The sequence below is a fragment of the Engystomops pustulosus genome, chromosome 4 (assembly GCF_040894005.1).
Source record: "Engystomops pustulosus chromosome 4, aEngPut4.maternal, whole genome shotgun sequence".
NCBI classification, from domain to species: Eukaryota; Metazoa; Chordata; class Amphibia; order Anura; family Leptodactylidae; genus Engystomops; species Engystomops pustulosus.
Genome location: NC_092414.1, coordinates 218,803,553 through 218,922,945, shown reverse-complemented (window position 1 = coordinate 218,922,945; position 119,393 = coordinate 218,803,553). Strand labels below are relative to the sequence as shown.

Here is a 119,393-nt window from a genome sequence, read left to right as displayed (position 1 = left end):
ACCAGCACTGGGGGATCCCCTCCAGGAGAAGCCCCTGCTGAGGAGGTCACTGGGTGCTGGGTGTCACACACCTGGGTGCTGCTGTGAGTGTTATCTTCATTCTGAGCTGTGGGAGAAGCAGAGAGGAGCTTGTAGCAGGATCACATGTAAGTGCCCGAATCTAACATTGCGCCTAAACTATTTTAAAGTAAAGTGATTAATAAGAGGCAGGAAATTACCTTATCACAGTTGGTGATAATTCTGGAAAAACAGTGCGCCAGAGTTTAGGCGCAACTACTACACTTAGGCGCACAAAAGTGATAAATGTGGCCCATAGAGTACTATAGCTAGAGCCAGTTGGCCCTGGCAAAAAATAGCCAGTTTCCTCTGCTTTAGTGTACAAAGAGGAGGAGAAGGAGGAAAATGAGGAGGAGGAGTGCATACATTATTCAGGTTAAGCTGCTTTCATCTGGTGGAGAATGGAAATCCTGAGAAATCCAGGCTTTATTCATGTTGATAAGCGTCAGGCTGTCAGCGCTGTCAGTCGACAGGCGTGTATGCTTATCGGTGATGATGCCACCAGCTGCACTGAAAACCCGCTCGGACAACATGCTAGCGGCAGGGCAGGCCAGAACCTCCAAGGCGTACAGCGCCGGTTCGGGCCACATGTCCAGCTTTGAAACCCAGTAGTTGTAGGGAGCTGTGTGATCAGTTAGGATGATGGTATGGTCAGCTAGGTACTCCCTCACCATCTTTCTGTAAAGATCAGCCCTACTCTGGCGAGACTAGGGACAGGTGACAGTGTCTTGCTGGGGTGACATAAAACTGGCAAAGGCCTTGTAAAGCGTACCCCTGCCAGTGCTGGACAAGCTACCTGCTCGCCTACTCTCCCTCGCTACTTGTCTTACAGAAGTATGCCCTCTGCCGCTAGCGCTGTCAGAAGGGAAATACTGTTTCAGCTTGTGCACCAGGGCCTGCTGATATTCATGCATTCTCACGCTCCTTTCCTCTCCAGGGATGAGAGTGGAAAGATTTTGCTTGTACCGTGGGTCCAGGAGAGTGAAGAAAATTCAAATAGAGGAGAATTCCAGCACGATCACGGAGGACGCTTGTAAGATTTCAAAAGCTTTATTTCATAGATAAAAAGTCACAGAACATGCAGCACATGGACGTAGAAAGACCTACACGTTTTGTGTGGTTAAGTCTTAACCAGACAAATTTTCTATGCTCGTGTGGGCTTACACGTTTATCCGTGCACCTGGAGGACTGCAAAGAGGAACTACTGGTGAGCTGGCTTTCTCTTTTTTCTTTTTGATTTTTCCAGGAGAGTGAATACCCAGTAATCGGTGCTGGAATAAATTCTTTGAACGCGAGGTTCACGGGATAGGCAGCCAAGCATGAAATCTGCCATATGCACCAGAGTCCCACCGCGCAAGAATTCACTCCCCTCACTGACTCTCCATTTCCTCCTCCTCCTCCAACTCCTCTTCTTCTGCCCATACACACTGAACAGTGAAGGACTGAGCAATGCTCCCTTCTGCTGTCTCGCCAACATTCTCATCCTCCTCCACCTCCTCCGATATGCGCTGAGAAACAGACCGGAGGGTGCTTTGGCTTTCAACAAGGGAATCTTCTTCCCCCGTCTCTTGTGACGAGCACAAAGCTTCCGACTTCATGCTGACCAGAGAGTTTTTCAACAGGCCAAGCAGCGGGATGGTGAGGCTGATGATGGCGGAATTGCCACTGACCATCTGTGTTGACTCCTCAAAGTTACTTAGCACCTGACAGATATCAGACATCCACGTCCACTCCTCATTGTAGACTTGAGGAAGCTGACTGACCTGACTAGCAGTTCTGGTGGAAGTTGACATCTGGCAGTCTACAACCGCTCTGCGCTGCTGGTAAACTCTGGATAACATGGTTAATGTTGAATTCCACCTCGTGGGCACTTCGCACAACAGTCGGTGAGTGGGCAGTCGTAGGTGGTGCTGCGCTGCCCTGAGAGTGGCAGCATCTATGCTGGACTTCCTGAAATGAGCACAGATGCAGCGCACCTTCGTGAGCAAATCAGACAGATTGGGGTATGTCTTGAGGAACCGCTGAACTATGAGATTTAAAACATGGGCCAGGCATGGCACATGTGTCAGTCTGCCGAGTTGCAGAGCCGCCACCAGGTTACGGCCGTTGTCACACACAACCATGCCTGGCTTCAGGTTCAGAGGTGCTAGCCACAGATCGATCTGCGCCGTGATGCCCTGTAATAGCTCTTGGGCGGTGTGCCTTTTATCGCCTAGTCTCAGCAGTTTGAGCACCGCCTGCTGTCGCTTAGCAACGGCACTGCTGCTGTGCCTAGAGCTACCGACTGATGGCGCCCACAGATGGTAATTCGGAGGAGGAGGTGGTGGAGGGGTGGGAGGAGGCATAGTAGGCCTGAGAGACCTGGACCAAGGTAGGCCCCGCAATCCTCGGCGCTGGCAGTATATGAGCAGCCCCAGGGTCAGACTCAGTCCCAGCCTCCACCAAGTTAACCCAATGTGCCGTCAGCAATACATAGTGGCCCTCCCTATCGGCACTCGTCCACATGTCTGTGGTCAGGTGGACCTTGTCAGAAACGGCGTTTGTCAGGGCACGGGTGATGTTGTCTGACACGTGCTGGTGCAGGGCTGGGACAGTGGGCGTGTGGGTGGGATGCACTGTATTTCCTCTTGCGCTCCAGCGTCTGGGGTACAGAGACCTGGACGCTATGCATTGGTGGATGCTGTGGAGGATCGTGGAGGCGAAGATGTGGTTTGTGCCAGGGTCCTGGGCAGGGGGCTGACTAGCAGAGGCAGCAAATGACACAGGGGAAGGAGCAGTGGTGGACCCGGCCGGAGGTGAATGGCCTTGGTTCCATTGAGTGGGGTGTTTAGCATTCATATGCCTGCGCATAATGGTGGTGGTTAAGCTAGTAGTGGTGGAACCCCTGCTGATCCTGGTGTGGCACAGGATGCACACCACAGTCCGTCGGTCATCCGGTGTTTCTTTAAAGAATCTCCATACTTCAGAAAATCTAGCTCTCGCCACGGAAGCTTCACTACGTGAAACGTTTGGCGCTGATTCACCAGCTCTGGCCCTGCCTCTTCATCTGGCCCCACCACTGTTCTCGTATAGGACTTGCCTCCGTCTCACAAGCACTGTGTTCACCCGGCCTATCAACCCAGCTTGGGTCTGTCACCTCATCATCCTCCGATCCCTCAGTCTGCTCCCCCTCGGACTTCCTGCCCTGACAACAACTTTATGCAAAATAGATTAATTTTCGGCACACACAATGAGTTTTCTTTGCTTAATTAATTTTTATTTATAGTGAAAAAAATTTAGAATATTCGGCCTTCACCTTGAAGTAGTTTTGTATCATAACATCTTATATAATACATAAATTGATCAAAAATTACGACGTTTCGGTCATCTCGACCTTTGTCAAGTGGGATCTTATTTTTGTAGTAGAGGCGTATGAAGTTTAGGTGAGGCAGGACTCATAAAGTGGACTGAGAATCCCAATTTTTGAGCACCACATATCTTTTGCAGAGTGCGGTACCTCTGCTACTATACACAACAACTTCACCACTGTCTGACAACCGTGTCTCCTCACCGTCCGACACCTCTTTACACACTACTTCCACTACGTCAACAATGTCATCATCACCCACAGACTGCGACCGGTGGAAAACCTGGGCATCGGAAAAGAGCTCAGCAGCAACCTGACAAGTGGTTTGTGACTCTGGGAAGGGTCCAGAAAACAGTTCCTCAGAGTATGCTGGCTCAAATGCCAAATTTTCCTGGGAGGGGGCAGACCTGGGGGAAGGAGGTTGAGGTGGAGGAGCTGGAGGAGTGCTCACTTGGGTAACATGGGTGGACTGCATGGAAGACTGACTGGTGGACAATTTGCTAGAAGCATTGTCCGCAATACACGACATCACCTGTTCGCACTGTTCTGGCCTCAACAGTGGTCTACCACAAGTCCAAGTAACTTGAGACATGAAGCTAGGGAGTGTAGCTCTGATGCGTTCCCCTGCTCCCTTATCAGCAGGTGGTGTCTCACCCGCCCAGGACCACGGCCTCTGACCCCTTGCAGTAGTTAGACGGCCACGCCCTCGTCCTCTACCCCTAGCCCTCGGGTTCAACATTTTCAAAATTAAAGTCTATTATATGGACTAAACAGAAATATAAACTGTAAATTTTGTGTTTTTTGTGTTTTTTTATTTTTTTGTGTGTTTTTTTATAGAACAAAACGTGCAGAAGAAATCACACAGCAACCACAGAAGATGATTGCTATGGCTAGTTTCTAACCTACGCTGACAGCACACAACAGGATTTTGTGCTGTGCCTGTGACTTTCAGTTTTGAAAAAAAAAATAAAAAAATCGGCAGACTGTGCCTAATTCAATCAAACCCATAATAACTTGTCCCACTTCGGTGTTTGAGATGGATATGTGTGTCACTAAGAGCTAAATAGAACGTTCACAAGTCTCCCTGCAAATTCATCACAATATGGTACTAGCTGCACTACTAGTGCCAGCAAGCCCAGACACAAGCAAATAGAAAAAAATAAAATATAACGCTATTCTAGCCCTAACAAGGGCTGTTGGGTTCTTGTAGACTCACTCCTGCCGCCTAACAGTAATCTAATAGAACACCCTAACGCTATCCCTGCAGCAGCAGCAGCTCTCTTCCTAACGGCATCCAGACAGAGAATGATCCGAGCAGTGCGGGCAGGGGCTAGTATATTCCAGGGTCACCTGATCAGGCCAGCCAATCACTGCTATCGACATGTAAGTGTACCACGTCATGCTGGGTGGAGTGCAGAGTCTCCTGGCTTGTGATTGGCTCTGTTTCTGGCCGCCAAAAATCTAAGCGCCGCAAGATGACATTTTCTCGAGCGGGCGAAATACTCGTCCAAGCACCGAGCAGTTGCGAGTATGCTAATGCTTGAACGAGCAGCAAGCTTGGACGAGTATGTTCGCTCATCTCTAATAATCATGCAATCAGCACATCCTCAGCCGTACCCCACGGTTAGAGGATGGTGGTGGCACGGATGTTATATATTTTTTGTCTTCTGTATTTATTGATTTTTATTTTGTTCAAGGTATTTATTACCAGACCACTTTATTGAGGGTTCATGTTTGATCAATTGGGTCCTACTGAAGTGCCTCAAACAGACTGGGACTTTTGGGTTGTGATACTGTATGCTATTCTGGAAGTTCCACTAAAGCTCTGAACGGAGCAGCATTCAGTTCTATGGGACTTCCAGGATAGCTTAGCGGATAATTAATCCCAAAAGCTTCATTCAGAATGGGAAGGTCAGGATTGTTAAGGCTCCTCTAAATCAAACTACAAATGATCGGACACTTATCCCTTATCATGTTAGATCCATAAAGATAAGATACTGTCGTAATTTGCACTAAAAAACAGTTGGCGGCACATTTATAAAGGGTTTTAGACAGTTTTCTGGCTCTTCTACGACTAGTTCGACAAAATTCAAACTATAAAGGGGGTCTATCGAGCATTCTATAAAGGGGGCAAGGCCTCACACCTGAAAAGTCTTTGCCCCAAAAATAATATTGACCCAACAAAATTTAAGCATAAAATAAAGCAACTAATAGGAGATGCAAAGCACAACTAGACCGCCTTAGACCACAACAGATTTATCATTCAGCAACAGACAGTTATATGACTCTTGTGCAGCACAGTTTTCCTAAATCTGCCCCATTGTATTTATTGCAGCCATGTTTTCTTGCTTTCATTATATGACCCAGCTCTAAAAAGTCCCAGGTATCCAGGACGGCAGAGGATGTTCTGACTACAATAGAAAATGTGAGAGGGAGGGGAAGGAATTCCCTATATTGTGCAGATGTAACATATTTGTCCAACTATCTAATATATGAAGCTGACTGTATGTGTGTGTATGTATGTGTGTATGTATTTATGTGTGTATGTATGTATGTGTGTATGTGTATCTATGTATGTTTATGTTTGTATGTATGTGTGTATGTGTATCTATTTATGTGTATGTATGTGTGTATGTGTATCTATTTATGTGTATGTATGTGTGTATGTGTATCTATGTATGTGTATGTATGTGTGTATGTGTGTATGTAGTATTTGTCCACTAAAGGAATCTACACCAGCTCGTTTATATTCATAAATTTATGCAGAGTTGCTCTCTGTGACTTGGGAATGTCATAGACTTGGTTTTGAGCCAAAATTTTCACCCCAAGCTTTTCTAAATATGCTTATTACCCACCATATGCAGGAGCAATTTTCTGCTGCTGCTGTGTCAGTTGAAAGCTGCGCCGTGATTGGTTGCTGTTCTGCCACAGGTCATTAATATGAGCTCTGAGCTGTGATTGGTTACTATAGGCAATGAGTACAAGATACTTGTGTGAGGTGAGATGGATAGAGACAGAAAGACATGGAAGGAGAATTAGTGACAGAGAAACAGAACAGGGATAGTGACTGACAGAGAAGACAGACAGGGAGAGTAAGTGACAGAGAGACAGACAGGGAGAGTGAGTGACAGAGAGACAGACATTGAGTGTAAGTGACAGAGAGACAAGAATGTAGAGTGAGTTAGAGACAGACAGGGAGTTTGAGTGACAGAGACAAACAGGGAGTGTGGGTGACAGAGTGACAGACAGGCAGAGTGAGTAACAGGGAGACAGACAGGGAGTGTGAGTGAGAGACAGAGAGACAGGCAGGAAGCGTGAATGACATAGAGACATCCAGTGAGTGAGAGACAGACAGGGAGAGCAACTGAAAGACAGCAAGAATAAGTGAGTGAAAGAGAGAGAGACAGACAGGGGTAGTACAAACCTTGTAAGGCTAAAATTGACATCCCAAGCAATGTGTAGATGAATCCATATTAACTCATAAGGGACATCATTTGGTGATATAATACCATGGAACAGTATTGTCCTAAGAAGATGATCATCCCCTGACATACTATATATTTCCGGACACATCTGTACATGTGTTTGATGATTTTATGTAGTGACCTCACCTCAGCTGTATCTGTGATTTCCATACTCCATATATCATGTGCTGATAATAAGATCAGAGGGACTTATTAACTAAGCATCCGTGGATACTTTCGTCGGATATTCCAACGTCTTCGCGGATTTGCGTTGCAATGGCAGGTATTTAACAGGGGATTTTGGCACACGCAATCGGATTTTGCCGCAGCCGCAACGGCTTTCATGCGCCAGAAATTAGGGGCCCGGTCATCAGATGATCCGACTGATTCGGACTGAGCGCAGAATTTAACTTTAAAATTGTGTCGCAAGATAATGCACTTACATGCACCAGGAAGAAGAACTTGAACTCCAGCGGACCTAAGCGGGGGAACGACATGTGCAGGATATCGGGCGCACAATGTAAGTGAATAGCGCCAGAGTGCATTATCGTCGGCACAATGCACTTTCTGTGAACTCCTCGGACAGGTAAGTAAATGAGTCCCATAAACTCCACATAATATCTGTGCACATAACATCATAGGGATAAGTGGGATAAGGCTTTGTAAACACACATTTTATACCTTTATGTGAGGAGAGATCTGTATGTGGAGATCCCAAAGAGGACTCCACTAGCCTCCCATGTGTACAGGATCTGGAGATCCCAGAGAGGTCTCCACCAACCGCCCCTGTGTACATTATCTGGAGGCCCCAGAGAGGTCTCCCTGAGCCTCCCCTGTGTACAGAATCTGGAGGCCCCAGAGAGCACTCTGCCAAACCTGTGTATACACATCATAGGAGTTATAATGTGTAAGGAAATCAAAATATTAAAAAATCCACATTGTTATTGTATAAAATATAAAATTGTAGAATTAGTATAAATATGTATACTGTAAATAGACCCCCACAGTTTTTATGGGATTTCCATGAAGATCTTAACAGACATGATAAGAATCCCTTTTACTTATCCTAATTTGGCACCTTCATTTGGACCTCAATGTTCTTTCTTCACTAAAACTAATAAAATAATGGACTTGAATGAGCTTTTAATGCCCTCCTTTGTTGTTTGCATCCTTTAATTTCATAGATACAGCACCAGTACCAAGTTTACAACATAGATACAGCATCAGAGCCAATCATTTTCACCGATTTTTTTTACCATAACTATGATTAATATGTGTTTATGGTACCAGAGCTAAGTGTGTTATGCAGATACAGTAACAGATATAAACTAAATAGGAACTGTATCAGACACACTGCATAGATAAAGTACCAGAACCAAACCTACTCCATACAAGTTGAGAAAATGAAGGTATTCCAGCACTCGATTTCTTCTTTAAAAATAGGCAATTTTTATTGTATAAATGTTTAAAAACGCAAGGTCACATCTTGCATAACATCCAATACCTACTACATAGTTACAATTAAAAAGTAAAATCAAGCAATATCAAACTCTTATCAGTTAGGTTCCTGATAGTGGGTTCGTCCTTGTCAGGACGTCGCAGGGTGAGTTCGCCACCACTGACCTAGTCTGACAGCTAGCGCCAAGCCTGGTTGGCGCTAGCTGTCTTCCATTGGACTTCCATTGGACTTCCAAGGACTTCCATTGGACACATTTTAGTGGACGCTCAGACAACAAGGGGAAAAGTTTTGGTCATTTATGAATCCTTCAACTATGCAGATACGTCCTCTAGTGTGACCTCTATGAACCGGATTTTTAAACCAGAGTAGACCAAAGTTATCTAAAGGAATTTATTTATTTTTTGGTACCTAATAGTTCATGCATTTATTTTTTATATATCGATTTAGTTAGTATGTAAACTTAATTAGGCAGCGCCATTTGGTAGCACAACAAGACGGAATACGAGAGTTGTGCCTACATCAGCAGATCTGTTGAGCCTCATTCCATTTTCCTTTCAGCACTTATAATTTTATGATTTTTTTTTTCACTGACCCATAGACTTCTAGTGCCATCCGTGATTCGCATCATTAAAATTCATCAGATAAGTTTAAAAAATTTTTCCACGGACAAAGTATCCTTGAAAAATTAGCAATGTGAAAACACCCATAGAAAACAATGGGGCACATTTACTTACCCGGTCCAGTCGCGATCCAGTGGCACGTTCTCCGACATGGATTCGGGTTCTGTCGGGATTCACTAAGGTCCGTGCGCCCGATATCCAGTAGGTGTTGCTGCTGCGCCGAGGTCCGCCGGAGTTCACCTGCTTCTTCTTGGTGCATGTAAGTGCTTGATCTTGCGACACATTTTGTTTTTTAAATTCCGCGGTTTTTCAGAGTCCGTCGGGTTGTCCGAAGGCCACGCCCCCCCCCCCCGCCCGATTTCTGTCACGTGAAAGCCAGCGCGATTGCGCCAAAATCCAATCGCGTGTGCCAAAATGCTGGCGGAATTTGGTGCAAAACGGCAAAAATACAGGGAAATCCGACGAAAGTGTGGCCGTGGATCCCTTAGTAAATGAGCCCAAATGGCTCAGTGAGGGATCTATAAAGAAACACTAAACCACAGAGGAGAAAAATAATGCCCTGAGACAGGAATTTCAGCCTTTACATTAACCCCTTCAGGGCTTTTGGCCTTTAGGACGCGGTCCCATTTTTCAAATCTGCCCTGTGTCACTATAAGTGGTTATAGATTTGGAACACTATGAGATATCCAGGGGATTTTGAGATTGTTTTCTCGTGACACATTGTACTTCAAATTAGTTTAAAAATTTGGATAATATCTTTTGTGTTTAGTCATAAAAAAAACAGAAATTAGGCGAAAATTTGGAATAATTCTTCTAAATTCTCTACTTTTGATGCAGATAGTCATAGCACCCAAATATATTCATAACTTACATTGCCTTGATGTCTGCTTTATGTTGGCATGGTTTTTTTTAACATTCCACATATTTTACCAGAATGTAATAAGGCTCAGAATTTGGGGGCCATTTTTCACATTTTTTGGAAAATCACCAAAATCTGTATTTCGATGGATTTGCTCAACTTTTAATTGATTGTGAGAGGCCTAAATAATAGAGAGACTCGTAAATTACTTGTAAAATACTCAATGTATGAAAAAGGATTTTTAAGAACTTTATTAACCCTCTGGGTGCTTTATAGGGGTAAAAACAAAATGGAGGTAATATTGTAATATTTTTTAACAATACACTCATTTTGGGTGGAAAATTAAACATTTGCAATGGATTAAATGAAAAAAGGCTCCACAAAGTTTAATACACAATTTCTCCCGAGTGCCGATCCCCCATATGTGGTGGTGCCCTGCTGTATGGGCGCACGGATGGGCATAGAATGGAAGGAGGCGCCATCCAGATCAGATTTGCATTGTCACATTGTAGATGCTATCATTGTTTTTTTTTTTTTATGTGGACATTTAAGGGCTTATTTTTTGCCACATGAGATGCACTTTTCTGGTACATAATTTTTGGGCATCTATAGCTAATTGGTGAGATTTTGTTAACTCTTTGTTGGTGGTTGTTGTTGGTCGTTGTTTTTTTTGTCCGTTTACAATACCATAAAAATAGTATATAATTTGTATTTTATGGGTCTCCACGCGAAAATACCTCATGTGTATTGATTTTTTACATTTTTTGGCAAATTTTACTGAATAAAAAGTAATTTGTTCGAAAGTGTTGTTAATTTTAGCATCAGTCTTTTTATAACCATAACTTATTTATTTTTCAGCTGATTAAATCTGATTAAGCATTGTTCTTTCGTCTTATTTTGGAGCGTGTAACATTTTTAAAATCACTTTTTAGAGCATTTTTTTTAAGGGTGTTAATTAAAAATTATCTTTTTTCAGAGCATTTTTTTTAAAGGGGTTCACTTTGCGTGTTCTGTAATAATTCTGTTTTATAATGCAGATTGTCACAGACGCAGCAATACCAAATATGTGGGGGTTTTGTGTATTTTATTACATTTTACTGAATAAAAACTCATTTGGAGAAAATTGTTCATTTTAGCATCACCATATTTTCAAAAGCATAACTTTTTTATCTTTTTTTCTTAACGTTTTCTGCAGTTTTTTTTTAAGCGTTTCCTGTGAGGGTCCAGTAACGATTCTGCTTTATCAACCTTCACTCTCTGCAATGGATATATTCGCCGCAGAGCTATGAAGGGCGTATGAAGAGGGCTCATGGGCAGAGCCCTCTTCATACAGAGATGGGCTTTGCCCTTCGATATCAACCACGTTTGGTGCTTGCAACGATCGTGGGTGTTAACCTTTTCTCTGCCGGCGGCACTTAAAGCATGGTGGCGCATGGGCGCCGCCATCTTTCTTCAGATCGTCGCTCCCCCAAACATCATCGGGGGGCAGAGATTGGTTGCCATGACAGCCTTGGGTCTTCGTCAAACCCAAAGCTGCATGGTTACTGCAGATTCGTTACAATGAGCCAGTGGTTCATTGTAAGGAATCGTATGCAAAAACGCCATATACTGCAATACAGTAGTATTACAGTATATGGTAGGAATGATCTGACCATCTAGGGTTAATGTACTCTAGAGGGTCTAAGAAAAAAGAAGAAAAAAAAGTTTTCAAAATTAAAAAAACTACTTAATTATTAAAAATTCAAATCACCCCCCTTTCCCTAGAACTGATATAAAACATAGTAAACAATAAAAATCACAAACACATTAGGTATCACCGCGTCCCAAAATGCCCGATCTATCAAAATATAAAAACGATTATAGCCAACAGTGACCTCCAAGACGGGAAATGGGGCCCAAATGTCCGAAACCCGACTTTTACACCTTTTTGCATGACATAAAAAATGTAAAAAAAGTGATCAAAATGTTGCACAGTCCTCAAAATGGTAGCAATGAAAATGTTGGCTCATAACACATCACACAGCTCCATGCACCAAAAGTTATTAGCGCCAGAAGATGACGACATTTTTTTTTCTTTTTCGTACACATTTGTTTAATTTTTGAAAATGTATTAAAACGACATAAAACCTGTATAAATTTGTTATCACCGCGATCGTGCCGATCCAAAGAATAAAGCAGAGGTGTTATTTGGAGCAAAGAGTGAAAGTCGTAAAAACTGTGCCCATAAAAACTGACGCACATGCGTTTTTTTTTCACTTGTTCCACATTTGGATTTTTTTTCCGGCTTCCCACTACATGGCAGGGAATAATAAATAACATCACGGGGAAATAAAATTTGTTACACACAATATAAGCCCTCACACAGCTCTGTACACGGAAAAATTAAAAAGTTAAGGATTTTTGAAGGAGGAGTGCGAGAAATGAGCGGAAAAAAAACCCCTGCGTCCTTAAGGGGTTAAACAGATTGTTATAGACGTGGCAATACCAAATATGTTTTTTTTTTGTGTGTGTGCATTTGTGTTTTTTATACTTTATTAAGTGTTTGTATGGGAAAATGACATTTTAGGGGCTTATATTTAGTAATTTTTTTTTTATTTATTCAAATGTTTAAACATGACTTTTTTTTCCTTTTTTTTACTAATTCAAACTTGAACTTGAACCAGCGATTCTCTGTTTGCTGGTGCAAGTCCAATACACTGCTCTACAATACTAATTCATTGTAAAGTACTGTAAACTGTCTGGCATGCAGAATCAGAAGAGATCTGGCAGCCCCGGGGCACTCGGCAGACCTTGGTGCTGCCCAGCAGTGGATCGGATCCCCCAGTAAGTGGCACGGGTGGTCCGATCTATAGGGGGAAGACCCTTACACGTCGCGGTCAAGCATGTTAGGGTTTAACACTCGTGATCGTGAGTGTGAGAGTGCCGTGACAGCTGACAGCCACTGCTTCTGGTGCCGGCTCCATTTGTTAGCTGGTGCCAGTAGCGGGTCATAATAGAACGTCCTAGTGCGAGAAGTATCTTCCCGCAGGGACGTACTATTACGTCTAGGTGCGCGTAGGGGTTAATTTCCACTAACTGTAGTTATATTACGTTTAATCAAAATCTAATCTAAAAACAATCTCCCTTGATATCTCTGGCAGAAAGTCCAAGCAGTTTCTGCCACAGTTTTGTATATAAGATTAGTGTCAAACAACAAGGATTATTTGTGTATGGCCACCTTCCGCAATGTCACTAGATTTTAAAAAAAAGTGTACCACAAAAAAACTTAATGGAAATTCACATGAAAGTTAAAATAGGTGAAAACCAAACAGAGAGGAAAGCAGGACGATGCAACTCAAGTTTTATATGTAAAGAGCAAAACAACAGGAAATCACAAATAAGTTGCAGGTAAAACCCTGGAATATATTGACTAATGATACAAGGACTGGTGCACAGAAACATCAGCACAATCAGGTTATGAAATACAAAGTGCATAAGAAAATAACTAGAGATGAGCGAGCACTAAAATGCTCGAGTGCTCGTTATTCGAGACAAACTTTTCCTGATGCTCGAGTGCTCGTCTCGAATAACGAACCCCATTGAAGTCAATGGGAGACTCGAGCATTTTTCAAAGGGACCATGGTTCAGGAATAAAATGTGTTATTTAATTGAAAAAGAATATCTTCTGATAAGTGATCAGATGTATGCAAACATCTGCAATCTATTCTTCACTGTTCCGCGTGTATATTATCTCCCGACAAGTTATCAGATGTGAAGAACAGTGAAGAATAGAATAAAAACAGTGAACATAGGATCATTTAAGTGAAAAACACAGTGAAGAATAGATTGCAGATGTTCGGCACATCTGCTTACTTGTCGGGAGATACGCTGTCCCGGGATCCGCTCCTCTTCTTCCACTGAAGTCTCCGTGCTGCCCCGATGTCTCCGTGCTGCCCCGATGTCTCTGTGCTGCCCCGGTGTCTCCGTGTTGCCCCGATGTCTCTGTGTTGCTCCCCGGTGTCTCTGTGCTGCTCCCCGGTGTCTCTGTGCTGCTCCCCGATGTCTCTGTCCTGCTCCCCGGTGTCTCTGTCCTGCTCCCCGGTGTCTCTGTCCTGCTCCCCGATGTCTCTGTGCTGCTCCCCGGTGTCTCCGTGCTGCTCCCCGGTGTCTCTGTCCTGTTCCCCGATGTCTGTGTCCTGTTCCCTGATGTCTCTGTCCTGCTCACCGTGTTCTTCAATGTGTTCTTCACACATATATATTGTTCTTCACATACTATTTTGTTCGCACCGTTCCGCGCGTATCTCCCGACAAGTAAGCAGATGTGCCGAACATCTGTAATCTATTCTGCACTGTGTTCTGCACTGTGTTTTTCACTTAAATGATCCTGTGGTCACTGTGTTCACTGTTTTTATTCTATTCTTCATTGTTCCTCACTGTGTTTTTTTGATTAAATGCTCGATCTCGAGCAGGGGAAATACTCGTCCGAGCAACGAGCCGTTTCGAGTACCTTAATACTCGAACGAGCATCAAGCTCGGACGAGTATACTCGCTCATCTCTACTGTCCATGCTTCGGTAAAATGTTTGTATTTATATTTTGTATCTCACTGCGGTTTCCCCGTTTGTTTAATTGGATACAAAAAAACTGTGCAAAAATGCCCTTACTTATGTTCAGTTATTTTGTATTATCAACCTTAATGACAGGTGTCTTATGGCTGGTTTCAGATTGTAATCTATTTCACTCACTACAGTGAGTTTTGATCTGAACAAATCCTAATTTGCTTTAAAATTATGCAGACCATCGTGGAGACTTTAATGTGTGGTATTCAATAGGTTGAGGGAGATTGTCTTGGAGAGCTTATAGCAGTGATGGCTAACCTATGGCACTGGTGCCAGAGGTGGCACTCAGAGCCCTTTCTGTGGGCACTCAGGCCATCACCAGAGATGACTCCAGGTATCTTCCTGCAGTCCCAGACAGCCCAGGACTTGCTGTGCACAGAGCTATTTTAAAGTGACAGTACTACCTGGGACTATTTTCTGCATTATTGGTGTCCCCAGGGGCTGGTATCAATGAAAACTGTGACAGAGAAGGGAGTATAAATCACAAATTAAATTTCTGTGTTGGCACTTTGCGATAAATAAGCGGGTCTCTGTTGTAGTTTGGCCACTTGGTCTCTAAAAGGTTTGCCATCACTGGCTTATAGGATCTCACTATATACCCAATAGCGCCACTAGATGTCAATGTTGTGATATTGTTGTGAGCTTATATTAGGGGGGGCGTTAGTGTGAAAAAGTTTTTAGTTAGCAGACAAAGTGTGTGTGTGGACTTTAAATGCATGAATGAAAGTGAGGAAGAGCTTAGGAGAGTCCAATCTACATTGCAAAAGAGAGTTACTATTACATACTAATAAATCAGAAGAGATATAGGATCTCTAGCACATTTTGAAGTGTAGCGAGCTGACTGGCAGTTACTACGAACTGGCAGCAGTACGCTTATTGGCTCTAAGTGACTTAGGGGGCTTGAAAATATACACACATCTATAGAAAGCACCCCAGGGTCCACTGTGTGCATGGGATGACATATGAGATGGCTTAAGGAAATTGATACTTTGTGTGCGCCTTAGACCACATATGAAGGTTTAACTAATTAATACTGTATCTATTTTAGAACAGCGAGAATCGCAACATTGTAGCCTTTACCATCAACAAAATTGGCAAATCACTGTCAGACTAATATCACAACATTGACATCTAGTGGCGCTATTGGGTATATAGTGAGATCCTATAAGCTTTCCAAGACAATCTCCCTCAACGTATTGAATACCACAAATTAAAGTCTCCACGATGGTTTGCATAATTTTAAAGTAAATTAGGATTTGTTCAGATCAAAACTCACTGTAGTGAGTGAAATAGATTACAATCTTAAATAAACTACCAATAAAAGTGAAGTTTTAATGACAAATGAGTCTCAGCGAGGCCTAAGGCCTTTTTTGTAAATAATAATTGCTATATGGACTCAGTCTGTTGTCCACGCTCTTCTTTTTGTATATTTATGGCCAGTTTCATATGAGTGAGCTTGACCATCCTGAATGTTGAGCATCTGGAAATGAATGTTTTTTTTTATCACTGATCCATTGCTATAGAAAACATAGAACAAATTCATTAGTTTTATTCACATACGTGAAAAACTTAGTAAAAGCTGATTAAAAAAAGGGGAATGAAAAACTGAAACATTGAATTAAAACAGTCAGAAAACATATTGAAATGCTATAAAATGTAATTTCTGCAATGCTCGTGTGAAGGGCCCGGAGGCTGTAATAAAGAAGCATTCTATATTGTATAAGCAAACACCATAGGAGGCCTAAAAATAGTAAGATAGAAATAAATAAAATAATTTAAATCAATGGCATTTTTTTTTAATTTCAATTTTGTTTTGAAGATTTTAAAATATATTGGGGCTCATTTACTAAGGGTCCGCAGACCGCGATTTTGTCGGGATTCCCGAATATTTCCATTTTGCGCCGAATTGCCCCAGGTTTTTGGTGCACACGAACGGATTGTGGCAACCCGACAGATTCGGACAAACCGCAGAATTTTAAAACCAAATTGTGTCGCAAGATCAAGCACTCACATGCACCAGGAAGAAGTTGGTGAACTCCGGCAGACCTCAGCAGGGAAGCAACACGTCATTAATGAATCGTCGGACAACCCACTTCGAGGTCGCGACAGGACCGGGTAAGTAAATCTGCCCCATTGTATTATAATTTAATAAATTTATTTCCCATTATCTTTTTGAAAAAATAAAAGGAAGGTGTAAGTTGGAACACAAAGTGAAAACGGTAACAACAAATCCCCTAAAACATGGTGATCATTTTTTGTCACTAAATTTGGATTTTATTTCCATCTCCCCAGCTTGAAATATTAACTAATTCCATTAGCAAGTACTATTTCTCCCATTGGTAAAAAAAAAAACAACAACTCTCATACAGCTCTGTAACCTAAAAGATAAAAAGTTATGGTTTTTAGTAAGCAATGAGTAAAAAGTAAAAAAATCTAAAATGGAAATGACTGTTGATGTTAATGGGTTAATATAAGTTAGTATAAGTTAATGGGTTAATAGTAAGTGTGTATGTTTTTATATATGTATCTTGTGTTGTTAATCCAGTATGAGACATGATTCCCACAGATTAGGATAAAAACACATTGGGCCTCATTTACTAAGGGTCCGTGGACCGCATTGATCGCCTGATATTCCGTCGATTTCCATTTTGCACCGCATTTAGCAGAGGTTTTTGGCGCACACGATTGGATTTTGGCACAGCCGCGCCGGCTTTCATGCGACACAAATAGGGGGCTAGGGGGCGGTGTCGTCGGACGATCCGACTGATTCGGAATAAGCGCAGGATTTAACATTTAAATTGTGCCGCAAGCCAAGCACTTACATGCACCAGGAAGAAGAGGGTGAACTCTGGCGGATCTGAGTGGGGAGTGACACATGCAGGATATCCAGCGTACGCTCGTAGGGAATCGCGGCACAAACCATGTTTGTCGGACATTCCGGATAGGGGATCGCGACGTGGACAGGTGAGTAGATGTGCCCCATTGACTGTGCATAGGAAATGCTCAGACTAGTAAAGGGTAAGTATATTAGAAGGGATGACCAGATTTAGAAAAACGGTTATTCTATTGTCTAGAAACTGCTTCAGTAACAAGTATTCTGGTGCGTCTATGTATGATCAAGGTTCAGTAGCCTCCAGAGAACCTGCTGAAGCTCTTCATTCCTTAAGCTGTATATTAAAGGGTTAAAGAATGGAGTAAACACAGTATACAGGATTGATAAGAACTTGTTGACATTAAGGGCATCCCTTCTATATGGTACCATGTATATTACGATGAGAGGACCATAATAGGAACACACCGAAGCCAAATGGGAGCTGCAGGTGGAGAAGACTTTCCGCCTCCCGGTGGTGGATTGAATGTTGAGAATGGTGACAGAAATACAAATATATGACCAGAGAATAAAAGAAAATGTAGAGGCAACTATAGGGATGGAAAGGACAACAACTTCCATCCGGATGATAGAGGTGTCCGAGCAGGAGAGATCCACAAGAGGGGTGAAGTCACAGAAGAAATGGTCAATGATATTTGCGCCACAGAAGTTCAGTTGACATAACAGCATAATGGTAATTAAAACGAGGGAAAAACTCAATATCCAGGAGGCCAAGACCAGGATCTGACAAAATTGGAGGCTCATAACGTTGGCATAGCGTAAGGGGTGACATATGGCCAGATACCGATCATATGACATAACGGTGAGAAGAAGAGACTCTAAGCTGCCTGAAGCTATATATAGGTAGAACTGTAGGATACAACCAGCAAAGGACATGGTGCCACCGCTTCTCAAGATGATATGCAACATGTTGGGAGTGATATTAGAGGTAAACAAGACTTCTGAAACCGAGAGGTGCTTGAGGAAGTAGAACATTGGATATTGGAGTCGATGGCTACCGGTCACCAGAACGACGATGAGAAAATCACCAGTCAGAGTTATCACATATATAAATAAGAAGAAGGTAAACAGGAAGATATGGAACGGTTGAGGGATTTGGAACCCAAGTAGAAATAATTCTGTGACTGTTGTCTGGTTTCTATCCATTATTTTAACCAATAAAATCATAGAGAGGAGAGTGATGTGAAGCTCTTTAAATGTGACCAGGACCTCATGAGTTTCAGGCTAGAAAACAAAAGGTCACATTTTAGAAAAACAAAGCTTAATTATTGAAGCATTGATGTTACCTTTGTTTCCCTCCTGCAGCAGAAAATGTGAATGACCATTGAGGACATAAACTATCTATTCAAAAGTTTACAGGTCTGTGCTGCAGTTTTGCAGGGAAGAAGGGACTCCTCAGCGCAGTGGTAGGTCCGTGAAACACAACTCTGCATGTGGACCGATCACAGTTGTCTAGGACTGGTCAATTATGTATTTACTTCAAAATCTCATACAAGTAATGATACAAGTCTTTAACAAAATCCTAAATATGTGCCTTATTTGTTTACTATACGGTCAATGAGAGAAGAGGTTGTCTGCTGTTTTACAGGGAAGAAGGGACTCCTCAGCACAGTGGTCAGCCAGTGAAACAGGACTCTGCATGTGGACCTACCACAGTCATCTGACCCTAGTTCATTATTTAACTCTAAATCTTATGCAAGTACTGATACAAATCTTTAACAAAATCCTAAACATGTGCCTTGTTTGGTAACCATGTGGTCCATGAGAGAAGGGGTTCTCTGGCTCTGTGTTCTGGCTATAAAAGGAAACTATCTGCAAGTGCCGTATTTTTAGGACTATAAGGCGCACCGGATTATAAGGCGCGCCTTCAATAAATGCCTGCTAAAATGCCTAGGCGCACCTTTGACTTCTAAGAAAATCAAAGGATTTTTTGGGCGCCTTATAGTCCGAAAAATACGGTAACTCTGACCCGTAAAGATTTAGGTTTGACTGATCTATAGAAAATGTTATGACAATTTATTATTTTTAGGAATTTACCTGCTAGGCCCTGTTCACATCTGCATCTGGGCTTTCTGTTATCCTCTATGTTTTAATAGAGCAGAATGGAAGCCAAAAACGGGAGGGTGAAAAGAAGGTTTACCTTTCACCCCCTGTTCTCTATAAACATAATTAGATTTTTTATTACCTCCCATCTACTGTGTCTAGCGATAAAAAAAACGGAACATGTGGTCTTTTTTCACTATTAGTAATGGAGGCTGTACCCTCCTAACACAGGTGTGAACTTAGCCCTAATCTAAATTCCAAAATTTCCTAATCTAAAGCGGAGGCTAAGATACTGATCTGTCTGCATTCATGATGGGCCCTTGCTGACCTGTCTTTTTGCCACATTCAGATACATGTATCAGATACATGTATCTGCTCACTATCCTTAACATGTGGCAATTCAATCAGTGAGGTTTCCATATAAACTACCATTCTTAACCAAACTGAGGCAAATATGAGCCAGTCGGGACTAAGCTGTAAACTCGCAGATATTTCTAACACCACTTACAGATGTGTCCACATGCGATCTATAACTCCGAATATTCAGGATCCAATGAAATACAAGATCATAACATGGTAAGAAAACTCTTGACAGGCTGCGAACCTCATGACCACACATGGACACATTTAGGATAATCACAAAATCATATTGTCTTGAAAATCTGCTCATCCGCTCCACTCTGGAGAATTGAGTCAAGACTAAATCTGTTTTCAGACACATGGACCTAAAGAAAAAAGAAACCAAGCGCCTTCCTTCTCCTTCCCTGAAGACTTTATGACTATTCCAAGAGGTTCTAGATCCTAAAATCAAAGATTTACCTGACAACACAAGGAAAGTCATGAGAACCATAGTCATGGTATAGGAGGCCCCGTAGGAGACTTTTTCTCTGCTCTGGACCTCCCTGGATTGTGACCGGATATTTCTGTGGTGTGAAATTTACCTTTTGTGTCGGAGACAATGGCAGCAGCAGGTGGGACAGGCGACAGGGCAGATTTTCCAACAAGCAGAAAGGACTCTCCCCCTATTTATAGATCTGTAATATACAGATAATGTATTAGATAATTGCTCAGGGAATATGTGTACAACTAGAGGGGGAATTAGTACCAAACCAATTAGGATACATAATAAGAGCAATTTACAGAAACTGTAATTCAAAATTAGCTTTGTTCTCTTAATGAATGAATCTATTAGGATTTGTAAGCGCCCAATGTAAGGTAGATGGTCACATCAATTCTGCCTCTACAAAATATACCTTTGTTTTGGCTTTTGTGCTCGTTGCATTTTTTTTTTTTTTTAAGCTTTTTCTGCTGGTCAGACATGTCATAAGAGTTTTGTCTTTTTGATACATCTAAATTAAGGTCTTTAGTGATTTTGTGACTTTTCAAACAAAAGCCAAGGGATAGGTGACTGACCAATGTGGACGTCTATTGGATTCTCCCGTTAGACCTTAAAGGATAAAGCACGGTGGGTCCAAGTAATATTTTTTTTTTATTTTATAAAAGGAAATAAATTTTAAAACATATAAAAAATGTTTAAAACAATAAAATGGTGCAAAACGCATTTCAAATCCAGAACGGATTCTTCACCTGTTGCATGACATTACTCTGGAGTTAGAATTATATTTAAAAAAGAGGATTTGGCAAGTAAAACTTGGAACTTGGAATTGTTGATCAGTATCAGTAAGGGTTTTTCGATGTGGTCAATACAGGTAGAGTAATTAAGGTAAACAAATATACAAAAAAAACTGTCACAGTTTGTAGCAATGAATCGTCAGAGATTCTTTGTGGAAAGAGTCTGTGGACTCCCTGGACCACCGCGGGGGATGAGGGTACTAGCCGCAATCCGGGACTAGAGTCTAAGTGGCCCCCTGGTCTTCGCCAGAGCCTGCAGGGAGCCACCAGGTCATTCTACGGGTGCGACTAGGCCCGCGGTGGCAGCCAAGGTAAAGAAGTAGGGAACAGGAACCACAGGGATGGACCACCGGGTAGGCAGGACCTCGGGTAGGCAGGACCTCTGGATGGCTACTGGGATACAGGACCACCACAGGAACACAGAACCGCCACCGAAACACAGGACCGCCACATGAACACAGGAACACCACAGGAACACAGGAACGCCACAGGAATGCCACAGGAACGAACGCCACAGGAATGCCACAGGAACACATGAACACAACAGAAACACAAGAACACCACCAAAACACAGGAATGCCACAGGAACATAGGAGCACCACAGGAACACAGGACCACAGGGCCACGGGAATACCACAGGAACACGGGAAACACGGAGGCGTCTGGAAATGCTCAGGAGGCTTTTACTTCAGTAGAATGACTTTAAGATCCGGCAGGGGATACTAGGAGTCACCAGATTATGTAGCAAAGCCGGAAATGCCAGTGGCAGGAGGACGCTGGCCCTTTAAGTTCCTGGAGAGTTGGCGCGCGCCTACAGAGGAAGGCGGCATGGGACCAGGACCCGACCGCCGAGGAATCCGGAGCCAGCAGAGGTGAGTACAGGTCTGGGGGGATGGCACCACATCGTAGGACACGGATGTTGGGATCTGTGACAGTACCCCCCTTTAGGGCCCCTCTTCTCTTCTTCTTCAGCCTCCTCCTCTTATTCCTCTGCTTCCTCCAATTCTTCTTGGTGACAGGAAACCTAAGGAGTAGAGCAGGAACAGAGAAAAAAGGACTTGGCATGGAACAAGCCGAGAATATCTTGAGGACGTCTAGAACGCCTTTTGGCCGGAGGCTGGAGTGGCCCTTGGGAAGCCGCAAGCTAGGGCAACTCTTGGGGAGCAGCTGGAGCAGCACTGGGAAGCTGCAGAGGCTGGGGCGCCACTGGAGCAGCACTGGAAAGCTGCGGAGCCACAGGAACAGCACTGGGAAGCTGAGGAGGCTGGGGCGGCTCTTGGCACACCGGAAACTGGAGCGGCTCTTGACACACCAGAGAATGGAGAGGCTCTTGGCACACCGGAGACTGGAGCGGTTTTTGGCACACCAAAGACTGGAGCAGCTCTTGGCACACTAAAGACTGGAGCGGCTCTTGGCACACCAAAGACTGGAGTTGCTCTTGGCTCTGGAAGGCCAGAGGAGACCCTGGAGCGACCTCTGGGAAGGCCGGAGGATACTCTGGAGCGGCCTCTGGGAAGGTCGGAGGAGACCCTGGACCGGCCTCTAGGAAGACCGGAGGAGACTCTGGAGCGGCCTCTGGTAAGGTCGGAGGAGACTCTGGAGTGGCCTCTGGGAAGGCTGGAGGAGACTCTGGAGCGGCCTCTGGGAAGGCCGGAGGAGACTCTGGGAACACCGGGGACAAGCAGGGCAGGCATGGAAGCCAGACTTGAGGTTGTTCAAACCTAAACCAGATTTTTTCCAGAAACATGGTAGCCATGTCCGGATCACCACTACCTTAGAAAGAAGTAGCCCAGGCTAGGGTCTGTCCAGAGAGCAAAACGAAAACAAACGTCAGCTTAGAGTGTTCGGTGGTGAACTGGGAGGACATCAGTACGTGCAGCAAGCACTGGGAAACAAAGCTCCTGCAAAAATTGGGGTTGCCATCAAATTTGTTAGGCATAAAATTTTGGGTCCACACTCTACTGCGGGTAAACATGGCGGTGTGACTGGAGCTACAGGAGGATTCGTGGGAGCCTGTTGCTGGGAGGCAATCATCTGTCAAAGAGTGGCAGCGAGTTTTCCAGGAGTTCATTTTGGACAGCAATCTCTTGAGACTGAAGGGCGATAGTGCTGGGAAGGTCAGCCAGCAGCTGGAGTGGGTCTTTGGAATAGTCCATGGTTTTAGCAGAATTCATGATATTGGTGAAGTCCATGGCCAGATCTTACTGTCACGGTTCGTAGGGACGAATCGTCAAAGAGTCTCTGTGAGAAGACTCTGTGGACTCCCTGGACCACTGTGGGGATGATGGTACTAGCCGCAACCTGGGACCGGAGTCTAAGTGGCCCCCTGGTCTTCGTGACTAGGCCTATGGTGGCAGCCAAGGTGAAGAAGTAGGGAACAGGAACCACAGGGACCGATCGCCGGAGTAGGAACAGACACCGGGTAGGCAGGGCCTCCAGTGGGCAGGACCTCGGGTAAGCAGGACCTCTGGAGGGTAGGACCTCTTGATGGCCACCGGGATAAAGGACCACCACAGAAACACATGTACGCCACCGGAACACAGGAATGCCACAGGAACACAGGAACGCCACAGGAATACAGGACCACAGGAATACCACAGGAACAGGAAGGCATCTGGAAACGCACAGGAAACACGGAGGCATCTAGAAACGTTTAGGAGGCTTTCACTTCAGTAGAATGACTTGAAGATGCGGCAGGAATGCTGGGAGCTGCTGGATTATGTAGCAGAGCCGGGAATGCCAGTGGCAATTAGGAGGATGCTTTAAGTTCCTGGAGAGTCGGCGTGCGCGCCCTAGCAGTGGGAACGCGTGGGCCTCGGCAAGCAGCAGGAGTGCGGCCTACAGAGGAAGCTGGCATGGGACCAGGACGGGACCGATGTGGAATCCGGAGCCAGGAGAGGTGAGCCCAAGGAGGATGGCGCCACATCGTAGGACATGGATTTGCCATCGATCCGAGACATGGATCGCGGTGGCATCTGTGACAAAAACATTAGAGATGAGCGAACATACTCGTCCGAGCTTGATGCACGTTCGAGCATTAGCATACTCGAAACTGCTTGTTGCTCGGACAAATACTTTGCCCGCTCGAGAAAATGGCATCTCCCGCCGTTGTGAGTTTTGGCGGCCAGAAACAGAGCCAATCACAAGCCAGGAGACTCTGCACTCCACCCAGCATGACGTGGTACCCTTACACGTCGATAGCAGTGGTTGGCTGGCCTGATCAGGAGACCCTGGAGCGACCTCTGGGAAGGCCGGAGGATACTCTGGAGCGGCCTCTGGGAAGGTCGGAGGAGACCCTGGAGCGGCCTCTAGGAAGGCCGGAGGAGACTCTGGAGCGGCCTCTGGTAAGGTCGGAGGAGACTCTGGAGCGGCCTCTGGGAAGGCTGGAGGAGACTCTGGAGCGGCCTCTGGGAAGGCCGGAGGAGACTCTGGGAACACCGGGGACAAGCAGGGCAGGCATGGAAGCCAGACTTGAGGTTGTTCAAACCTAAACCAGATTTTTTCCAGAAACATGGTAGCCATGTCCGGATCACCACTACCTTAGAAAGAAGTAGCCCAGGCTAGGGTCTGTCCAGAGAGCAAAACGAAAACAAACGGCAGCTTAGAGTGTTCGGTGGTGAACTGGGAGGACATCAGTACGTGCAGCAAGCACTGGGAAACAAAGCTCCTGCAAAAATTGGGGTTGCCATCAAATTTGTTAGGCATAAAAAATTTGGGTCCAGACTCTACTGCGGGTAAACATGGCGGTGTGACTGGAGCTACAGGAGGATTCGCGGGAGCCTGTTGCTGGGAGGCAATCATCTGTCAAAGAGTGGCAGCGAGTTTTTCCAGGAGTTCATTTTGGACAGCAATCTCTTGAGACTGAAGGGCGATAGTGCTGGGAAGGTCAGCCAGCAGCTGGAGTGGGTCTTTGGAACAGTCCATGGTTTTAGCAGAATTCATGATATTGGTGAAGTCCATGGCCAGATCTTACTGTCACGGTTCGTAGGGACGAATCGTCAAAGAGTCTCTGTGAGAAGACTCTGTGGACTCCCTGGACCACTGCGGGGATGATGGTACTAGCCGCAACCTGGGACCGGAGTCTAAGTGGCCCCCTGGTCTTCGTGACTAGGCCTATGGTGGCAGCCAAGGTGAAGAAGTAGGGAACAGGAACCACAGGGACCGATCGCCGGAGTAGGAACAGACACCGGGTAGGCAGGGCCTCCAGTGGGCAGGACCTCGGGTAAGCAGGACCTCTGGAGGGTAGGACCTCTTGATGGCCACCGGGATAAAGGACCACCACAGAAACACATGTACGCCACCGGAACACAGGAATGCCACAGGAACACAGGAACGCCACAGGAATACAGGACCACAGGAATACCACAGGAACAGGAAGGCATCTGGAAACGCACAGGAAACACGGAGGCATCTAGAAACGCTCAGGAGGCTTTCACTTCAGTAGAATGACTTGAAGATGCGGCAGGGATGCTGGGAGCTGCTGGATTATGTAGCAGAGCCGGGAATGCCAGTGGCAATTAGGAGGATGCTTTAAGTTCCTGGAGAGTCGGCGTGCGCGCCCTAGCAGTGGGAACGCGTGGGCCTCGGCAAGCAGCAGGAGTGCGGCCTACAGAGGAAGCTGGCATGGAACCAGGACGGGACCGATGTGGAATCCGGAGCCAGGAGAGGTGAGCCCAATGAGAATGGCGCCACATCGTAGGACATGGATTTGCCATCGATCCGAGACATGGATCGCGGTGGCATCTGTGACAAAAACATTAGAGATGAGCGAACATACTCGTCCGAGCTTGATGCTCGTTCGAGCATTAGCATACTCGAAACTGCTTGTTGCTCGGACGAATACTTTGCCCGCTCGAGAAAATGGCATCTCCCGCCGTTGTGATTTTTGGCGGCCAGAAACAGAGCCAATCACAAGCCAGGAGACTCTGCACTCCACCCAGCATGACGTGGTACCCTTACACGTCGATAGCAGTGGTTGGCTGGCCTGATCAGGTGACCCAGGAATAGACTAGTCCCTCCCGCGCTGCTCGTATCATTCTCTGTCTGGATGCCGCTAGGGAGAGAGCTGCTGCTGGTCAGGGAAAGCGTTAGGGTGTTCTATTAGAATAGTGTTAGGCAGGAGTGATTCTACAAGAACCCAACAGTCCTTCTTAGGGCTACAATAATGTTTCATTTTACTTTTTTTTGGTTTGCCTGTGGCTGGGCTTGCTGCCATTAGTAGTGCAGCTAGTACCATATTGTGATTAATTTGCAGGGAGACTTGCGACCGTTGTGTTTAGCTCTTAGTGATACACATATCCACCTCAAACACCGAAGTGGGACAATTTATTAGGGGTTTGATTAGAATTAGGCAGAGTCTGCTGATTTATTTTTTTTTACCTTTATTTCTTTTTATAACTCAAAGTCATCAGGCACAGCACAAAATCCAGTTGTGTGCTGTCAGTGTAGGTTATAAACTAGCCATAGCAATAGGATAGCATTGTTTTGTTTAAAAAAATAAAGAAAAAAAAATAAACACACACAAAAAAAAAGTAAAGTTTACACTTTAATTTGGAAAATGTTTAACCCGAGTGCTAGGGGTAGAGGACGAGGGCGTGGACGTGGGCGTCCAACTACTGCAGGGGTCAGAGGCCGTGGTCCTGGGTGCGGTGAGACACCACCTGCTGATGAGGTAGCAGGGGAACGCCGCAGAGCTACACTCCCTAGGTTCATCATGTCTCAAGTTACTGGGACTCGTGGTAGAGCACTGTTGAGGCCAGAACAGTGCGAAGAGGTGATGTCGTGGATTGCGGACAATGCTTCGAGCAATTTGTCCACCAGTCAGTCTTCCACGCAGTCCACCCATGTCACCGAAATCAGCACTCCTCCAGCTCCTCCACCTCAGCCTCCTTCCCCCCAGTCTGCCCCCTCCCAGCAAAATTTGGCATTTGAACCAGCAAACTCTGAGGAACTGTTTTCTGGACCCTTCCCACAGTCACAAACCACTTGTCCGGTTGCTGCTGAGCTATTTTCCGATGCCCAGGTTTTCCACCGGTCGCAGTCTGTGGGTGATGATGACATTATTGACGTAGTGTAAGAAGTGTGTAAAGAGGTGTCGGACGATGAGGAGACACAGTTCTCAGACAGTGGTGAAGTTGTTGTCAGGGCAGGAAGTCCGAGGGGGGAGCAGACTGAGGGAACGGAGGATGATGAGGTGACAGACCCAAGCTGGGTTGATAGGCCGGGTGAACACAGTGCTTCTGAGACGGAGGCGAGTCCTATAGCAGAACAGGTTGGAAGAGGCAGTGGTGGGGCCAGACGGAGAGGCAGGGCCAGAGCTGGTGCATCAGCGCCAAATGTTTCCCGTAGTCAAGCTCCCGTGGCGAGGGATAGATTTTCAGAAGTCTGGAGGTTCTTTAAAGAAACACCGGATGACCGACGGACTGTGGTGTGCAACCTGTGCCAAACCAGGATCAGCAGGGGTTCCACAACTACTAGCTTAACTACCACCAGTATGCGCAGGCATATGAATGATAAGCACCCCACTCAATGGCACCAAGCCCGTTCACCTCCAGCCGGGCACACCACTGCTCCTTCCCCTGTGTCATCTGCTAGTCAGCCCCCTGCCCAGGACCCCGGCCCAAACACCTCCCGTGCGAAAACCCCATCTTCGCCTTCAAGATCCTCCACAGCATCCACCAGCGTTCAGCTCTCCATACCCCAGACGCTGGAGCGCAAAAGGAAGTATAGCGCAACCCACCCACACGCCCAAGCCCTCAACGTCCACATCTCCAGGTTGCTTAGCCTGGAGATGCTGCCCTATAGGCTGGTAGAGACCGAGGCCTTTCTAAACCTCATGGCGGAGGCCGCCCCTCGGTATTCAGTCCCCAGCCGCCACTACTTTTCCCGATGTGCCGTCCCAGCCCTGCACAAGCACGTGTCAGAGAACATCATCCGTGCTGACCATCACTGACCATCATCATCTGACCACGGACACGTGGACGAGTGCTGTCGGGCAGGGCCACTATATATCGCTGAGGCTGGTCACATACTGCCGCCGCCGATGATTGCGGGGCCTACCTCGGTCCAGGTCCCAAAGGCATACTATGCCTCCTCCTCCTCCCACCCCTCCTCCACCTCCTCCTCCTCCGAATTACCATCCGTGGACATGGCGCCATCAGTCGGTAGCTCTAGGCACAGCAGCAGTGCTGTTGCTAAGCGACAGCAGGCGGTGCTCAAACTGCTGAGCCTAGGCGATAAAAGGCACATCGCCCAAGAGCTATTACAGGGCACCACAGCGCAGACTGATCTGTGGCTGGCACCGCTGAACCTGAAGCCAGGCATGGTTGTGTGTGACAACGGCCGTAACCTGGTGGCGGCTCTGCAACTCGGCAGACTGACACATGTACCATGCCTGGCCCATGTGTTAAATCTGATAGTTCAGCGTTTCCTCAAGACATACCCCAATCTGTCTGATTTGCTCACGAAGGTGCGCCGCATCTGTGCGCATTTCAGGAAGTCCAGCACAGATGCTGCCACTCTCAGGGCAGCGCAGCGCCGCCTCCAACTGCCCGCTCACCGACTGTTGTGCGACGTGCCCACGAGGTGGAATTCAACACTGACTATGTTATCCAGAGTTTACCAGCAGCGCCGAGCGATTGTAGACTGCCAGATGTCAACTTCCACCAGAACTGGTAGTCAGGTCAGTCAGCTTCCTCAAGTCTACAATGAGGAGTGGACGTGGATGTCTGATATCTGTCAGGTGCTGAGTAACTTTGAGGAGTCAACACAGATGGTTGGCGAGACAGAAGAGGGGACCATTGTTCAGTCCTTCACTGTTCAGCGTGTATGGGCAGAAGAAGAGGAGTTGGAGGAGTTGGTTGAGGAGGAAATGGGCAGTCAGGTCAGTGAGGGGAGTGAATTCTTGCGCGTTGGGACTCTGGCACATATGACAGATTTCATGCTAGGCTGCCTATCCCGTGACCCTCGCGTTCAAAGAATTTATTCCAGCACCGATTACTGGGTATTCACTCTCCTGGACCCACGGTACAAGCAAAATCTTTCCACTCTCATCCTGGGAGAGAAAAGGAGTGTGAGAATGCATGAATACCAGCAGGCCCAGTATTTCCCTTCTGACTGCGCTAGCGGCAGAGGGCGTACTTCTGCGGGACAAGTAGCGAGGGAGAGTAGGCGAGCAGGCAGCTTGTCCAGCACTGGCAGGGGTACGCTTTACAAGGCCTTTGCCAGTTTTATGTCACCCCAGCAAGACACTGTCACCTGTCCCCAGTCTCGGCAGAGTAGGGCTGATCTTTACAGAAAGATGGTGAGGGAGTACGTAGCTGACCATACCATCGTCCTAAATGATCACACAGCTCCCTACAACTACTGGGTTTCAAAGCTGGACATGCGGCACGAACTGGCGTTGTACGCCTTGGAGGTTCTTGCCTGCCCTGCCACTAGCATGTTGTCCGAGCGGGTTTTCAGTGCAGCTGGTGGCATCATCACCGATAAGCGTACACGCCTGTCGATTGACAGCGCTGACAGGCTGACGCTTATCAAGATGAAAAAAGCCTGGATTTCTCCGGATTTTCATTCTCCACCAGGTGAAAGAAGCTCAACCTGAATAATGTATGTACTCCTCCTCCTCATTGTCCTCCTTCTCCTCCTCTTTGTACACTAAAGCAGAGGAAACTGGCTATTTTTTGCCAGGGCCAACTGGCTCTAGCTATAGTACTCTATGTATTTAATTTTTCTGGAGGGCCACCTACCCGGTCCTTTGTTTTAATCAATTTTTGGGAGTGCCACATACAGGCACTCAATCTATTTAATTTTTCTGGAGGACCACCTACCTGCTCCTCTGGTTTGAAAACATTTTTGGACTGCCACATAAAGGCACTCAATCTATTTAATTTTTCTGGAGGACCACCTACCTGCTCCTCTGGTTTGAAAACTTTTTTGGACTGCCACATACAGGCACTATCCAAATTAAATTGTCTCCATAGCAGCCTCCACATGTCGTCTTTTTAGCTGGCTCCACACGTTGTCTCCATTGCTACCTCCACACGTCATCGCCATAGCTGCCTCCAAAAGTCGTCCAAATATCTGCCTCCATACATTTTCTCCTTATCAAACGAACTGTGTCAGGCAGAATTTTGGGTTGTTTTCATGGATTCCACATCAAACCTGCTGTGTAATCCACAAAATATACTGGCAAACTTTTATCATTTACCGATATTATTTCAGCGCTTCTTGCGCATCTGTTTACATTCCCCTCACCCGCCATAACCCAAACTTATAAGAACACTACTACACTTGATCTTATACAAAAGGTTCTTAGAAGTTCTGTTTGGGGAGTAGCCTAGAGACAGGGGCTTGGATTGGCGAAAGCTCGCCTGGCAGCGGAGCGCCAGCTCCATCTCAAGATCCAACTAACATAGTTTTAACTGCAGTACCTTTAATCTACTACTAGTTCACTGCCTCCATACATGGTCCCCTTATCAAACGAGCTGTGTCAGGCAGAATTTTGGGTTGTTTTCATGGATTCCACATCAAACTTGTTAACTTTGTCGCCACCCTGCTGTGTAATCCACAAAATATACTGGCAAACTTTTATCATTTACCGATATTATTTCAGCGCTTCTTGCGCATCTGTTTACATTCCCCTCACCCGCCATATCCCAAACTTATAAGAACGCTACTACACTTGATCTTATACAAAAGGTTCTTAGAAGTGCTGTTTGGGGAGTAGCCTAGAGACAGGGGCTTGGATTGGCGAAAGCTCACCTGGCAGCGGAGCACCAGCTCCATCTCAAGATCCAACTAACGTAGTTTTAACTGCAGTACCTTTAATCTACTACTAGTTCACTGTCTCCATACATGGTCCCCTTATCAAACGAGCTGTGTCAGGCAGAATTTTGGGTTGTTTTCATGGATTCCACATCAAACTTGTTAACTTTGTCGCCACCCTGCTGTGTAATCCACAAAATATACTGGCAAACTTTTATCATTTACCGATATTATTTCAGCGCTTCTTGCGCATCTGTTTACATTCCCCTCACCCGCCATAACCCAAACTTATAAGAACGCTACTACACTTGATCTTATACAAAAGGTTCTTAGAAGTGCTGTTTGGGGAGTAGCCGAGAGACAGGGGCTTGGATAGGCGAAAGCTCGCCTGGCAGCGGAGCGCCAGCTCCATCCCAAGATCCAACTAACATAGTTTTAACTGCAGCACCTTTTATCTACTACTAGTTCACTGCCTCCATACATCGTCCCCTTATCAAACGAGCTGTGTCAGTCAGAATTTTCAGGTGTTTCACCAGATACATAATGGAACTCGGCCCATCTGTCGCCGCCATGCTGGAGACCTGAAGTTGCAATCATAGCAGCGCAATATGGATGCCCCATACTTTCACTCTTAATCATGGAACCATTTCCGTAAAAACAATTAAAAATAGAACCACTATGCTATTCCATTATTCCTAGGTGAAATATTCAAAGGACCCGGCCTGCTTTGAAAATTATAATTTTTTCAAAGTATACGCTTCTGGCCCACAGGCCCATTTTGGGTGGGGAGGAGCCGAGAGACAGGGGCTTGGACAGGCGAAATCTCGCCTGGCAGTGGACCGCCAGCTCCATCCCAAGATTAGGCAGCCTCAGAGGCATCAATGCATGCTGCCCCTGCTGTTTCCTGTCCATTTTGCCTCCACGATCCTCCACAGCGTCCACCAATGTCTCATTTCAACTCTCTATACCCCATACGCTGGAGCACGAGAGGATATGCAGCACATCATCCCCTTATCAAACGAGCTGTGTCAGGCAGAATTTTCAGGTGTTTCACCAGATACATAGTGGAACTCGGCCCATCTGTCACGGCCATGCTGGAGACCTGAAGTTGCAATCATAGCAGCGCAATATGAATGCCCCATACTGTCGCTCTTAATCATGGAAGTCTTCTCCATGGCTGCCTCCACATGTCGTCCCCTTATCAAAAGAGCTGTGTCAGGCTCATTTTTCGGGTGTTTCACCAGATACGTTATGGAACTTGGTCACTATGTCGCCACCATGCTGTGTTATTGACTAAATATACCGTCAACCTTTTGTTCACATAGGAAATCATTTCAGCGCTTCTTGCTCACCTCCTTTGGTTCTTCTCTGCCACCCATTGGTTTGAAGCCTGAGTCCATTTAGGGTATGTCGCCATGACAATCTCTAGCCTGTCACTGCTGCCTCTGCCTCTGCATGCCGTCCCCTATAGTGTTAGGGTCAATTATTGGATGTTTTAGATGCTATCTAGCCTCATTCGGTCACTCTGTCATGGCCATGCTGTTGCCCATAATTTGGGCATAATGGTACGATTCAGCAGCCTCAGAGGCATCCATGCATGCTGCCCCTGCTGTTTCCTGTCCATTTTCGTGGTGTTTCCATCTTTTTCTGAGGTTCCCAGGTGTTTGGCCAAGCTTCCCTGTGCAGAGCCTTGGTCCCCTTGAAAAATGCTCGAGTCTCCCATTGACTTCAATGGGGCTCGTTATTCGAGACGAGCACTCGAGCATCGGGAAAAGTTTGTCTCGAATAACGAGTACCCGAGCATTTTAGTGCTCGCTCATCTCTAAAAAACATACATTTACACATTACAAATAGGCAGTATACAGTATAAAATGTTAATGGTTATAGCAAACTCATATTATTTATAACTAATTAATAGAATTAATGAGTTTTTTAAAACTCATACCTAAAAACTACTAAAATGGTGTCCCTGTAGTTGAAGTTAAAGTTTTAATAAAAGATGAAAATTTTGTTAAAACGAGCTTGCGGTTCCGGCATGTGGGGTTTTGTTCCAATCAACTCACAAATACAGACAAATTTTGCGGATACATGTGCTAACACTCAAAATGGCTGAAGTAGAAATATAACTAGCATGTAATAAAAACTGGTTATAGCTAAAAATCCATAACATAGATAAAGATGAAAAAAAATATGTTGATTCCTCAGGTCCAATAAGTCCTATAAATCTATACAGAATAAATTGGCCCTTAGAAGGTGTCACAGATGCCCCCGTGATCCGTGTCTCAGATCGCGGTTACACCCGTGTCCCTATGTGTGCCCCTGGAACCTGGCGGTACTCACCTCCCCTGGCTCCAGCGGCGGTCTCTGCTGCTCCCACGACTCAGCGTGCACGTCCCTGTCTCCTAGGGCACTCACGGGCCGGCTTGCAAAGACTTAAAGGGCCAGCTTGCCGATAATTGGTGCTGGCCTCACATAAATTCCTGCCCCTTCCTGTGACCCTTGCCGGATCTTCAAGCCATCACCTGAAGAGAAAGCTGCCCTGTGTATCGTGCGTTCCTATGTATCGTACGTTCCTATGTATCCTGCGTTCCTGTGTAACCTGCATTCCTGTGTAGCCTGTTGTCCGTGTATCCTGCTGTCCCGAGTGCCAGTCCATTGCTGTGTTCCTGATCCCTGTGCCAGTCCATTCCTGACTGTCTGCATTACTACCTTGGCAGCCACCGCGGGCTAGTCGCACCTGTGTAGCGACCTGGTGGTACCCTACGGCAGCAAGCTCATCCCGCTTTGCGGCGGGCTCTGGTGAAGACCAGGTGCCACTTAGACTCCGGTGCCAGGTGTCGGCTAGTACCATCTCCCGCAGTGGTCCAGAGGGTCCACAGACTAACAGCCCTGATAGTACGAAGAAAATCTTTGGGCCCGGACAACACATGAAATAGTGGCTTGGGGGGGCTTTCGTTGGTGGGGCAACAGGGGATTATTAAGTTGGTTTGGCTGCTCCTTGAGTCACCTTGTAACCTTCTGGTGATTTTGGCCAACCTATTATATTCCCTTTTTTTAATTGAGCCTCCCCAGCAGACAAGGCGTAGTATATAATGCTTGCGATAGTTGATTCGTAAAACATCATTCGCATTTTGTTACAGATGTTGAATGTTGTATGGACATGGCTGACTGGTATGGACATGGTCAATGGCACTACCTTTGATTAAGATAGGATCATGTGCTGTTTTTTTTCTCTGTAGATCTCTGACCATTTCTTTAGTTTTTTCTATGTTTTTCTTTGCTCCATTCCACAAATTTGTTTATGACTTCCCCTATAGGTTTTTTCGGCACCCTCCCGTTTGCAGGCAACAATGACTGAATCATCCGAAAATTTCTGAAGGTGACAGGTGTCAGGGTGAAAGCGGAAGTCAGAAGTGTATAAAGTAAACAGGAATTGAGATACAACTCATACAACTCATAAAATATATAATGAAAAAAACTTACACTGACAAGTAAAAATGCTACAACATGTTGTAATTTTCAGACAGCACAGGGAGCAGGTGAGGAGTGTCAAGCTGTCAATCACCAGGAGTTAAAGGGAACCACTCAACCCATTTTTCACAAATACAACTGGTGACAGGTTCCCACAGCCACCCTTCTTTTAGCTAAAAATTGTTTGCCTCCCATCCCCATCAAATCAAATTTGTTATCTTACCTGGCATACAGCCAGATCTAGCAGAAGTTGGAGAAGGTGTGTCCTGCTCCTCCATGCCACATGCTTTCATTAACCATTCAGAGCTTCATGTCATGTGACCAGAGTGATGTCACCTAAGATTTTTTACCCACTAACATTTGCAAAATCTACCCATTTATGTAAGTAAAATCACAGCATGACTCATTGGACTTCTATCCCTCTTCCATAGAGGCATAATGTCATTTCACGTGGCAATATTGTGGTGACAAGTTCCCTTAACTATCGCCGGACCAAAACTGAGCTGCAGGAAAGAGACAGGTGTGGGGTTCATTCATTTAAAATGGCACAGCAAGTAAAAAACCCATGTTCACAAAACAGAATAAAAGGGAAAAAAATATAATAATATAAAAAAATAATAGCAATAAATAATAACAATAAATCCAGCACCTCCTCAACTGCAGACCATGGACCATGGACCATGGCGCTGACACATATGATACATTCAATTGTCCACACATATACACAAAATAATACAGAAAATAAACAATATATTACACACAAATAATTTTAAACTCACTCACAGAACATATAAAATGTGTAAAGTAGCATACATTTGAGCTAATTCTTTTATAATTGTCTTTTTTAGAAGTTTTTGAGCTTATGATTTTTTACAACATAAAATGATCTCTTCAGTAGCTTCCAAAGAACACGTTGAATCTCTTCATTTCGTAAGCTATATTTTAAGGGGTTAAACAAAGGTGTAATGACTGCATACAAGACAGATAAGATTTTGTTGACGTTGATAGAGTCTTTTCGATATGGCACCATATAAATTATAATGAGACGGCTGTAAAAGGAACATACTTAAGCCAAGTGAGAGCTACACGTGGAGAAAGCCTTCTAAAAATCCTAAGGATAGTGAAGGAAATGCACACATAGGTGCCAATGATGAAAGTAAACATGGATGCAACTATGGGAATGGCCAGTGCCACAACCTCTGTTCTCACTATGGAAGTGTCAGAGCATGAGAGGTCCACAAGTGGTGTGAAGTCACAGAGGTAATGGTCGATAATGTTTGATCCGCAGAACTTGAGTTGACATAGACTGATCATGGTTATTAGGCTACAAGTGATGCTCAGGAACCACGAGGCTAAGACAAGATTTTGGCAAAACTGGAGGTTCATGACATTAGCATAGTGTAATGGGTCACATGTGGCCAGGTATCGGTCATAGAACATAGCTGAGAGCAGAAGAGACTCAACTGTGCCCAAAACACTATAGACGTAGAACTGGATGATGCAACCAGCCAATGACATGAAGCCACCACCATTCAATGTGATATACAGCATGTTGGGGGTTATGTTCGTTGTGTACAATACTTCTGAGGTATTAAAGGAAATAGAACATTGGATTTTGAAGACGATCACTTTTCATCACAAGAACGGCTATGAGAAAGTTCCCACTTAACGTCACCACATAAGTAGTCAAGAAGATGATGAAGAGTAATATGTTAATAGATGGATTACTCTGAAATCCAATCAGGAAGAAGTAATTGATGGTCTTCGCATCATTTTCCATTTTTATGTCGAAGTAGGGTATAAAGTGTGGTCAACGAGATAAAGGTGGATTTAAGGCTAATGCCCTTTCTTTACCTAGGAAAGGAAAATGTAAAATATTAAACTTGATGTTGTCTCATACAAAAAATGTGTCAAATATGGATATAACATTTTAGCAATAAAACGGGATCCCTAGAATCAGTATATATTATATGTGTGAATATTGTCTGACTAGTAGAAGTCCAACGTCTAGAACATCTACCAAATAGGAGAAACGTTGCTCAGTGTAATTCCACCAAGCCGGAGACTGGTGACCACTTTTCCAAGGTATCCAGACTTAATAGGGCTGTTATTAAAGGCCAAATGTGGTTCTATAGCAATCCGAGGACTGTTCATCTCCTATTTCATTGATGGTGAACCTTTTGGAGACAGAGTGCCCAAGCCACAACCACTTATATGTCACAAAGTGCCAACATGACAGTAGTTGTAACTTATTGATCCCTGTTGTATCACAGGTTTTAATCGTACTGAGGTCCTGAGTTCACCAATACAATAGAAAGATGATGGAGAAATTTGGATTGTAAATTCCTTAAAGGGTTTTCTGAAGAGGAAGAATCAGGGGAGCCAGAGCAGGAGCTTCAACAATAATCTGTCTCTATCCACACCTTCTTGCGAGGATGTTGCTTTAAAATACCAATGATTATGGCACGTCCTGGGCTGTATTGGATCACAGGAGAAAGCCTTGAGTCCTAGCTGGCAAACTCTGTGTTGGGTTAAGGCTTGGGGGCCCACAGAAAGGGCTCTGAGTGCCACCTCTGGCACCCATGCCATAGGTTCGCCACCGCTTTCCCATATGCTATGTTTCTCTGGAGGCCTCAGTGTTGTCCTATTTTAAGCTATGAGCTGACCACCCTATATAGCTTAGTGGAACCGACACGTTAGAGAATGTTATGCCATATTTGGGTGTAATAGTAGAAAGTGGTTATAGTCATCGTATGTTCACTCATGTAAAGTTATCATCTTCTCTTTGGCATTGAAGACATGTCATGAAACATCCCTCAAGAACTGGTGGAATGATGTTTACATCGCATAGAGAAATACATTTCAATATAGTACATTGAGAAAAGAGGCAATAATTATAGATAAATGAAGAGATGGGGGTGGGGAGTCCTGGAGATGGTGATTAAGATTAAGATATTTTGGCTCATGTTTAGTCAGGAAACACAATCTTTGTCTGGACTGGATACAAACTCACAATTAGGTTTTTTAGTTTAACTCATTTTTTATTGGCATTTTATTACACATAGCATAGAAGGACATTTACATGCGAATAAAATACATGCGAATAAAATATACTTGCATATTAGCACACCATCAGAATTCTTATAATTAGTTCTTACAAACTTATGTAAATAATGTGCAATAGAGTCGATGAGTTCCAGGATTTCTTCATATCTGCATGCCGCATGTTATGGACATATGAATATGCTCTGGGAGTATGTAATTTTAGTGACAATAACGTAAAGGAACAACATAACATAACTAGAATCAGAACAGAACAACTAAGGCTCTTTTTGCTTATACAATCTTTGGCAATAATTCCCTTTTTTGGATCACAGGTTGTTGCACAGCGTGGTCAGGGTCATTTGTTTGTACAAATTAACACTGTATAGTTGTTCTCCCAAAAATGATTGTTGAATTTATATTGAAATATGTATAGGAAAGAGCAAAAAAATTAACAATCAAACAGATTGGCCCACGGAGCCCAGATTTCTTCGATAGGTTGATACCTAAGTAGACCTCTGGATAGTATTTTTTCATATTTGTATGTAGAATCAATGCTTGTTATTAATTCATTTTCCTGTGGACATTTGCTTGACTTCCAGTGTCTTGCTATGACAATTCTGGCAATGGTTAGTATTTTGCAGACCAGAATCCCTTGTTTTAAAGGGATATTATGTAAACCTATCCCCAGTAGAGCCATAGCTGGATCTTTTGTAAGCCTGTATCCTAAAATTTTTTGTAGCATTGTGTAAACCTCATTCCAGAATGACCGTATAGTGGGACAGTGCCAAAAGGTGTGGATAAGTGTGCCTCTCATGCCGCAACCTCTCCAACACATGGGTGAGGAGTTTGGATATGCCTGGTGGATGCGATCTGGAGTGTAATACCAGCGCAGCAACATTTTAACACCATTCTCAATATGAGCTGTACATTCAAGTGCTTTGTGTAGTAAGGATGTGGCCTTACCCCAGGTTTTGAGGGATATTGTCTGGCCTAAGTCTCTTTCCCAGAGTCTATAAGTGTAGAAGTTTTGGGGTAAGGAGCACGATGTCATGTGGGAATATAGGCAACGGATTCCCTTCATGGGACGTGTGATTAGCTTGTTTAGATATGCATCCTTTCTATTGGAAATCTTGGCAAGTTTATCTATACAGTGTTTCAGTCTGAGATACGTGAATATTGCGGCATCTGGTATCTTAAAACGTTTCTGAAGCTCAGCAAATGGTAGAACTTTGCTAGATTCCATGATTTGTGCCACTGTCTGTATTCCCGCATTTCTCCAGTGATGAAGATTCAGCTCTGAGATTTTATATCCCACCGTGGCTAACTGTATGTCTGATATGTGGCATATGGTGCTTTGGGGTCGTTCTGTTTTGTGTGCTTCAGACCATATATCTAGGAGAGTGCGCGTTAATGGGAGCAACATTTTAGTATGCGGTAAGTTCCACAAGGAGGCTTCTAATAAGTTGCTTAAGTTGGTGTTTGCTGCCAATGACTTTTCTATTTGCATCCAAGGTAGAAGTGGGTTGGCTTGGAGCCACTGTGTAGCTTGTTGGAGGATAGTAGCTGCGTGGTAGCTTTTAATGTTTGGGACTCCCAGCCCCCCTGCTAATTTGTGTTTTTGTAGGATTTTGCTCGTGATACGAGGTTTGTTGCCTTGCCAAATATATGCGGACATGATGCTTTGGGCTTTAATAAAGAATCTGTTTGGGAGAGAAATAGGTAGTGTGCGAAAAAGGTATAAGAGTCTGGGAAGTAGGAGCATTTTAAAAGCTGCTATTCTTCCCACCCAGGAGACTTCTTTGGTAAGCATGGATTTGGATTCCTTGTGCAATGCGTTTAATAAGGTTTCATAATTTTCGGTGTATAATTTAGTAGAAGGGTGGGTAACCTGAATACCTAGATATTGAATAGCGCTGTCCCTCCAATCAAAGGGATATTTATGTTGTAGGTAATGCAGTGAATCCGGTTTTATGAAGATTGGAAGTGCTTGGGTTTTAGTTGTATTGAGCTTATAGTATGAGATGTTTCCAAATTTTTGAATTATTGAGGTAACTGCTTCTAATGAGTTTTCAGGTTGAGTGAGGCTAAGAATAATGTCATCTGCGTATAAAGATATGACATGTTTTTTATTTCCTACCTGCACTCCTTGTATGTTGGGAGAAAGTTGTATCGCAATTGCCAGGGGTTCAAGGGCTAAATTAAAGATCAAAGGAGATAGGGGGCACCCTTGTCTCGTGCCGTTTGTTATTGAGAATGGTTCCGAAACGGTACCATTGGTGAAAACCATGGCTGATGGGTCAGAGTATAGATTCTTAATTGCTTCCAAGAAGCTGCCTCTCATGCCCATTTTGTTGAGTACGGAGAAGGTATAAGACCAGTGGATACGGTCAAACGCCTTCTCAGCGTCTAATGCTAGGAGTAAGGCAGGTGTTTTTCTTTGTTCTATTATATGTACTAAGTCAATAATTTTCCTTGTGTTGTCTGATGCTTGTCTCTTTTTTATGAACCCCATTTGATTGTCGCTAATTAGATCGGGAAGAAAGTTCATTAGACGGTGTGCTAGAATTTTAGCATAAATTTTAGTGTCAATGTTTAAGAGGGATATTGGTCTAAAATTTTGAGGGCAATCTGGAGGTTTCCCTGGTTTGGGAATTGTGACAATTAAAGCTTCCTGGTTTTCTCTCGGGAAGGTACCATTATTAATCATATAGTTGAAGGCCTTGGTCATATATTCAGAGATAGTTATAGCATGTAATTTATAATATTCCCCTATAATTCCATCTGGTCCTGGGGCTTTATGTGAAGGTAATTCCCTAAGAGCTTTGGACACTTCTTCTATGGAAATTGGTTTATTTAGAGATGTTATTTGAGGTTCAGAAAGGGCTGTGATCTTGAGTTCCTTTAGGAACGTGTCAATTTCCTGCTGGGATGGTTGGTATGTAAAGGGGTCGTTCTGAAGATTATAAAGATTTTCGTAATATTCTTTGAATCTGTTAGCTATGTCTTTGGGTGATACTAATTTCCCCTTTTTGTCTGCAGTGTATATATAAGGAATTTTCGCTTTAAGGTGTTTCGCTTTGAATTTGTTTGCCAAGAGTTTTCCCGCTTTATCGCCCTGAGCATAGTACTGTGCTCCTGATTTTTGGAGCCTTCTTTCATAAACGTGGAGTAATAAGAGTCTCAATTGTTCCCGTTTTTTACTTAACAATATTGCTATATCGGATGAGGGGGAGTCTTTGTTAATTATTTCTAGCCTGTTAATCTCCTGAATGATAGAGTCAGCCTCCCTTGCCCTTTGTCTTTTGTCTCTTATCCCCAGTTTGATGAATGTACCTCTCATGTACATCTTATGTGCGTTCCATAGTAATATGGGGTCGGACACTGCCGGTTCATTGAACCTAAAGTACTCTTTTAGATCCCTCTCGAAAATATGTTTATATTTTGGGTGGTTTAGTAGGTATTCATTACACCGCCATATGTATGAAGGGGCTTGGTCTATGGAATCTGAGATGGAGAGTGTTATAGCCGCGTGGTCAGACCACGTAATATTTCCATTTGTGGATTCTGTAGTCCTAACTAGCAGGTTTCTACTGATTAAAAATAGGTCTATTCTAGTGTAAGAGTTATGGACTGTGGAATGGAAGGTGTAGTCCCTCTCAGTGCTATGTTGCGCTCTCCAAATGTCGTAAAGGTCTGATCGTCCTATATCACAGAGTAGGCTCTGAGGTATCCTCAGGGGAGTCGATGAGCAGTCCATGGTCGGATCTGGTGTTATGTTAAAATCACCTCCTACAATGACTTCTCCCTGGGCTTGTTTCCTTAAAAGTCTCTGTATTTTGCGAAAGAAATGTAATTGTCGCTTGTTTGGCGCGTATACATTAACTAGGGTGAATATCTCATTGTTGATACTGCAAACTAGAAGAATGAATCTACCTAAAGTGTCTTTTATTACCTTATTCTCCTGGTATGATAGTGAATTTCTTATTGCTATCGCTACTCCTCTACATTTGGTGTGAAAGTGAGAATGATATATGTGTGGGTATCTAGGATTTTGAAACCTGTTTTTCTAACAGATGAGTCTCTTGGACAAATATTATATCACAACTCTGTTTACTCGAATCCTGCCATATCTGGGATCTCTTAAATGGGTTGTTTAGCCCTTTCGCATTCATTGAAAGAATTTTCACTACCATGTTACTTTAGAATCGAATGCTAATCCATTGACCCTGTGTGAGTGTTGCCTGTGATCCCTATACTGTATACTAAACACATATCTGGAGTTATTGGTATAATCATATTTGTCATTAGAGCCTATTAGAACAACAAAAACAAACAAACATTTTGGGCCCCAAAATTGCGTGCCCATAAACGGATCTTGCAGCATAGTGCCGCTCAAGAGGGGGTGTAAATAATAGTTCGGGTATATAGTTACCAGTCCTATGGAATTAAGGTCGACCTATTCTGGGTTGGTCCGCACCAAGTTTCAACTGTGCTTCTTTGAATGGGACCCAACCGTGTGCCAATCTTCTGTGACGGTTGATGGTGTATTTTTGTCGCGGATGGAGGTGTCCAGTATGGGAATGTTCCATTTCTTTAGTAATGCTGATCCTTCTTCCATTGATCTGATTACTGAGGTGAAACCGTTGCGGGATATCAGCAGCTTTGTGGGAAAACCCCACTTGTACGGAATTTGATGCTTCCTAAGAGTGGTGGTAATCGGTACCAGCTGTCTTCTTAATCGAAGTGTTGCGGCGGATAGATCAATATAAATAGATATGTTTTGAAACGGGCTGGGGAGAGATCCTTGCTTCCTGGTTTCAGACATTAGACGTTCTTTAGTTGTGAAAAAGTGGACTCGCGCCAAAACATCCCTTGGTATATCCTCGCTTAAATGTTGTGGTCGCGGGAGTCTATGTGCCCGATCAATTTTCATATCTTGTTCTTTGCAGTCCGGCAGTACTTTTTTAATCAATCTTTGAATGTAGGGGGTTAATTCTGGTTGTAAAACAGTTTCAGGGATACCCCGAAATTTCACGTTGTTTCGGCGCGACCGATCTTCCAGGTCCGCCATTTTAGCTTGTATTTGCCGGACTTCTTCGTCTAATTTGTAGTGATCGTCTATTAATTCATTATGGGACTTTATCACCTCCCCCATTTTCTCCTCTACCCGGTGGATTCTGCCTCCCAGAGTGTTTACTTCTTCCTTAATGGGTGTCAACATTTTATTAATGTCTACTTGAAATGCTTGTCTCCATGCGCTGAGCATGTTTTTCATATAAGATTCAGTGAGAGTTTTATTAGAGGCAGGGAGCTTATCAAAGGCGTCCTGAGTAGCATTGGAAGCGCATTCTGGGAAGGAGCCGTCCTCGCTGGGACTCTCATGTTCAGGAGATAGCCTAGGCCTCTGCTTCTCTGAGCTGCGTTCGGATGGTGAGCCCAGCGGCGGCCATATTGCCTCGTTTGAGATACTCAGCGCTGCGCTCCTCATACCTGTCTCTGCTGGATCTACCTCTGCGTTGTGCTTGGCGATCGGAGAAGCGGGAGCTGAGCAGGATCGTCTGCTAGAAGCAGGTACCTTTGGTCTGGCGCTGTCTCCTGGTAGGTATTGGGGTTTTGACATCCTCGTGTGCAGACGTTCAGCGCCATCTTGATTTTGCTCCGTCTCCGCCAAAAGGTAAAAATCCATAATTTTTGGGGGTTTTGAGGGGTTCCCCCTTTTCTTGGTAGTGTTCTTATGCTTCGGAGCAGTATTCATGTTTTGGCAGTTGGGTCTCTGCTTAGGTAAGTCGCTGGAGTATTATCCTGGTGCCGGAGCTAACACTTCATGCGTCCGTGCAGACAGGCAGCCAAGCCACGCCCCCCACAATTAGGTTTTTTAAATGTTGGATTGTTGTAAGAACAAGGATTAACAATAAAACTCAGTTACGCCTGTGATAACTGTTTCAGCTGATCATTGTAACCTGGGGCTAAAGTACAGTAGATTACCAATATCCAGAGGGTCGTTTGTAACTAGGGGTCGTATGTAAGTCAGATGTTCTTAAGTAGGGGACCGCCTGTATTTGTAACTCAGGTTATTAGAACATGAAGTCTGTCTACTCCGTCACCTGGATTAGGTCGGGAAGGCGCCAAAAGTCCCATCTGGGATAAAGTGTAAGTAAAAAATATGTTTTTTTTTTGATGCACAACATCTTCATATATAAACATCAAGACGGATTGGATGGAGTTTCTTTCTTTGAGGAGCAGGGTATAGACAACGCATTTCGGGTACAAGCTTCCCCCTTCATCGGGTCCAAAAATACAATCTCAATGCACGGGAAGTTACAATAAAAGTAGCAAGTGAAAAATCAAGAATGTGCAATATATAAATGTAACATCTGAGGTCACACCTTGTTAATATATAGATAGATATATAGGAGAGTGCAATAGCTATAAAATACAAAAGGTGTTTATTACAAAGACGTCTCATTTAGTGACAATATATAATGAGGAGCGACAGTATTTAGAAGAAAATACCAATAAAAGTATATCAGTTACACTAAAAACAAATTCATATATAACAAATACATAAAAATAATTAAATTATAGGATAAAGAACATCTATACATACCAAATTAGCTCTAAAGATGACTGAATCGTGACGGAAAGAACGTGTACTTTATGTACTGACCCCAATACCCGGTATTAGGGCGCACCCTGAGGTGTGTAGTGAGAGAAGGGGGATCTTCAGGGGAAGAATGTTTTTTTCCTCTATTCCTTCTATATGGGAGGCGGCCTAGTGATTTTAAACTATATAGAAGTTGGTGTAAGTACTACTGTATGGGGCACAAGGGTTCGGGGATGATGTGGAAGTCCTGACCAATAGATTCACTTTAGAGTTGAGTAACATATGCACAATCCGTTTCTCCTGGCAAAAAATCTATTCTGGTGGTCAAGGAGACAACATTTCAGGTGCCGGTTAAAACATTGCTATAATCTTAGATGAGTCGTCCTTGTGGAAGTAAACACATGAGAATTAGTAATAATTATCAGACTTAGGCTAAATTCACGCGAACACATGGGGGACGTATATACATCCCTCATACATCGCAATGGCCTCACGGTGCCATACGGGAGCAGCACGGTGCAGCACACGTGCGGCACCGTACCATTTCGTAGCCCGTAGAAAGATAGGACAAGTCCTATCTTTCGATGCAATACAGAGCTGGGCCCTATGTTTTTCCCTGCGCCGATGAATGCCCGCCATACATCGTGTGAATGTAGCCTTACTTGTACTTGGTTACTCAAGCACAATTTTGTTATAGGGTGCTGCCTTACCTAGTTATACCCCTGTATATAGGAGTGGGAACACAGAAACTAATGGTCATTAGAAGTGGGGACTAGGGGTGTCTAGTATGTGAATGGGGTTTTAGGAGAACCATAATACATGGGAGACAGAGAGGTTAGTGGTCTTTAGGATTGATTGCACAAGGGTGTCATGTCATGTATAGTAGGGGTGCACCGGGGTTTCATGCTATGTGGGAGTTGGGGCACAAGTAGCTATAAGTGGACTCAAACCACAAAGTTTGGGTTCATACCAAATGAGGGTTGGGTTCAATAGAAGTTCGGGTCAACCATCCCCCTTTCCCCGCCATTATTGCCTGTGATCGGCGCTGGCACTGACGTGCTGTCCACGTAAAACCTTTGATCACAGAGGTGTAATTTGAATTTTTTCTTGTGTAGTTACTATTTTCTATTTCAGTGTTTAATATTTCTTCATTTATTTGATGTCTTTGAAGTAAAGGAAAACAATTATTTTAATTAAAAGAAATAATGATGTTTTTCTTCCTCCAATTCTGTAAATGGCCTCTCCGGAGATTTTCTTTCGAGGTTGTTATGGTTCATCTCTAATAGCAAAAATACAATATAAATACTTCAAACATGATGAAAACATTTCAATCATGTCCTTGTCCGATTGTTATAACTGTGGTTATGTCATCGTCAGTTACTATAGTTTTTACCTTCCTTACGTGGATTTTATATACTTACGGTAATTTCTGGATGAGTTTCTCCTTACATTTTACACTAATGCATCTAATATCACTCCACTGGCATTCGATTGGTATCTGTATTTCTGTTTTTGAATTTAAACTGTTATTTTTTTAATTATATTTTGTTATTATTGTAATAATAATGAATAATAATAATAATAATAATAATAATAATAATACTAGAGTTAACATACACTCACCGGCCACTTTATTAGGTACACCATGCTAGTAACAGGTTGGACCCCCTTTTGCCTTCAGAACTGCCTCAATTATTCGTGGCATAGATTCAACAAGGTGCTGGAAGCATTCCTCAGAGATTTTGGTCCATATTGACATGATGGCATCACACAATTGCCGCAGATTTGTCGGCTGCACATCCATGATGCGAATCTCCCGTTCCAACACATCCCAAAGATGCTCTATTGGACTGAGATCTGGTGACTGTGGAGGCCATTTGAGTACAGTGAACTCATTGTCATGTTCAAGAAACCAGTCTGAGATGATTCCAGCTTTATGACATGGCGCATTATCCTGCTGAAAGTAGCCATCAGATGTTGAGTACATTGTGGTCATAAAGGGATGGACATGGTCAGCAACAATACTCAGGTAGGCTGTGGCGTTGCAACGATGCTCAATTGGTACCAAGGGGCCCAAAGAGTGCCAAGAAAATATTCCCCACACAATGACACCACCACCAGCCTGAACCGTTGATACCAGGCAGGATGGATCCATGACACCAGCACCACCAGCCTGACCCGCTGATACAAGGCAGGATGGATCCATGACACCACCAGCACCAGCCTGACCCGCTGATACAAGGCAGGATGGATCCATGCTTTCATGTTGTTGACGCCAAATTCTGACCCTACCATCCGAATGTTGCAGCAGAAATCGAGACTCATCAGACCAGGCAACGTTTTTCCAATCTTCTACTGTCCAATTTCGATGAGCTGGTGCAAATTGTAGCCTCAGTTTCCTGTTCTTAGCTAAAAGGAGTGGCACCCGGTGTGGGCTTCTGCTGCTGTAGCCCATCTACCTCAAAGTTCGACGTACTGTGCGTTCAGAGATGCTCTTCTGCCTACCTTGGTTGTAACGCGTGGCGATTTGAGTAACTGTTGCCTTTCTATCAGCTCGAACCAGTCTGCCCATTCTCCTCTGACCTCTGGCATCAACAAGGCATTTTTTCCCACAGAACTGCCGCTCACTGGATGTTTTTTCTTTTTCAGACCATTCTCTGTAAACCCTAGAGATGGTTGTACGTGAAAATCCCAGTAGATCAGCAGTTTCTGAAATACTCAGACCAGCCCTTCTGGCACCAACAACCATGCCACGTTCAAAGGCACCAAATCACCTTTCTTCCCCATATTGATGCTCGGTTTGAACTGCAGAAGATTGCCTTGACCATGTCTACATGCCTAAATGCACTGAGTTACCACCATGTGTTTGGCTGATTAGAAATTAAGTGTTAACGAGCAGTTGGACAGGTGTACCTAATAAAGTGGCCGGTGAGTGTATATATTCAAGTGTAAGCTTAGTTTTTCAGCACAAAAAATGTGCTGAAAACCCAAACTCAGCTTATACTCGAGTTAAAAAAATATATATCAAAACTCACCTTTCCAGCTTCCCCCACTGCTGGCTACATACTGAGGCGGGGGGCTGGCTATATACTGGGGGGTATGGGCTGGCAGGCTATATACTGGGAGGCACGGTCTGGCAGGCTATATACTGGGGAGGCTGTGTACAATGCATTTCTCACACTCGGCTTATATTCGAGTCATTAGGTTTTCCCAGGTTTTTGTCGTAAAATTAGGGGCCTCGGCTTATACTTGGGTTGGCTTATATTCAAGTATATATAGCCTATTGAGCATATATATCAAAATCTATGAGAGGTGAAGTCTAGCATCAGAGAGCGGCAGAAGCCATTTTATTCTTGTCATGGATGCAATTTTTTTAGCTGTTAATATTAGTCTCAAATTTTAGTACATATGGACAGTAAATAATGTTTTTAAAAAATATTTGACAGAAAATGTGCACAGACAACCAGACATTGCCAACAGAAGTGATGCTTCTAGGATTTGGTCAACTCCAGCAGGTGAAGCCCATAGTTCTCCTCATCTGTATTTTAACTTATTTGACCATTTTGGCAGGAAATTTCTTAATCATTGGCTTGATTGTGACCAGCCCAAGGCTGAGATCTCCCATGTACTTGTTCCTCTGTAATCTTTCTTTTTGTGAAGTTTTTTTCACCTCCAATATTATGCCAAACATGATCTATGTCCTGTGGAGCGATGGTGGTACTATCTCCTTGTACGGTTGTATTGCCCAGTTTTATATTTACTCATCATCGGGGAGTGCTGAGTGTCTTCTTCTTACAGTCATGGCACTTGATCGGTACTTAGCCATCTGTAACCCCTTGAGATACTCCTCAATCATGAATGTCAAGACCTGTAGTCAACTGGTGGTCTGGGCCTGGTTGTCTGGCTTCATAGGGATGTGCATTATAATCACAGCAATATCAAACCTACAGTTCTGCGGCCAAAGAATAGTAGATCATTTCTTTTGTGACCTGGAACCCATTTTTCATTTGTCTTCATCGGACACATCACTGGTAGAAATGGAGGTTCTGATGTATGCCATGGTCATGGGTTTTCTTCCATTTTTGCTCATTATCTTAAGTTATGTGGTCATAGGTTCTACCATTATCCGGATACCCTCAGAGACGGGGAGACAGAAGGCTTTTTCCACGTGTAGCTCCCACTTAGCCTCAGTCTGTACATACTTTGGTACCATACTCATCCTCTATTTGGTTCCATCCCATCAACGTTCCGTGGACGTCAACAAACTCCTTTCACTTTTTTACACTGTATTAACCCCGTTGTTCAATCCTATTATATACAGCCTAAGGAATCAAGAAATTCAAGCCTGTTTGTTGCGTAGACATGTGAAATAAAAAGCTGCTTCTCGGTTTCGAAAAGGTTATTTACCAGCTGAAGGCCCTAAATTTATAGGAGGATCTAATTTTAATTCAAAAACTTTTTTTAGAGAATTCAATGATTACATTGTTACATGGACCCCTAATAAAGGTCGTTTAGACTTAAAATGTGACATGTTCCAATTGAACATCTACAATTGATGAGAAGAAACTTTTTGAAAATAGAATATAATAAAAACCAGCTCTATATACTTATCTATTGATGGAGTAGTGTGATAACTGATATGAAGGAGAGGCCGGCTGCAAAGAGACACTGCCGTTTCTTCAATGTTTTCTATGCCACCTTAATGTTCTGTTACAATAAATTCCATACTAATGCAGTAATGCTCTATAATGTGCTGCATACTGCTGCCGTGTCTATATATCTGTGAAAGAAAGGGGAGCAGCAATTTGTCCTCCGTTTCTGTTCTTTTACCCATGTTCAGCTTCACTACAGCATTTTATAAAATAGAACCAACAATGTACCAAAACAACAGTAACACTTTAATGTCCGACCAGTGACTTCACGACCCACAGCGATAGTCATCAATTGACAAAAGCTAAAAGATTGTTCATATTGTGTATCCATTGCCAATATAGGTAACAACAACTGATGGCTCTCGACAGGAAGAGGAGTTAGAGGTGGAAAACAGAAAGATAGTCTGGGGCAAATCTATGGGTCAGTAGCAGACAGGCATAAGAACACAAGTGGGTTTCTTTATAGGACATCCACCATAAGATTTACTAGTGGTAGATTGTCCAAACTTATAGGCTGATCTTTTAGGAAAGTCACTGCCCCCGATTTCCTGATAATACCCCCAGTGTTTGGATAATGCTTAATGGACATCTACCACCAGGATGAAGAACTGTATGCCAATGAGCCTGAGGGGCTCCAGGCTCCATAGGTGTTAATGGAGCCTTGAGCTCCTCAGGCTCATTTGCATACAGTCCTTTATCCTGGTGGTGGATGACCTTTAAAAACACTTTATAAGAATGTGGAAAGGAGCTGGAGGCGCTCTGGCTGCATAACCGGATCTCCTCTGGGCTCCGCTGTGTGATTATTTATGCATGACCACTCTCTCCTCCTGTTAGCCTGGTCCCGGTCCCAATGCAGAGGATGAAGGCTTCCTGAAGATTGGGGAGGTGGACCAGGCTAACATAAAGAGAGAGGAAGGGTGGCTGGATTTGTTCTCTGCATATGACAATATATGTTTCTAATTTATTGAAAAAAACTGAAATACATTTAGGGTAGAAAACTTTCACTTTACCATCTCATATATTTCCCGTGAGATAACCCTCAGATTATGGAATGTATTTTACAGGGACAATTGCCTCTTCGTAAACATTTAAGTCAACCTGGCTCTTTGACCATGACCCTTTCTCTTCAATGGGGCACATGTATTAATATTTTGGCTGCCACTTTTTCAGGTTACCTGAAGTTGGCCTGCTTAATCCGTGCAACGTATCTTACGTTTTTTCCCTTTGTTATACCTGTGATGTGTTGCCTGTTTAGTCTCACTTTTGTCATTTTTTGTTTTGTTGTGCAACTTTTTAGTCACAAATAATAGCTGGAAAAATAAGTCTGGGTCTATGCTCTGTTTTGGGACTTATTAGGTGTGATAGTGGGACAATTTCAGAGCCCAAAAGTCTCACAAGTTGAACAAACATCTGAGCTACAGAGATAAATCTGCCCACGGCCTTACATCATTGAGGAAATGAACGCTGGTAAGCTGCTCGGCGCCGCACCTAAAAAGTCTCACGAAAAAAAAAAAAAAAAAAAATATGAGAAAGAACGCAATAGGAGTGACATGTCCCCCAATATTTATTACAAAATAGGCATTAAAAAAAAAAGCATAGACAATGGTGTCCCACCCACCGACTATGCTGGGAACTACAGCACTGTCACATACAAGTCTATACAATTGTAGCAAACTCAGCAGGATTTGGGATTCACAAATAGTATTTCCTTCATCAAGTATAAAGTTGCTGTTTGAATTTTTAGGATTCACATCCAGACCCATGGTCTAAATAAGACAATTAAAATGTCTGAAAATTCACAAGGAAAATATTGATGGACGTCAGTCAAAGGGTCAAAGTCTAAGGCAAATGCAGATCAAGTGGAAGGCAGGGGGAGACCTAAAAGGTTTGGAATAGGAGAAAAAAATGTAAGTAATAAATCGTGTGTAAGATTTTGAGAAGGTCATGATCAAGAGGGCAGTGAAAAGAATAACAAAGAATGAGTTACCTATTGAAAATTGTATCAGATGAGAGAATATCTGGTTGGTTGCATGTTTCAAAAAAGAACTAAACACTTGAATTTAATACACACACAAAAAAAAAATCAAATTAAAATTTAGAAAATTAAAAACAAAAGTCAAATGTCTCCTCAGGATATTTAACCATTGAAACAAAGGAGGTTGTCAACGTTTTCTTCTCTGCTCCAGTTAAATAAGCGTTTGGACATCAATGATGCCAAAAAGGTAAACGTTCTGTAATTTTAGACATTTTTGTTAAAAAAAAAAAAAAAAAAAAAATATCAGAGCTACGTATAACACGGCAGAAGGACTAAATAACATAAACAGCAATTACAGCATTCGGCGCAGCTCAGCAAGCAGCCCCAGAAGCCGCAGAAGCAACTGCTGCAGTCACCCAGACACCTCCTGCAGCAGCCTTTCTCCGTGCCGTCTTCACCACTGCTTGAGTCAGGAATCTTATCCCAGCTCACACAATCAATAATCCATAAATCTTGGAAATTGGATGGAGAATCTTCCATTTTTCGGATCTCGTTGAGATGAAAGTTCTGAAAATTAAAAAAATAAAAATCTGTAAGGGGGATGTTCACCTTGTGAAAGCAATGCGATTCCCCCCAAAAATGTCCCATGTGACTGACCACTGTTTGTGGGTGGTATTGCTATTCCATGTTTTTATAAGAGTTTAGTTGCAATACAGCCAAGGTGCCACGTTGTTCTAATTCTCGAAAGACACTTTAAAAAGTTTTTTTTAACCTTTAATGCCGTTTTACTAAACACAGGTCCCATGTACCTTTGTTTTGGCTTGGTGGTCCTGCTTTTTCTTCTTCATTTTATACTGTGTCTTAGGAGTTTTGCGTTTTTAATATGTCAGAGTTAAGGTGTTTAGCAATTTTGCGACTTTTTTTTTAATGAAAGTCACAAAAAGTCGCAAAATTTTTGGGGACAATGTTAAGATATTTTTACAGTTGCAACTAACATCTGGTGTCAAGTGATAACTCTGCAGAAAAGTAGACAAACTGTGAAGGCGGCCATCTTGGGTCACAAAAGGTCACGAAGCCAAAGCCAAGCCAAAACAAAGGGACATGTGCCCCATATATTTAGACGATTCTCCCGAAATCGATATGTTCATTGAAGAGAACATGGCACTCGCACAGGAACATTTTTGAAAAGATTCGGTTTGGGTCCGAATCAAATCTGTTCAAACCAATGTTATTCTAATTGTTCAGGAAATTGGTATAACACCCAATCTAGTCCACTCAATCATATTTTCCATAAAACATTTCCATCTCTTTTAACTCGTTTTTTCCAAATTTGTTGTAATTTCCGATCCCCCACCCCTCCGTGATTTCTGGGATGAATGCCAATAGTAGCTAAACGCCATTTCTAATGATTTATCTGAAGTGAAGTAAAATAGTTACAAATCTGGCAACTTTCAAAGAAGGAATTGTTTCGCGAATCTCTGAAAGATGCAAATTGAAGCCTTTAATTAGCATCATCTGTGGTTTCCCTCTATGGGATCCGCATTACTTCCTGCAATACTCGTAAGAGACACTAGTAATTCTCTACTGGTGTGTAATATGGAGGTCAGTCTTACAGTGATAAGTAGTAAACTGATAGAGACCGGCGGCTTATGAACAAAATTCTATGCCTTTAGCTATACTATTATATACTGTATACTATAATACCATTATATACAGTCTACTATAATATAATATATTACAGAACTCACCAAGTAGAGGAAAGCCCCAAGGATTACAGTTTTTGCCCCAGATTCTATGTCTGTAAAAAACTGGAAGACAACTTGGGAAGACGATGAGTCTTTCTCGCACATTATTTTGGCTACTTGCTGAGATCCCCCTATGCAAAATATCTTGGGGATGAGAACAAAAAAAATATTTGGAAAATAGTTTAAGAATAATGTTAAGAAGATCTGAACTTCACAGTTTGGGATCATACCAGTTTGCTGGTTCACCTTTCCCAGGCCCAACCCTGAACTTCATTAGTTGGGGGTCCACATTCGGCTCAACTACCCACCCGTTATCACCCATTTTTGGTTCTGGCACTGATCCCAGTCATTAACTCTTTAAATGCCGCCAAGGACATGCAGGGCATGCCAGCTGTACTTGGGGACGATTGTTGCTCCCCAATGACGTCATTAGGACATTTGGGTGTTACTGGTTGGGGTTTGAGTCCAGGCTTTGTACTCAATATTGAGCAGATTTTAAAATATAGATTTCTATGGGTCTGCTCAACACCACTACTATGTAGACAATTTCAGTTGTAGTAAAAGATACAACATTTGCTCTATGGAGAGTCTACCACAGTAGAGATGGAAAGTATATACAGGGGATGTATAATTACTCCTCCCCTTCTAACCATGACCCAACTTATTTATTTGGGATCTTCACTCACCTCTATGGAAGTGCTCTTTTGTGTTTGTAAGAACATTGGGAGACATGCAATAAATGTAGGCGTGTCTTCTGCCATCTGAATGCAAATACTCAGGTTTCCAGATATCGAATCAATTGTTACACTGCCCACAGGCTGCATCGGAAGGGCAAAAATCTGCAGCTGAGAGAAAAGTAGGAGATATCTGGTAAGGTGGCCACAGTTGACAAAATGTCTTTGCTCTTGAACTTCGTTAGGCCTCTTATGATGTGGACACGCATGTTCCTCACAATTCCCAGAGGTTTCAGCATCCTACTTCTCTATTCTTGATCGGACTTTCCATAAACAATAAATCCTGAGCTTATTCATTCACAAAAGTTCTGCAACAGGACTTCATAAGATACACGGGGGATCCATCAGAGCTTATACTCAAGTTATCACCCCTTACAACATGAAGGGTGACACCCCTGGGCATGGAGTGGGACAGCAAAAGGCAAGAACTATCCATAACTTGCACCAGGAGGACTTGGCAAAAAACTGCAGTTGCATGCCCCGCTGCCAGATATATCCGGATACACAAGATATATCTGGCACATGACAAATCCCCTCCAAGTTATGCAACTTTGTTTCAATTTATACTATCGAATTTAAAAATCCACCATATATAAGAGGACATGAATTGTGATGGCTTTAAACAGGATAAAAACACAGAAGAATTATCAATCAATTTTCTTGTTGTGTTTCTTGTTGTGTACCATAGTGTCTTGACAAGTGTGGGAATGCTCAAGTTTTAAGGTTCGGCATCCTCCATGCAGACAAGTTGCTTGATGGACGACAGAGGAGCAGACAGCTTTACATCCCTAGCAGCTAGGAATGGCTGTGATTGACCAGGTGTGTCCAGTAGGAGTCTACATGGCCAATCAAAGCAATCCTTAGTTTATGCTAGACCGTAAAGCTGCCCAATTGACTGATTAAGAAAAATAAAAGATCTCCTTATGGAGACTGCCAACTAAAGACACCATATAGGCGTGTAGAGACTCATAGCCATTGACGCTCTACTCTGGGTTTCTGGTAAAATATTTAAAGTTTTCCTGGATGAAATAAGGAAAACTCTCTCTTTTAGCTACCATGTAAGGCAGCTCCCTTGACATCAAGCATGACCTTCAGGAAGCCTTATTACATGATGCGGGTTTAAAACTAAATCAGTATATCTGTTTCAGAAGGAACAGACTCCCATCTGTAGACAGCACCATTTGGACCTGGTTGGGTCTCTTCAGTACTTCCTGACCCTAGACAAAAGCCTTTCAGTCAAACCAGTTCCCTGCGCTGTACCGAAGAGACCCAACCAAGTCGAAACAGTGCAGTCTACGGTTGGGAGTCTGTTCCTTCTGGAGAAGATATACTGGTTTGGTTATAATCCTGCATCATGTCATAAGCCTTCCTAAAAGGTCACGCTTCACATCAAGGGAGCTGCCTTACACAGTAGCCAAAAGAGGCGTGGTTTTCCCTATCCCATTCTAGAAAACTTTGCATATTTTCCCACAATTGAGTGATGTGCAGCCCATCAAGTAGCACGTTCGGGTTAGGCAGAGCTGTCAAACAGAGGATTTCAAACCTAAAATTTTAGTGCATTCATCTCTATCCATGAGGTCAGAAGTTTCCCAGACAGTTTTGTAATGAAAATGAGTGAAACCCTAGGATAAACTCGCTTGAAAGACTTATGGAGAAATAGCCGTAACTGGATGACTTTGATACAAATACTTACATGAGGGTCATCACTATGATCTGTATTTAAATGAAGACAAACAACATTCTTCTTGAAGCCATCTTGAAGGTATAGGTCCAGCTTGGAACCATAGCACTCTGCTTCGCGATGTACTGAGAAGAGGGATTTCCCATTACGGGTCTGAAAGACTAAAGATGGATAATTGTGAGAACACATGTACTACAAGCCACATTTACTCTATGTATGACAGAAGCAACAAATCCACCCGGATAATGTAGCCCTGACATTTTACATTACAGAATTTCATTTTACAACTCCACTGGTCAGAGAGTAAAATAAGTGAACTGAATTATTACATTTAAACAAATACAAAAACTATTTTAAAAACCTTAAAATGTGCTTATTGTAGTAACACATTCCTATAGGGAGATGCAGGAGAAGGGCAGGTACATTCCTGAAATTCCTTAACTAAGAAGTAAATAACGAAACCTGATCCTACATCTTGTATCAGAAAAAAGGCTCAGTTCTCGTAAACTTTGAAGTCAATCACATTAACAACTTAACAGCATAGGGTATAACATTCTGATATGTGAGGGTCCGATTGCTTGGATCCTCCCCAAAGTCCTTTTGCTTGAATAAATACATCTGTTCAGGCAGAGATTCTCTATAGTATTGCTGGGATACTAGCCTAGTCCTGGGAAGAGAGTGCATGGAGACCTCTACTGATTGCAAGAAAAATGGCCCAGTTCCCCAAATTAATGTAATGGTAGATTAAGAATGTTCTATGCTTTGTTTATTGGACCTCCGGAGATGGACATTTCCCAATATCTCTAAATGTAACATAAAAAACTGATGCTGAGGGCTTATGGGTGCAGAGTACAGTTTCTAACACTTCAGGAAACCAAGTTGATGTGCCGCCCCCTGGGCAATGCTGCAAACTTCCGCCCCAGGCAAAAATTTCATCATGGTTGGTGCAGCCCTGGGCGGAGGTCGAAGCTGTAAGATCCCTTCAAGACTGACCACTATGATGTCTAAGAGAATACATCTACAAGAGCTGAAATTGTAAAGATAGATATAAAATAACAAAACTATTAGAAATAATATCCACTCTTTCTGGATAAGACTATGGTTAATGCTAGAGATGATGATCTATTTGTTGGCCTGTAGATCTATTTCAAATCTTTTCATCCTCCAAATCAAATTGTAATCTTTTCTGATTTGCTTCAACAAATCTTTCAAAACAACGGCTAGCTAATACTGTTAATCATCCCAGAGATTAGAGAGGAGGATGGAAAAGGAAAATTAAAAAAAAAAAAATCAAATTAAAGAAATAAGATTGAAAAAAAAAAAATTGTATTTTTGAGGACTAGAGCTAGTTGGTTATATATCATTTTTAATCAATCGGAGCAACATTGGCTCGACATGAATAGATTCAGTCCCCAACTTAATCTGTTGATCAATGTGACAATGCCTCTAGGAATGGAATCTCGGATGAAACGCTCATCTCTAGTTAAAAATTATAACTTCCACAGCGCTCGACTATTATATTACCTTTGTCTTTAAATATAATCTCGTCTACCTGTAATAAAAGAGAAGGGTTGAGGTTCTGCAGTAAAAATTGATCTTTCTATGAATTTCTCAAACAAACATCGGCAAACGAGTTTCCTACCTTATTCAGACAATCCAACTCACAGGGTAGTCTGCCTGTGGTCGGCATTTCCACGTCCGGGTAGGCATTAGAATGATTCTGAGGTTGGGTTTGGATAGGAATAGATTTGTGATCTATAAAATCAAAAACACAAAGTTTGTAGTTTTCAACACGGTCCCGAAAATTCCCACATTTTTCTCAGAAATAAAATTTAAATACAGTATTTTATCTCTTCATCTCTAGTCTTCAGCTCAGGGTAATCATTAGAAGCACAATGCAATGGCATCCAACCCTTGAATCTGAAGGGGACCTTTTGTAAAAGGGATTGGCCCAAGATTCAATGCTGCACTGTATCCACCAGAGAGGGGGTTCTATTCTTTCAGATGAATGGAGAGGTAGGTCACGCATGGGCACATTCATTTGGGGTGGTATTGACACAAGCTGATAAAGTAGGATCCAGAATAAGTTATCCCATCCATGATACCAAGTTACTTATCAACCTGGGTTCCCATATAAGCCCATACCAATCCAGTGGGAACTAGGTGAATAGTTTATGCATTTACTATTATGGGCTGAAACAACATTCAAAGTCATTGAGGAGACAACTTACTGGACGTCATGACCGGTTGTTAGCGATAAGTACGTTTCACCCTGTAAAATAAGGCAAACATTTAATATACATCATACAAATGATGTTACCGAGCTGGATGGAAGGTTCATCAGGTCAGTAACCAGATATCGGGGTCTTCAAGAACAGATCATTTTTGACGGACAACAAACACAAAGTTTGCAATTTTTTGAGCTACAGCCAGTGACGGGAGGAGTAAGTCCGTCCATTTTATTTATTAAAAATGAAAACGTTAATGACAACAATGTGGAAAAATTTGCCAGACTTTAATTTTGTAGGAGTTTACCCCCCATTCTCCAAAAACTGTATGGATAACACCTACATCTGACCATAGTAGAACATTGTCCGAAGAAGGTGGGGGAGACTAGTCCAGACACGTGTCTAAGGCCGCGGTCACACGTACCGCAAGACGTCCGTTCATAACGCGACGCTATCGCACAGGGGGAGGTCCTCGGCCCGAACGCACATGCGTTTCCAGAGAAACGCATGCGATGGGCTTAACAATCGCATGCGTTTCCCTGCAAACGCATGTGCGTTTGGGCCGAGGACCTCCCCCTGTGCGCTAGAATCGCGTTATGACGGACGCTTAGCGGTACGTGTGACCGCGGCCTATTATTTTATTTCACCCTTTTTAATCCATTCCTGACTTTGGCTCAAAACCTACACCGGAAAATGTGTTGGGCACCAGTGATAAAGGGGTCGGCCACCTTAACTCTTGCTTTTTGTAATGTAAGTGTGTGTGTGTGTGTGTGTGTGTGTGTGGGGGGGGGGGCGGCAGGATATTAAGTAATTTACCAATATACATCTAGTAACAGTTCTGCTCCACTTTCTTGATATGTCAAGTGTCCTTCTGCAATCTCATAAGCCAGAGATTCCGGACCATAAAAGGGCCACAGATGGAGGGTCATGTGATCTCCGATTGTCCATGAGCAACCAGGATCTTATAGGCTATAGGCAGTCAGGCAAGAACATCTCCATCCCTCCAAATGGTATAGAGGGTGAGAATTTCCCAGTACAGAGCAGTGATGAATGCCATGATAAAAGTGGCCCATTGAGTTATGAAAGTTTGCAGGAAGACCCAGCACCGGCCAACTCTGCCTCCAACCTTGCCCCTCTCAACGACCACTTGGCCTTGAAGTGGCACGAAGGGAAATAGCCACTGGGGAGTTAGCTAGTAAATGTAATTATTTCAGAGCTTGTACAACAAAACTTGCCCCTGATAAATGTCCCCAAATAGGATTCTGACCTTGGCAGACGTTTAGGAGATAAAAGTGAGAAGACAATCCAGACTGTGTCTAGATCACATACATTTCTCTGGAAAGTCACAGCTAAACTACCTGAAACGCACAGGAACAAGTGCTCCTGTCATCACTCTGCAACACATACTAAGAAAGTTTAAAGGGATTGTTCTCAATTGAAAAACATGTCTGCTTTATTCTAAAATAGCGCCACGCCTGACAATGGTTTGTGCTGGTATTGCAGCTCGGCTGTATACAAATATATGGAACTTTGTTGCAATACCACATCCCACCCATGGTGCTGTTTTTTGGAAGTAAGCAGCCATGTTTTTCAACCTCCAGACCCCTTTAAGGCTAGAAACATATCCATGAATGTGAGTTGGCCAAATATCACTGACTGACCACAGAGACTATGACCAAACCAGGGGCACCATATTAAAAAATTAACGCAAGGAGTCCCTTCCTCCACATGAAGCAGTAGAACTGTACTGTGATCATGTGCTTCAGCCCAAGCCAAAACAGAGTGGAACCTCTACATAGAGAATATGAATAGAACTTTCCATTGCTTATGGCCTATAAAGAAGCCACACGTGGGAGAGAATGATCAGGGCTTCCGTGCCACGTCAGTAAAATAATCGCAAATGTTAGCTTATAGCCAGCACTTGCAATTATTTTTCCCTTTACACAACCTCAATGCCGTGGCGTGTAGAGGGTCGTGAAGACAAGACATCGGGGAAACATTTGATGATGTTAACATCTGTTTACATTACACAGTGTTAACACACGCATTAAGAGTTGCGTTTTCAAAACGCAAAATGTCAGCATCAATTTAATTAGGCAAATCTCTTTTCAGCTGTTACATTGCATTTGAAAACAAATGTGTTTTATACCCCGTGTGAATGCATCGCGAGCGAGTTGGCTTTTTGAGACTATTGTCTGAAAAGTTGCACAAAAGTCTCAAATGTTTAACCAACCCCTTACCTCCAGGCCAGAGCAGACGTAGGTGTTTCCACAAAAAAAATAAAAAAATATGTGTATTTTCACAGACACTGCATTCTAATTTGCAACTTTTTATGACAAAGCAGGCGCTCCACTGAAAAAAAAAAAAAAAAAAAACTGCCTGACATAACTTTGTGAAATGGCCACAAATGCTAAAAAGGCGCAAAAAGGACAGAAAATAAAGTGGAAAAAAGTTTGATAAATGAGCCGCTGCTTTCATGCTTCTCAAAGAAAACTGATCTGCAAACTGGGCGAGTTCCACACCCAGACAATTTCAATGCGTTTGTAGATACATCAAAAATGCAACATGGGGCCACAACTTGAGGTCCATTTACTTTCTCGCTTTTTTGCTTGGTAACAAATGACAGACCCCACCATTATTAAACACTTGCCTAATAGAGATATCACAAGCAGGCGCTACCTCCAAACCAGACTAAACAAACACAACAAAAAACCTGCAGATATGACCCCAAACAACACCATTCACAATCCTTACTGCAGCCTCCTCCTGTGTGATCAGAACTGAAGTGAGAGGAAGGAACAGGTGGATCATTAAGATACCTGGAGGAGATGGGAGGAGCTCTGGAGCCACCTGCACATAACCAGGAGATAAGAGGAGCTCTAGAACTACCTGCACTTGACCAGGAGATGGGAGGAGCTCTGGAGTCAGACTACCTGCACAAAACCAGGAGATAAGAGGAGCTCTGGAGCTACCTGCACATGACCAGGAGATGGGAGGAGCTCTGGAGCTATCAGCACATGACCAGGAGATGAGAAGAGCTCTGGAATCAGACTACCTGCACATAACCAGGAGATAAGAGGAGCTCTAGAGTCAGACTACCTGCACATGACCAGGAGATGAGAGGAGCTCTAGAACGACCAGCAGATGAGAGTAGCTCTGGAGCTACCTGTACATAACCAGGAGATAATAGGAGCTCTAGAGCTACCAACACATGACCAGGAGATGAGAGGAGCTCTAGAGCTACCAGCACATGACCAGGAGATGAGAGGAGCTCTGGAGCTACCTGCAAATAACCAGGAGTTAACAGGAGCTCTAGAGCTACCTGCACATAACCAGGAGATGGGAGAAGTTCTGGAGCTACCTGCACATGAAGAGGAGATGGGAGGAGCTCTGGAGCTACCTGCACATGATCAGGAGATGGGAGGAGCTCTGGAGCTACCTGCACATGGCCAGGAGATGAAAGGAGCTCTGGAGCTACCTGCACATGGCCAGGAGATGAGAGGAGCTCTGGAGTCAGACTACCTTCACATGACCAGGAGAGTGTCGGGACCAGATCCATCATATTGTTTTGATGTGAAAATAAAGCAATGCACAATGCATACAGCATACCGCCATGTAGTATAACATGCATACAGCGTGCCGCCATGTAGTATGACATGCATACAGCGTGCCGCCACCATGTAGTATAAAATGCATACAGCGTGCCGCCATGTAGTATAACATGCATACAGCGTACAGCCACCATGTAGTATAAAATGCATACAGCATACCACCATGTAGTATAAAATGCATACAGTGTACCGCCATGTAGTATAAAATGCATACAGTGTACCACCATGTAGTATAAAATGCATACAGCATACCGCCATGTAGTATAAAATGTATACAGTGTACATCCGTGTAGCATAAAATGCATATAGCGTCCCCCCATGTAGTATAGTGTGACTGCAGCCTGAAAGGGGAGGAATGTTTCATCTAGAAATCCCCTATTGCTACTGCCTGTAGCAGATCTTCACAATCAGAGATTGTTGTATCTATTCGTTGTTTCACAGATTCAGTGCAAATCCGTCACAAAATCAAATCTGTATCCAGGAGCGTAAGTAGTGCGTTCTGATACAAATGAATCAACATAGGGTTAAGAAATGAAAACAAAATGAGTGTGTTAACATATTGTTAACAAAATGTTTTGTAAACACAAATGTTAACAGTAATGTAATTTGCCAAATCACCTCTCCTCAGCTGTTGTAATGTGCTTCAAAACACAACATGTGAATGCGGCCTCACAGTTCAACACAAATTTATACATTGTTACACACATGCACACTGGTGAGCACACATTAATGCTCTCATTTATATATTTATACACCTATACAGTATATACCCACCTTATACGGACATATAGGATATACATATCAAATACACACTAAGGCTGCATTCACACTAGTGCATGATTGCCAAGGCATAGCCCTCGGGCCCGTTCTCTCCATAGACAATAGAGCCACGCGGCTGAAGATCGGGCAGGCTTTGTCTTTTTGGCGGCCGTGGCTCGGAACAGTGACTACTCGTTGTGCTAACAGTACCAAGCCCAGGCGCCATAGATGTCTATGGGGGACGTATTGCGTTCGGAAATACGTCCCCGATACGTTTGTGTAAATGTACCCTAATATGTTAATAACACATTATATTGTTACACATTTTCACCCACATCATATAATGTATACACACAAACAGAATATACACAAGCACATACTAATACAGTATATACACACCACTGGTGGAGTATAATATAGGCAGTTTGGGTGGTATCCCACAGTCTTCTATGGGGCCACACAAACCACCCACCAGATTTTATATTGAGAAGGACCTTCACCTATGAAATTCTCGTACATCTGGTCCTGCTCTAAATACACAAGAGTCATTTCAGAACATTTGGAGGCCCTAAAACCACAGATTGGATGCATCAGAAGTGACACATCCTCCATTCCTCTAGAAGCCGATTCTAGTACCAGATGTAGGAAATGATTCCAGATTTGTATTTTCTGAATTACAATATTCATACAACCCAGGGCCCAGTCAGTCTTAATCTGCCCCTGATACACACCTTACTCCATGTAGACACACATATAGCATACACATACACAACATATACACACATACAGCATATACACAACATATACACACATACAGCTTATACACAACATATACACCACATAGACACACATATAGCATACACATACACAACATATACACACATACAGCATACACATACAGCATATACACAACATATACACCACATAGACACACAACTACAGCATATTCAAACATACATACAGTACAGACATACAGCATATTCACACATACATACAGCATATACTCATCACATATATATATATATATACACACATACATACAGTACAGACATACAGCATATATACACACATATACAGCATATACTCATCACATATATACACACACACTTAAATAGCATATATCACATATGCATATACATACACTTCTTATCCAAGGTGGGCATCAGAGGCTTCAGATCTGACCTCATGCAGGAGCTGATGACCACATAGGGGAAGTAGAGATGAGGTCCTAGTCCTACCATTGTGCTGCCCCTCCCCCTTACATTTCTTATCTGAGCTCCTGGCTGAGCTCTGTACTGTCTAGAAGATGCTACCGGTAACTGTTACTGGTAAAAACCTATAATGCTGTATAATGTGCATTATAATATAGATATTGGGGGTCATTTACTAAGGGCCCGATTTGCGTTTTCCCGACGTGTTACCCGAATATTTCTGATTTGCGCCGATTTCCCCTGAATTGCCCCGGGATTTTGGCGCACGCGATCGGTGTGTGACGCATCGGCGCTGACATGCACGCAACGGAAATCGGGAGGCGTGGTTGAACGAAAACCCGACGGATTCGGAAAAACCGCTGCATTTTTTTAAAAAAAAAGTGTTGCAAGACTTGCACTTACCTTCACTAGGAATAGGCCGGTGAACTTGAGTGCATTTTGGCGGGCCGCGGGGAACTTCAGCGCAGCAGCGCCACCCGCGGTGGACGTCGGAGGAACTACCTTAGTGAATCCCGGCCGGACCCGAATCCACCGCAGGGAACGCGCCGCTGGATCGCGAATGGACCGGGTAAGTAAATCTGCCCCATAATATTCTCCATCCTCCTTCTTTAGTTTCCAACGGCTGAGCCCCCTGACACTCTGGGCCCCATAGCCGCTGCTCTGGCTGCCCCTCTGTAGTTACGCCCCTGTCTGCATCTTTTCTGCTTCACTTTTAACAAAAATTACAGAAGTAAGATAGATTTTCCAGGAATAATCTGTCCTTTGGAGGATTAGGTGGCGGTTATATATCAGTTTACTGCACAATTTCACCAACATTGGTTTGTAACTAGAGATGAGCGAGCACTTAAATGCTTTTTCCGATGCTTGAGTGCTCGTTTCGAATAACGAACCCCATTGAAGTCAATGGGAGACTCAAGCATTTTTCAAGGGGACTAAGGGTCTGCACAGGGAAGCTTGGCCAAACACCTGGGAACCTCAGAAAATGATGGAAACACCACGGAAATGGACAGGAAACAGCAGAGGCAGCATGCATGGATGCCTCTGAGGCTGCTTAATCGTACCATTATGCCAAAATTATGGGCAACAGCATGGCGATAACAGAGTGACCGAGTGAGGGAGATAGCATCTAAAACATCCAATAATTATCCCAAATGGACTCAGGCTTCAAACCAATTTAAAAAATTCCTTTTGGCGAGGATAACGTGTAGCACTGTACATTTCAGTATTTCGCCTGGTTATGACAGCAGATAGGAACCAAAGGAGGTGAGCAAGAAGCGCTGAAATGATTTCGTATGTCAACAAAAGGTTGACAGTATATTTAGTTAATAACACCGCATGGTGGCGACATAGTGACCAAGTTCCATAACGTATCTGGTGAAATACCTGAAAAATGAGCCTGACACAGCTCGTTTGCTAATGGGATGACATGTGGAGCCAGCTATGGAGACGACTTTTGGAGGCAGCTATGGAGACGACGTGTGGAGGCTGCTATGGAGACGACGTGTGGAGGCAGCTATGGAAAATTCTGCCTGACACAGCTCGTTTGATAAGGGATCGATGTATGGAGGCAGTAAAGTAGTAGTAGATTAAAGGTGCTGCAGTTAAAACTATGTTAGTTGGATCTTGGGATGGAGCTGGCGGTCCGCTGCCAGGCGAGCTTTCGTCTGTCCAAGCCCCTGCATCTCAGCTCCTCCCTACCCAAAATGGGCCTGGGGGCCAGAAGCGTTTACTTTGAAAAAATTATAATTTTCAAAGCAGGCGGGGGCTACAAACAGCACTTCTAAGAATCTTTTGTATAACATCAAGTGTATTACTGTTCTTATAAGTAATTGGCCTGGTTATGGCGGGGAGAGGAATGTAAAAAGATGCGCAAGAAGCGATGAAATAATATCGGTCAATGATAAAAGTTTGGCGGTATATTTTGTGGAAAACACAGCAGGGTGGTGACAAAGTTAACAAGTTTAATGTGGAAGCCGTTAAAACAACCCAAAATTCTGCCTAAGACAGCTCGTTTGATAAGGGGATGATGTATGGAGGCAGCTATATGGACGACTTTTGGAGATGACGAGATGGAGATGACGTGTGGAGGTAGCAATAGAGACAATGTGTGGAGGCAGCTATAAAGACGACGTGTGGAGGCTGCTATGGAGACAATTGATTTTGGATAGTGCCTGTATGTGGCAGTCCAAAAAGTTTTCAGCTACATACTCCCTCATCATCTTTCTGTAAAGATTAGCCCTACTCTGCCGAGACTGGGGACAGGTGACAGTGTCTTGCTGGGATGACATAAAAACGGGCAAAGGCCTTGTAAAGCGTACCCTTGCCAGTGCTGGACAAGCTGCCTGCTCGCCTACTCTCCCTCGCTACTTGTCCCGCAGAAGTACGCCCTCTGCCGCTAGCACTGTCAGAAGGGAAATACTGTTTCAGCTTGTGCACCAGGGCCTGCTGGTATTCATGCACTCTCACACTCCTTTCCTATACAGGGATAAGAGTGGAAAGATTTTTCTTGTACCATGGGTCCAGGAGAGTGAATACCCGGTAATCGGTGCTGGAATAAATTCTTTGAAAGCGAGGGTCACGGGATAGGCAGCCTAGCATGAAATCTGCCATATGAGTCCCAACACGCAACAATTCACTCCCCTCACTGGCCTGACTGTCCATTTCCTCCTCCTCCTCCAACTCCTCTTCTTCTGCCCATACACACTGAACAGTGAAGGACTGAGCAATGCTCCCCTCTTCTGTCTCACCAACATTCTCCTCCTCTTCTTCCTCATCCTCCTCCACCTCCTCCGATACGCCCTGATAAACAGACCGGAGTGTGCTTTGGCTATCAACAAGGGAATCTTCTTCCCCTGTCTTTTGTGACGAGCGCAAAGCTTCCGACTTCATGCTGACCAGAGAGTTTTTCAACAGGCCAAGCAGAGGGATGGTGAGGCTGATGATGGTGGCATCGCCACTGACCATCTGTGTTGACTCCTCAAAGTTACTCAGCACCTGACAGATATCACACATTTACGTCCACTCCTCATTGTAGACTTAAGGAAGCTGACTGACCTGACTACCAGTTCTGGTGGAAGTTGACATCTGGCAGTCTACAATCGCTCTGCGCTGCTGGTAAACTCTAGATAACATGGTTAATGTTGAATTCCACCTCGTGGGCACTTTGCCCAACAGTCGGAGAGCAGGCAGTTGGAGGCGGCGCTGCGCTGCCCTGAGAGTGGCAGCATCTGTGCTGGACTTTTTGAAATGCGCACAGATGCAGCGCACATTCGTGAGCAAATCAGACAGATTGGGGTATGTCTTGAGGAACCGCTGAACTATGAGATTTAACACATGGGCCAGGCATGGCTCATGTGTCAGTCTGCCGAGTTGCAGAGCCGCCACCAGGTTACGGCCGTTGTCATACACAACCATGCCTGGCTTTAGGTTCAGCGGTGCCAGCCACAGATCGGTCTGCGCTGGATGCCCTGTAATAGCTCTTTTATCGCCCAGGCTCAGCAGTTTGAGCACCGCCTGCTGTTGCTTAGCCACAACACTGCTGCTGTGCCTAGTGCTACCGACTGATGGCGCCATGCCCACAGATGGTAATTCGGAGGAGGAGGCATAGTAGGCCTGAGAGCATGTGACTGAGGTAGGCTCCGAAATACTCGGCGTTGTCAGTATATGAGCAGCCCCAGGGTCAGACTCAGTCCCAGCCTCCACCAAGTTTACCCAATGTGATGTCAGCGATAAATAGTGGCCCTGCCCGGCAGCACTCATCCACGTGTCAGTGGTTAGGTGGACCTTGTCAGAAACGGCGTTGGTCAGGGCACGGATGATGTTGTCTGACATGTGCTGGTGCAGGGCTGGGACGGCACATCAGGAAAAGTAGTGGCGGCTGGGGACCGAATACCGAGGGGCGGCCGCCGCCATGAGGTTGCGAAAGGCCTCGGTCTCTACCAGCCTATAGGGCAGCATCTCCAGGCTAAGTATTCTGGAGATGTGGATATGGTGGGCTTGGGTGTGTGGGTGCAACTGTCTTTCCTCTTGCGCTCCAGCGTCTGGGGCATGGACAGCTGGACGCTGTGCATGGAGACATTGGTGGACGATGTGGAGGGAAAGGTTTGGTTTTCGCCTGGGAGGTGTTTGTGTCTGGGTCCTGGGCAGTGGGCTGACTAGAAGAGGCAGCAAATGACACAGGGGAAGGAGCAGTGGTGGACCCGGCCGGAGGTGAACGGCCTTGGTTCCATTGAGTGGGGTGTTTAGCATTCTTATGCCTGCGCATACTGGTGGTGGTTAAGCTGGTAGTGGTGGAACCACTGCTGATCTTGGTGTGGCACAGGTTGTACACCACAGATCGTTGGTCATCCGGTGTTTCTTTAAAGAACCTCCAGACTTCTGAAAATCTAGCCCTCGCCACGGGAGCTTGACTACATGAAACATTTGGTGCTGATGCACCAGCTCTGGCACTGCCTCTCCGTCTGGCCCCAACCTGTTCTCGTATAGGACTCGCCTCCTTCTCACAAGCACTGTGTTCACCCGGCCTATCAACCCAGCTTGGGTCTGTCACCTCATCATCCTGCGATCCCTCAGTCTGCTCCCCCCTTGGACTTCCTGGCCTGACAACAACTTCTCCACTGTCTGACAACCGTGTCTCCTCATCGTCCGACACCTCTTTAGACACTTCTTCCACTACTTCAAGAAGGTCATCATGACCCAGAGACTGCAACAGGTGGAAAACCTGGGCATCGGGATAGAGCTCAGCAGCAACCGGACAAGTGGTTTGTGACTCTGGGAAGGGTCCAGAAAACAGTTCCTCAGAGTATGCCGGCTCAAATGCCAACTTTTCCTGGGAGGGGGCAGACTGGGGGGAAGGAGGTTGAGGAGCTGGAGGAATGCTCACTTGGGTAACATGGGTGGACTGCGTGGAAGACTGACTGGTGGATAAATGGCTAGAAGCATTGTCCGCAATCCACGACATCACCTGTTCGCACTGTTCTGGCCTCAACAGTGCTCTACCACGAGTCCCAGTAACTTCAGACATGAACCTAGGGAGTGTAGCTCTGCGGCGTTCCCCTGCGGTCATTCACTCATCTATCTCTTCAAGAGGCTTTTCTGTGGCAACCAGGAAATTGAGGAAACGTGGCCACAATATCCAGAAGGTTAATGGAAATTACTATACAACAAAGAGAAGGGGATGAAGAGCGGTTCAGCGCCAGAGAATTGTATGTGACCTCCTTATCCATTATAGGAAACGCACTCCAGGAAACTACCATATACTGTATTCAAATGCTAAAATCTGCTTCCCTCATGGATGCTGTGCATGAAGCTATAAAGATGCAAAAAAAGATGCTAAAACATACAAAAGGTCTACCATATCAGGCCATTATCACATCTTCAGTACAGGACGTGATGTTCTGTAGTTACATGTGCAGCAATATGAAACTTGGGTGTACGAGAACCGCGCTTTGTACAGACCCTGTTATCCAAACTTTCATTTGTGCAATTTTTACTAACCCAAAAAAGTGTTAACCCAATGATCTTCTGAACCTGGAGTAAAGATTATTCAGTATCGAGTACTGTAGGTTTTTTTTAATGTCCATCATGTTCTCCTCCTTGCTTTGGTCACCTTGTAGTTGAGGTGGATGACCTTGGGTTACTTACTCCTTGACGAAGGTGCTCAAGCTAAACTTCTTGAAACAGAATGCAAAACATCCCTAAAGTTTCCCAATCTACCATATAAATAGTCAGACGTAGTAATCCATCCATCATGAAGTACTCAATCCTTAAAGGGCATCTACCACCAGGATGAAGGATTGTAAACCAAGCACTGACATGATGGTGTGTGCCCCCTCTTGCAGGATCTGATCTCGTAACTATTTATGCCCTGGTTTAAAAAAAGACTTTTAAAATTATGCAAATGAGCCTGAGGGGCTCTGGGCCCTATAGATGTTAATGGAGCCCTTCAGGCTTATTTGCATAAGTCGCAAGGTCTTCTCAAAACAAGGCCATAGGAAGCTTGAAAAAGAGCAGATCCTCCCAGAGGGGACACACCAGGATGTCAGTGCTTGGTTTACAATCCTTGAACCTGGTGGTAGATGTCATTTAATAAGGGGGTCCTCAAAATTGTCTATATGACTCCTCCAGGACCAACATCTTTACCCAACCCTCTCAAAGAGGGTTTGTAATAGAAAATTATTGTAATAGAAAATGACGCCCATACCTGCGGCCGTGATCAGATCTTGTTCTATTCTTCTTCACCTGAAATATTGTGGAAGCAGAGAGGGCCGGACGAGGTGGAGAAGAAGGATTAGTATCACATTTCCGGGGATTTGTGACTTACTCCATCAAATATTTGGTCATCAGGGAGATTACATTCTAAAATGTCATAAAACTTCCTGGAAATGAATGGGAGCGGTGAGTGCGATCGTCAGTCCCGGAGAGCTGGCAGCACACGACCAGAAAAATGCTCCGTAACAAATGCCCTCAGGCCCTCACCTGAAATTCTTCTACACGAGGAGGAAGAGATCTTAGTCTGTACATGTCTGTAATATTCACATCCACAACATAAGTGATCAGGTCCGAGACACATTCACAAGAAAGTAAAAACTCAATCTATGATACAATGATACACAATGTCAATAATAACTCCACTGCTATATTGCATTAGGTTTCATAAGAAATTTGTGCTCTAATTCTGCCCAAAACAAAATCTACAATGTTTCTCAGGTCATTGTGTTGTGGTGGTGTCATCTTCTGTAGGAGAATGAGAAAATACTACAATCCTATACAAAAAGCAATGCAAGCCAAATCAAATGTAACAATTAGCTTTATTTCATATATATATAAAATAGAAATAGATTGTAAATAGATTATTAATCTAAGCTTTAAATTTGTCCTACAAGCCTTGAAATAAGGAACAATTGGGCGTGGGCCTAAAGTGTCCATGCTCTACTCTGTAAATGTATCATTAAGTATTAGTTCCAAAGACCGATCTCATCAGGTCCGTTTAGATTGAAAATGGAAGATTTCCTTGGTTTTTCTTCCTTTTCCTCTCTCCACTTCCTTTATGCTGGATCTCACCGTAGACCCTGCTCCACTCTCGTGTTGGAGGTCTGTCGAAGATCCTACATTGTGAATTGCAGACAGCCATGTCAGCTCAGGAACGGACAAATATGTTGCAGGTACAAGAACCAAAAGCAACCCAACCAACCAGTCCATGCAGGTCCCATCCACAGACTAAACATCAAACTGTCTCTTTTTTGTCTTTTTATCCCCCTTTTCTTTTTGTTCATTTATCCCTAATATTATTGTTGTCATATTTTGTACTTTGTACTTCACTCTCTGTACCCTCTCTGCTGCTGTAACGCTGTGAATTTCCCCACTGTGGGACTAATAAAGGATTATCTTATCTTATCTTATCTTAAGCAAAACCCCATAAAATATCCAAATGACATCAAAGGCCTAATCTCACAGCTGTGTGACAAAAAAAATAATAGGGCATATGGGAAGACATTTTTACAAGAGGAAGTGGAAATGACATCACCCCTCCCCTTCCTGGCAATCTAACTCCAGCCCGTTGCTGTTAACTCTATGACTCTTTTTACCAGAGGTCAAGGTGTGAAAGGTCAAAAGCTCCACCTGACCTCCTGCCCTTTCCGAACTGACTCCCGTTGACCACTATTTTTCTGTGTTACTGTGAAGTAATAGGTCACGTGAGGTAATGCATATGTTGTGTGTGACTCAGGGTTGCAGTTAAAGGGGTATTCCCATCTGGGCATTTACATTTAATTAAATTCATTTGCCTTATGTAAACATTTCTTCAATTGGATGTTAATAAAAAAATGTTCCTGTGTGAAGATAATTTCTCATAAATGTGGTCATGTTGTCCCTTAGAAATGAGATAGCTTCCTCGGTTAAGACCACCTCACACACTGGCAGCGGTGGCCGGACTTGGGCTATAGAGTCCTGCCGGACCACCAGGATTCAGCAATCATTACCACAGGACGGATGTGGGACCTGCAGTAACTCCCGGACATTTCATATACAAGAACCTTTTGTTTCTTTGTGCACTCACTCCAGCAGAGGTGGTCGTATCCGAGGAAGCCATATCGTTTCTAAGGGACCACATGACTACATTTATGAGAAATTATCTTCACACAGGAACATTTTTTTTTAATAACATCTAATTGAAGAAATGTTTATATATGGCAGATTAATGAAACTGAATGTAAGTGCCCAGACGAGAATACCCTTTTAAGCCTTTGTTACTCAACTTTTTCCTTGACAGACTTGGAGCAGGATGATCCAGAAGTTTAAGAATTGACTTAAACAGGAAGAGGCTGCTCAGTGTTTAAGCTATTTCTGAACATCAATTTCAGACTAAACCAATTTTATGTTTTCTTGGAAACTCCTTCCAAACCACTCAATGACCTTCAGGAATTTCATCTATGGTGTCTTCAGGATTCTAACCATTTCTACACACTATGCAATAATAGATCTCTAAAACAAAAAGCAAGGATTTGTGCTTTTTTGGCCTAAAACTATAATGTACGCTTCATAATATATTATAATGACTCAACAACCATTAAGGCTGTATAGAGTAATAGCTCTGCCGGTGGTGCCGAAAACACCTTCCTCAGGTCTAGGAGCATTATGTCTGCTTAGGACACTGGTATTATGGCCTCAGTTTGAATGGAACCTTTGAGATATTTTGATACCACTAGATCACTATTGTGCCTTCAAGCAGCCTGGAATTTAGTCAATTCCTACACCAGCAGTTGTTGAGTTCTGGAGAAAATGTCCAGAGGTTCATTGACTTCAGCTTCCCGGTACATATGCATTGGGACTTATTCACTACGGTCCCACGGATGTATTTCCGCCGGGTTTTCCGGCGTTTTTGGGGATCACGCTGGTGATTGCATTGCACGCAGGATTTAACATTTAAAATTGTGTCGCAAGCCAAGCACTTACATACACCGGGAAGAAGAAGGTGAACTCCAGCAGAACTGATCGGGGAAGTGACACATAAAGGAAATCGGGTGCACACTCGTAGTAAATCGCGACAGACTTCATCCTCGTTGGACATTCTGGATCGGGGATCATGCAGGGACTGGGTAAGTAAATGTTCCCCCTTGTGTCTAATGAAGTCAAATTGAGCACATCAGAAGCAATCAAAATCAAGGGATACGACAGCGCTGCTTTTGGAGAGCAATCCTGTATATGTAACTAGTGCCCACGGCTGATGGTTGCATCTTCCAGCTAAGGTACATAAAGCAAAGTACATCACAAGCGTCCAATGTGTTCAGTGAAGTGCAGTGTCCTAGATCTCACCTGGTGGACTGCAAACAACTGACCGTAACAGCTTCCCCTTCTGTTATCTTTGTAACCCAGTAAGATGGCAGTGAGATATATAGATTTTAGACCCTAACCCCAGATACATAAAGGCGTGCTTGTAGATTATTGGTCAAACTCATAAGCCCCTCCCCTTTTAAGGAGATACATTAGCTGCAAAAGTCTCCAAATATTAAAACTGTACCCGCAAATTTGCTTTGACATCATCTTTTGGAGTTCATAACAGATCTTTCAGTTATTTTCTGTGTATTATCAAAGCAGTTTTTTAAGTTCTGTCCTTATCTCATTGTTCCGTAAGCTGTATATGATGGGGTTGGACAAAGGGGTCACCACAGTGTAGAGGAGTGACTGGACTTTAGTCAAATTACTGGAAAGTCCTTTTAATGGAACTACATAAAGAGTAATCAGTGTCCCATAATACATGCACACCACAGCCAGGTGGGAGCTACAGGTGGAGAAGGCTTTTTGTCTTTCAACAGTTGTGGAGATCTTCATGATAGTGGTGAATATATAAACATAAGTAACTATGATGAAGGTAAGCGGGCAAAGAGTCATCGGGGCACCCATCACAAAATCCTGAAACTCAATCATTGAGGTATCTGAACAGGAAAGGGCCATCAATGGGGTTGGATCACAGATGAAGTGGTCAATTATGTTATTGGCACAGAAATTAAGTTGGCCTATCTGACAAACGATTATGAAAGTGAGAAGAAATGCAGAAACCCAAGAGCTGGTCACGAGAAAGACTCTGTGCTTGAAGTCCATGATGGTATGGTAACGGAGAGGGAAACAAATGGCCAGGTATCGGTCATACGACATGGCAGTGAGAAGAAAACACTCTGTGATTGTTGTAGAACCAAACAAGTAGAGTTGGGTAATGCATCCTAGAAAGGTGATTGTTTGTCCGTTTTTCAGCAGGACAGACAACATGGTGGGCATGGTGACCAAGGTGAGGAGAATGTCTGACCATGACAGGTGGGTCAGGAAGAAGTACATGGGGGTCTTGAGGTTCTGAGAAACACAGATTATGGTGATGATTAGAATGTTTGCACATAAAATAGTCATGTAAATGGTCAAAAACAGGAGGAAAAGCGGAACCTTGAAATAATTAATTCTTTGGAATCCAAGGAGCCAAAACTCGGTGACTGATGTCTGATTGTTCAAAGTCATTAAGTAAAAAATGTGATATCCCTGTACAATAAATAAACGTGACGTAAGAAGATGTTTTATATGTTCAAGTATAGGATAAGACATATGTGTTACAGTGACTCTTCCTTAAAATCTGTAAAATATTGCAAACAGAAAGTTATATACTGACAAAAAAAAAACTATTCAGACACCGGATCTTCCCATCCACTACAGTTTTGAACATTATTGAGCCCAGTCTTTCGACATTCATCTCACTGCTACAAAAAACCCATTTCCAATAAATAGTTGCAATGCAAATATAGTTAAGATATTTTCAAGATTATAGTCTATAAAAAGATGGTATTGTCACCTTCTAAGTTGTACTGGATGGTGAGATATGGAGCCTGAACGTTAAAAATGTAAAACATTATCACTCCTTGTACCATTGAACACAAATTATAATTCTAAATGCTTCTCAAGGTGTTAATGAAATCAAATTCTCACTAAATCTTGGTAATAACCCATCCAATCCACATTGGCAAAACAATAAAATCATGGATGTCCATAAATTAAGTTATTTGCAATAACTAGAATTTCAGAGAAAACAAAACTTTTGAAAACATGAAAAAAAGAGAAATGCAAAAAGCCATGGAAAGTCCTGACACCAGCTGAAATCTATCAGTAATTAGAATGCAACTCAGCTTCTTAGTGAAAAATAATATCAGTTATTTCAAATGATGGCCCACACAAGAAACTTCTCATATACTGCTTGCTTTTTTTTTTTTTACAGAACTTCAAAACTACTAAAAGTTCCAGTTAGCACTGTCGGGGCAATAATTCAAAAGTGGAAAGATCATAATTCCACCATAATAGAAGGTGTTGTCCAAGATCCAAGAGCCAGCTGTGAAAAACTACAGACCTGGATTCAGCAGAAAACAATAAGAAATGAACTTACCCACAATGACCTGCATGTGTCCTCACCAATGCAAGACTCCATTGCTGAAAAAAGCATATTCATGTTCAAGACAAGTTCAATATACTAGGAGAACATCATCCAGACAGAACAGGGACCAAAATTGACTTCTTTGGAGGCCACGATGCACATCACGTTTGGAGGCAAAAAGGTGCTGCATACCACCATGCCCGGACCAACAGTGATGTTTGGAGGTGGCACGATCATGGTTTGGAGTTTTTTTTAGCAAAGAGCACCAGAAAACTTTATATAACTGAAGAAAAGAGCATAGTAACAAACGTACCAAGAAATTCTTGATAAAAATAGACTAATAGGATGACGAAGATGGAAAGAGGGAGGACACTTCAGCAAGACAATTTCAGCAACGAAAAGCCAAGGAAACTTTCAATTGGTTCAGAGAAAGGAAAATAATCACCCAACCCATCAACCAACCAATAACCGGACCTGAATCCAGTAGGAAATCTATGATAAGAACTAAACCTCATAGTTTATTGGCGAAGCACAGTAAACCTTCCGGTTTGAAGAATGTGAATAGAAGAATGGGCCACAGTTCCCCTGGAGCACTGGATGCCCCTATATTCTCCTCCACAAAGACGCCATGAAGATTTCTTTACCAACATAGACTTTCGTACAAAGTATTAAAGATTTTTAGTGAGCATGTTCAAAACTTTTTCCCTGTGTCATTATATACAAATATTACAAATAATTTATGGACTTCTATGGTTTTATATGAGTGTGAATTGAAGAGGATGTGGTGACGATTTCATGTTAGTAGAACCTTTGGAAAGATATTTCCTTAGTGACATTTTCGCTACTGATATCACGAGCTGTAGACATGACTTACATGGAAGAGAGAGTAAGAGGTCTAGCATGGAGAGTCTGTCTAAGAGGGTTCGTGTCTCAGCTCCTTCTGGACCTCAGCTCCATGGAGGAAGAAGAGACCATGGCCTGCCATAAACTGAGAGTCATTGACTACAAACCACTCCATGTGTCCATGCCCCTCTCCCACAGTCTGCAGTCTGGGAGGAGATAAGAGGACATATTTGCTGACCCTATATCCAGGTCCGGAGCGCTCAGTCTGTAGCGGCTCAGGATCTGTTGGTCCTGGGGTCAGTTAGTCTCATCAGGTACAGGACCAGTCTGTAGACACTCTGTAAACTCTGCTAGATGGTCAATTTCTGCAGTGTCTCTATGTTGGTCCTCCAGCCACTGCTGTTCTCCTCCAAGGCCTTGGTAATTGTGCGCTGATTTTGGCTTTGGTCAGCCATGAGTGGTGCTTGTTTGGGACTGGCAGGGTTTGGGTTACCAGGATGCTAGGGTGCTAGGGGGACATTATGGTGCAAGGTTTTGTGGTTGCTTCTTTGTAGGCGTGTCAGGAATGATGGTGCCCACTTCTGGATCATAACCCGTAAGGCGAGTTTGGACAATTATCTTATACACGCACTGCTTGAGGTGCTTCATTAGATTTGGAGAAGTTGTTTGCCGAAATCCAAATGGAATATTTCTGTTGGGCAGAGTTCTAAGATTGTCTGTTTGTGTATGGATCCCACAGTCAAATATTTTACCATTGTAGGTTCAAGTCTGTACAATTTTCTTCTTATTGAAAGGAAGTTTCTGCAGGCCTTGTCTCTGAGGACCTGGAGATTTTGCTTAAAGCTCCCCGATTGTTGGATCTCTAGCCCCAAGTAATTGTACCTCTAGTGTAGTGTTAGCTGCTCAGCATGAAAACGAATGCTGGTCTTCTGTTTCTTCTCTAGGTATGGCCTAGGTGGTGTGGGACTTTTTAAGACTTCCAGATTATCCTGGAGATCTCTCTCAGTTGGGCATAAGAGCACATAGTAATTTGCACATAAGAGAGCCAGGTGTCATGGATGGTCCTAAATATTCAGTTTTGTGGCTAGATCCTTAACCCCTAGGCGCACCAGGACGTTATAGTACGTCCCATTGGCTACATACTTAGCGCACCAGGACGCACTATAACATAACACTATAACTATAACTATAACATAACACTATAACTGCTTCTGGCACCAGCTCACGAACGAAGCCAGTACCAAAAGCAGCGGCTGGCAACTGTCAATCACAGGCTCCGATTGCGGGTGTTAACCCCTTACACGCCTCAAGAATGACCACGGCATGTAAGGGTGTTTCTGCTATGGATCTGATCCCCCGTGCTACTTACTGGGGGTCCGATCCTCTTCTGGGCAGCTCCGAAGTCTGCCTAATGCTCTGGGGCTGCCTGATGTCCTCAGCAGTCAAACCCCTTCCCCCTCTACATGCTCAGACAGTTTACACTGCTCTACAATGAATAAGTATTATAGAGCAGTAAAAAAAAGTGAAAAACAGTAAAGTTAACACATTAGAATAAATAAAAAATAAATACATTAAAATATAAGCCCCTAAAATGTAAGTTTCCATAAAAACACTTAATAAACTATAAAAAACACAAACACACAAAAAAAACGCCACATGTTTGGCATTGCCGCGTCTGTAACAATCTGAATGATAAAACAGAATTGTTACTGGAACTGGACGGTAAACGCCAGGGAAAAAAACACAAAAAACATTCCAAAAAAGATCATTTTTAATTAATACCTTTAAAAACATGCTCTAAAAAGTGATTTAAAAATGTTACGCACTCTAAAATAAGACCACTAAAAAGAACAATCCTCCTAGGAAAAAATAAGCCCTTAACCAGATTTGTAAGTCGAAAAATAAAAAACGTTCTGCATGTGAAAAATGGTGATGCTAAAATGAACAAAATTTTCTCCAAATTAGTTTTTATTCAGTAAAATTGAATAAAATACACAAAACCCCCACATATATGATATTGCTACGTCCATGATAATCTGCATAATAAAACAGAATCGTTATTGGACCCGAAAAATGAACTCTGTAAAAAACAGCCGAAAAAACGCTCCAAAAAAAGATAATTTTTAATTAATACCATTTAAAAAATGCTCTAAAAAGTGATTTAAAAAAATTATGCACTCTAAAATAAGACCACTAAAAAGAACAATCCTTCTTGCAAAAAAAAGGCCTTAACAAGATTTGTAAGCTGAAAAATAGAGATGAGCGAGCACTAAAATGCTCGGGTGCTCGTTATTCGAGACGAACTTTTCCAGATGCTCGAGTGCTCGTCTCGAATAACGAGCCCCATTGAAGTCAATGGGAGACTCGAGCATTTTTCAAAGGGACCATGGTTCAGGAATAAAATGTGTTATTTAATTGAAAAAGAATGTCTTCTGATAAGTTAGCAGATGTATGGAAACATCTGCAATCTATTCTTCACTGTTCCGCGCGTATATTATCTCCCGACAAGTTAGCAGATGTGAAGAACAGTGAAGAATAGAATAAAAACAGTGAACACAGGATCATTTAAGTGAAAAATGCAGTGAAAAACACAGTGAAGAATAGATTACAGATGTTCGGCACATCTGCTTACTTGTCGGGGTGATACGCTGTCCCAGGATCGCTCCTCTTCTTCCACTGAAGTCTCCCCGTGCTGGCCGATGTCTCCCCCGTGCTGGCCGATGTCTCCCCCGTGCTGCCCGATGTCTCCCCCGTGCTGCCCGATTTCTCCCCCGTGCTGCCCGATGTCTGCCCCGTGCTGCCCGATGTCTCCCCGTGCTGCCCGATGTCTCCCCGTGCTGCCCGATGTCTTCCCCGTGCTGCCCGATGTCTCCCCCGTGCTGCCCGATGTCTGCCCCGTGCTGCCCGATGTCTCCCCGTGCTGCCCGATGTCTCCCCCGTGCTGCCCGATGTCTCCCCCGTGCTGCCCGATGCCTCCCCGCGCTGCCCGATGTCTCCCCGCGCTGCCCGATGTCTCCCCCGTGCTGCCCGATGTCTCCCCGCTGCCCGATGTCTCCCCCGTGCTGCCCGATGTCTCCCCGTGCTGCCCGATGTCTCCCCGTGCTGCCCGATGTCTTCCCCGTGCTGCCCGATGTCTCCCCCGTGCTGCCCGATGTCTGCCCCGTGCTGCCCGATGTCTCCCCGTGCTGCCCGATGCCTCCCCGTGCTGCCCGATGTCTCCCCGCGCTGCCCGATGTCTCCCCCGTGCTGCCCCATGTTTCCCCCGAGCTGCCCGATGTCTCCCCCGAGCTGCCCGATGTCTCCCCGCGCTGCCCGATGTCTCCCCCGTGCTGGCCGATGTCTCCCCCGTGCTGGCCGATGTCTCCCCCGTGCTGCCCGATGTCTCCCCCGTGCTGCCCGATGTCTCCCCCGTGCTGCCCGATGTTTCCCCTGTGCTGCCCGATGTCTCCCCGCTGCCCGATGTCTCCCCGTGCTGCTTGATGTCTCCCTGCTGCTTGATGTCTCCCTGCTGCCGTTCCGCGCGTATCTTCCGACAAGTAAGCAGATGTGCCGAACATCTGTAATCTATTCTTCACTGTGTTCTGCACTGTCTTTTTCACTTAAATGATCCTGTGGTCACTGTGTTCACTGTTTTTATTCTATTCTTCATTGTTCTTCACTGTGTTTTTTTAATTAAATGCTCGATCTCGAGCAGGGGAAATACTCGTCCGAGCAACGAGCCGTTTCGAGTACCTTAATACTCGAACGAGCATCAAGCTCGGACGAGTATACTCGCTCATCTCTACTGAAAAATAAAAAAGTTATGCATATGAAAGTCAGTGATGCTAAAATTAACATTTTCGCCAAATTACCTTATATACTCAAGTATAAGCCTAGTTTTTCAGCACAAAAATATGTGCTGAAAACCCAAACTCGGCTTATACTCGAGTAAACAAAATATAGGTTTTACCAGGATTTTGTGGTAAAATTAGGGGCCTCGGCTTATACTCGAGTATATACAGTACTTTCTATTCAATAAAAATGAGAAAAAAAATGTAAAAAACGATATAAATGAAATATTTTCGTAATTGTGGCGACCCATAGAATAAAAATAATATACTATTTTTATGGTATGGTAAACGGCCAAAGAAAAAAACAAAAAAATGTTCCTAAAAATTGATGATTTTCATTTCCTTCACCAACAAAGAGTTAATAAAATCTCATCAATTAGCTATAGATGCCCCAAAATTATGTACCAGAAAAGAGCATCTCATGTGGCAAAAAAATAAGCCCCTATAGGTCCACAATAAAAAAACAAAAAAAAATATATAGCCTGTACAATGTGACAATGCAAATCTGCTCTGGATGGCTCTTCCTTCCCTTCTATGCCCGGTCATGCGCCCATACAGCAGGTACCACCACATATGGGGGATTGGCTCTGGATGGCTCCTCCCATTCTATGCTCCTCCTTCCCTTCTATGCTCGGTCATGCGCCCATACAGCAGGTTACCACCACATATGGGGGATCGGCATTCAGGAGAAATAGGTATCAAACTTTGTGGAGCCCTTTTTTTATTTAATCCATTACAAATGTTTAATTTTTCACCCAAAATGAAAGTATTGTCAAAAATTATTGCAATTTTTAAACCACATCTCCATTTTGTTTTAGCCCCTATAAAACATAAAAAAAGGATTAAGAAACTTCTGGTTTTTCATACATTGAGGGGTGTAGTTTTCAAAATATGGTCATTAACAATTCTAGCTATTAATAAGGCCTCTCACAGTCAATTAAAAGTTCAGCAGGTCCACCTAAATATGGGTTTTGGTGATTTTCCCAAAAATTTTAAAAATGGCACCCAAATTCTGAGCCTAATTACATTCTAGTAAATTATGTGGAATCTTAAAAAACCATGCCAACATAAAGCAGACATTTAGGAAATGCATGTTATGAATTTATTTGGGTGCTATGACTATCTGCATCAAAAGTAGAGAATTTAGAACTTTGAAAATAAAGAATTTTTCCAAATTTTTTCCAAATTTTGTTTTTTTTCATAACTAAACACAAAAGATTTCATCCAAATTTTTAAACTAATTTGAAGTACAATGTGTCATGAGAAAACAATCTCAAAATCCCCTGTATATCTTATAGAGTCCCAAAGCTATAACCACTTATAGTGACACAGGGCAGATTTGAAAAATGGGTCCGCGTCCTACAGGTCAAAAGAGGCGGAGTCCCGTAGGGGTTAATGTAGATGTTGAAGAGTGGTGGACTTGGGCTGCAGCTTCGTCTGACCCCTCAGTTCGCCTGCTATTGAACCTCATGCTACAGGTGTTCTCTGTGTAGAAGCTCTTGATGACATTTTGAGCGTTCCCTCCTATTCCCCTCTCCATCAGTTTCAAGAATTTAATTAGATGCCTATTTAATGTCTATAAACCAGGTGTTGAATCCTGTTAGGTTCTTGCTAAAAACATTGGGCCACATGTATCACTTTCATAGTTTCATACTGGCGCACCATTTTTGCGCCATTTTTGTGATTAGACGCCGCACAGCAAAAATAACCAAATATTCATCACTTGTGACTTTTCATTTAGGTGCAAAAATGGGTGCAAAAACACTCCAGCCCAAAGGTGGCGTAAACTGAGAAGTAGCACTGAGCCCCTGTGCAGAACAGCTCATTTCCAGCATCAGAGCTCAGCCAGACACTAGTACAGATAATACAGACCTTACATACACTGCAGACACTAGTACAGATAATATACACACTACATACACTGCAGACACTAGTACAGATACTACAGACATTACATACACTGCAGACACTAGTACAGATAATACATACAATAGATACTCTGCAGACACTAGTACATATAATACAGACATTACATACACTGCAGACACTAGAACAGATAATACAGACATTACATACACTGCAGACACTAGTACAGGCAATACATACATTACATACACTGCAGACACTAGTACAGACATTACATATACTGCAGACACTAGTACAGATAATACAGACATTACATACACTGCACACACTAGAACATATAATACAGAAACTACATACACTACAGACACTAGTACAGATAATACAGGCATTACATACACTGCAGACACTAGTACAGATAATACAGACATTACATACACTGCAGACACTAGTACAGATAATACATACATTACATACACTGCAGACACTAGTAGAGAAAATACAGACCTTACATACACTGCACACACTAGAACAGATAATACAGACATTACATACACTGCAGACACTAGTAGAGAAAATACAGACATTACATACACTGCAGACACTAGTACAGATAATACATACATTACATACACTGCAGACACTAGTAGAGAAAATACAGACCTTACATACACTGCAGACACTAGAACAGATAATACAGACATTACATACACTGCAGACACTAGTACAGATAATACAGACATTACATACACTGCAGACACTAGTACAGATAATACAGACATTACATACACTGCAGACACTTGTACAGATAATACAGACATTACATACACTGCAGACACTAGTACAGATAATACAGACATTACATACACTGCAGACACTAGTACAGATAATACAGACATTACATACACTGCAGACGCTAGTACAGATAATACAGACATTACATACACTGCACACACTAGAACATATAATACAGAAACTACATACACTACAGAAACTAGTACAGATAATACAGGCATTACATACACTGCAGACACTAGTACAGATAATACAGACATTACATATACTGCAGACACTAGTACAGATAATACATACATTAAATACACTGCAGACACTAGTAGAGAAAATACAGACCTTACATACACTGCAGACACTAGAACAGATAATACAGACACTACATACACTGCAGACAATAGAACAGATAATACAGACATTACATACACTGCATACACTAGAACAGATAATACAGACATTACATACACTGCAGACACTAGTACAGATAATACAGACATTACATACACTGCAGACACTAGTACAGATAATACAGACATTACATACACTGCAGACACTAGTACAGATAATACAGACATTAGATTCTCTGCAGACAGGAGCTGCAGACTCTATTTACAGTTCATCACCTTCTATTTACAAAACATTCTGCAGAATCCTGAGCTCAGAGCAAGAGAGAAGAGAACTTTGCAGAATTTTGCAGATTCTACAGACAAGTGTCCCCCATAAATTCTGCACAGTATCACCAGTTTGTCTGAGGGGGATACTGTGCAGAATTACAGGGGTGCAGCAGGAGACCAGCACTGGGGGATCCCTTCGAGGAGAAGCCCCTGCTGAGGAGGTCACTGGGTGTCACACACCTGGGTGCTGCTGTGAGTGTTATCTTCATTCTGGGCTGTGGGAGAAGCAGAGAGGAGCTTGTAGCAGGATTACATGTAACTGCCTGAATCTAACATTTTGCCTAATCTGCGCCAAAATTGCGCCTGAACTGTGTTAAAGTAAAGTAATTAATAAGAGGCATTCCTGCTTTTGTGCATAGGGGTTATGAGACCTTGGTTCCTGATCTAAAAGACATAGCCGGCACTCAGGGTAATGGTAAAGAGTTTGACTATTGAATACTGTAGTTCAGAAGGACTATATAATATCATCTTTGGTAGGAAGTTATTGGAGCCAGCAGTTTTTTTTACATCTAACTCTGTTGCTTGTCTAAAGAAACTTGGTATGAAAGGGGCTGCCTTACAAGTTAGCTAAGAGGCAATGGGCCACATTTATCACTTTTGTGCACCTAAGTGTAGTAGTTGTGCCAGAAGTTGCACAGTGGCGCCAGAATTATCACAAGCTACAACCATCTGTGATAAGGTAATTTCCTGCCTCTTATTAATCACTTTACTATAACACAGTTTAGGCGCAATTTTGGCACAGTTAAGGCGTAATGTTAGATTCTGGCACCTACATGTCATCCTGCTACAAGCTCCTCTCTGCTTCTCCCACAGCCCAGAATGAAGATAACACTCACAGCAGCACCCAGGTGTGTGACACCCTGCACCCAGTGACCTCCTCAGCAGCACCCAGGTGTGTGACACCCTGCACCCAGTGACCTCCTCAGCAGGGGCTTCTCCTGGAGGGAATCCCCCAGTGCTGGTCTCCTGCTGCACCCCTGTAATTCTGCACAGTATCGCCCTCAGACACCAGTGTGATCATTGTGCTACACGGGGGACACATGTTTGTACTATTTGCAAAATTCGCCAAACTTCTCTCTGAGCTGAAGATTCTGCTGAATATTTTGTAAATAGAAGTTGATGAACTGTAAACAGAGTCTGCAGCTCCTGTCTGTAATGTCTGTATTATCTGTACTAGTGTCTGCAAAGTATCTCATATCTGTATTATCTGTACTAGTGTCTGTAGTGTTTGCAGTGTATGTAATTTCTGTACTAGTGTCTGCAGTGTATGTAATATCTGTATTATCTAGTGTGTTTAGTGTCTTTATTATCTGTACTAGTGTCTGTAGTGGCTGTAGTGTCCTTATTATCTGTACTAGTGTCTGTAGTGTCCTTATTATCTGTACTAGTGTCTGTAGTGTCCTTATTATCTGTACTAGTGTCTGTAGTGTCTGGCTGAGCTCTGCTGCTGGGAATGTGCTGCTCTGCAAAGGGGCTCAGTGTTACTTCTCGGCATGGCACCTTCGGGCTGGAGTGTTTTTGCGCCCGTTTTTGCGCCTAAATGAAAAGTTGCGATTGATGAATATCATTAGGCACAACAAACCATCTGGATTGGTAAGATAGATGAGGGAAACCGGGTTATTTTTGCTGTGCGCTTAGTTGGGCATTTAGTCGCAAAAGTGGCGCAAAAATGGTGCGCCTGAATGAAATGCTGCAAAAACAACAGAAAAAAACTGTGATACATGTGGCCCCATGTTGTCAATAGCTGTAAGTCTCCACACAGCTGCAGAGGTGGCCTTATACGGCAGTCCCCGGGTTACGTACAAGATAGGGTCCGGAGGTTTGTTCTTAAGTTGAATTTGTATGTAAGTCAAAACTGTATATTTTATCATTGTAGATGCAGAAAAAAAAAATTTTGGCCCCAGTGCCAATTGGAGTTTAAACATTTTTTGCTGTAATGGGACCAAGGATTATCAATAAAGCTTCATTACAGACACCTTACAGCTGATCATTGCAGCCTCGGACTATAGTAACATCCAGAGAGGTCACCAGAGGTCAGAGGGGTCTGTCTGTAACTATAGGTTGTCTGTAAGTCGGGTGTCCTTAAAGGAAACCTACCACTTGTAGTGGCAGGTTTCCGATGGCAATACCGGGCACCAGCTCAGGGTGAGGTCAGGGTGAGCTGGTGCCGGAGCTTATTTTAGTTAGTGTTTTAAACCGCGGTATCGCGGTTTAAAACACTTTTTAAACTTTATAGCCGGCGCAGGGAGGTATGCGCTCGGCGCTTACCGTGCATGCGGCTACATAGGAAGTGAATGAGAGCCGCGCGCATGGTAAGCGCCGAGCGCGTACCTGCCTGCGCCGGCTATAAAGTTTAAAAAGTGTTTTAAACCGCGATACCGCGGTTTAAAACACTAACTAAAATAAGCTCCGGCACCAGCTCACCCTGAGCTGGTGCCCGGTATTGCCATCGGAAACCTGCCACTTCAAGTGGTAGGTTTCCTTTAAGTAGGGAACTGCCTGTATATGTCAAAGTCTCCATAATTGGGATAGACAGGGGTGTGAAAAGGCCGGTGGGTCACTGGTTGTAACTTGGGAGGGGGAATGTTTTCCCAGCATTTTGGGCTTGTTTCATTTATCTTACTGTGTGATTTTATCTTGCTTTGTAGTTGGTGGTTTTTTTGCCACTTTGCACAACCGATGAAATCTCAGCTCTCTAACCTAAAAGGGTGCAAAAACACACCGGTCCTGAAATTGCTTACAGAAAAGCAATGTTATTTTTTTTTCAATTTGTACCTAATAAGGCTCAAAAATAAATCTGCATCTGACAAGGTGGCAAAAGCACAAAGAAAAATAAGGTGCAAAAAATAGACTCAGTAAAAAGAAGTCAGGGAAGATGAAGGATCCATATATATATGTGAGAGATAGATATGAGATACATGTGAGATAGGTAGAGATGTGATGGATTGATATATATGATAGGTAGATGAATAGATGGATAGATTGATAGATGTGTGATGGATGGATTGAAAGATGAATAGAAAGATATGAGATAGATAGATATGTGATAGATAAATAGATAGGAGATAGATAGATAGACATATAGGAGATATATATATAATGGATAGATAGATATGACCCCACAATGCTCAACCTACATAACAGGTATATTTCTCTATGCAGACATGGAGGGACTTGACTCATTCTTAGAACCGTGGGGCACATTTACTTTCCTGTCCAACAGAGTTCCCCAAAAGTGCACATCTGCCGTAATTCACTAAGATCATGCGCCCCATATCCTGCATGTGTCGCTTCCCCGCTCAGGTCCCTGGAGTTCACCTTTTTCTTCCTGTTGCATGTAAGTGCTTGATCTTGTGACTCAATTTGAAAGTTAAATCCTGAGCTTAGTCCGAATCAGTCGGAACGTCCGATGGCACTCTCCTAATTTGTGCTGCATGGAAGCAGCGAAGCTGCGCCAAAAACAATTGTGTGTGACACAATCCCAGTGCAGACCCCTGTTAAATACCTGTCACATCTGTGCAATTCCCCCAAAAAGCCCCATTGTGTTGCATTAGCTTTAGAATTAACAGGGTGAAACATTTTTTAAAATAAAAGTCTATAATGGAAGTCACAAAAAAGTGAGGTGAGTGACGGCGGGGGAGGGGGCACTTACCTCTGTAGAGATCTATCACACAGGTTCTTGGTCTTTGTAGTTTCTCTCTTGCCTTGTGTTCACACTGTTATTCTCATGGACGGAGTTTGCAGAATAATTTTCAGCATGAGAAGAATCACTTTACAAGTCACTGCTTCTGCCATAAAGTGAAGACACAAGACCGGTGTGTACAGAGCCCAAGACCACGGAATAAGCCCCAGTGATTAGAGGGAAAAAGAGTCAAGAAAAAGATCAGTTACAACACAAAAATATTCACAACAGCAAATATCCGGCCAGCGTGTACATGAGAAGGGAGGAGCGTGGCACACATCTTATGTAATGGCCCCACATTTATTAAAGCGTTTGCACCAGTTTTCTGTCTGACTTTGCACGGAACATAACGTGGAAGCTGCTTGTACATGTATTTATAAAGTAACTGCGCCAGTTTCGTGTCGCAGAAAACAAAAAATGCAGGGGGCGCCAGGTTCATGAAGACCCGGCGCCACAAATCCTGAATCTGGCGCCTCCTTCTCTGCTCTGGAAACTCATTTTCACCGAGGGCCACATCAGCCTTGTGGTTGAGGATGCTGATACAGAAGATGAACGCTCCTCATTTTCCCCCTCCCCATAGAAATATTATCAGTGTCGTCAGTAGTCAGGGATGCAAAACTGGTGCAGCAGCTGATTGATGTATTAAGGATGGACCATAGACGGGGGAGTAGAAGGGAAATTAGTAGGGGGGTGTAAAGACCAAGGAGAACTTACCGAATATCGGTGGGATAATTCTGGATGTAGGGGATTCTTTAGAGATGCAGGTGGCAAGAGGCTACAAAAACCTGAATATAAAGAGGAAAGGGACAGAATAAAACATAAATCCAACACAGTTACACAAGAATTTACATTTTTAACCCCTCAAGACCGTCCAACGAAAAACTGTGAATCAGTGTATGAAGAGGGTTCAAGGACTGAGCTCACTCCATAAAGAGTAGATATCAGCTATGCATTATACAGCAGACACCTGCTGTAAGGGGGTTTCACACAAACATGTGCAGCTCGTGTAAACGGGCCTCATGATGGAATGATCCGAAAAGCTCCAGAGCAGTGGATGGGAGTCCCAGCATTATATAGAAATATCGGGACGTTCCCTCTTTTGCCTGAACATCCCTGACGAGACTGTGTTAGCGGTTAATGTAACAGTCACCTACAGCTCTGCTAATTGGTGGCATTGATAGTTGAGGTCCTGTAATATCTAATAGTTAAAGTATAATCTTTAATGTTTGAGTGATCAGACCCCTTCGGGTTAAAGCACATTAGAGGGCCTGAAATAATAGTAGAAAAAAATTGGATTGCACATTGAAAGCCATAAAAACTAAGCCAACAAGAAAATGTAGCAACTGTGTTCTTTTGGCAATTCTACCACATTTGGGATTTTTTTTTATCTTCCCAGTACATAGGGCAGACTATTACATGGTGCCACTAGGAAGTAAGGCCTCATATTATAAGCTTAAATTTAAATTGGTAGATTAGCCAGTAAAGGGTTAAAGAAAACCACAGCCGGTATGACAGGCTAGTTAGTTGTATAATTACCGGGAGTAGGACTTGATGGTCTACTGTGGTTTATGCTGTGGGGAGATTCTGAAGAATCAGTAGAGGGAGTGACTCTTAGATGAAAGTTTTCAGAAGATCATTTTAGACTTGTATAAGGGTCGTATCTAGAGATCTGATAGTAGAGTAATTATAGCAGAGAGATAGCGAGGGGCTCAGGCAAGAGAAGACTCAACATGCAAGAAATTTAGAGATGGTGGGGACAGGACACAAGCAGAAACACATGTAAGACAACCTGTATAGAGAAGAAGGAGAGAGAGGCCATTTGTGTCATGACGTTGACCAGTGACTTACCTCTTCTGCCATGTGTCCCATGATTTATGGGAACTTTCATGGTGCACATTTCCTTATTTTATATCAGTTGTAACAAAGGCAAGAATATAATTGTGTTACTTTCTTACTGTAACTGCGCCAAATACTCAGAAGACTTGTTCTATAATCAGCCGGAGACCTGAGGGAACGTTCACCAGTCTACAACAGAAACGGGAGGACAATTTCCCATTACTCACACAGTAAAGTCACTTAGAAAGTTTTTCATGTACAATGATGTAGTTTAGATATCCATAAAACCCATCATATGCCCACTTACCATGGTTGCCAAACTTTTTAAGTGCTACCACAGGATCTAAATAAGAGGTATCAGCAATTTTACCTGCTCATATGTGTTTCAGAAAAGTTTTTTCAGTAAAACGTATGCAGTAATATGTGGATCAGAAAAAACTTTATTGACAGTGAAAAGCACACACTGATGAATGAAGCAGAAAAGTTTAAATGTCATACATTAGAGAGCACAAATACTTGCATCGGAAAAGATTTGATGTCAGTAAATAGTCCAAACAATCATGATCTATGATCACATATTCAAAGACCTGCTCTACTCCCGGTGCGTTGGCCTCCCAGAACGCCTTTCTTCTCCCAGATGCAAAGGAAATGGACAAAGATGAGGTCCGCACTCTCTGTTGCTTGAACCGAAAATTTATTCATGGAAAACAGCAGTTACAAATATGGATAAACTCTGAAGTCGTAGATAGCCAGTAGATGTCAATAAATAGCTCAAGTTTATATGCTTAAAGTTTTGTTGTCAGTAAAAGTTGAGCAATATTACGTGAATTAGAAAATTTTGGTTACCAGTAAAAAGTAAGCAGTAATAAGTTAATCGGAAAGATTTTGTTGTTAGCGAAAAGAGATTGATATGTTCTTCAAAAAAGTTCTTTAGCAGTCAAAAGAATGCAGTAACATGTGAATAAGAAAAGTTTTGTTGCAGTGAAAAGAGCACATGCATACATGGAAAAGTTTTATTGTCAGTAAAAAGTGTGCAGTTACACATGAATCATAAAACTTTGCTTGTCAGTAAAAAGTATGCAGTGATAAGTAAATCAGACAAGTTTTAATGTCAGTGAAAAGCACGCACTAATATGTGAATAAAAAAGCTTTGTTGTCACAAAGTAGCAAACACAATTACGTGCATCAGAAAAGCTTTGCTGTCAGTGAAAAGTGCACACTTATATGTGAATCAGACAAGCTTTTTCCAGTACAAAGTATGCATTAATATGTGAATCAGAAAAACTTTATTGACAGTGAAAAGCACACACATCAGAAAAGTTTTGTTGTCATACACTAGAAACCACAATTGCGTCCATTGGAAAAGCCTTGATGTCAGTGAATAGCACAAATTTATATGCTCAAAGTTTTGTTGTCAGTAAAAGTTGTGCAATATTACGTGCATTACAAAATGTTGGTTGCCAGTAAAAAGCACTCAGTAACATGTGAATCAGAAAAGTTTTGACAGTGAAAAGAGCACATGCATACATGGAAACATTTTATTGTCCATAAAAAGTGTGCATTTTTATGTGAATCAGAAAATTTTGCTTGCCAGTAAAAAGTTTGCAGTAAGAAGTAAATCAGAAAAGTTTAATTGTCAGTGAAAAGCACGCACTAATATGTGAATCACACACAGTAGCGAACACAATTACATGTGTCAGAAAAGCTGTGTTGTCAGTGAAAAGTGCACACTTATATGTGAATCAGAAAAGTTTTGTTTTCAGTGAAAAGTTCACAGTTGTACATGATGCAGAAAAGTTTGGTTGTCAGTAAATGGTGTGCAGTAATACATGATTCAGAAAATTTTGGTCACCATTAAAAAGTAATCTGTAATAAGTGAATTCGAAAAGTTTTGTTGATAGTGAAAAGCGCACACTTATATGGAATTCAGAAAAATGAGACAAATAATTTTGCTTTTCAGCAAAAAGTGTGCAGTAATAAGTTAATAAGAAAAGTTTTGTTGTCAGTTAGGAGCGCACACTTATACATAACCAGAAAAGTTTTGTTGTCAGGGAACAGTACACATTTATATGTGCTTCAGCAAAGTTTTTTGTCAGTAAAAAGCATGCACTAATATGTGAATCAAAAAAGTTTTATTGCCAGTAAATTGTGTGCAGTTATACGTGGATCAGAAAATTTTTCTTGTCATTAAGAATTATGTGGTAATAAGTAAATCAAGATTCTGTTGTCAGTGAAAAGCCCACACTAATCCATTAATCAGTAAAATAAGTTGTCACAGGATAGTGCACACGATTACTTGCACCAGAACAGTAGTGTTGTCACAGAGTAGAGCAAAAAAATTGTGCATTAGAAAAGTAGTGTTGTAGTAAAATAGCGCACATGAATACTTGCATCGCAAAAGTAGCGTTGTCACAGAATAAAGCACACAATTACGTGCATAAGAAAATGGCGCACATGAATATGTGTATCAGTGAAAATCACACAGGAACGCATGAATAAGAAAACTTTTATAGCGCACACTGCTGCATAGTTGATAATATTTCGGTTATCTCTAATGGCGTCCAGTAATACCTTAATTGTATGATTGAATGTCTTGTACTGCAGGTTCATCAAAGTGAGGAAAGCAGGAATTATGGGCCAGTGACGTTGCTGTGGTGCTTCTGTTTCTGGTGGTGATGGAGCTGGTGCTGCAGGGAGATGATGAGTTCTGTCTCTGCATGGTCCATGTTCCTCAGGGGCAAGAAGGCACCAGGGCATGTGGGGTGTAGTGGTAGGCCCCAATACATTGCACAAAGTTGAGGCATTAGTTACATGGCAAACATTCCCTGCCATGTGATTATCTTCGCCATGATCATCCTCAGTTAGAAGTGCAGTGTCCTCCACCTCACTCCAATTGAAAGTAGCAAAGCCATTTCATCCACAAGTCATGGAGCTGTCCGTCATGCTGTATGATAATTCTCCTAGCAGGGTATCTTTGACCCATCCACCTGCCCCTGCTCCAGACATAGGGGCTTATTTACTAAGGGTCCGCAGTTGCACTTTCGTCAGATTTTCTGACATTTTTGCGCCGCTGTGACAGGTATTTAACAGGGGATTGTGTTGCACGAGATCGGATTTTGGCACAACTGCGCTGCTTTCATGCAACAGAAAATCCGATCCAACTGATTCGGACTGAGTGCAGGATTTTAAAAAAAACTTTCAAATTGTGTCGCTAGTCAATGCACTTTCATGCACCAGGAAGAAGAAAGTGAACTCCGGGGACCTGAGCGGGGAAGCAACACATGCAGGATATTGGGTGCACGATCTTAGTGACTCCCCGCACAGCGCATTATACATGGACAATGCACTTACATGCACCAGGAAGAAGAAGGTGAACTCCGGGGACCTGAGTGGGGAAGCGACACATGCAGGATATCAGGCGCAGGATCTTAGTGACTCCCCGCACAGCGCATTATACACGGACAATGCACTTACATGCACCAGGAAGAAGAAGGTGAACTCCGGGGACCTGAGCGGGGAAGCGACACATGCAGGATATCGGGAGCACGATCTTAGTGACTCCCCGCACAGCACATTATACACGGACAATGCACTTACATGCACCAGGAAGAAGAAGGTGAACTCCGGGGACCTGAGTGGGGAAGCGACACATGCAGGATATCGGGCGCACAATCTTAGTGAATTGCGCAGGGTGCATTATCGTCGGACAATGCACTTTCAGGGAACTCCTCCGGAATAGTAAGTAAATGTGCCCTATAGAGTTGCATGATTCCCAAGAACTATTAGTGGACGATGAGGGTGTGGGTCATCTATGATGCTGTGATGCTGATAAAATATAACTGCCGATGACTTGGCTTTCTATGATATGCAGCTAGAGAAGAAGGGCAGTGGTGAGGGCTTGGTGGTGGAAGAAGCAATGTGTGATGAGAAGGTCCTAGACCTGGCGTGGGTAGTAGGCAGTAATACCTCAGATGAAGAGGTGGTGGCCAGGAAGCCATAGGCAGTTGTCAGAACAAGCAGAAGGGAATCAAGCTGCTGTAATCTGCCCGTAGCCATTTTGTTGACTACTACTGCCTGTGCCCATAGATCCAGGAAACAATGTCCATCCAACAGGGTGTCTGTAGCATGGCTCCCTGAATGCAGAAGACAGAACACATGTCTTTTGCGGTCCATAAATCATGGCTAAAGCCATTTTCCAGCTTTCCAGTACTTTGCATGGAATACTAAATGGTGCCATTTAAATTTCCAATTTTACCCTGCAGATAACAAGCCCCTACACATCTCTGCTAACAAAACATAAAAAATGTATGCTTCAAGAAAAAGGTCCTGGATGGGTTCATTTGAAAACTGAAAGAAAAAACTATGGGGTCATTTACTAAGGGCCCGATTTGCGTTTTCCCAACGTGTTACCCGAATATTTCTGATTTGCGCCGATTTTCCCTGAATTGCCCCGGGTTTTGGCGCATCGGCGCTGGCATGCACGCAACGGAAATCGGGGGGGGGGGGGGGTGCGTGGCCGAACGAAAACCCGACGGATTCAGAAAAACCGCCGCATTTAAAACTCAAAATCTGTCGCGGAGCTTGCACTTATCTTCACTCAGCCCGAGCCGGTGAACACCAGCGCGTTCCGATGCTTTTCAACGCAGCAGCGCCACCTGGTGGACAGCAGAGGAACTACCTTAATAAATCCCGGCCGGACCCGAATCCACCGCAGAGAACGCGCCGCTGGATCGTGAATGGACCGGGTAAGTAAATCTGCCCCTATATATCACTCCACATCTTTTTGTAAATTTAACACCAAAAAATCAACAACTATGGGCCACATGTATCACTCGTTTTTTCTGTTGTTTTTGTACCGTTTCATTCAGGCGCACCATTTTTGCGCCATTTTTGCGACTAAATACCAAACTAGCCGCGCAGCAAAAATAACCAGCTTTCCCTCATCTACCAATCCAGATGTTTTGCTGCGCCTAATGATATTCATCACTTGCAACGTTTTCATTTAGGCCCAAAAACGGGCGCAAAAACACTCCAGCCCGAAGGTGGCGTTAACTGAGAAGAAAGCACTGAGCCCCTTTGCAGAACAGCTCATTTCTAGCAGCAGAGCTCAGCCAGAAACTGCAGACACTAGTACATATAATACAGACATTAGATACACTGCAGACACTAGTACAGACATTACAGACACTACAGACAGGAGCTGCAGACTCTATTTACAGTTCATCACCTTCTATTTACAAAACATTCTGCAAAACCCTGAGCTCAGAGTAACACAGAAGAGAACTTTGCAGAATGTTGCAGATACTACATACAAGTGTCCCCCATGTAATTCTGCACAGTATCACCAGTGTGTCTGAGGGGGATACTGTGCAGAATTACAGGGGTGCAGCAGGAGACCAGCACTGGGGGATCCCCTCCAGGAGAAGCCCCTGCTGAGGAGGTCACTGGGTGCTGGGGGTCACACACCTGGGTGCTGCTGTGAGTGTTATCTTCATTCTGGGCTGTGGGAGAAGCAGAGAGGAGCTTGTAGCAGGATGACATGTAAGTGCCTGAATCTAACATTGCGCCGAAACTGCGCCAAAATTGCGCCTAAACTGTGTTAAAGTAAAGTGATTAATAAGAGGCAGGAAATTTCCTTATCACAATTGGTGATAATTCTGGCAAACCAGTGCGCCAGAATTTAAGTGCAACTACTAGACTTAGGCGCACAAAAGTGATAAATGTGGCCCTATGTGTCATGAGGAAACGTTAAACGTAAAACTCAACTGTCTGGAGGAAAGACCACACACCTCCCGGGAGCTGTGGACTGGGATCCATGAGCAGACAGATGAGTGGTTACTGCTACTGAACCTTAAGATAATGTAGGGCAACAACTGGAACCTTGTAGAAGCTTTGAGCCAAGACAATTTGACCCATGTCCCATGTAATGTGCATATGCTCGACTTTGCGGTAAAAAGGTACCCGGCCAAATATACAGACCTGCAGAGCTGCTGCTTAAGGTGTGTGCTATGTGGTCACATTTTTGGCCTTCTCACCCTGCTGCTCTGTACTGCGGAGAACTTTGATCTGCCCACCCACTGCCTCATATGTGATGTACCAACTAGGTGGAATTCCACTTTACATGTGCTCCACAGGGTGTATCAGCAGCAGAAGGCAATGGTGGAATTCCGGTTTCAGAACGCCCAGGTGAGTCGATGTAGTGACAAGCAGCACGGGCCACCCTCCTGCTAGGGCATGTAGCAATACGGAAATATAATCACGGTCCAGCCAGGTTCCCGACAGCATAGAACTTTTATTTGGTTGCATCATAACCACTCCATGAAACAATTCTTTGTAGCCAACGCGTTTCAAGCGGTACACCCGCCCTTACTCATGACAAATATAATATGCTTGTACCGCTTGAAACGTGTTGACTACAAAGAATTGTTTCATGGAGTGGTTATGATGTAACCAAATAAAAGGTTGAATGCCTGCTCGCATGTGACTGACAGTAGCTTCTGCCTGGAGGACCTCTTCGACAGATCTGTAGTTGCCTGTTGATTGGTTTATCCGAGCTGTAAAGCAGGAGAGAGTCGATGGCAGTAATATAACTACGTTTCAGGAAAAATAAGGACCCAGAGCCTTTTTCAGGACCATTCCAAGTCAGTTTGTTATCTGAAGAACCCACCAATTCCTATCGGCTTGGCTCAGATGTAAGTTGAGTAGATGTAGAAGACCACTTAAAAACAAACAATTCCCTTCCTTTCACTTATACATCTGCAAGACAAAGCAACTTTTCTTCCACTGAATTTCCCTTTGGAAGACTGTGGAGTCAAGTAACTGGTTAAGTATGTACTGTAAATTGCAATAACTGAGGGGGACTGTGAGCCCCAAATTACTATATTTCAAAGAACAATTACAAGTTGGCACACGATGCACTGTACTTTGCTGTATACTGCATTTCCACAAACAATTAGGAACTTGCATAGTATACACTGTGTCTTTCTATGAATGAGGTGAAAGTTAACTCTAGGTAACAGAGTAACGTTAAACCTAATATACCGTTTTTCTACAAACAATTTACATTGATGAACAATCAAGGTTTTCCTGAAGTTCCAATCAAATTCCACTTTCTGAATTGGTTTAATCATCTCTATAGATGATCGGTTCAATCATCTTGTGCCTTTGAACGAATGCAGTTAAGGGTCCAGGTTTCAGTAGGCCCCTGAGCGACAGAGCCTCAGTGGGCCCCTTTGCAGTGAACTCACATGGTGGCAGTAAAAATTCAGAAAATAAAACAGTCTCCTGTTCCCTACTCCCTAGTTTATCATCCCAAACAGCCCCCTTGTGATTATTTTATATGAAGTCCACCTCAACCTTTATGGATTCATTAGATACAGCCCCCATCACCCCCATGGATTCCTTATGTGGGCCCCTTAGAAGGTCTGGGCCCCGGCACCTGTTCTGTTATGCCCTGTGCTGGTGCCGGCCCTGGTCCCAAATCTCACACAACCAGTTGTTGAGTTCTCGAGAACTCATAGGAAAATAGCCAGGGGTCCACTTAAGCTCCAACCTTTTAGTAGTGACAGGTGTGATCGCCACCAGGTATTGGACTTGTAGACCAGATCTGATCTGTCAGAGATTTCTGCTATGGTCTCCCCTGGAAAAAATATACTTCACGTGCCTGTCCAGCCTGTCAGAAAAGGCATAATAAATCTCCCACATTGGGGCACATTTACTAAGGGTCCGAATCGCTTTTTTTTTGTCGGGTTTTCCGAAAATTACCGGTTTGCGCCGAATTGCCCCAGGTTTTTGGCGCACGCAATCAGATTGTGCCGCTTTGACGCCGGCATGCATGTGGCGGAAATCGGGGGCCGTGGCCACCGGAAAACCCAGCGGATTCGGAAAAAACGCTGTATTTTTTTTTAAAAAAGTGTCACTTGACACGTGCTTACATGCACCCAGGATAGTGAACTCCGGCGAACTCCGGCGGACCTTAGCGCAGCAGCGACACCTGGTGGACATCGGGAGCAGGACCTTAGTGAATCGCCAGAAGACACGGATCCTCGACGGAGAACACGCCGCTGGATCGCTACAGGACCGGGTAAGTAAATGTGCCCCATTGTGTCTGTTGAACACACGGTTAGTACATTGCAAGCTCCCAATGTCTAAAGCAGTGAAGCGTGGTGTGCTGACCTAGGCTTCACCAGACAAGAGACCTTCAACTCCTTTTCCCTTCATTTATACCTAAAATCTGGTGACTGGCGGTGAGGTAAATAGAATTAGAACTCTAACCTCAGATACTCAGACATGCTTGTTGATTAATGGTCACAACATTTTTGAGCTCCACATATTGTAAGGGCATGAAATTTCTAAATTAGCAGCAACTGTTTCAGACAATTTAAAACTCTAACAGCAAAGTGATTATTGATAATTTTGGGATTTAAAATGCTTTGAAAAAAGTGTTGTTCAGAATGAGCACCAACTTACAGAGCATTTTAGTTTGATATTTAAGGAAGTGAAGTAAAGTATTTATCGCTGTCGTAGAGACATTTTTGACCCAGCAGAGAATACACACTAAAAATGTGTCTCAAAAACTAAGATAAGATATCAAACAAAGTTGTGATAAATCCCATCCAATGTGCAAATTTTTGTAGAAAATAATCATATGTTCTAGAGCAGTGATGGCGAACCTTTTAGAGACAGAGTGCCCAAACTGCAACCAAAATCCACTTCTTTACTGTGAAGTGCCAAAGTGGCAGGGACTTATTGCTACCTGTTCTTTCAATTGTATCAGCCACCTGAGGCCACCAATACAGTTGAAAGAGGGAGGGCAAATTCAGACTATTATTGTAGCTTCTCTCCAGGGTCTCTCTGTACAGAAAGAACGGTGGGTCCAGAATGAGAGATAAGATAATGCAGTTCCTTCAAGCGGTTCCAAACAGTCAATGAAGTGTCGCTGTAAAATAGCGCTGAGGGCAGCATCTAAGTTGCCTAGGACTGCAGGAAGATTTGATGGATTTGGTCCTATTTGGTGAACTCTATCCTGGGGCGATTGTCTGAGTGCCCACAGAAAGGGCTCCGAGTGCCACCTCTGGCACCCGTGCCATAGGTTCGCCATCACTGTTCTAGAGTAATCTCATTGAGAAGAAGGGTGCATCTAGTTTTGCCCTGTGATGTCTGTGTACGCCCCTGTCTTTGTAGTAGTTATAGAAACTAAACATGGTCCACTATGGGTGACGTTATGACTCCTTGGCCTGATCTTTTTATTCTTTGCTGAGTTTTGTTATAGCAATTTTTAAGTTCTGTCCTTATCTCATTGTTCCGTAAGCTGTATATGATGGGGTTGGACAAAGGGGTCACCACAGTGTAGAGGAGTGACTGGACTTTAGTGAAATTACTGGAAAGACCTCTCAATGGAAACACATAAAGAGTAATCAGTGTCCCATAATACATGCACACCACAGCCAGGTGGGAGCTACAGGTGGAGAAGGCTTTTTGTCTTTCATTAGTGGTGGAGATCTTCATGATAGTGGTGAATATATAAACATAAGTAACTATGATGAAGGTAACTGGGATAAGTGTCATCGGTGTAGCCAACACATAGATCTGAAGCTTAATCACAAATGTATCGGAACAGGAAAGGGCCATCAGTGGAGTTGGATCACAGATAAAATGGTTAATGATGTAATTTCCACAGAAATGAAGTTGTCCTATCTGAATGATGACTATTAAAATGAGAAGAAATGCAGAAACCCAACAGCTGGTCACGAGAAAGACTCTGTGCCTGAAGTCCATGATGGTATGGTAACGGAGAGGGAAACAAATGGCCAGGCATCTGTCATACGACATGGCAGTAAGAATAAAACTCTCGGTGCTTGTTGAAGAGCCAAACAAGTAGAGTTGGGTAATGCATCCTAGAAAGGTGATTGTTTGTCCGTTTTTCAGTAGGACAGACAACATGGTGGGCATGGTGACCAAGGTGAAGAGAATGTCTGACCATGACAGGTGGGTCAGGAAGAAGTACATGGGGGACTTGAGGTTCTGAGAAACACAGATTATGGTGATGATTAGAAGGTTAGCACATAAAATAGTCATGTAAATAGTCAAAAAGAGGAGAAAAAGCGGAACCTTGAAATAATTGCTACTTTGGAATCCAACGAGCCAAAACTCAGTGACTGATGTCTGATTGTTCAAAGTCATTAAGTGAAGATGTGAAGTCCTGGAACGATGGGAAAAGGGGAGTAAGTTGATGATTGTACAATTATATCCACTTTTCAGAGGTGTTCACTGTATAAGTTAAGGATAATAATTAAATATGTGTTACGGTGACACTTGATTAAAATCTGTCATATATTGAAAAAGTATTCAAAAAGAAAAAAAATATATTTCATACAATTTGGAGCTATAAGAAATTATACTGATGAGGTGAAGGGTAATAATCTTTGAGCTTTCAGGCTCCATAGTTGTAGATTTATGTATTAGTATAAAAAATCCACTTTTAGTTTTTAACATGGCCTGAATTCTTCTGGGCAATGTTCCTGGTCAAATTCAATTTAAAACAATGGGGGTTATTTATCACTAGAACAGCTCCTTGGGACAGTTCTATGTCCATTTTTGGAGCTCCGCTGTCCATCGGATTCATTAAAGTGGCTTTGGCCCTTTAATAAATGTTCGTATGGTCTTTTTTCTGTCTGGGATTTTTTTTTCAAAAAGTCTCAAAATGCATAAAAAGTCTCAGCACACAGACCAGCAGGGACTGGGGTAAGTTTGAGACTTTTTATGTGACATTTTGCAAAAGTCTCAAGTCGTGACTCTGGCTTTGCACGGTGTTGTACTAGCAGTAGTTCTATGTTTAGGGCAGATTAATGAAGAGGTGTAAATAGTCCTGTGAGACTGTTTAGCATTGAAATGTCTCAAAAACCTTCGATTTGACTACTTTGAGACTTTTTGATGCTGAAAATGCCCAGGAAAACCAATGATAAATAACCCCCTATAAGTCATTAAGTTCTAGGTCAAATCAATCCAATTTAGCATGGCCTGAATTCTTCTGGGCAATGCTCCTGGTCAAATTCAAGCGTCTCTCAATCAAAATCCAATTCCAGGTCTTTCATACATTTCCGAAATCGGTGCAAACTTCTCAATTCTTTGGGGTACAAAGCTCTTCCTTTTATACTTGGTGGGTGAAGTAGATTGTCTTGTAGGACACTAACATATGGTTTATCATTGAGACCAACATCAATCCTGGTCAAGTATCCAACCCCTTTGACTTCATAATAACCTCATATCATTGGGCTTTCTCTACTGAACTTGACAGTTCCCTCAATTTCTTGATGTGTTAGTCTCCTTTTGCTACCATAAGAGCGCAGTCTATTGATTCCAACTGACACATTTTCAATTTTCTACTGTCCAAATTTTGTAGGGTTTTTTTGGTAACTCAAGCTGACATAAAATTCAAGGCCTTCGCACATTTTTGGTGGTCACCATTGTAGACTTGGAGATCGTGCTTGACAAAGACCTCTTGACAATTAACCAAAATGTTGCATTCATTACAGTATATATTGTATACATATACGTATTGGATTTGGTGAAGGTTTTTTTACATATTGACACTTAATGGAATGAAATAACACTTGATCAACAAACCGGTGGGTGTCTTGTAGCTTCCAATGGATTGAGGCTTCTACACAGAGCACCAGGACACAGAGAGTGCGGTAATTCTGTATCACTTCATTGTTTCATGTCCGTGACACGGGGACTAAATGTATGTACAAGCGACTTCCACTTCCATGTTTCTTGAGAAATATATGTTTATTGAATGTATAGACCTTGTGACGGGCTGACTTGTCGATTCTGATGCTTTGCCTGGACGTCCACCTCTTGGCATTGGAATGGATGGTCAGACTTCACTTGTTGCAGTTTGGTAATTTTCTTGGCAGACTTCTGTTAATGAGATGGATGATACTTTTTTTTTCTGTTCTTTTTAGGAAATGAAGGCAGGTCCTCAATTTCACACCAGAAACCTGTCACTCTAGAATCAAACTATTAACGAATTTAGCTATTGAGGGATATAAGAACAGATTGAAATGTGTTGTATACAAGAAGACAAAGATGTATCCATCACCAGCAGCCAAAAAGTATCAAAGAATAAGAACCTGGGGGTGTGGTCACACGTGGCGCTTGTTTGCACTTACAAATTACATAAATCAAGCAAATTACAAACGCAACACAAGCGCCTAGGGACGGGCATTGGCCGGATTATAAACACCCATCCATGGAAACTCATGCGATTGGTAACCACCAACCGGTGTCTTGCATTGTTTCCATGGAAAGGCATATGCGGTTGTGCCAAGGCCCTTCCCCAGGCATTTGCTTTGCGTTTCTAAATTCTAGGCAAGTGGCACATGTGACTGAACCCTAAAACATTCACCTCTTCTTAACTAGCCAGGATACCATAGGTGCAGCCTGATTAATATTGGGGTGCGGCAATCTAATTAGCAGCCTTTATATTCTTCTGTATTCAGCTTGTCTGGTGGATTTGCAGACAGAACTTTGGTGCAGAGAGAGCAGCGGCTGCATTCTGGCATAGCAGTGCAGGGGGCGCCAGATGCATGAAGACCGCACAACAGTATTCATGAACTACACAGGCAAACTGCACATAGTACACACTGCACATAGTACACACTGCACATAGTACACACCACACACAGTACACACCGCACATAGTACACCCTGCACATAGTACACAGGACACCACACATAGTACACCCTGCACATAGTACACACTGCACATAGTACACACTGCACATAGTACACACTGCACATAGTAAACACTGCACATAGTACACAATGCACATAGTACACACCATAAACAGTACACACCACACATAGTACACCCTGCACATAGTACACACCACACATAGTACACATGCACATAGTACACACTGCACATAGTACACACTGCACATAGTAAACACTGCACATAGTACACACTGCACATAGTACACACCACACACAGTACACACCGCACATAGTACACCCTGCACATAGTACACAGGACACCACACATAGTACACCCTGCACATAGTACACACTGCACATAGTACACACTGCACATAATATACACTGCACATAGTAAACACTGCACATAGTACACAATGCACATAGTACACACCATAAACAGTACACACCACACATAGTACACCCTGCACATAGTACACACTGCACATAGTACACACTGCACATAGCACACACCGCACACAGTACACACTGCACATAGTACACACCGCACATAGTACACACCGCACATAGTACACACTGCACATAGTACACACCGCACATAGTACACACTGCACATAGTACACCCTGCACATAGTACACACTGCACATAGTACACACCGCACATAGTACACACTGCACATAGTACACCCTGCACATAGTACACACCGCACATAGTACAAGATGGATATATTACATTCTGCACATAGTACACACTGCACATGGTACACACTGCACATAGTACACACCGCACATAGTACACACTGCACATAGTACACCCTGCACATAGTACACACCGCACATAGTACAAGATGCATATATTACATTCTGCACATAGTACACACTGCACATGGTACACACTGCACATAGTACACACCGCACATAGTACACACTGCACATAGTACACCCTGCACATAGTACACACCGCACATAGTACAAGATGCATATATTACATTCTGCACATAGTACACACTGCACATGGTACACACTGCACATAGTACACACTGCACATAGTACACACCACACACAGTACACAGGACACTGCACATAGTACACACTGCACATGGTGCACACCACACACAGTACACACCGCACATAGTACACACTGCACATAGTACACCCTGCACATAGTACACGCTGCACATAGTACACCCTGCACATAGTACACCCTGCACATAGTACACCCTGCACATAGTACACCCTGCACATAGTACACCCTGCACATAGTACACCCTGCACATAGTACACACTGCACATAGTACACACTGCACATAGTACACACTGCACATAGTACACACTGCACATAGTACACACCATAAACAGTACACACCACACATAGTACACCCTGCACATTTTACACACCGCACATAGTACACATGCACATAGTACACACTGCACATAGTACACACTGCACATAGTAAACACTGCACATAGTACACACCACACACAGTACACACCGCACATAGTACACCCTGCACATAGTACACAGGACACCACACATAGTACACCCTGCACATAGTACACACTGCACATAGTACACACTGCACATAATATACACTGCACATAGTAAACACTGCACATAGTACACAATGCACATAGTACACACCATAAACAGTACACACCACACATAGTACACCCTGCACATAGTACACACTGCACATAGTACACACTGCACATAGTACACACCGCACACAGTACACACTGCACATAGTACACACTGCACATAGTACACACCACACACAGTACACAGGACACTGCACATAGTACACACTGCACATGGTACACACTGCACATGGTGCACACCACACACAGTACACACCGCACATAGTACACACTGCACATAGTACACCCTGCACATAGTACACCCTGCACATAGTACACCCTGCACATAGTACACCCTGCACATAGTACACCCTGCACATAGTACACACTGCACATAGTACACACCGCACATAGTACACACCGCACATAGTACACCCTGCACATAGTACACACCACACATAGTACAAGACGCATATAGTACATTCTGCACATAGTACACACTTCACATGGTACACACTGCACATAGTACACACTACACATAGTACACACCCTGCACATAGTACAATCTGCAAATAGTACACATCCTGCACATAATAAACATCTTGCACATAGTACATTCTGAACATAGTACACACCGCACATAGTACACACTGCACAAAGTATACCCTGCACATAGTACACAGCACACATAGTACAAGATGTATATAGTACACCCTGCACATAGTACACACTACACATAGTACACACTGCACATAGTACACAGTACACATAGTACACACCACACACAGGACACACCGCACATAGTACACCCTGCACATAGTACACATTGCACATAGTACACACTGCACATAGTACACATCGCACACAGTACACACCACACATAGTACACCCTGCACATAGTACACACTGCACATAGTACACACTGCACATAGTACACACTGCACATAGTACACACCACACACAGGACACACCGCACATAGTACACCCTGCACATAGTACACATTGCACATAGTACACACTGCACATAGTACACCCTGCACATAGTACACACTGCACATAGTACACACTGCACATAGTACACCCTGCACATAGTACACACTGCACATAGTGCACACCACACACAGTACACACTGCACATAGTACACACCGCACATAGTACACACTGCATATGGTACACACTGCACATAGTGCACACCACACACAGTACACACTGCACATAGTACACACCGCACATAGTACACACTGCACAAAGTACACCCGGCACATAGTACACAGCACACATAGTACAAGACGCATATAGAACACCCTGCACATAGTACATTCTGCACATAGTACACACTGCACATAGTACACACCACACAGTTTTTATAAATGTGGCCCATTGTGTTGCATTAGCTTTAGAATTTGCAGGAAATTCTAAAAAAAAAATCAAAACTATAATGTAAGGGACAAAAAGTGAGGTGGGCGACAGCGGGGGAGGAGGCACTTACCTCTGTAGAGATCTATCACACAGGTTCTTGGTCTATGTAGTTTCTCTCTTGTGTTGTGTTCACACTGTTGTTACAAGTGATGCTGTTTTCAGTAGAATTTTCACCATTAAAAGAATCACAAGTAACATCACACGTCCCTGTCACTAGTATCATTTACTGTCCTGCATTTTGTAGGGATTCACCGTTAATTTGTTCATTGGGACATACTGTGAATAGGGTAACATTGGGTATAGGAATTAACCAACGAGAGTGAAGTGCCCTGAAATTCCTATTGGTGGCCCCGCATCGTACATTGTAACACAAGACATTCCGTTTATGGAGAGTCCTTACAGGCTGAGCTCTCTCCATATAGGGCAGGTGTCTGCTGTACTTTACATCAAACACATGCTACTAACTGTCACAGTCAATGCCGGCACCTGAAGGTCATTGCCACATCGGTGCCTTTATATTAGCCAATGATTGGAGTCCCCTGTGATGTCATCAGAGATCACCAATCAGTTTCCATGACAGCTGAAATCCTGTAAGAGGCTCCCATATCTATTACAGTCTGCCGGAGGCAGCATATCCACAATACATCACAACACAGTTGTATCGGAGTATATAGTGATCAGGCACCTTAGCTTTCTACCACTTTAGGGTGCCTGTAATAATAGTAAAATCTAAAAAAATATACATTTAAATCATCACCTTTTCCTCTAAATAAAATCATAAAATGTCTGGTCCCTGCAAATATTAAATCAATTATTTGCTTCTGGATGAGGAAAAATTTCACCAATTTTGTTCCCAGAAATTATTTTCTAATAATTGGTGAGAAAGATTTTTTTCCAGCTTCCCAGTACATGGTCCAGAAGATTCCATAGGGAAGAAAGATTTGCCTTGCAGATAACAAGCCCTTGTGTGGCCATGAAAACTAATAAAAAACCTTGTGGAATGAGGGGAGGGAAAAATGGAAAGGCAAAAACACACAAAAACCTTCTTTAAATGGATAAAAGGAAACCTACCAGGAGGAATCTCCTTCCAGAATAAGATGTGATGGTAGATTCCTCCCGCTGCCTCTGACCTTATGTGTAATTTAATAATCCTGGAACCTCACTTTGGGGGACATTAACCATAGTGGGGTCTCAGGTTCACCTACTTTTGCTCCTGGTTTGTTCTGTTTTTAGGCTTGTGATTTATGATGGATCTAGTTCTGCCTTAGTAAATGCGCTTCTGAATTATCGCTTGTTCGATTAATTTGCGCCAAATTTGTCTCTAATTTTTACCCTACAAAGCAGATCTAATTTGTGATCAATAATGGAACGAGATTGAGAAAAGGTGACAGAACGTTCAGGGCTTCATCTCTGCACATATTGGGGCAAATTCACTTACCCGGCCAATTCGCGATCCAGCGGCGCGTTCTCTGCGGTGGATTTGGGTCTTCTGGCGATTCACTAAGGGAGTTCCTCGGACGTCCACCAGGTGTCACTGCTGCGCTGAAGAGCATCGGAATGCAGTGGAGTTCACGATCCTATTCCGGGTGAAGGTAAGCGCATGTCCCGCAACACTTTTTTTTTCTAAAATGCGGCGGTTATTCCGAATCCGTCGGGTTATTGTTCGGTCATGCCCCCCGATTTCCGTTGCGTGCATGCCGGTGCCGATGCGCCAGAATCCGATCGATGCGCCAGAATCCGATCGGGGCAATACAGGGAAAATCGGCGCAAATCGGAAATATTCGAGTAACACATTGGGAAAACGTGAATCGGGCCCTTAGTAAATGACCCCCAAAGTATCAGCTTGTACAATGTCCGGACCACATTGTGATGTAACTGCAGGGACTAAAAGTTACAGAAAAAAAATTTAAAAAATTCTTGCTGAAATGAGCCTTTGCCTTTTTTTATAATAATGTACAGTAAATGGAGACTGATAATATTCTCAGATCTGTACAATAAGACAATAATCACTCCCAGAGATGATCCCATAGAAAATGATGAAGTCCTTACTGGAGAAATTTTACATTTTAAAACTGAGCTGAAGGATTTTCCATGCTGCATAGAGGGAATTTTTTATTTGGGGAGCGAAAACTTTTGTTTTCAGTAATGAAAGTGCACCTGCTCAGAGTAGGGGCATTTTTGTGCCTTTTTTGCAACTTTTTAGGCGCAAATTTGTGATAGATCCCGTGCAAACATCTGTATAGCAGCCGCTCACTAAGGGGCAGGTACTCAGAACCTCTAAGCGCCGGACTTTGACGTGCGCCTGAAAATGTCGCAAAAATGCGCAAAATTAACGAACTGTGACAGATTTTTGCTCAAAAAATGTAAAAAACTGTCTAAAAAAACTATGATTAATGTCCCCCTTTATTTTAGTAATATGTAAATGAACTGCAGAGGCTCCTGGGGCGTGTCCTAGCCTGGCCGGACACTGGGAGATAAGGCTACTCCACGCCCCAGTAGCCTCTGCAGTTTCTTATAGTAATATGTAAATTACGTTTTTTTTTTCAAATTAGGTCCCAGGATTCATAGAGAACAGATTAGGGCAGTGGCAGCCGGAGGGATCTACCATCTGATCTGCTTGTGATAGTAGGTTCCTCATGGTAGGTTTCCTTCAAGGATTAATTTTCTGGTAGAGAGAGGACAGGGAGTTATAGACAGAAGACAGACAAGTCAGAGCTGCCTTCAGGGGTTTATGGTGCACATTACAGTTTTCTCCATTGGAGATGTGGGAAAGCTGGGTGACGCTCCCTACTGGTCAAATTAGAGCATTTTGTGCAACCCGTGGCAACTACACTACACTCGGTGGGGACTGGGGTGCAATTGCACATTTTTCTTTTGGGGCATTTGCATATTTGTCTCAAAATGCATCACTTTTTCACACATTTAGGGATGTTAGTATAGCAAGAATTGTTCAGTGTTATGTATGTTATATCTTTAAAATCTATGGGGGACATTAATCGTAGTTTTTTAAAATGTTTTTGCAGTTTTTTTGCGCATAAAATCTGGTTCATTAATTTGGCATAATTTTGCAACATTTTCTGGCGCACGGCAAAGTGGGTTCTGAGTCCCTGCGCTTCATCTGACATAGTGAGCGGCTGTTATACAGAGGTTTGCAGCATCTATCACTAATTTGCGCCTAAAAAGGCACAAAAAAGTACTTACTCTGAGCAGCTGCACTTCAGAAAAAACTCTTTTCATTACTGAAAACAAAGGTTTTTGTTGGCCAAATGAAGAATTATCTCTATGCAACATAAAAAATCCTTCAGCTCAGTTTTAAAATGTAAAATTTCTCCAGTGACGACCTCATCATTGTCTATGGGATCATCTCTGGGAGTGATTATTGTCTTATTGTACAGATCTGAGAATATTACCAGACTCCATTTCCTGTACATTATAATAAAAAAGGAAAAGACTCGTCTGAGCAAGAATTTTTTTTCCATCTCTGTAACTTTTAGTCCCTCCAGTTACAGCACAATGAGGTCCGGACATTGTACAAGCTGAGACTTTATGTGCAGAGATGACGCCCTGAACCTTCTGACAAAATTTCTCAGTCTCCTTTCATTATTGGTCACCCATGAGATTTACTTTGTAGGGTAAAAATTAGAGACAAATTTGGCGCTAATGAACCGGACATATGACAATCCAAAAACACATTTACTAAGGCAGAACTAGATCCATCATAAATCACCAGGCAAACAAAAGAACAATCCAGGCGGAAAAATAGACGAAGCTGAGACCCCCTATGATTAATGTCCCCCTATATGCGGACATATGAAAAAGTTCTAATTTTGCCTCAAATTGTGGATAAAAAGTTGCAAATAAAGTCATTTTTTGAGATGCAAAACCCCCCCCGGACTCAGCTGCTTGATACATCAACCTCTAATATGAATGAAACGAAAACCGGAATAACCATAAACAAACACACAACAATGTCCTGACTACAGATAAATGACCCCCGGATATTGACTGATGGGGCTGATGTCTAGTTGGAGCTCCTGCTATTCGACTACACAGAAGGATGAGGAGACCATAAAATTGGTGCTGGCAGCATGACCCCCTACTGCTACCACTGCCCTGGTGGCCCTGGAGACAATCCCTGGTGCTCGGTAGTAAGGCTGGTGTGAGGGCACCGGATGATCCATATTATTATGTGCCATCACGGTAAAGATAGCGCTGACACACTAATGGGGACATTGGACATTGTGGACAAAAAAGAGAAGACCTCGAAATGAACCTTAAAGAACACAACCAACAAACCAACAATATATACAATAAAAAATAGAGAAAAATATTTTCACTATGACCAGAGCTCCAAGGATTCCTCTTCTCCCTCTCATCCCATCCCAAAACATCGATGAACAGCACCAATCTTCAGTTTCTCCTGCTGAAAGTATGTCACCATTCAGACTAGCACCATCGCACTCTCATTCTCCTCCTTTAATTATATTTGTAGCTGGAAGAAAACATGCAGGCAGATGGTGTGGTACGTTCCAATAAAGTTAAAATTTATTCCAATTCATCATACTCACAAAAATCCAATAAAAATGCGCATATCACAAATTCACATAACGGGACGCTAGCTTTCTATCCGCCCGACCCAGGGTTTCGCCGGCAAGGCTTCTTCTGGGGCGTTGCTCTTGCCGATGAAACCCTGGGTCGGGCGGATAGAAAGCTAGCGTCCCGTTATGTGAATTTGTGATATGCGCATTTTTAATGGATTTTTGTGAGTATGATGAATTGGAATAAATTTTAACTTTTTTGGAACGTACCACACCATCTGCCTGCATATTTTCTTCCAGCTACAAATATAATTAAAGGAGGAGAATGAGAGTGCGATGGTGCTAGTCTGAATGGTGACATACTTTCAGCAGGAGAAACTGAAGATTGATGCTGTTCATCGATGTTTTAAGATAAAATAAGAGGGAGAAGAAGAATCCTTGGAGCCCCGGTCATAGTGAAATTATTTTTTGTGGACTTTTTCAAAGACTGTGTGGTCTGGTATTATACCGTGAGTAGCTCCTTAAGGGGCAAACTGTGCACCACAAACCACTGTGTTTTTGTGCAATATATACAATATTCTTACAGCTCAGGGACAAATATTGAGTAGAAATTGAGGATCTATTACGTCACATGATCCAGAAGAATTGAGAGGAAACAGTTACCATTAAATTACGAAGTCAGCAGATAATTTTAGACTTTTTTAAGGGGAGTTTCTAGTGGGGAAAATAGATCTGATGGGGATGACAAGAGAGTCCATATAGCAGAAGGATCAATGGGTCAGACGAGAGGAGACCAAACAATAAAAAACATTGAGACATTAGAAACGGGTCAAGACAACATGTATAAAAGAGAAACAAGATACAAGTGGAAGTGACCAGTGACTTACCTCTGCTGCCATGTGTCCCATATTTTGTGGGAACTTTCATTGTGCACATTTCCTTATTTTATATCATTAGAATTAATTAATTATGTTACTTTCTCACTGTAACTGCTCCAAGTTCAAATACTCAGATGACTTGTTCTATTACTAGCCCGGTGCAAGGAGGGAATTGAGGGAACATCCACCAGTGTATACCATTAATAGCAGGACAAAAAGTAGCACAGAAAGTTCTGAAAAGTACAACAATGTAGTTTACTGGACATCCACAATAAAACTATAATACGACCCGTTACCATAGTTACTATTAGCCACTTACTTATCCAAGACATATATTTATGATAGTATCATATTAAGAGACATAAGTTAATCAAGTCCAACCATTATACATTATACTGCATTGATGCAAGGCTGATGCCAGGGAAAACTTTCTTTCCAACCCCTAATATGGTGGTCAGAAGAACATCCCTGGATCAACAGAAACTACCAACAAAAAGTTCTATTCCCATACGAAAGTCATCCAGGCCTCTCTTGAACATGTACAAAGAGTCCTCCATAACAACGGCAGAGAGTTCCATAGTCTCACTGCTCTTACAGTAAAGAACCTTTGTCTATGGTGATGCTTGGACCTCCTCTAGGTGTAGAGGATGCCCCCTGTCTATGGTGATGCTTGGACCTCCTCTCCTCTATGTAGGGTCAACTGGCACAAAATGGCAAACTTTTTTAGCACCAGCTCAAGAACTGAACCAGAGGGATCAGCAAAGGCTGTGGGTGGTCACAAAAACTATCAAGACCGGTAAACTCTCTGGACACCATGGTCATATTGGAGGACATGTCCTGTAGTTGACAGTGGTGGCCACTTAGTCCTTGATAGTGAAGAACGGATCCATAAAATTTCAGATCCGTCCGAGTTCAGCCAAACAGGATCTTGAAAATCTGTCCTGGTTTGGTATCCAGAACCAAAGCCTACATAAGGAGCAAACTGTTTAAATGCAGACAGCAAAGTCACTGATGTGCCAACACTATGTGTGCCTCTATATTGGGGAGAATCGGCAATCTCCATGATGTGATCAATGACAGCTTCCTGTGTTGCTAGCTGCATTTAAAGTGTTATCGACCTCAATCGATGCCGGCGCCAATCATAGATGTTACCACTAGTTGGGTTGAGCTGGACCCGAACTACGGATGATGTTTAAGGAGGGATCTGGAGGACCCAAACTGTGAAAGTTTGGAACTGCTCAACACTAGTCCTTGAGCTCTAGCGCCCTGCTGCCCTAAAAAGGTTCCTGCGCCACCAACTTCTGCAGCTGCACGTCAGATCCATGCTACTTCCTGCTCTCTCCCGTCCAGAAACTTCATGTCAGCAACCATTGAACAGATTCGAACAAGTGGCAATACCACCGCATGCAGCTGCGGCCTCCTGAGCTGCTGACCTTTTTTTGTTTTACGAGCCTGCACCCTGCAAACTATTGAATATGGAGGGTCCAAATAGAAAATGTTTCAAGATCTTTCCAGGATTGTCAGCCCTTTTGGCTTCTTGGGAACCTACTGCAGAACCGAAAGATCCCCATCATTAGGGCTCCCCGTTTTAATCTTTTGTACAGGCTTTGACACACCATAGAGATATAAGACCCAATGGATCACTCTTGCTAGGATCATGTTCCGGTACCCTTAGCCCTTAAAGACTTTTACCATCCCACATGGTGCTGTCACTGACACCTCCATGGACAATTCCATCAAATCCTACAACATAGGAATGTTCTGCAATGTTTTCTTAAAGAAGGGCTAATCCTCACATCCCCACACTTTTTGATAACTTTTATTAGCATTATGCTAACTTTTTTATGCGGCTTCGGAGCACTGCTGTTCTGCGCAGACGGCAGGGTCGTCGGACGAGGGTGCGCAGCTATGAGGGGCTTCGCGCCGAAGATTATGGGTAGGAGTAATAAAGAGGCTACTGGGGCGTGGAGAAGCTGTGCCATATAGCCTCAGCTGTAGCTACTCCACGCCCCAGTAGCCGCATAACAATATTTGCATATAAAGCTAATAACAGTTATCAAAAAGTGCGGGGACGTGAGGATTAGCCCTTAAAAGGACTATCCTCATGTCTTATTGATCCACTTACCACCCGATCTACCTTTACAGGTAGATTCGTTCTGGTAGGTTCCCTTTAAGGACACAGGTTTTTTTTGCTCATTTTCAGTCTCTACCTTAAAGAGCCCATAAGATTTTCATTTTTCCGTGTACAGAGGGCTTGTTATCTGCATAAAAAATTTTACTTCCCAAAAAAACACATTCCCGTCACTTTCTTGTGGGCTCAGTTTTTATGACTTTCACTGTGCGCTCTAAATAACACCTCTGCTTTTTTCTTTGGTTTGGGATTTGTGTTTTGTGTTTTAAAACATTTTCAAAAGTTAAATGAATGTCTCGAAAAAAAGAAAAAATATTCACCATTTTCTGGCACTAATAACTTTTTCATACTTCGGTGCACGGAGCTGTGTGAGGGGTCATTGCTACCATTTTGAGGACTGTGCGACCTTTTGATCACTTTTCATAATTTTTATGTGATGCAAAATGGTGTAAAAATAGCGTTTCGGACATTTAGGAGCTATTAACCGTTGTGGGGTTCTCCGCCGGCAATAACCGTTTTTATATTTTGATAGATAGGGCAGATTTTGAGATGCGGCAACGCCTAACGTGTCTGTGATTTTTACTGTTTATTATGTTTTATATCAGTTTTGGGGAAAGGGGGATGATTTGAATTTTAAGGTTTTTTATTATTTTTTAAACTTTTTTTAAAACTTTTTTTTCCTATTTTTTTAGACCCTGTAGGGTACTTTATCCCTAGATGGTCTGATCCTTCCTATCATATACTGTAATACTACTGTATTGCAGTATATGGCATTTTTACACAGTATACATTACAATGCGCAACTGGCTCATTGTAACAAAACTGCAGAAACCATATAACCATATAGCCTCGTGTCCTGGCAATCAATCGCCACTCCCTGATGACGTTCGCAACAAAGATAGCGATGTCATAATATCTTCAGTTCCTTGGCACCGAGAAACATAATACAGGTGGTCCCCTACTTAAGAACACCCAACTTACAGACGACCCATAGTCTCAAACTGACCTCTGGATATCGATAATTTACTGTACCCCATTTTGGCTGGGGCTACAATTATAATATATACAGTTCCGGCTTACATACAAATTCAACTTAAGAACAAACCTTCAGAACTGATCTTGGATATCACCCAGGGACTGCCTTCACTAGATTCATATGAAGAAAACCCTGTGATTCTAGCTGCCAGGGATCCAGAGTTATAGCTCTCTAAAGTGTTCTCTACTCCAGCTTTTTAGTTAGCAGGGTTTTTTTACGTAAATCTAGTGAGAGGATGAACATTTAATCCTCTTTGCCTAATGTGGCTACATATTAAAGGGGTTTTCCCACAAAAGAAAATTCTCACATCTCAATCCCCTAATGATGTTAACACAATAAAGATCATTTTAACCCCTTACTTTACAATGGTACTCAGTGTTATTGCTGTTTGAGCACCTATCACTCTCTAGGCTGCTCAGTGCAAAATCCCAGGGTGCCTTAGCAGACACATTATTATCCATCTAGTTCTGTGGGGTGACATTGTGGTTATATTATCACGGTACAGGTGTATATACACTTTCATCTGACTTCTGACATTGTACTAACACACTGACACATAGAAAAAGACGACACAGATCAGAGATGCATGACATTACACAGAGGCTGGTAGACCATAACACCGTTACACTGTGAGCTCTGCTACATCTCACAGATCTGTGTCTGCCCCCCCCTTCCCCAGATCACTTATCTCCTTGTAGTTTGTAGTTTGCAGCCTCTCTCTCCTCATGATCTCCTGGCAGGAAGTGATGAGTCAGTAGGCCTGGCGTGCTCCCCGATGCGCGTTGTCCGATGAGAATGAACTCTGCCGTGATTCACTAAGATCATGCACCCAATATCCTGCATGTGTCGCTTCCCTGCTTAGGTTCGCCGGAGTTCACCTTGTGCTTCCTGGTGCATGTAAGTGCATTGGATGCGACACAATTTGAATGTTAAATCCCGCGTTCAGTCCGCATCAGTCAGATCATCCGACGGCCCCCCCCCCCTGATTTCTGTTGCATGAAAGCTAGTGCAGTTGCGCCAAAATCCAATCACAAGCTACAAAATATACAAATGTGGGGTATGTGTGACTCCTCACATCGTACTGTTTTTAACCCTTTAAGGACCAGGCCCTTTTTTGTTTTTTCATTTCTATTTTTCACTCCCCACAATCAAAAATCTATAACTTTTTTTTCATGTGCAGAGCTCTGTAACGGCAAATAGAGATGGTATTTATCATTCCGTGACGTGTAAAAAAAAAGGCCGGAAAAAAATTCCAAATGCAGTGAAATTGTCGAAAAAAGGCATTTGCACAGTTTTCTTGTGGGCTTGGATTTTACGGCTTTCACTGTGCGCACCAAATGACAGGTCTACTTTATTCTTTGGGTCGGTAAGATCACAGGGATCCCAAATTTGTAAAGGTTTCATAATGTTTTTATACATTTACAAAAATTTAAACCTCCTGTAGAAAAATGTTTCTTTTAGATTTTGCCATCTTCTGGCGCTAATAACTTTTTCATACTTTGGTGTAGGAGCTGTGGGTGGTGTCATTTTTTGCTACTTTTGTTGAAGTTTCCAATGCTACAATGTCTTGGGCTGTACGACCTTCTGATCACTTTTTATAGAATTTTTTATATTTTTCAAAATGGCCAAAAAGTGCCATTTTCAAATTTGGGCGCTATTTTACGTTACGGGGTTAAACACAGTGAAAAAACGTTATTATATTTTGATTGATAAGGCATTTTCGGATGCGGCGATACCTCATGTGTTTGTGATTTTTACTGTTTATTTATATTTATATCAGTTCTAGTGAAAGGGGGTGATTTGAATTTTTTGTTTTTTTTTAATTATAATTTTTTTTAACTTTTTTTAATTTTTAATATTTTTCAGACTCCCTAGGGTATTCTAACCCTAGGTTGTATGATTGATCCTATTATATACTGCCATACTACAGTATGGCAGTATATGGGGGTTTCCATCCTCATTCATTACAATGGGGCAGATTTACTTACCCGGTCCATTCGCGATCCAGCGGCGCGTTCTCTGCGGTGGATTCGGATCCGGCCAGGATTCATTAAAGTAGTTCCTCCGACATCCACCAGGTGGCGCTGCTGCGCTGAAGAGCATCGGAACGCACTCAAATACACCAAACTCCGCGACACTTTCGGTTTTTTAAATGCGGCTGTTTTTACGAATCCGTCAGGTTTTCGTTCGGCCACGGCCCCCGATTTCCGTCGCGTGCATGCCAGCGCCGATGCGCCAAAATCCGATCACGTGCGCCAAAAACCGAGGGCAATACAGGGAAAATTGACGCAAATCTGAAATATTCTGGTAACATGTCGGGAAAACGCGAATCGGGCCCTTAGTAAATGACCCCCAATGTGTTATCAGCACATAGTAATGAATGGGTTAAATCCAGACAGCCTCGGGTATTCGGAAGCTTTGCCGGCAGCCATGTGCGGGTTAAAACACGCAATCGGTGCTAGCACTGACCGTGAGCCCTCTCCATGCACCCCCAGATGATCCGTGACGTGCTATTACGTCACGGGTCATTAAGGGGTGAAGAAAGTACATTTTCTTTATGTATTCTGGATTTATACATAATTTAGAGGAAATTATGACTTTTCATGTAATTTTTTTGCATTTTATCACTGAAAAAAATATGATTTTGACAGAATAGCCTCCTGAGCTGGTGTATTGATGTGAACGCCCTCCCACCCTCGTAGATCTTTTGCTTGATGATTCTCCAAAGGTTCTCTATAGGGTTGAGGTCTAGGGAAGATGTTGGCCACACCATGAGATTTTCTACTTTTATGCCCAAAGCGGCCAATGCATAGAGGTATCTGTGCAGCCTGAAATCCTGCATGAAGATGATTCTGCTGTGGAAGGCACGATTCTTCTTTTTCTTTATCAATCTTGTTTATTGATAAGCAAACACTAGTAACAATTGTAGTACACTTATTTGGTAGTTACATGTATGCATAGGGTACAAGTTATGTAATACATCATATAGTTTGTTAGAGAGTTACATCAGTTTGTACATGCATAATCTTATAACACTGTAGTGTCTACGAACAGTAATTAACTAGATTATTGTTTAACGGGGGCTAAAGTGGGGTAAGTAAGTTAGAAGGAGGGTACGTTATTGGTGGGAGGGAGCGGGTGGGTGGGGTTGGGAAAGGGTAGGGGGGATTCCAGGTTACGTTGAGGGAGATGGTTTAGCGTATGTTGTGGTATTGTTGATTAGTCGGGGAGTGTTGTGAATGATGTAGAATTCTGAAACGTTATCCATTGGGACCAGGTTTGCAGATGTTTATCATGTGTTTTGTGGTTTTCTGCTGTGAGTTCTTCCATTTTCTGGAGTAAGAGGATTTCCTGGAACCATTCAGTGATGGTTGGTACTCTGGAGGATTTCCAGAGACGAGGTATGAGTGTGCGAGCTGCTGTCAGCAGAAAACCCAAGAGCTTGGCTTTTTTGTTGTCTAACTGTGCGGGAAAAATAGAGAGCAGTAGTACGGATGGATCGTTTGGGATTTTATAATCCAGGATATCTGAGGATATTTTACATACTTGGCTCCAGAAGGTTTGGATCAAGGGGCATTGCCACCAGATATGGGTCATTGTACCTTCCGCCTGATTGCACCTCCAGCATTTGTCAGAGCAGGAAGGATAAATTTTGTGGAGTTTGGTCGGGACCCAATACCATCTAGAAATAATTTTGAAATTTGTCTCTTGGGATTTAACCGCTAGTGATAATTTGTGCGTGCGGTGGAAAGCTCTGGACCAGTCATCACTGCTGAATGTGGTGTTAAGTTCCTTCTCCCATGATTTTGTGTATGGGATGTGAGAATTTGACCAGTTGTCCAGTAGCAGGTTGTATATTGCTGATATCGGGTGCGATATTGGGGAGGGTGATAGGCAGAGCTCTTCAAAGGGTGTTAAATCCCTGTGCAGGTTAAGTTTTGTTTTGTGTCTGTTATAGAAGTTTCTGAGCTGCATGTATTCCCATTTGGTTTTGGGTAGAGATGAGGCGCATACGTTGAGATCCTCTAGTGGGGCTAGTGTCGAGGGATTTAAGACTGATTTAAACCTGAGGGGTTTGTCTTGTGATCTCATTGGTAGTAAGAAGTCTTGTGCAAGACCTGGTGGGAAGTCTGGGTTGTCTGTGATTGGGGTGAGAGGGCCATAGGGTTCTGTCAGTTTGTTCGTATCTGGGGGTCTATTTATTGTCTTCATGGTTTGAGCTGCTGTGAGGGGTAGATTATTTAAATGGTGCGGTGTGAGGAGTGAGTGTGAGGACCAGGGTATTCCTGCCAGAGGGCAGGGAGAAAGTTGGTTTTCAATTTTAACCCAAAGTTTGGAATCTTGGTGGAACCAATCTAGGACTCGGGAAAGGTTTACTGCATAGAAGTAGCCCTTAATATCCGGGAGACCAAGACCTCCTTGTAGTTTCCTACGTACCAGGATGGATTTGGCTAGTCTGGGGGAAGATGCGGACCAGATGAATCGGTTAATCAGAGTTGTCAGTTTGTTGAAGAACACTTTGGGAAGGGCGATGGGGACTGTTTGATATAGATAGAGAAGTTTTGGAAGGACTGTCATCTTTATGCAGTTTATTCTCCCTATCCAGGAGATCTTTTTATTTCCCCATTTTGTGAGATTGTTTTGGAGAGAGATCAGGAAGTTTTTATGATTATGAGCGTATATGGCGTCTGCACCAGAGGCGATTTGGACACCCAGGTAGGGGATGGAGTCCCTTTCCCATGTGAACGGGTATTTCTTTTGGAGAGATTTCGTGATATTGCTATGTAATTCAAACCCTATTGCTGTGCTTTTGGTCATATTAACTTTGTGATTGCTGAAATAGCCAAAGGTTTGCAGTACTTCCATTAAGTGTGGGAGAGATTTATCCGGGTCCGTGAGATAAATTAGCACATCATCAGCAAATGCTGAACATTTGAAGGAGGTGTTCTTTATCTGTATACCATGTATCTCTGGGTGGTTTCTGATGGATATTAGTAGGTGTTCGATAATTAGTGCGTAGAGGAGTGGGGAGAGGGGGCACCCTTGTCTGGTCCCATTACTTATTGTGAATGGAGAGGAGTAAAGACCGTTGACTCTGATTTGGGCTTTGGGGTGATTATATAGGGCTTTGATTTTGGAGAGCATGGTGTTTCTGATGCCTATTTGTTTAAGTGTTGCTTCTAGGAATCCCCAGTCCACCCGGTCGAACGCCTTCTCTGCGTCCAGGGAGAGAACTAATAGTGGAGAGTCAGTTTTTTGGGCATGATGTATGAGAGAGAAAGTTTTTAGTGTATTATCTCTCGCTTCTCTTGTGGGTATGAAACCTACTTGGTCCGGGTGAACTAGGGACTCCAGCAGGCGGGAGAGGCGTTTTGCTAGTAGTTTGGCGTATATTTTTGCGTCAGTGTTAATTAATGAGATGGGACGGTAGCTTTGGCATAGTTGTGGGTCTTTCCCTTCTTTGGGGATTATTGTGATGTGGGCATGTAAAAATGCTGGTTGGAATTGGACAGCATCGGAAACCGTATTGAAAGTGTGTAACATGGGGGGTGTTATTTCGTCTACTAATGTTTTGTAAAATATGGCTGTGAACCCGTCTGGACCTGGGCTTTTGCCATTTGGAAGAGCTAGGATTACTTGTTGTATCTCCTCTGGGGAGAAAGGAGTGTCTAGTTGTTCCAGTTCCTCCTGAGATAGGGATGGTAACGCTGTCTCTTGTATGTATTGTGGTAAAGTTTTGAGGGGAGAGGGAGGAGTGAAGTTGGCGGAGGGAGGGGGGAGGTTGTACAGTTTTGAATAATACTCCATGAACGCTTTTGCTATTTCCTCGGGCTTGTGAGCGGTGGGACCGGTATTTGTTTTGATTGATGCTATATATGATGCAGCTTTTTTGTCTCTAAGGGCTCTGGCCAGGTATTTACCCGGTTTGTTACTCCACTCATAGATTGAGCGTGAGCAAATCTGAAATATTCTTTTTTGTTTGGCGTCCAGTATGGTGTTGAGTTCGTGTCTGGCTAATGTTAGTTCTCTTAGGGAGGCTAATTGTAGTGACTGTTTGTGTTTGTTTTCTAAGTTTTGGATGGTCGTTAGAAGGTTTTGTGTCTTGTGTTCTGTCATGCGCTTTAGGCGAGCTCCGTGTTTCATTAGGATTCCCCTAAGAGAGCCTTTTAGTGTTTCCCAAAGTGTGGTGGGGCTTGATGTGTCTAGTTTGTGATCATTTTCAAATTTAGCGAATTGTTGTTTCAGTTCATTTAGGCAGATGGGATCTTTTAGGAGAGATTCGTTTAATCGCCAGTTATATGCGGGGCGTTTTGGAGGGAGTAATGTTAGTGAGCAGTAAATAGGGGCATGGTCTGATAGATAGGACAGTCCTATTTTGGAGCTTTGGGCAGTGGTGAGAAGTTTATGATGTACAAAAATATAATCTATTCTGCTGTACGAGTTGTGGACTGCAGAGTAGAAAGTATAATCTTTGCTGTCTGGGTTTTGTAGCCTCCATATATCACAGAGTTGCATTTTATGCAGGGATTTCCTTATTCTGTTTATTTTATTGAAGGGGACGGAGGATTTCCCTGAGGAGGTGTCTAAGGTTGGATTAAGTGCTACATTAAAGTCTCCTACCAGGATTAATGATCCTCTAGTGAAGGCACACAGCTCGTCTAGCATTTTTGTGATAAAGTTAGCCTGGTCTGAGTTCGGGGCGTATATATTGGCGATGGTGAATAGCGTGCCTTGTATTTCACACTTTAAGAAGATATATCTGGCGTGTTTATCCATTTTGGTTTCTTGCACTTTGCATTGAAAGTTTTTGTGGAGAAAAATTGAGACCCCCTTTGTTTTCCCTTCTGGGTTTGTGCAGTGGTAGGATGTTGGGTAGTACTTGTTTTTGATGTTTGGGGTATGGTTCGTTTCAAAGTGTGTTTCTTGCACACAGAGAATATGAGTTTTTTGTCTATGCATAGTGTAAAGAACCTTAGACCTTTTCTCGGGTTGGTTAAGGCCTTTTGCGTTGAAAGATGTTATTTTTAGTAGTTTTTTTTTTGTTTTTTTTTTGTTTTTTTTTTTTTGCTTTATTTGGTTTGGTTGTGATGAGTACCTGGACTTGGGAGGTAGGGATTTTAGGGATGCTGGGGAAGGGCAGGAAAGGTGAAAACCGGACTTAGCTAGGGTAAGTCGGACAAATCTTGTTGAGAGTTGCGTTTACGCAATTTAAAGAACCGTAATGCCTTATTACGGTTAAGCCTATTGGGGGGTTGTGTCTAGGCAGTTTATTTGTTGTAGTGTTGGTTGAAGTCTATAGGTTATTAGTAGAGATGAGCGAACATGCTCGTCCGAGCTTGATGCTCGTTCGAGCATTAGCGTACTCGAAACTGCTCGTTGCTCGGACGAATACTTCGCCCGCTCGAGAAAATGGCAGCTCCCGCCGTTTTGCTTTTTGGCGGCCAGAAACAGAGCCAATCACAAGCCAGGAGACTCTGCACTCCACCCAGCATGACGTGGTACCCTTACACGTCGATAGCAGTGGTTGGCTGGCCAGATCAGGTGACCCTGGGATAGACTAGCCGCTGCCCGCGCTGCTCGGATCATTCTGTGTCTGGATGCCGCTAGGGAGAGAGCTGCTGCTGGTCAGGGAAAGCGTTAGGGTGTTCTATTAGCTTACTGTTAGGCAGGAGTGATTCTCCAAGAACCCAACAGCCCTTCTTAGGGCTACAATAACGTT

At 43.2% G+C, this 119,393-nt stretch overlaps 3 protein-coding genes across 7 annotated transcripts; 1 reads left to right on the top strand and 2 right to left on the bottom strand.

Moving 5' to 3' along the window:
* The first annotated feature begins 47,301 nt into the window (after positions 1-47,301).
* On the top strand, positions 47,302-48,225 carry LOC140128620 (olfactory receptor 11A1-like). Its single transcript, XM_072150319.1, has one exon. The coding sequence runs from the start codon at positions 47,302-47,304 to the stop codon at positions 48,223-48,225; it is 924 nt and encodes a 307-aa protein (XP_072006420.1).
* Positions 48,226-50,050: 1,825 nt separating this feature from the next.
* On the bottom strand, positions 50,051-68,673 carry LOC140128359 (uncharacterized). 5 transcript variants are annotated; one of them, XM_072150005.1, is made up of 9 exons: positions 68,651-68,673; positions 56,871-56,911; positions 56,282-56,394; positions 56,164-56,191; positions 54,652-54,800; positions 52,911-53,069; positions 52,228-52,368; positions 50,836-51,046; positions 50,051-50,382 (listed from the first exon to the last, which is right to left on the bottom strand). In XM_072150005.1, the coding sequence occupies exons 2-9, from the start codon at positions 56,878-56,880 to the stop codon at positions 50,360-50,362; spliced, it is 834 nt and encodes a 277-aa protein (XP_072006106.1). In that variant the 5' UTR covers positions 56,881-56,911; positions 68,651-68,673; the 3' UTR covers positions 50,051-50,359. The 5 variants fall into 5 exon arrangements, with proteins under 5 accessions (XP_072006106.1, XP_072006104.1, XP_072006102.1 ...); XM_072150003.1 differs by lacking the exon at positions 68,651-68,673 and adding an exon at positions 59,687-59,709; XM_072150001.1 differs by lacking the exon at positions 68,651-68,673 and adding an exon at positions 59,622-59,689.
* Positions 68,674-72,033: 3,360 nt separating this feature from the next.
* LOC140128619 (olfactory receptor 1J4-like) lies at positions 72,034-114,515 on the bottom strand. The gene is made up of 3 exons (XM_072150318.1): positions 114,368-114,515; positions 86,251-86,321; positions 72,034-72,792 (listed from the first exon to the last, which is right to left on the bottom strand). Exons 1-3 carry the CDS (start codon positions 114,513-114,515, stop codon positions 72,034-72,036), a joined length of 978 nt encoding a protein of 325 aa, XP_072006419.1.
* Between the last annotated feature and the right edge of the window lie 4,878 nt (positions 114,516-119,393).

What these genes read in the sequence shown, in the direction of transcription:
- LOC140128620 (XM_072150319.1), top strand. Translation starts at nt 47,302, where the DNA reads ATGTGCACAGACAACCAGACATTGCCAACAGAAGTGATGCTTCTAGGA.
- LOC140128359 (XM_072150005.1), bottom strand. An exon ending in AAAAGAGCACTTCCATAGAG is followed by an intron (nt 52,369 to 52,910) that starts GTGAGTGAAGAT and finishes CTCATCCCCAAG; the next exon opens with ATATTTTGCATAGGGGGATC. An exon ending in GCTGAGCTGCGCCGAATGCT is followed by an intron (nt 50,383 to 50,835) that starts GTAATTGCTGTT and finishes CAAACCTTTTAG; the next exon opens with GTCTCCCCCTGCCTTCCACT.
- LOC140128619 (XM_072150318.1), bottom strand. Translation starts at nt 114,515, where the DNA reads ATGCAGGATTTCAGGCTGCACAGATACCTCTATGCATTGGCCGCTTTG. An exon ending in CAAGCAAAAGATCTACGAGG is followed by an intron (nt 86,322 to 114,367) that starts GTGGGAGGGCGT and finishes CTTTATATTCAG; the next exon opens with GTTTTTGTAGCCTCTTGCCA. An exon ending in AATTATCCCACCGATATTCG is followed by an intron (nt 72,793 to 86,250) that starts GTAAGTTCTCCT and finishes TGTGTTTCTCAG; the next exon opens with AACCTCAAGACCCCCATGTA.